General features: G+C 45.1%; 3 protein-coding genes across 3 annotated transcripts in view; 2 read left to right on the top strand and 1 right to left on the bottom strand.

Annotated features, from left to right (window-relative positions):
* Positions 1 to 6638: 6638 nt before the first annotated feature.
* Positions 6639 to 10932, bottom strand: SERP1 (stress associated endoplasmic reticulum protein 1). Its single transcript, XM_044292335.1, has 3 exons — positions 10711 to 10932; positions 10558 to 10633; positions 6639 to 7612 (listed from the first exon to the last, which is right to left on the bottom strand). The coding sequence occupies exons 1-3, from the start codon at positions 10792 to 10794 to the stop codon at positions 7572 to 7574; spliced, it is 201 nt and encodes a 66-aa protein (XP_044148270.1). The 5' UTR covers positions 10795 to 10932; the 3' UTR covers positions 6639 to 7571.
* A 171-nt stretch (positions 10933 to 11103) lies between these two features.
* EIF2A (eukaryotic translation initiation factor 2A) lies at positions 11104 to 74949 on the top strand. Its single transcript, XM_044292334.1, has 14 exons — positions 11104 to 11184; positions 37461 to 37530; positions 40332 to 40406; positions 40800 to 40918; positions 43377 to 43476; positions 45438 to 45520; positions 46562 to 46635; positions 48895 to 49039; positions 55921 to 56037; positions 59485 to 60056; positions 61274 to 61384; positions 67933 to 68049; positions 70854 to 70919; positions 74740 to 74949. The coding sequence occupies exons 1-14, from the start codon at positions 11157 to 11159 to the stop codon at positions 74803 to 74805; spliced, it is 1743 nt and encodes a 580-aa protein (XP_044148269.1). The 5' UTR covers positions 11104 to 11156; the 3' UTR covers positions 74806 to 74949.
* Positions 74950 to 114279: 39330 nt separating this feature from the next.
* The window catches only part of SELENOT (selenoprotein T), a 19540-nt gene continuing 17903 nt past the window's right edge, over positions 114280 to 115916 (top strand). Inside the window, exon 1 of the mRNA XM_044290888.1 lies at positions 114280 to 114467. Within this exon, the coding sequence (XP_044146823.1) occupies positions 114319 to 114467 (149 nt within the window). The 5' untranslated portion in view covers positions 114280 to 114318. The remainder of the gene's footprint in view (positions 114468 to 115916) is intronic.

The following is a 115916-nucleotide window of genomic DNA, read 5'->3' on the forward strand; positions in this document are numbered from 1 at the left end:
GCATGCTGAAAGACTCCCTAAGGGCTCTTTCACACCTGCGTTATAGTCTTCCGGCATAGAGTTCCGTCGTCGGGGCTCTATGCCGGAAGAATACTGATCAGGATTTTCCTAATGCATTCTGAATGGACAGTCCGTCCTTCAGGATGCATCAGGATGTCTTCCGTTCCGGAACGGAACGTTTTTTGGCCGCAGCAAATAGCGCAGCATGCTGCGCTTTTTGCTCCGGCCAAAAATCCGGAACACTTGCCGCAAGGCCGGATCCGGAATGAATGCCCATTGAAAGGCATTGATCCGGATCCGGCCTTAAACTAAACGTCGTTTCGGCGCATTGCCGGATGCGACGTTTAGCTTTTTCTCAATGGTTACCATGGCTGCCGGGACGCTAAAGTCCTGGCAGCCATGGTAAAGTGTAGTGGGGAGCGGGGAGCAGCATACTTACCATCCGTGCGGCTCCCGGGGCGCTGCAGAGTGACGTCAGGGCGCCCCAAGCGCATGGATCACGTGATCGCATGTACACGTCATCCATGCGCCTGGGGCGCTCTGATGTCATTCTGGAGCACCCCGTGAGCCGCACGGATGGTAAGTATACCGCTCCCCCGCTCCCCGCTCCTACTATGGCAACCAGGACTTTAATAGCGTCCTGGGTGCCATAGTAACACTGAAAGCATTTTGAAGACGGATCCGTCTTCAAATGCTTTCAGTACACTTGCGTTTTTCCGGATCCGGCGTGTAATTCCGGCAAGTGGAATACACGCCGGATCCGGACAACGCAAGTGTGAAAGAGGCCTTACACTTTCATGGCCTGCCGTATGGAACAGAATTTCTCCTTCTTGAAATTCCTTAAGGTTGTTTGAAGTTTTATTATCTTTTGAGGTGGAAGAAAGGATCTTTGGGGAACTGTGTCTAAAGTTATAGCCAAAAATATCTTCTGTCTGGTCGGGATTAAATCTGATTTTTCCCAATTGATGAGCCTACCTAGGCTCTGTAGATGGTCCAGGACCAACCTGAGATGGATTTCCAGGGTCTCTATGTTGTCTGCAACTACCAGTAGGTCGTCCAGATAGGGGATCACACAGATTGCCTTTTCTCTGAAGATCGCCAAGGTTTCCGCCATTATCTTTGTAAAAATCCTTGGGGCAGAAGAGATCCCAAAGGGGAGACACTTGAACTGAAAGTGTTGAATGTTTCCCTCGAACTCTATCGCAAACCTTGGGAATTTCCTTGATGACCTGTGAATTGGGACATGATAATAGGCATCCCTTAAATCTATTGTGGCCATGACTGCGTCCTTTTTTATAAGCTTCACTGACGACTTCAGAGTTTCCATTTTGAATTTTTGGTATCTCACATATTTGTTTAGGTATTTTAAATTTATTATCACTCTGGATTTCCCGTTCGGTTTCCTTATGATGAAGAGACGGGAATAGAATCCCATTCCTGTCAGATTTTTTGGGACGGGTTCTATCGCGGCCAAGCTCAATAAGTTTTTTATGTCGTTTTTTTAAGGTACCAACTTGACATGGGGGAAGGGTAGTGACCACATATTTCTGTGGAGGGGGAGAGAGTAGATCTATTAAATAACCCTCTTCTATAATATTTAAGATCCATGTGCTGTTTGTTACGTGCTCCCAAGATTCTAGGAAGAAGCTGAGTCTTCCCCCCACTGGTATAGCGTCATTGTTTGCTGTTGGATGTGGAGGCTTCAGCACGATTCGGGTTAAAGAGGAAATTTCTTCCCCTGCCTCCCTTCGCATAACTCCACCTCCCGGTCTTTCCTATCTTTTTTTATTCTCAGGCTGAAAAAGTCAGTCACGAAAGGGCTGCCTTTTTTGTTTATATCTCTCCCCTGGAAAACCCCTTTTTTTATTTGTCGCATTTTCTAGGATTTTATCTAAATCTTCCCCAAAAACATACTGACCATGGAAGGGGAGTGCGATTAATTTATTTTTAGACGTGATATCTCCCGACCACGCTTTAAGCCATAATGCCCGTCTCGCTGTATTGGAGAGAACAGCTGTTTGGGCGGACAGTTTGACTGATTCTGCTGCTGCGTCTGCAAGAAAAGAGGTTGCCATCTTTAATAGAGGCAAGCTCTCTAAAATTTGATCACGCTGTGTCTTATTGATTAGATGTATCTCCAGCTGCTCTAGCCATAAGTTTAGTGTTCTGGCTACACACGTAGAAGCAACGCCCGGTTTGAGAAGGCCGCCGTAGTCTCCCAGGTCTTTCTTAAGAGACTCTCCGCTTTCCTATCTAGAGGGTCTTTTAACTGTGCCGAGTCCTCAAAAGGTAGAGCCGTATGTTTCGCCACCGTCTACTTTCGGTATAGTCTCCTAGTCAGTACAGTCCTCTTGGCTAAACGGGTAGCGCCTCTTAATTCCCCTTGGAATAAAGGATCCCTTGTCCGGTTTCTCCCACTCTGATCGAATGAATTTCTGGACACTATCTGGTACTAGGAAAACCATTTTCTTTCTTTCTCCTACTCCCCCAAAAATTTCTTGTTGGGTAGATTTTGGAGTCTTTGGCATCTCCATCTGAATGGTAGCCCTGATAATCTCGTCAATGTCTTCTGGATTAAATAGGAAACGCTTGTATTCACCCTCTTCATCTGAGGATGCGGGGTGTTTTTGTACTGACTCAGAGTCTGAGTCCAAGATAAGTGATTTATTACTACGGGTATCCTGAGGAGGAGTAATTTTTGGGGGAGTAGGTTCCTTGGCGGTTAGGGCCAGCTGAACCTCCTCTTTGACTACTTTCCTAATGTCTTCAAGTAGGCTGGAAGATTCGGACTTGACGACACTGGATGTACACTCTTTACACAGGGGTTTAGATCCAGTGTTAGACAATCGTTTGCAGCAGATACCAAATTTTCTAGTCTTTTTAGTGGTAGTAGCCGAATCCTTTTCTCCCTGAAAGGGTAAGGGAGGAAAGGATGAGCAGACCGAACCATCAATACAGAGCATGTGCCTGAGAGCAGGCTACTCACGGTCCCAGGGTTTGATGCAGGCTCGGTTCCAGAGCCCGGCGTGAGGGGGGTACTCATTCCGACTCCCGACCGCTCCAAAGATGCTCCTCAATACAGGTGAGCCGCGCTATGCAGGGTGCCATTGTACTGGTCCTGTGAGGTTTTAAAGCGTCCTCTAGCCTCCAGGACCTGTGGCGCATGTGAATGACGTCAGTACGCTTGCTCCGCCCCCAGCGTCTGACATCACCTGCCTGCCGGAAGGGACACATCTCAGTGCCGATACGCCTCTTTCTCTTCCCCCCCTGCATTAAGCCCTCCTGGGCCGCCGCAGAGGGCATACTGCTTATGCACCCGAGCCCAGGCCTAACCGGAGGGAGAGCTGCCCTGCAGATCCGACCTCGGCCTGAATGAGAAAAAAATCCAGGTGAGCCCGATTCAAGCTCCATGTAACTCTCCTGCTTCCTATCCTGATGGGACAGGAAAAACACTGGCGATGTAGTGAGGGGGTGAGGTTTTTAACCTCTCTGTGTTTTTCCTGTCCAATCAGAAGGAAGTCAATCTCAGGACTTGGTGTCATGGAGACGACTGGGGAAAACGATATTACAGGACACAAGTGACTCATGTACAATTTAGGCTGCTTTCACACTTGCGTTCAGCGAGGATCCGTCTTGTATCTGCACAGACGTATCCGCACTGATAATGCAAACGCTTGTATCCGTTCAAAACGGATCAGTTTTCTTTATTCTCTCAAAAAAAATCTAAACGGATCCGTCCTGACTTACAGTGAAAGTCAATGGGGGACGGATCAGTTTTCAATTGCACCATATTGTGTCAGTGAAAACAGATCCGCCCCCATTGACTTACATTGTGTGTCAGGACGGATCCGTTCAGAGAATACAACCGTCTGCATCCATTCAGAACGGATCTGTTTGTATTATCTGTAACATAGCCAAGACTGATCCATCATGAACTTCATTGAAAGTCAATGGGAGACGGATCAGTTTTCTATTGTGCCAGAGAAAACGGATCCGTCCCCATTGACTTATATTGTGTGCCAAGACGGATCCGTTTGGCTCAGTTTCGTCAGACGGACACAAGCAGCGTTTTGGTATCCGCCTCCAAAGTGGAATGGAGACTGAACTGATGCAAATTTATCCGTTTTGGACCACTTGTGAGAGCCCTGTTCGGATCTCACAAACAGAAAGCCAAAACAGCAGTGTGAAAGTAGCCTAAAGTTGTGCTATTCCTCTATTATTCCTGTTAGAAGCAGCAGATTTTCTACAGCAAGATAAAAATTAAAAAAAAAACACCAAAGTTTGCCTTCACCCGTTGGAGATTAGACACAGATTAAGGCTACATGCACACGACCGTATGCGTTTCGTGGTCCGCAAATAAAAAACGTATGCCATCTGTTATTTTGCAGGTCCATTGTAACAATGCCTAAAACAGACAAGAATAGGACATGTTCTATTTTTTTGCGGGGCTACGGAACGGGCAGACAGCACACGGTGTGCTGTCTGCATTTTTTGCGGACCCATTGAAAAGAATGGGCCTGCATCCTATCCACAAAAAAAAAACTGAACAGACAAGGAAACAAACAATGTTCGGGTGCATATAGCCCAATTCTTTACATTGGAAAGCATTAAATCCACAGTATACATTTACATGCTGCAGATTTAAAATCCACAGCACAGGTCAGTTTCTGCTCCGTGTGATTGAGAATTGCTGAACGCTCATTCATTTTGCTGGAGCTGTACAAAGCTGCTGTTTTGCCACTTGAAAATCTGCAGCTAATCAGTCACTTGTGAACCCAATCTAAGGCCTCCTGCAGACGACCATGTGTGCCCTGTGGTCGTGCTGCAGCCCGCAATGCACCAACACTGTCCGTGGAGCAGCCGCAGCAGATCCATTCACTTTAACGGGTCCGCGATTCGCCCGTTCTGCAAAAAGATAGGACATGAAGTGAATGGGGTCCGCATCCGTGATGTGGAATGGCTACAGAATGGAGCCCGGGTATTGCAGATCCGCAATACAGCAACGGCAAGCACACATTCGTGTGCAGGAAGCCTAAGGCTTATTGCACACGAACGTGTGCACCCCGTGGCCGTATTGCGGATCCGCAATACACGAGCACCATTCCGTATCGTGGATGCAGACCCATTCACTTTAATGGGTCCGCAAATCCGGAGATGCGTAACGGAACCCTACGGAGTGCTTTCTTGGGGTTTAGTCTCGTACTTCTGTTCTGCAAAAAGATAGGACATGTGCTATCTTTTTGCGGAACGGCCAGATCGCGGACCCATTAAAGAGAATGGGTCCGTGATCCGCTACGGCTGCCTCGCGGTGGGCATTTGTGCATTGCGGCCTGCAATTTGTGGGCCACACACGTTTGTGTGCAAGGGGCCAAAGGATACCTTTATTCATAAAGCTTCTAGCACAGGAATCAGTAACCTTCGGCACTGCAGCTGCTGTAAAACTACAACTCCTAGCATGCACACTTACTCAGTTGTAACTCCCATGAAAGTGTAAGGCCCCTTTCACACGGGCGAGTTTTCCGTGCGGGTGCGATCCGTGCGGCGAACGTATGGCACCCGCACTAAATCCTGACCCATTAATTTCTATGGGGCTGTGCACATGAGCGATGTTTTTAACGCATCACTTGTGCGTTCAGTTGAAATCGCAGCATGCTCTATATTGTCCGATTTCGACGTGACGCAGGCCCCATAGAAATGAATGGGGTGTGTGAAAATCGGATGACATCCGCAAGCAAGTACGGATGCCATGCGATTTGCACGCACGGTTGCTAGGAGACGATCGGGATGGAGACCCGATCATTATTATTTTCCCTTATAACATGGTTATAAGGGAAAATAATAGCATTCTGAATACAAAATGCATAGTAAAACAGCGCTAGAGGGGTTAAAAAAAAATTAAAAAAAAATTTAACTCACCTTAGGCCACTTGCTCGTGAAGCCCGGCATCTCCTTGTGCCTCCTCTGCTGATGAACAGGACCTGGGGTGAGCTGCTCCATTAAATACAGGTTAAGGACCTTCGATGACGTCACTCCGGTCATCACATGGTCTTTTACCATGGTGAATCACCATGGTAAAAGATCATGTGACGTACCATGTGATGACCGGAGTGACGTCATCGAAGGTCCTTAACCTGTATTTAATGGAGCAGCTCACCCCAGGTCCTGTTCATCAGCAGAGGAGGCACAAGGAGATGCCGGGCTTCGCGAGCAAGTGGCCTAAGGCGAGTTAAAAAAAAAATTTAACCCCTCTAGCGCTGTTTTACTATGCATTCTGTATTCAGAATGCTATTATTTTCCCTTATATTTCCCTTATAACCATGTTATAAGGGAAAATAATACAGTCTTCAGAACATCAATCCCACGCAATTTTTCTCACGCGAGTGCAACGCATGACAATGTTTTGCACTCGCGCAGAAAAAATCGTGCATTTTCCCGCAACGCACCCGGCTCTTATCCGGGCAAAAAAACTGACGCCCGTGTGAAAGAGGCCTAAGGATTCTGATAGTCGTTCCAGATCCCTGTTCTCGCAGGAATAATAGAGGACTAGCACAACACAGAGTCAAAAGAATAAATGCTCCAGAAATGCCCCTCCTTTCTAAATACTCTATCATTTTCCAAGTGACGCATTAACACTGCTGAAAGTTTTTGTAAAGTTTTATTTGTATTTTTTTTTACAAAACGCACCAAATGTACACTGCTTTTTTGTTAGGTAGGTCACATTTTATTACAACCTATGGTTGCTCGGGTATTTAACCACTGATAAAAATGGAGAGTGGGTTCTTGTGCATGCAAAAATAGATCAGACGATAAAAATAAGTAGAGAATGTGTCCACAGTATTTTGTAAAGGCCAAAATGGCTTGAACAGCCGCTCATGGGGCAAGGAGAGGGAGGGGAGGGGGGGGATAAGCACGCAGCTCTGCACCCACTCTACATGTAAGTGACCACGGCAGTCTACTGGGCAGCTTTGCTCTTGATCACCCTCTAGTGGACAAGCGGGGAGTGGCACATTACAGGTGCATTTTTTGGCAAGAGAATAAAAGGTGTCTTTCTGGAGAATTACGTAGCCTCTCCGCACAGTAAGCGGCTGAAAGTGAGCGAGAACACGTGACAGAGGCGTTTCTTGCAGCATACAGAGAATATTCAAATCACTCCGTTTTCCAGCTTTTGATTCTTAAATTAAAAAGAATTAACCAAATTTTATACATTAAAAAGGTAGAATATTTAACAAACATATAGCTTCCGACACAAAACCGATTCAGGCTACAGGTATCTACATTGCATACAACTTCCTTCCACACTGAATAAGTGGCTCCACAACAGCAGATCTGCTTTTATTGCTCTTATGCCTATGGTGCTCTCTGAAGGCACTGTGGTATGGAGTAGAAAACGTGGAATGACTTTGGTGGAATCGTTTGGAATGATTCGGATGATCATCGTGGACGCCGTCATTCTGGAACAGGCAGTTTTGTGAAATCCGGTTCTCGTTGTCCCAATTAACAGAAGAAATAAAAATAACAAATCCGAGTCCATGTTCTACTTCACAGGAGACTGGTAACATCTGGAGAAAGCTCTACATGCCCATCCTAATGCTCTGAATGATCTGGAAAATCGCTGCAGAGGGGAAATAAAAAAAAAGGTTACGAAGCGAAATAAAAAGCTGTAAACGACAACTCCTGTAGAAGTCACGTGGCATGCCCCCCAGGCACCATATGACGGCACTTTCACAAGTGCACCACAATCCCCTCCTACCGATCAGTGACAACAAGAATCGATGCGTCAATTCTTGCCATGTTTTCACATGGAAACCGTGGCGGTGACCACGTGCGGATTAACTCAAAACTGCGGCTAAACGAGCACGCAGATCCACGGCAGAAATATGGTGGTCGACAAATATACACCGAATTTGTCCCCGCACGCAGTGACTGTAAGTGTACCGCAAACTGCGGCCCCACAATACACGGGCGCCGGCCAGGTGAGTCCCGTATCAAGGATGCGGATTCATTGACTTGATTGGCTCCACAATCCTCAAAGTGCGGAGTAGAGCGGAGGCGTGGATCGGAAGAACTTCCGCGGGCTTTTTGGTAAGTGTCTCCGCATCACAAAATATAGGACACATCCTATCTTTTGCCATATATTGCGGACCAGTTCAAGTGAATGGGTCCACGTGGCTGGTGCCCATCTGTAGCATGGACAGCTTACCTTCAGGTGAATGGACCCTTACAGGATAGGACCCCTTTAAGTTTAATACACAAACAGCACAGGGTAATTTAGCAAAAATGTCAGCCAGCAAAATGGCCTGGTTTCCTACAACCAATCAGAACTCAGATTAAAATAAAAGCTGTGCCGTGATTGGTTGCTATGGCGACAAGTCCAACTTTACTCTTAGTTTTCCTAGATCTGCCCCCCCCGTCCTGTTCAGCATTGCCAACATTAGGGACTGTCCACATCACATGATGGCCCAATGCTTGGCGCATCACTGTATACGGCAAGCATATCCATATGGCTAGGGCTGAACACCACGCTGTATACTGCCTATACACTGGGACCCTATGGACGACGTACCCCACATCATGTCCATACAGGGTGATGCGTCGCCGGAATGCCATCTACTTCTGTGTCTTCTGCCAGCTGGTGGAGGGCACATAGATGGCTGTCATTGGTTACCATATGGTAACAGAATTACTTCAAGGGGCTGTCCACGATAATCAATTTACAACTGAGGACAGTGATTACGGCAGATGACTGCTGCAGCCAAACACACAGATGCAGCAGTACGTGCCTTTTTTACTTAAGACATTGCAGGGGTTGTCCAAGATTTCTAACTTGGAAATCCTCATTAAAACATTTGCACCTCAGGACAATATCAACACTGTGTTACTATGCACAGCAATAGATACGTACAAGCTACTCAGGGGCTGGGGAAAGCTGGGTGTTCAGCAGCCAACATCTGGTACCAGCACAGGAGCCCTCAGGTACTGTCTGCCATTATAAGTGCTGGTGCCTAAAACCTGTCCTGATGCCACACCAAACCTACAGGAGACCCTCATCCTGCTGTCAGATTAGACATGCCAGTGACTCACATGATCTTGCGCCACCACATGGCATGTTGTAAGCCGTGGATGGCACTGATCATTCCAGTGACGCAATGCTGATGACAGTGAAAAACCCATACATGAGCCAGTCCGAAAGAGTCGCTGATGGGAACCTGCAGTATGGAGGTACGTCCCACCAGGACCAAGACTTTCCATATGGCAGATGCCACATGCTAGGGACCAGAGGAGTAATGTACTGGATGGCACAGGGAGCGGTTATCTGCCACCATCACACCTGTCAGGGTAAACTTACAGTGGCCAATGAGGTGCAGGCAGCCCAGTAGCGCCCTCCACTGTGCATGTGGAGAAGTAGTCATCTACGACCCTCAGAGGAACCTGACATATGGCAGGACAACAACTCCCAGCAGGTTTGCCAATCACTTGAGCAGTGTGTACACGATACTGTACAGAATCCCCTCCACGGCTTCCCTAATCTCCCTGCAGGTTACAGAGTAAAGGGTGAACGCGGGCTGACGACCAGTCTAAGGCTACTTTCACATTAGCGTTTTCAATTCCGCTATTGAGATCCATCATAGGCTCTCAATAGCGGAAGAAAACGCTTCAGTTTTGTCCCCATTCATTGTCAATGGGGACAAAACTGAACGTTCCAAAATGCATTCCGTTCCGTTTGGTTGCTCTCCCATCGTGGACAGAATAACACTGCAAGCAGTGTTTTTCTGTCCGCGATGTGGTGCGGAGAAAGACGGATCCGTCCTGGCACACAATGTAAGTCAATGGGGACGGATCAGTTTTCTCTGACAACAGAAAACGGATCCGTCCCCCATTGACTTTCAATGGTGTTCAGGACGGATCCGTCGTGGCTATAGAAGATATAATACAACTGGATCCGTTCATGACAAATGCATGAGGTTGTATTATTACGACAGAAGCGGGTTTTTTCCAGATCCATGAAGGATCCGCAAAAACCGCTAATGTGAAAGTAGCCTAAGCCGGGGAGGAAGGAAGCTGCTGAGATCTGGTGACATGTCACATACTGTCAGCACCTTCTAGTGATGGACTCCTGGAGGACATCTGGGACAGGTTAACCGATTACGGGGATCTCGGGATTCTATGGTAGTCACCTGTTAAACTACAACTTTCAGCATTATCCGATATCCCCTACATGCTGACTGTTTCCATCATTAGTCAGGGGCCACCATCTGTTTCAGCAAGGACGAATACGGAGGATCTAACTCCGTGCCCGATAACATTTCGGCCGTCCGTGGCATTACCTGTCCAATGGCCACTAAAATGTAAAGGGAAAGTGCAGTCTGACAGGTGGCCCCAGAGATTCACTAGGTTTTGGTCGGCAGGATCCTGTCACTGTCAGCACTTCATGTACCTGACATATGTGAGGAGGATGGAACTCCCCTCTAAGGTGTGAGGAATGTAGGGGGCAGCCATTCCACCATCACCTCCTGACTGGGAGTTGTAGTCCTCCAGAGCTAGGCTGATGTCACTCACCAGAGCCGCACACCACGAAGATGAAGAGCGCCAGTAACCAGGGTCCTACGGAGGACTTCTCATCCGCCGCGGTCCGCTGTAGGGAAGGAGAGACGCACGTTACACACAGCCCGCACACATACACCCCGCAGCCCCCTCCCCGCACACACGTACCGCGGTCTTGGCCACGTTGCCCCTCTGTGTGATGTTCTTGCTGTGTTTTTCATTCGCCATCCTGATTCTCTGCTTGGCCACCATGGCTGCTGACGGGAGAGCGGAAAACTAACGGACACGAGAACAACAGCCACCAGCCCCTCACTACTGGGTGTGTGAGCAGTAAATACGGGGCCGCCGAGCTGCCAGCGTAGGCAATTCTAAAAGCCCCGCCCCCAACGGAACTACGTATTCATACTACTGCACCCACGTCATCACATCTTGTCAAAGAGTCCGCGGAGTTTCCACGTGTGTGTTTGTATCAGCCAGGGGCGGAAGGATATGCTGCATTTCGGCGGATGTGGCTGTCACTCTAGTGAGGTGTGTGAAGCGGTTAAGGGTTACGTGTATCACGCTGAGGCTCCTCCTCCGCTCGCTTTACGTCATCAGTCTCTTTCCGGCTCAAGATGGCGCCTCCCATGCCGCTTCTGGCAGGTTTGTCTCGTGTAATATGTACAGAAGCCGGTTCTTTCCGTCTGTGCCGGCATTCTGCACGGCGGGGAAGCTGTGTTGTGGCTCCTCCATGTTATTCATTACTTTATGGCAGAGCACTCTCTCTGGCGCTAAGGAGGCGTCCTCTTGTAGTATTGGCTGACACTGTTACTGCGGGTCACTTAACCACTTCACATCCGGGCCATTGCCCCCTTCCTGACAGAGCCTAATTTTGCAAATCTGACATGTGTCACTTTATGTGGTAATAACTTTGGAACACTTTTATTTATCCAGACTAATTTGAGTCAGTATATTTCACCTTTATTTAAGAAAAAATCCTAAATTTACTTAAAATTTTAAAAAATTTGCAATCTTTAAAATCTTAATTTCTCTGCTTTTAAAACAGAAAGTGATACCTCATCAAATATTTATTACGTAACATTCCCCATATGTCTACTTTATGTTGGCATCATTTTGGAAATGTTTTATTTTTGGGGAATGTTTAGTTTAGAAGCAATTCTTTAAAAAAAAAATTAAAAGTTGCCAAAACCCACTTTTTAAGGATTGCTTCAGTTATGAAGTCACTTTGTAAGGCTTACTTAGTGGATATCCCCATAAATGACCCCATTGTAGAAACTACACCCCTCAAGTTCGGGTTATCGAAAAATCCCGTTATGGATTCTGCTACCACAGACCATAACCGAATTTGGAATCCATAACGGGATTCTTCGATAAACCAAACTTTGGACGCAGAACTTAAAACACAAGTTCGCTCAACACTAGCCATGTCCCATTTGAAGCCCCCTGATGCACCCTTACAGTAGAAACTCCCAAAAAGTCACCCCATTTTGGAAACTAGGGGGATAAGGTGCCAGTTTTATTGATACTATTTTTGGGTACATATGATTTTTTTTTTGATCATTTATTATAACACTTTATTAGGCAAGGTGACCAAAAAATTGGTTGTTTTAGCACAGTTTTTATTTATCTATTTTTACAGCATTCACCTGAGGGGTTAGGTCATGTGACATTTTTATAGAGCAGACCGTTACGGACGTGTCAAAATCTAATATGTATACTTTTTCTTATTTATTTAAGTTTTACACAATAATAGCATTTTTTTGTGTACATGTGTCCATGTTCTGAGAGCTATAGTGTTTTTTTAATATGATTTTTTTTTTTTATGTAGGGGCTCATTTTTTGTGGGATGAGGTGACTATTTTATTGGCACCATTTTGTGGTACATAAGCCTTTTTGATCACTTTTGTGATGTAAGGTGACAAAATGTATTTTATTTTTTTACACAGTTTTCATTTTGTTTTATGGTGTTTATCAGACTGGGTGGATCATGTGATATATTTATAGTGCCGACCTTTACGGGCGTTTTATTACTTGGGGAATTTTTTTTTTTAACATGTGAAACCTATTTTTTATTTTACACTTTTCGTCCCCCATAAAGTCATACAAGACCTCTGGGGGACATTTAAGGCTACGTTCACACCTGCGTTAGGTGCGGATCCGTCTGGTATCTGCACAGATGGATCCGCATCTATAATGCAAACACTTGTATCTGTTCAGAATGGATCCGTTTGCATTATTCTGTAAAAAAAAAAAAGTCCAAGTCAAAACGGATCCGTAGCGTAATTTCACTTATTTTTTTTATTTATTTTTTTCACTATTGATTTCTCCTGCAACTGGGCCTGACATATTCGCCCCAGTAACAGTGGAAATACACCCCCCAGAGAGGCTATACAGCACTGTATAGCCTCAGTGCAGGGCTGATCGAGGTCTGTGAAAGACCCGACAGCTCCTGCACTCTCCCGGCCACGGCGGTCAGAGGAAGCGCATAGCGCTTCCTGATCTGTACACACAGCGCTCGGTGAGCGCTGTCTATACAGCTATCTAGAAGGCAGGGACACCTGGGAACTGTCCCTGCCTTCTCTCTGGCGTGCCCTGCTGTCACTGACAGTGGGAAACCCGCTCGGCAGCCGCACGATTAGCGTGCAGCTGCCACCTCTGAATGGACTTTCAGAGATAGAGAACCACCTCCTGGACGTTTATAGTCAACGGGCAGACGGGAGGTGGTTAATGGGGTTGTGATACTTTATCCAATAGCATTTATTATGTAGATAAAGTTAATAGCGGATGGCGTCCGTGTGCGTTCTGTAATTTGCGGAACGGCAAGGACAGCCTTTATATAACTGTCTATTCTTGTCCGCAAAGCGCGGACAAGAATAGGACAGGTTATATTTTTTTGGGGGGGGACCACGGAATGAAGCAACGGATGCAGACAGCACACAGAGTGCTGTCCGCATTTTTTGCCGCCCCATTGAAGTGAATGGGTCCATATCCGAGCCGCCAAAAACTGGGTGCGGGTCTAAGCACAGCACAGGAGTTATCTCTGTGCAGGATCCACTTCTGATTTTGGCTCACAATCACTGATGTGTGAATGAGGCCTTACTCTACACTCAGCCTTTGCACAGTAAATGCCTCCTGGTTTCTTCCCTGGACATATCCATCACTCCTCAGACAGGCTTTACTTCTCAGTGTATGTTCAGAGGCAGACAGGACATGGGCAGGAGCACAAAGGACAAGCCCCCACTTCCTGAAACTCTTCCCAGTGTCTCTGCCGCTAGAGACAGCTTGAGTGGAGACCCCTAGAGGGCAGCAATTTAAAGCGGTATTCCCATTTCTGATGTTGATGGCATATCACTAGAATGTCATCAATGTCAGATGGAGGGGGGCCTAGGAGGTGAAGGAGAGCTCTCCATTCATTGCTGTGGGAGTTTCAAAATTATGCAAGCGCACTTGGCTCTTTTCAAAAGTCCTGTAGCCATGAATAATGAGTGTGGCCACCGCTGCATTCACCGCTATGGGGCTGAGCCAACGCTGGACCACTTTCAGAACTCCCATAGTGGTAGACGGAGGGTGGCCTCACATGCACGGCTGCTTTCTGTTTACTTTGGAGGCCACCTCTAAGACCTGCTCCTATCTGGCATTGATGGTATATTGTAGCGACATCCATGTCTGAGATGGGAATACCCTTTTAAGGCATTTTTCTTAAAGTCATTAACATTTTTGCATTTTTTTTTTTACTTTCAATAATCTTTATTAGGATTTTTCAAGAGAATAGTTTACATACAACCAGTTATATGTCACGCTACTGGTGAATAAACCCACACTTTTTTACTGAAGGAAGTGCCGTGGATATCTTTGATTATTTATCTTGGAGAATAGGATCGCTCCATTGGCCACTGGCACTCATCTCTCTACATTTCTGCTGTACAGTTCACACATTTGGGACTTTGCCAGTTATACAAGGATATATAATATATTATAAACATTGCACATCCATGTAAACATGTTGGGAGAATGCCTAGACCAGTGATGGTGAACCTTTTAGAGACCGAGTGCCCAAACTGCAACCCAAAACCCACTTATTTATCGCAAAGTGCCGACACGGCAAATTAACCTGAATAATAATATATTATATCTTCCATGTACTTTATCATTTAGCTATAATAGCCTGCCTACATTCAATGCGCTGCCTGTGCCATTCATAGTGCGCCCTGCGCTGATGAATGGCAGGAAAGGTCTAAGGCATATTGGTACGCCACAGACTTTTTGCAGGGTGCGGGTGCCCACAGAGAGGGCTCCAAGTGCCGCCTCTGGCACCCGTGCCATAGGTTCGCCACCACTGGCCTAGACCCTCCCAGGCAAAGGTATTTGAGGATACCTTTACAGGTATGAACATACGAGATATCATGCACACAAGCTTTTATAGGGTGTGCTTATATAAGGTTGCATAGTCTACTTGAAATGTGATGTAAATTTAAGGTGAGAAACATAGTGAAACTTAACATATAAAGACACACATAACAAACAAACAAACAAAAGGGGTCTGGTGCCTCGACAAATGTAGTTCTAGAAGGGCGGGGTTGGTCGGTTAAAAATATAACCACAGGCCCCATTGGAATGTAAATTTGTCTATACTGTGCTCCTTATATGCCAAAACTTTTTCATAAGAACTAGTGGTATGGACCTCCGACATGATCTCTGCTACAGTAGGGATTTTAGTAGACTTCCAGCATCTAGTGATCGCCAATTTGGTCGTCAAAAGCATATATGCCACTGGGATCCGGTTACGTGTAGGTCAAGTATTGATAGCTTTAAAGAAAAGAGCTCTATTCGGGGACCCTTCAAAGGCTACACCACTAAATTTTGAGGTAATTCCAAAAATCTCTTCCCATAGGTGTGTTAAGAGAGGGCATGACCACAAGACGTGTAAAAGGGTGCCTCTCCCACCACAACCTCTTAGACAAGTCTTGGTGGCTGCTTCTAATAAAGAGGTACTGCGGAAAGGATGATTTAGAAAAGGTAGATTTTGCTCCCAGGGCCAAGTATAGGGGTTTAATACCTCTTTTAGAGGGAGAATGAGTCAGGGCTGTCCATATTTCTAGGATATCTCTATTAGCGTTCACTTAGAGGTTAAAAGATGGCGTACTTGCAAATACTTAAAGAAATCTCCCCTGGGTATCTCAAACTCCTTTTGGAGCTGTAGGAAAGATTTTCGGTTACCATTGATGTAGAGTTGGCTTATAAGATGGATAGCTCTGTCCCTCCAGGTGCCCAACTCCGTTTCCGTAGATGGACTTCTACAAGCTGGATAGGAGAGGTGCTAAGTAGAGATACAGGTGCGTGGAATGTACGCCAATGATATACAGAGCCATCAATTAGAGCAGGAAGTTTAGTGGTTTCTATTGGGAATCTGCTGATAGTGTTTATCAGTAGAGATCTGAGGTGTTTGGGGGCTAGTATAGTCTCTATTTGTAGCCACTGGTGACCACCAATTTTTTAGTGTTTGAATTTGGGTCGGCAAGAAGTAGTCCAGTAAGTTCGGGAGGCCTAGCCCCCCATGTAACTTCGTCTTGGCTAAAGTAATGGCTGCAATTCGTGTTTTTTTCCCCCTGCCCAAACAAAGTTTTTGAGCAACCCCTGGGCTCTCCTAAATAACTGATAGGGGATTTTAATGGGAACATATCTAAATATGAACAAGAGTTTCGGTAGAATTAGCATCTGGAACGACGCAATTCGACCAATCCATGAGATCTCATATTTGTCAATAGTGTCCCGTTTGATCATATCCAATAAGGGAATATAGTTGGTAAAGGCGAGAAATAGACAGGGGAATTATTCCCAAATATTGGATACTCTCCTGTCTCCAGTCCAAGAGGAAGTCTTTCTTTAAAGAGTAAACTATCTGGCTTGGGATATTCAGTGGGAAGATCTGGCATTTAGCCCTATTAACCGTGTAGTATGACATGAGGCTATATTCCTCGATTACCGAAAAGGCTTCAGGTAATGCTCTCTGGGCAGAGAATAAGGACAGTAGTACATCATCAATGTTTCTTATTTCCAATTTGGATACCTGTTATATCAGGGTGTAATCTAATGGCTTGGGCTAGCGGCTCTATGGCCAGGATAAAGATCAGAGGTGAAAGGGGGCACCCCTGCCTACTGCCATTAGTTAACTTGAATGGTGATGATAGAGAGTCATTTATAAATACCTTAACTGATGGTCTAGAATAAAGTGCTTGGACTGCAGTTACGAAAGCTGCCCCCCATTGTACGCAACACAGAGAAAGCGAACGACCAATTCAGGTGGTCAAACGCCTTCTCCGCGTCAAGCCCCGCCATTAAAGCCTGTTTCCCCGACGATTAACATAATCTATCAAGTTCAAGACCCTACGGGTATTGTCTGTTATTTGCCTACCCCGAACAAAACCTGTTTGATCACAGTCAACCAGGAGGGGCAGAACGTCTGATAACATATTAGCTAATATTTTAGCATAGATTTTTTAGATCTGTATTCAGAAGGGAAATGGGCCTGTAGTTCTGGGGTTTATCTGAGGGTTTACCAGGCTTCTGCAACGCTACAATTGTGGCAGAAAGCATTTCTTTTGGAAATGAGCCTTCTTGGAAAGCTTTATTTTTTTGGGGGGAATAATTTTTTTTTAATTGTATTTAGCATAGGTTTTGCAAAGCATAAGACCCATAAAATACAGCGTCTATGAAGTACAAAAGTAAACAATAGCACATCTCCCGACAGTAGTGTTTACAATCAAGTCTGATGCATCACAGTATCTTGGTCAATACAGGCGCAAGAATTAGAAATATAGCTAAGACAATAGGCAACTATACATTACATTAGTGGCATTAGATCACTTATGTTTATATTCCATGTGTCTCTCTGTAGTCTTTCCATGGGCTCCAAAGCTTATCAAATCTATTGTGCTTCCTTGGAAAGCTTTATTGAACACTTGGGTTAGGTATGGTGCGAGTAGATCTTGAAAGGTCTTGTAATAATGGTTTGGTAGTCCATCTAAGGCGGGTGACTTATGTAAAGGAAGGGAAGCTATAGTCTTTCTGCGTTCTAATTGAGTGATTGGTAGAGATATTGATTCCCTCTGATGGGTGGTCAGGGACAGGAGGTTAAGTTTATTCAAGAATTCATCTATATCTAATGGGGTGGCATTATGGGTTTCAGGAGAGTCTTTAAGGTTATATAATGTAGAGTAATAGCCTGCAAATTGGTCAGCTATAGCCTTCGGGTCATTTATCTTGGAATGATTAGTTGGGTGAGTCAAGTAGGGGGTTTTAGTCTTTGCTGCCCTAGTTTTTATACGACGGGCTAGTAATTTCCCTGCTTTATTATCTTGGGAATAATATCTAGCTTTTATGGATCTTAGGTTCTTTTCATATGAAAAGAGGAGGCTTTCTCTAAGCTGGTTTTGGAGGGAATGGATTGGAGCTGCTCTGTCAGAAGAGAAACATGATTTATTAAGTAACTCTAGTGGGGCTAGTTGTGCAAGTACGTCTTTTGTTTCCTCTGTTTTTTAGCCTGGTGGACCAGTTTGATAAATTTGCCATGGATGACTGCCTTGTGCGCATTCCATAAGCTATATGGACTGGAGACAGAGAGATCATTTAGCGAAAAATAATCCAAAATAGTCTTACCTAATTCAGCTCTATAAGATTGTTTGGATATGATAAAAGGGCTACAGCGCCATAGGGTATCTCTGCAATTAAAAGATTCCCTTAATTGAGAGAGTAATGGCGGCGTGGTCAGACCACTTGGTCACCCCAATGGTGGATTGGGTAGCCAGTTGAAGAAGAGATCTGCTAACCAGAAATGTGCGAGTAGGTGTTATGTACCTGTGAGTAAAAGGAAAAATCTAGTTCAGAGGCATGCTGTAATCTCCATATGTCATACAGTTCCTCGCGTATCAATAGAGGATGTACAGGTCCTTCTAAAAAAATTAGCATATTGTGATAAAGTTCATTATTTTCTGTAATGTACTGATAAACATTAGACTTTCATATATTTTAGATTCATTACACACCAACTGAAGTAGTTCAAGCCTTTTATTGTTTTAATATTGATGATTTTGGCATACAGCTCATGAAAACCCCAAATTCCTATCTCAAAAAATTAGCATATTTCATCCGACCAATAAAAGAAAAGTGTTTTTAATACAAAAAAAGTCAGCCTTCAAATAATTATGTTCAGTTATGCACTCAATACTTGGTCGGGAATCCTTTTGCAGAAATGACTGCTTCAATGCGGCGTGGCATGGAGGCAATCAGCCTGTGGCACTGCTGAGGTGTTATGGAGGCCCAGGATGCTTCGATAGCGGCCTTAAGCTCATCCAGAGTGTTGGGTCTTGCGTCTCTCAACTTTCTCTTCCCAATATCCCACAGATTCTCTATGGGGTTCAGGTCAGGAGAGTTGGCAGGCCAATTGAGCACAGTAATACCATGGTCAGTAAACCATTTACCAGTGGTTTTGGCACTGTGAGCAGGTGCCAGGTCGTGCTGAAAAATGAAATCTTCATCTCCATAAAGCTTTTCAGCAGATGGAAGCATGAAGTGCTCCAAAATCTCCTGATAGCTAGCTGCATTGACCCTGCCCTTGATAAAACACAGTGGACCAACACCAGCAGCTGACATGGCACCCCAGTACATCACTGACTGTGGGTACTTGACACTGGACTTCAGGCATTTTGGCATTTCCCTCTCCCCAGTCTTCCTCCAGACTGTGGCTCCTTGATTTCCGAATGACATGCAACAGTCCAGTGCTGCTTCTCTGTAGCCCAGGTCAGGCGCTTCTGCTGCTGTTTCTGGTTCAAAAGTGGCTTGACCTGGGGAATGCGGCACCTGTAGCCCATTTCCTGCACACGCCTGTACACGGTGGCTCTGGATGTTTCTACTCCAGACTCAGTCCACTGCTTCCGCAGGTCCCCCAAGGTCTGGAATCGGTCCTTCTCCACAATCTTCCTCAGGGTCCGGTCACCTCTTCTCGTTGTGCAGCGTTTTCTGCCACACCTTTTCCTTCCCACAGACTTCCCACTGAGGTGCCTTGATACAGCACTCTGGGAACAGCCTATTCGTTCAGAAATTTCTTTCTGTGTCTTACCCTCTTGCTTGAGGGTGTCAATGATGGCCTTCTGGACAGCAGTCAGGTCGGCAGTCTTACCCATGATTGCGGTTTTGAGTAATGAACCAGGCTGGGAGTTTTTAAAAGCCTCAGGAATCTTTTGCAGGTGTTTAGAGTTAATTAGTTGATTCAGATGATTAGGTTAATAGCTCGTTTAGAGAACCTTTTCATGATATGCTAATTTTTTGAGATAGGAAATTTGGGTTTTCATGAGCTGTATGCCAAAATCATCAATATTAAAACAATAAAAGGCTTGAACTACTTCAGTTGGTGTGTAATGAATCTAAAATATATGAAAGTATAATGTTTATCAGTACATTACAGAAAATAATGAACTTTATCACAATATGCTAATTTTTTGAGAAGGACCTGTATGGTGGGATAAAGGCCTCTTGTGGCGGCCGCGGAATCCGCTGCGGCCTCAGGCACAATATTAAAATCCCCACAGATAATAAGGTGGCCTTTTTTTACCTTGTTCACTTTGGCTAATACTCTGTTTAAAAAGTGAATTTGGTGTTTATTAGGGGCGTATAGCGCTACCACAGTATATGTGATATTGTTCATGGAACATATACTTGAATAATAAATCTTCCATTGGGATCAATGATTGAAGTGCCAGGGGTGAAGGCGACAGAGTTGCTAAATGTTAGTATGACTCCCCTTTGTTTTTTGCGATAGTGAGACTGTATGACATGTGGAAATAAATGATGGCGAATCCTGTGAGCATCTTTACAGATAATGTGGGATTTCTGTGCGCATAGAATGTCAGCTTTCAAATTTAAATCTTCAGACCATAAATAGGACCTTTTTTGTGGGCTATTGAGCCCTTTGGCATTAATATAAATCAGTTTTAGGCCCATATGGAACAATGGTAAAGCTTAAAACTCCCGCTAGGCTAACTTGGGTTCGATCCAGACGGTCCGACCAGGCCTTGAAGACCCTATCGATAAAGAACACCTGAGATAGCATGTCTGCACAGATAAATACATCATACAAAAGGCACATATTTCTTTGAGACCTAATAAAATGAAAAAACTAAATCAACAGATTATAAACCGGAGTGGGGAAAACTACCCCAAAAGATGAACAGTCTGGACATCTATGGTGTCGGGGATTAAAGTTCAGTTTGACACCAGGTAGAGTAGTATTTGGTGTTTTTTACCCCTTTTAGCTCCAACAGTGTGCCACTCAAAAGACAGGGGCTGCAGATGAGGTGGATGGCTCATCTCGGCAGTTGATGCAGAGATATTCCACGACTGCAGTAGGCGAGGGCCCTCTTCTATTTATGTAATAACATGAAGCTTGACATCTTGTGTCAGCAGAAGTTTGACTGCGAAGCCCCATTTGTACGCTATCTTGTGCCCTCTCAAAACCAAGGTGATTAGAGCAAGTAAGCGCCTTTGATGCAATGTAATAGCTGAGAGATCAGTGTAGAGGTTCACCGCTTAGTAGGGTGCTGGCATTTCCGAAAGATGGTGTGCAGCTGCCAGTGCGGCCTCTTTATTTTGGGGGGGTAAAAAATTTATTAGGGCAAAGGTATCTCTTGGGGCAGTCTGAGGTAGGTGTTTGGGCCTGGGGATTCTATGAGCCCGATCAATTATCAAGTCCCCAGCAGAGCTATATGGTAAAAGCTTCTGTAAGAGAGCTTGGATATACCCCTTAAGGTCAGAAGGCCCAATGTCCTCCGGAATTTTATGTTGTTTTGCCTGGAGCAATTCTCCAGGTCGTTTAGCTTGACTTTAATTCTTTCAATATCAGTGGACATGTCTTCATGACTGTCTATTAATTGGTTATGAGTAGAGTTGAGCGAACACCTGGATGTTCGGGTTCGAGAAGTTCGGCCGAACTTCCCGGAAATGTTCGTGTTCGGGATCCGAACCCGATCCGAACTTCGTCCCGAACCCGAACCCCATTGAAGTCAATGGGGACCCGAACTTTTCGGCACTAAAAAGGCTGTAAAACAGCCCAGGAAAGGGCTAGAGGGCTGCAAAAGGCAGCAACATGTAGGTAAATCCCCTACAAACAAATGTAGATAGGGAAATGAATCAAAATAAAAATTAAATAAATAAAAATTAACCAAAATCAATTGGCGAGAGGTCCCATAGCAGAGAATCTGGCTTCCCGTCACCCACCACTGGAACAGTCCATTCTCAGATATTTAGGCCCCGGCACCCAGGCAGAGGAGAGAGGTCCCGTAACAGAGAATCTGTCTTCATGTCAGCAGAGAATTAGTCTGCATGTCATAGCAGAGAATGAGGCTTCACGTCAGCCACCACTGCAACAGTCCATTGGCATATATTTAGGCCCAGCACACAGGCAGAGGAGAGAGGTCCCGTAACAGACAATCTGGCTTCATGTCAGCAGAGAATCAGTCTGCATGTCATAGCAGAGAATCAGGCTTCACGTCACCCAACATTGGAACAGTCCATTGGCATATATATCTAGGCCCCGGCACCCAGACAGAGGAGAGGTTCATTCAACTTTGTGTAGCCTCGCAATATAATGGTAAAATGAAAATAGGATTGAATGAGGAAGTGCCCTGGAGTCCAATAATATATGGTTAAGGGGAGGTAGTTAATGTCTAATCTGGACAAGGGACGGACAGATCCTGTGGGATCCGTGCCTGGTTCATTTTTATGAACGTCAGCTTGTCCACATTGGCTGTAGACAGGCGGCTGCGTTTGTCTGTAATGACGCCCCCTGCCGTGCTGAATACACGTTCAGACAAAACGCTGGCCGCCGGGCAGGCCAGCACCTCCAAGGCATAAAAGGCTAGCTCTGGCCACGTGGACAATTTAGAGACCCAGAAGTTGAATGGGGCCGAACCATCAGTCAGTACGTGGAGGGGTGTGCACATGTACTGTTCCACCATGTTAGTGAAATGTTGCCTCCTGCTAACACGTTGCGTATCAGGTGGTGGTGCAGTTAGCTGTGGCGTGTTGACAAAAGTTTTCCACATCTCTGCCATGCTAACCCTGCCCTCAAAGGAGCTGGCATTGACACAGCTGCCTTGGCGACCTCTTGCTCCTCCTCTGCCTTGGCCTTGGGCTTCCACTTGTTCCCCTGTGACATTTGGGAATGCTCTCAGTAGCGCGTCTACCAACGTGCGCTTGTACTCGCGCATCTTCCTATCACGCTCCAGTGCAGGAAGTAAGGTGGGCACATTGTCTTTGTAGCGTGGATCCAGCAGGGTGGCAACCCAGTAGTCCGCACAGGTTAAAATGTGGGCAACTCTGCTGTCGTTGCGCAGGCACTGCAGCATGTAGTCGCTCATGTGTGCCAGGCTGCCCAGGGGTAAGGACAAGCTGTCCTCTGTGGGAGGCGTATCATCATCGTCCTGCCTTTCCCCCCAGCCACGCACCAGTGATGGACCCGAGCTGCGTTGGGTGCCACCCCGCTGTGACCATGCTTCATCCTCATCCTCCTCCACCTCCTCCTCATCCTCGTCCTCCAGTAGTGGGCCCTGTCTGGCCACATTTGTACCTGGCCTCTGCTGTTGCCAAAAACCTCCTTCTGAGTCACTTCGAAGAGACTGGCCTGAAAGTGCTAAAAATGACCCCTCTTCCTCCTCCTCCTCCTCCTCCTCCTCCTGGGCCACCTCCTCTTGCATCATCGCCCTAAGTGTTTTCTCAAGGAGACATAGAAGTGGTATTGTAACGCTGATAACGGCGTCATCGCCACTGGCCATGTTGGTGGAGTACTCGAAACAGCGCAACAGGGCACACAGGTCTCGCATGGAGGCCCAGTCATTGGTGGTGAAGTGGTGCTGTTCTGTAGTGCGACTGACCCGTGCGTGCTGCAGCTGAAACTCCACTATGGCCTGCTGCTGCTCGCACAGTCTGTCCAGCATGTGCAAGGTGGAGTTCCACCTGGTGGGCACGTCGCATATGAGGCGGTGAGCGGGAAGGCCGAAGTTACGCTGTAGCGCAGACAGGCGAGCAGCAGCAGGATGTGAACGCCGGAAGCGCGAACAGACGGCCCGCACTTTATGCAGCAGCTCTGACATGTCGGGGTAGTTGTGTATGAACTTCTGCACCACCAAATTCAGCACATGCGCCAAGCAAGGGATGTGCGTCAAATTGGCTAGTCCCAGAGCTGCAACGAGATTTCGCCAATTATTACACACACCACCAGGCCGGGCTTGAGGCTCACCGGCAGCAACCACTCGTCGGTCTGTTGTTCTATACCCCGCCACAACTCCTGTGCGGTGTGGGGCCTGTCCCCCAAACATATGAGTTTCAGAATGGCCTGCTGACGTTTACCCCGGGCTGTGCTGAAGTTGGTGGTGAAGGTGTGTGGCTGACTGGATGAGCAGGTGGAAGAAGAGGAGGCGGAAGCCGAGAAGGAGGAGGTGGCAACAGGAGGCAAAGAATGTTGCCCTGCGATCCTTGGCGGCGGAAGGACGTGCGCCAAACAGCTCTCCGCCTGGGGCCCAGCTGCCACTACATTTACCCAGTGTGCAGTTAGGGAGATATAGCGTCCCTGGCCGTGCTTACTGGTCCACGTATCTGTGGTTAGGTGGACCTTGCTACAGATGGCGTTGCGCAGTGCACACTTGATTTTATCGGATACTTGGTTGTGCAGGGAAGGCACGGCTCTCTTGGAGAAGTAGTGGCGGCTGGGAACAACATACTGTGGGACAGCAAGCGACATGAGCTGTTTGAAGCTGTCTGTGTCCACCAGCCTAAATGACAGCATTTCATAGGCCAGTAGTTTAGAAATGCTGGCATTCAGGGCCAGGGATCGAGGGTGGCTAGGTGGGAATTTACGCTTTCTCTTAAATGTTTGTGAGATGGAGAGCTGAATGCTGCCGTGTGACATGGTTGAGACGCTTGGTGACGGAGGTGGTGGTGTTGGTGGTACATCCCCTGTTTGCTGGGCGGCAGGTGCCAACGTTCCTCCAGAGGCGGAGGAAGAGGCCGAGGCGGCAGCAGCAGAAGAGGCCGAGGCGGCAGCAGCAGAAGAGGTAGCAGGGGGAGCCTGAGTGACTTCCTTGGTTTTAAGGTGTTTACTCCACTGCAGTTCATGCTTTGCATGCAGGTGCCTGGTCATGCAGGTTGTGCTCAGGTTCAGAACGTTAATGCCTCGCTTCAGGCTCTGATGGCACAGCGTGCAAACCACTCGGGTCTTGTCGTCAGCACATTGTTTGAAGAAGTGCCATGCCAGGGAACTCCTTGAAGCTGCCTTTGGGGTGCTCGGTCCCAGATGGCGGCGGTCAGTAGCAGGCGGAGTCTCTTGGCGGCGGGTGTTCTGCTTTTGCCCACTGCTCCCTCTTTTGCTACGCTGTTGGCTCGGTCTCACCACTGCCTCTTCCTCCGAACTGTGAAAGTCAATGGCACGACCTTCATTCCATGTGGGGTCTAGGACCTCATCGTCCCCTGCATCGTCTTCCACCCAGTCTTGATCCCTGACCTCCTGTTCAGTCTGCACACTGCAGAAAGACGCAGCAGTTGGCACCTGTGTTTCGTCATCATCAGAGACATGCTGAGGTGGTATTTCCATGTCCTCATCATCAGGAAACATAAGTGGTTGTGCGTCAGTGCATTCTATGTCTTTCACCGCTGGGGAAGGGCTAGGTGGATGCCCTTGGGAAACCCTGCCAGCGGAGTCTTCAAACAGCATAAGAGACTGCTGCATAACTTGAGGCTGAGACAGTTTCCCTGGTATGCATGGGGGTGATGTGACAGACTGATGGGGTTGGTTTTCAGGCGCCATCTGTGCGCTTTCTGCAGAAGACTGGGTGGGAGATAATGTGAACGTGCTGGATCCACTGTCGGCCACCCAATTGACTAATGCCTGTACTTGCTCAGGCCTTACCATCCTTAGAACGGCATTGGGCCCCACCATATATCGCTGTAAATTCTGGCGGCTACTGGGACCTGAGGTAGTTGGTACACTAGGACGTGTGGATGTGGCAGAACGGCCATGTCCTCTCCCAGCACCAGAGGGTCCACTAACACCACCACGACCATGTCCGCGTCCCTTACTAGATGTTTTCCTCATTGTTAAGGTTCACCACAACAACAAAAATATTATTTGGCCCAATGTATTGTATTCAAATTCAGCGGGATATAAATTTGAGGCCTAGTATTTAGGCGCTGGGTGACCGGTATGGATTTACTGACAGAATTAGACTTGGAAATGCACAGTAGCGTGTGTGTGAAGTTATTCTGAATGACCCTATGTGCACCTTGAATATTATATACCCTTTTAGGGATAGATTTCAAATAGCTCTGATATAGCAGAAACCACTAAATTTTTAAATTGCTAAATTGGGAATTGTATTTCAACCCAGAACAAAAAATGTGCTTTGACGGACACTAAATAACTTTCCCAGCCACAACAGTACAGCGGTAACGAGAGATTTAGCGGGATATAAATTTGAGGCCTAGTATTTAGGCGCTGGGTGACCGGTATGGATTTAGCGACAGAATTAGACTTGGAAATGCACAGTAGCGTGTGTGTGAAGTTATTCTGAATGACCCTATGTGCACCTTGAATATTATATACCCTTTTAGGGATAGATTTCAAATAGCTCTGATATAGCAGAAACCACTAAATTTTTAAATTGCTAAATTGGGAATTGTATTTCAACCCAGAACAAAAAATGTGCTTTGACGGACACTAAATAACTTTCCCAGCCACAACAGTACAGCGGTAACGAGAGATTTAGCGGGATATAAATTTGAGGCCTAGTATTTAGGCGCTGGGTGACCGGTATGGATTTAGCGACAGAATTAGACTTGGAAATGCACAGTAGCGTGTGTGTGAAGTTATTCTGAATGACCCTATGTGCACCTTGAATATTATATACCCTTTTAGGGATAGATTTCAAATAGCTCTGATATAGCAGGAACCACTAAATTATGAAATTGCTAAATTGGGAATTGTACTTCAACCCAGAACAAAAAATGTGCTTTGACGGACACTAAATAACTTTCCCAGCCACAACAGGACAGCGGTAACGAGAGATTTAGCGGGATATAAATTTGAGGCCTAGTATTTAGGCGCTGGGTGACCGGTATGGATTTAGTGACAGAATTAGACTTGGAAATGCACAGTAGCGTGTGTGTGAAGTTATTCTGAATGACCCTATGTGCACCTTGAATATTATATACCCTTTTAGGGATAGATTTCAAATAGCTCTGATATAGCAGAAACCACTAAATTATGAAATTGCTAAATTGGGAATTGTATTTCAACCCAGAACAAAAAATGTGCTTTGACGGACACTAAATAACTTTCCCAGCCACAACAGGACAGCGGTAACGAGAGATTTAGCGGGATATAAATTTGAGGCCTAGTATTTAGGCGCTGGGTGACCGGTATGGATTTAGTGACAGAATTAGACTTGGAAATGCACAGTAGCGGGTGTGTGTGAAGTTATTCTGAATGACCCTATGTGCACCTTGAATATTATATACCCTTTTAGGGATAGATTTCAAATAGCTCTGATATAGCAGAAACCACTAAATTATGAAATTGCTAAATTGGGAATTGTATTTCAACCCAGAACAAAAAATGTGCTTTGACGGACACTAAATAACTTTCCCAGCCACAACAGGACAGCGGTAACGAGAGATTTAGCGGGATATAAATTTGAGGCCTAGTATTTAGGCGCTGGGTGACCGGTATGGATTTAGTGACAGAATTAGACTGGGATATGGCCAAAAAATAACCACACTATTGCTGGTTAAATGCACTTGGTGACGGGCGCAGCTTGCCCCTGATTTAGTATATGGCCAAAAAATGAACAGACTATTGCTGGTTAAATGCACTTGGTGTGATAGCTTGACCAACCACACTACTGAGGGTTAAATGCACTTGGTGACGGGCGCAGCTTGCCCCTGATGTAGTATATGGCCAAAAAATGAACAGACTATTGCTGGTTAAATGCACTTGGTGACGGGCGCAGCTTGCCCCTGATTTAGTATATGGCCAAAAAATGAACAGACTATTGCTGGTTAAATGCACTTGGTGTGATAGCTTGACCAACCACACTACTGAGGGTTAAATGCACTTGGTGACGGGCGCAGCTTGCCCCTGATGTAGTATATGGCCAAAAAATGAACAGACTATTGCTGGTTAAATGCACTTGGTGACTGGCGCAGCTTGCCCCTGATTTAGTATATGGCCAAAAAATGAACAGACTATTGCTGGTTAAATGCACTTGGTGTGATAGCTTGACCAACCACACTACTGAGGGTTAAATGCACTTGGTGACGGGCGCAGCTTGCCCCTGATGTAGTATATGGCCAAAAAATGAACAGACTATTGCTGGTTAAATGCACTTGGTGTCACAGCTTGACGAACCACACTACTGAGGGTTAAATGCACTTGGTGACGGGCGCAGCTTGCCCCTGATGTAGTATATGGCCAAAAAATAAACAGACTATTGCTGGTTAAATGCACTTGGTGTGACAGCTTCACCCTGATGTAGGCTTTAGCCAAAAAACAACCACACCATTGAGGGTTAAATGCACTTGGTCGCAGCTTGGATGCACTTGGTCGCAGCACCGCACAAGACACAAAATGGCCGCCAATCACCCCAGAAAAAAGTGACTGACAAACGGTCTGGGCAGCCTAAAAACAGTGAGTGAGCATTTGAATTTCAGCAGCTCAATGATGCACAGCTGCAGATCGATCGATTAATCAAGTGAAGTCCTTTGGAGGAGTTAATCTGCCTAATCTCGCCCTACTGTCGCATCCGCAACCTCTCCCTACGCTAATCAGAGCAGAGTGACGGGCGGCGCTATGTGACTCCAGCTTAAATAGAGGCTGGGTCACATGGTGCTCTGGCCAATCACAGCCATGCCAATAGTAGGCATGGCTGTGACGGCCTCTTGGGGCAAGTAGTATGACGCTTGTTGATTGGCTGCTTTGCAGCCTTTCAAAAAGCGCCAAGAAAGCGTCACAAAAGCGCCAAGAAAGCGACGAACACCGAACCCGAACCCGGACTTTTACGAAAATGTCCGGGTTCGGGTCCGTGTCACGGATACCCCAAAATTCGGTACGAACCCGAACTATACAGTTCGAGTTCGCTCATCCCTAGTTATGAGATGTAGCAAACTCCCCCATTTTTGTTTCTAACATGGAGGAACCTGTCATTTAGGCCCGTAATGGAGGATTGAAGAGTTGCTATTAGAGAATAAAATTCCTTGTGCAGGGCAGCGCTGAAGGCAATCACCATGTCTTTAACCGCCTCCAGACCGCCTAACGCAGGATCGCGGTCCGGAGGCGGCTGTCCCAGGCAGAGTCACGCATATATGCGTCATCTCGTGAGGCGCGAGATGACTCGCTTAGCCGGCCCGCGCATGCGCATCGCGAGACGGCAAAAGTTGGAGGGGGGTCACGTCATCAGCTTGCCAGCCAATGATCGTGGCTGACAGGCTGATTCTTAAAAAAACAAATCAGAAGCCAGTTAACACATTATATTTGTAAATATAATGTGTTAAATGGCTGCTGTGCTCCTCTGCTGGTCCTTTTCGTCGGTTGGTCTCAGCAGAGGAGCACAGTTCAGAGTGAGTACACACCAACAGCACACTTAGCCCCAGATCACCCCCCATCACCCCAATTAACCCCTTGATCGCCCCTGTCAATCACCTAGTGAAAGGAAAAAAGTGATCAGTGTAAACTGTCACTTTTTTTTCCACTGGTATTGACTGTTAGGTAGTTTAGTGATCGCTTAGCGCCCAGCCCACTGCACCGCAGTCACTGATTCGCTGATTAGCGTATCGCTAATCAGCATTTGTACTTTTATAGTATCTGTAAGTGATAAAAACTGATCACAGTCAGATCTATAATAGTATTAGTGTCACCTTAGCTCACCCTCCACCCAAAACGCAGTGTTTGCCCGATCAGGCCTGATCGGTCGCCCACACATGCGTTCACCCACGCCCGTCCCGCCGCAGTGACAAAAATGATTATTATTTTTTTATCACTGCACAGTCACTTTCCAAGCGCTGCGGCGATAAAAAAAAATTAGTTTTGATATTTTTTATCAATCGCAGCGGCCTCCGGTACTTCGCTAGCCTCCCATTTGTAAGACAGTCTTGCTTTTTTTTCTTGGGTAGTCTCAGGGAATACCCCTAAATTTAGTAGTCCAAATGTCAAACAGGGGGTATTTTTCTGAAGAGGCCTACAGGCTTCTGACCCAGTCGGATGAGGAATGGGAACCCTCATCTGATGAATCTAGCAGGTCAGAATATGAACCTGTAGAAAGCAGTGGCAGTCTGACCCAAAGTTCGGACGAGGAGGTTGAGGTCCCTGATACCACCAGGCGTACCCGGCCCCGTGTTGCTAGACCACAGGTTGCGCAGGATCCGCTTCAAGGGCAGCAGAGTGGGGCTGGCGCTGTCGGATTACGTGGTGAGGCATACACCAGCAGAGCAGCCCATCCTGGACCTAGTACCAGCACTGCCGTACAACCTGGTGAAGTGGCGAGCACCAGCAGGGCAGTTGAAGCTGGTACGGTGGCACGTGCAATAGTTACCCCGTCGCAGCCACCGCACAGACAGGCCCGTAGACCCCCTAGAGTCCCTGAGGTGCTGGCAAATCCTGATTGGCAGTCCCCAACTTCAGCCGCACCATTAGTTCCCCCTTTCACCGCCCAGTCTGGAGTTCGGGTTGAGACAGCTCAGATCGGTTCAGCCCTGGGATTTTTTGAGCTGTTCTTGACTGCGGAGCTCTTGGACATAGTCGCGGCAGAAACAAACCGGTATGCCACACAATTTATAGCCGCCAACCCGGGAAGCTATTATGCCCAGCCTTTCCGGTGGAAACCAGTCCAAGTTTCCGAATAATTATTTTTTTTTTGGGCCTTCTCCTCAACATGGGTCTAACCAAAAAGCATGAATTGCGGTCATATTGGTCCACGAACCCAATTCATCACATGCCCATGTTCTCTGCTGCCATGTCCAGGGCACGATTTGAGGCCATCCTGCGTTTCCTGCACTTTAGTGACAATAGCACCTCTCGTCCCAGAGGCCACCCAGCTTTTGACCGGCTCCACAAAATTCGGCCCCTCATAGACCACTTCAACCAGAAATTTGCAGATTTGTATACCCCTGAGCAAAACATCTGCGTAGACGAGTCACTTATGCATTTTACCGGGCGCCTTGGCTTCAAACAATACATCCCAAGCAAGCGCGCACGCAGACGCAACAATCCAAATTGAGCGAGCAACCAGTGTCATTGAAAAGCCCCTCTGTGTCCACGACTATAATTTGCTCATGGGAGGGGTGGACTTCAATGACCAGAGGTTGGCTCCATATTTAGTAACCTGACGCACCAGACGCTGGTATAAGAAGGTGTCTGTATATTTAATTCAATTGGCACTGTATAATAGTTTTGTTCTCTACAGTAAGGCTGGGAGAACAGGATCCTTCCTCAAATTTCAGGAAGAGATCATCGAGAACCTCCTGTATCCAGGAGGTTCCGTGGCCCCATCCACCAGTGTAGTTTGCCGTCAACACGAGCAACATTTCCCCAGTGTCGTTGCCGGTACCTCAACCCAACCGTCACCCCAAAAAAGATGTTGTGTCTGTAGCAGGAGTGGAATAAGGCGTGACACCCGCTATTTCTGTCCTGACTGCCCTGACCACCCTGCCCTATGCTTAGGGGAGTGTTTCCGGAAGTACCATACACAGGTACACTTAGCATAGGGATCACATCTCACAGGACAGGCACACAGGGCTATTAGGGCCCATTCACACAGAGCTGCTGCAAACCTCTCCTTTCACCTGGGACAAAGTGCATAATGTACTTCGCCACATCTTTGGGCGATTTGCGCTTTACACATTGTCCCATGGGGAAGGAGAGGTTTGTCCTATAAAGGGAAAAAAAAAAAAATTTCAAAAAAATCACCAGTAAGCAAAAAAGTTAACGTTATGTTCAAAAAGTTTAAGTTTATATGTTCTGTTCAAAAGTTATTATAAAGTTAATAAATTTATTGCGTTGCGGCCTGTTTTTTTTTTTTTTTTTTACCTTCCAGGTGGACCAACCGATCGACCAGCTGCAGCACTGATGTGCATTCTGACAGAAGCATTGCGCTGCTGTCAGATTACACACAAGTCGGTGTATGCGGCGCTGCAAGACGGGATATATATATATATATATATATATATATATATATATATATATATATATATATATATATATATATAAAAAATCATAATAATCCCGGCAATGATTTATTCATCCACATCGATTGATGTGAATGGAGAAATCGGGTTTGCCAGGGCCTTTCCCCTGGCAAACAAATGTGGTATCGCCGTACTCAGGAGAAGTTGGGGAATATGTTTTGGGGTGTCATTTTACATATACCCATGCTGGGTGAGAGAAATATCTCAGCAAAAGACAACGTTTCCCATTTTTTTTATACAAAGTTGGCATTTGACCAAGATATTTATCTCACCCAGCATGGGTATATATAAAATGACACCCCAAAACACATTCCCCAACTTCTCCTGAGTACGGCGATACCACATGTGTGACACTTTTTTGCAGCCTAGGTGGGCAAAGGGGCCCACATTCCAAAGAGCACCTTTCGGATTTCACCGGCCATTTTTTACAGATTTTGATTTCAAACTACTTTGCACGCATTTGGGCCCCTAAAATGCCAGGGCAGTATAACTACCCCACAAGTGACCCCATTTTGGAAAGAAGACACCCCAAGGTATTTCGTGATGGGCATAGTGAGTTGATGGAAGTTTTTATTTTTTGTCACAAGTTAGTGGAATATGAGACTTTGTAAGAAAAAAAAAAAAAAGCATTTTCCGCTAACTTGTGACAAAAAATAAAAAGTTCTATGAACTCACTATGCCCATCAGCGAATACCTTAGGGTGTCTACTTTCCGAAATGGGGTCATTTGTGGGGTGTTTGTACTGTCTGGGCATTGTAGAACCTCAGGAAACATGACAGGTGCTCAGAAAGTCAGAGCTGTTTCAAAAAGCGGAAATTCACATTTTTGTACCATAGTTTGTAAACGCTATAACTTTTACCAAAACCATTTTTTTTTTTACCCAAACATTTTTTTTTTATCAAAGACATGTAGAACAATAAATTTAGCGAAAAATTTATATATAGATGTAGTTTTTTTTAAAAAAAATTTACAACTGAAAGTGAAAAATGCCAAAAATTCGTTAAATTTCGATTAATAACAAAAAAAGTAAAAATGTCAGCAGCAATGAAATACCACCAAATGAAAGCTCTATTAGTGAGAAGAAAAGGAGGTAAAATTCATTTGGGTGGTAAGTTGCATGACCGAGCAATAAACGGTGAAAGTAGTGTAGTGCAGAATTGTAAAAAGTGGCCTGGTCATTAAGGGTGTTTAAGCTACGGGGGCTGAGGTGGTTAAGGAGATTCCCTGAGAGAGGCTTGTCTGAGGTGGGGAACCCCTGTAAGTTGTCAGAGGTAGGGAAAGCTGCTGGTGACCCGGGGCTCACCTCTCCTGGCACAACAGATAGAATCTTGGGCCTCTGTTTTTCTGGGCTTCTTGTTCCTGGAGAGGATGGCTCCTGCGCTCCCTTCAGATCAGGCGACGACCGGGACGAACCACTGCTCGGAGATGATCCGGTTGATGTGCAAGGAACCTCATGCAGAGAGGGTCTGGCGCGCTGCTGTATCGGGAGAGAGGAGGAAGCCACTTCTAAATATGTCGGCGAGGGTGGAATCTCTGCCAGGCTCAGCTGTGTGGCGTCGGGTTCTTTTTTAAAGTAAAATTCAAGCTTTCCTTGCTTGACGCTAGCCCTTTTGCCTCTGGGCATCTTTGGTGTGCTGAAGGGGGTATAACACTCTTTTTTGTTAGTCGCCAAGTGCAGGAACTGAGAGATCAAGCGGCCATCACGCTCGGCTGCCAAGCTACGCCCCAAATTTTTTGCTTTTTAAACGGTGGCTATCAGATAAGCATAAGATGTGTGAAAGTGCAGTCACTAGGGCTGGTAGGGGTGGATGGTTAAAGGGGTTGTCCGCTTTTTACTATTGATGACCTCTCCTCAGGATAGGTCAGCAATATCGGATTGGCAGGGTCCGACCCCTGGCACCCCCACCAATCAGCTGCTTGAAGAGAAGGCAGTGCTCGTACGTACTTCTCTGGTCTGTTCAAGTGAATACTTCAGAGCCGTCCCATAGGAGTGAATGGGGAGACCATACTTGTAATTACACCTTCACGCCATTGCGGTTGTGACGGCGAGCAGGTAAACAATGAAGAGAAGACAGCGGTCATACAAGTGCGACCTTCTCTTCAAACAGCTGATCGTCAGGGGTGTCGTGAGTCAAACCTTCGCCAATCTGATATTGATGAACTATCCTGAGGATAGGGCATTAGTAGTAAAAAGCGGAGAACCCCTTTTAATGAAATGAATTCAATTAATTTGCCCTTTTATAGCCCGCTTATATTGATTTTGTTTAATATCGTCACATGGATTTTTTTTTTTTTTATTAAACTGTAACTGCCGTTTCACTATCAAAATTGAAATCCCTAACATATGTGATGCTGAAGTGAAGATATTCATGAAGCTTAATTGTACCTTTCTGATGTCTGTATTCAGCCCTTAGCGACCCTATTTCACTGTGCCGATATTTTAGCATCTTCCTAAGATGGCATGTGCTGCACTTCCTGTGGTGATCTTTGCCATGTCCTTGAGGCCATCCTGTATTTCCCTCAATATCCATAAGCCCTCGCTCTCCTCACATGAACTAGCAGGACTAATCAGAATGCAGATAACCTCCCCCACTACCCCAGAACAGTATGTATCCTCTCACATACAGCTAACCAGAGAAAGACGAAAATAATCAGAATGCAGATAACTTCCCCAACTACCCCAGAGCAATGTGTATCCTCTCACATATAGCCAACCAAAGACAAGCCCTGCAATTACATGAAATCAGTTAGCATTTCTTTTAGCCTCTTAATTGTCACATTAAAAGGTTTTTTTAGCAACCATTTTGGGGTATATATAGTGCATTAAATAACTTTTTTAGGGGGAAAGATAAAAAAATAATAATTTTATGGCGTGCACTGTGTGGTAAAAATAGCATAATTTTATTATGTGTAGGTTACTATATTGATGTCACACACATTTCCATATATTTTTCTCAACTTCTGCAGCTGCTTCCTCATTCTCCTCCACACTGACGGGGGGAAGGGCTACTTTAACTGCCCATATCTCTGGTCTGGTAGCAGCTAGAAATATGCGCTTTGTATTGGCTGAAGCCGAGATTACAAAATCGGGATGCTGTGAATGCAGCTAAAACTGAAAGTAAAAGCAGGTTTTACCTGAGATTATTCCCAACTCGATTTCTATCAGTGATTTCTCCTCTGTTGTTTGGACTTTAGCTGTCATTCTGGTCTTGTATGAAAGCCTGGAATGTCAACAAGACCAGTTGCATGTTTCTAGCTGCTACCATTCAGGAGATATCACCATCCGATCTACAGCAGCGCTTCCCCCTCCACTTTCTGCCCGAGCCCAGGCACTCGGGCTTGTGCTCCTCCTCCCAGTGCTCTCCCGTCTCTTGTTTATAGTACAGAGGAGTTGGATTGTCACGATACCAAAATTTTGATTCGATTTCAATACCATAAAAAAAGTGTTGAACGTGTATGTCACTGACCTAGGAAAAGATGCCTTCTCACACGGCTGATCAGAGGGGTACGGGGTGTCTACATGATAAATGCCATTTACTGAAGTGAGACAACCCCTTTAATAATGCAGACCTACTAAATGATGCAGTCCTAATTGGATAATAATTGGAGCCTGCAGCAGCTCATGCGGCTGTGCGGTGCTGCCTGCAGCAGCTCATGCGGCTGTGCGGTATTTAACCACAATGTGTCAGCGCCATGTGGTCGTAACCTTATACTGTTGTTAGTTCAGGTCATTGGACCCATAGTTGGCCAGAACTTGTGGCTGTGCTGCTGTTAGTTAGGGTGATTAGTCCCATGGACAGTACTTGAAGCCATAATATGGAGCTAATATGTGCTACAGCTTTCTGAACAATGCCTTATGTACTACACGGCATCTGTGTCGCACACCACTGACAATGCTCAGAAGACGGCTTGAACGCTATCGTCTAGGTTACTGTATAATGTATGGGAACATGTGCCACAAGGCTTGTACTGTATAGGGCCCATACCACCTCTGCTGAATACAGGGCATGCGTTATGTAATAATTGTATAGCAGTGTACAGACATAATCGGTGTATAATGGTGAGCCAGCCAGTGTCTGGGTATATTCATATATTGAGTGCATGGTGGTCAGGGGGACGGTGTTCGATAAAGGGATCAGGTAACGCTTTTTTAGGGCATGGAATTAAACTGATTGTCTGGGGAAGTGCATTCCAGAGAACGGTGAAGTCTTGAACGTGGGAGCGGGAGGGTTGAATTATGGAGGATGTCAGTCTTAGGGGCTGTTCACATCACGTTTTTGTCTTATGTTTAATGTATACAAAAAATGCATACGTTAAACAGATGACTCTGATGGATGCTATGCAGTGGCATCTGTCACCGTAGAGTCCCATAGTGTACACTGCTTTTGCGCCCCCCCCCCCCCCCCTTCCCAACGTAAATGATAAATGTGATGTGGACAGCCCCTTAGATTATTGGCAGAGGTAGAGGACAGGTAGGATAATAGATAGAGATGTAAGGGCACTCGGCACGGTCGGTGAGAGTGATGGGTACAGATTATATTCTGTGGTGGGTGGGCAACCAGTGCAGCGATGGCACAGGCCAGAGGCATCAGTGTAGCGGTTGGACAGGAAGATGAGCTTGGCTGCTACAGTCAGTTTAGACTGGAGGGGGAACGACCGATAATTAGGAGAAGACTTGCAGTACAAGACGCAATGGATGCAACAATAAGAGTTTTATTCCTTTTCTGGACCCCGATAACATTTTTATAGTTATAGCTACGGAGCTGTGTGAGGGCTCATTTATTTGGGTTGATACCATTTTGAAGTGTTTGTGTGACTTTTTGATTCCTCTTTTTTTTTGGGGGGGGGGGGGGAGGGGGGGGCATAGCATAAACTTACATGTGTATTTTTACCGCAGCTGTGGAAGAGGTTTTGTAAAAATCACCTCCGCTTTGCTGGTACTGTTACACTTTGCCAATTTCTCATATGCAAATCCCCAACGGAAAATCTACGTGTGACACGTTTGAACATATCCTTACAAAATTTAAAGGGAATCTGTCACCTGCTTTTACCATTTTAAGCTGGCACCATCGCTATGTTGACTAAAGTACCTTATTTCCAGCAGTCTTCTTTTTACTTTATTTCGTTTTGTAGTTTTGATATAAAAGTGCTTTTTATGTTATGCTAATTAGGGTCCACGGTGCCCAGAGGGGCGTTTTTTTTCACTCTCCGGTTGCCCAGTGACGCCCCCCTGCAGTGCCCAAGAACGCCTCCTGATCATCAACGAACCTCCCACAGCCCAGCAAACGGTTCCGCCCCCTCCCCACGTCATAGTCTACCTTATAGAAAGGCCCTGTCCTTCTTCCTGTCTGCGGCCAGAAAACTCGCGCAGGCGCAGTACCGCCTGCGCGATCATCAACCTCCTGAGGGCAACAGCGCTCAGGTCACATCACTGGGCTCAGCGCATGCTTAGTGAGACTTTTGAGGCTGTTGCCCTCAGGAGGTTGATGATCGCGCAGGCAGTAAAAAGAAGACTGCTGGAAATAAGGTACTTTAGTCAACATAGCAATGGTGCCAGCTTAAAATGGTAAAAGCAGGTGACAGATCCCCTTTAATCACATAACATTTTCATTTGCCTATTTTTTATTATTTTTTTCCAGTCAGAGGATCTGATGGAATCCATATGATCCAGGGACCCCCAAAGATTGCGAATTTGGATTCATTTCAGCGGTAAACATTGCTTATATTTTCATGCTTCTGTACAGTTCTGTAGCTTTGTTATTCCTGCATCTTCTTGTATTCCATCCCATTATACAATTGGCTTCACGTATTGTCATTAAAGAGAAACTGTCACCACGAAATGCAATCTGCAGGCAGCATGTTACAGTGCAGGAAGACCTGAGTAGATTAATATAAAGTTTTTGGGGAAAAGATTCAGTAATTTTAAATCCTTCCTCTTTCTGATTTCATTCTTCACGGGGGAGGCGTTATCATTGACTGACAGCTATCTGTGTATACACACTTACATAGAGAATACTATCACTGATAACACTTCCCTGTGTACAACTGAAGTCAGAGAAGTCATTAATTAAATAGAAACATAGTTTATAAGGCTGAAAAAAGACATCCAGTGCAGCCTGTTATCCTGCAAGTTGATCCTGAGGAAGGTAATAAAAATCACCAGACCGCATATAAAATACAAATACTCTTTATTATATATTACATAGTAAAAACTCAATACATAGAAACAAGTGCAGGAAAAGGCGGCATCCACAGGAGGAAGACACCAGGGCAATGATTCAATTACAATATTCACATAAGAACCATATTCATGTACAAGTGTAAATGAGACCTCACAAACGCATAATGTAGCAGAACCCATTACCCATGCTGTGCTTCCTCCGGGATGGCGCCAGCCCTGAAGCACGTTTCGGTGGACCTTCATCTGGGGGTGGCGTCATCACAGAGGGGCACACATGAAATATCCCAGCTGGCCAATCATCACCGGGGCTGCAAGTAATCACAATATTGTAGGCACCTGTATGTAAGCGCCATGCGCAGCAAGTCTTATTAGCATGACCTATCGATGGTAAGTCACATGTCCGCGAATGCAGACACGTGATGACCACGGCAATACTGCGATACCATGATCGCGGAAGTGCCGATGGCATCAACTGCAAATCAGCGCATGCGCGGGCCTGACACATTGCCATAGGAATATAAATATAAGGGCTCGTGCACACGACCGTATGCCCTCCGAGACTATGATGCTGTGCGCATCGGGCTGCCCGCCGGACTATTGTCCTGCACTGATATGATCTTATGAGTGCGGGACAATAGCCCCGCGGGCGGCCTGATGTGCACAGCATCATAGTAACCTATGATGCTGTGCGCTCCCGTGCGCACGATGTATGCCTCTCCGGGACATATGGCCCACTCACGGACCGTATGTCTCGGAGGGCATACGGTCGTGTGCATGAGCCATTATGGTGAGAAAATATTAGTGCATGATTACTAATCCCTACAATAATAAAGGGAAAAAAAATGGATGAAAAACAGTAGGAAAACTCATTGTCGTAATCAAGCATCCAAATGTGAAGATTAAGCTGTAAAATGTGAACGTATAAATAGTAAAAATAAAAAAAATAAAAACCATGATCACCTAGGCCTGAGATATGATTATATGCATTAGGGCTCATGCACACAAACATATTTTTTGTCTGCATCTGATCCGCATTTTTTGTGAGTCGAATGTGGACCCGTTCACTGTCCGCAAAAGATCCAGACAATGTGTACCGTGTGCTGTCTGCATCCGTATGTCCATTCCATTCTGTGGCATCCCCAAAATTAAAGAACATGTCCTATTCTTGTATGAATTACGACAGCGGTAGGACTGTTCCGTTGTCTGGATCCGGCGTGTACTCCACATGCCGGAATTACACGCCGGATCCGGAAAAACGCAAGTGTACTGAAAGCATTTGAAGACTGATCCGTCTTCAAAATGCTTTCAGTGTTACTATGGCAGCCAGGATGCTATTAAAGTCCTGGTTGCCATAGTAGTAGTGGGGAGCGGGGGAGCGGTATACTTACAGTCCGTGCGGCTCCCGGGGCGCTCCAGAATGACGTCAGAGCGCCCCATGCGCATGGATGACGTGCCATGCGATCACGTCATCCATGCGCCTGGGGCGCCCTGACGTCACTCTGGAGCGCCCCGGGAGCCGCACGGATGGAAAGTATACTGCTCCCCCGCACCCCGCTACACTTTACCATGGCTGCCAGGACTTTAGCGTCCCGGCAGCCATGGTAACCACTCTAAAAAAGCTAAACGTCGTATCCGGCAATGCGCCAAAACGACGTTTAGCTTAAGGCCGGATCCGGATCAATGCCTTTCAATGGGCATTCATTCCGGATCCGGCCTTGCGGCAAGTCTTCAGTTTTTTGGGCCGGAGCAAAAAGCGCAGCATGCTGCAGTATTTTCTCCGGCCAAAAAACGTTCCGTTCCGGAACTGAAGACATCCTGATGCATCCTGAACGGATTTCTCTCCATTCAGAATGCATTAGGATAATCCTGATCAGGATTCTTCTGGCATAGAGCCCCGACAACGGAACTCTATGCCGGAAGACAATAACGCAGGTGTCAAAGAGCCCTTATGGGCCAGATGTTCAGTTCGGCAAAATGTGGAAAGCACATGGCCGGCATCCGTGTTTGCAAAACGGGCAACGGTCGTGTGCATGAGCCCTTATGTGTTTTCCCTTTTTTGTGTTAAAGGGTTCTGCCCCTGGGTCCCACTCCTAGCACACTGGCCAAACAGCTGATTTTGCTGAAGAAATTCTTGGACTGCCAAGGATCTTCCCTTGAAATACAAATATAGTATTAAATGGGCAGCAAGTCTGCCAGAACAGGTGCAATGTTTGTAGAGCTGTTTTTGGTCTGGCTAATATAGGGAGCGCTAGGGGTTGTCTTCAGGAGAAAACTCTTCTAATGAATATATTAAGATACCTTATCCTGTGTTTCCTTTCTCTCATTTCAGGGACTGCACTAGAAATTGCAAAGTATGCACTTTTAGCAAAGATGGGAAGCTCTTTGCATGGTGCAATGGAGATGTGTAAGTCTCATTTAAGTTTTGGGTCAGTTTCTAAGTGGTGCAGCTTTTAATGGATAATTTTCACCATATTAATACGTGCAATTTAAAGTCAGAATTAAAATGTCATGCAGCATTTCCTCTAAAATGCCAAACACTCCTCTCCTATTTGATAGCTTGAAATGGACTCATTAAAGGGGTGGTCCAGGATTAGGAAAACCTGGCTGGTTTCCTCCACAGATAGCCGCACACCTGTCCCCGAGTTGTGTGTGGTACTGCAGCTCAGCACTGAATTCTGTGGATGTGTATCGTGGTGGTCTTATCCTGCGCTGCATTGGCTTGAACACAGATATGTCATGTGGCTTAGTTATCAATGTATTAAATCTCAATGCCTTTAAATGACCTTTTGTGTTTTAGAACAAATATAGCGAGCACGGCTGACAGCACGTTGCTGCACACCTTTGATCTGCCCAAAGTTGTTGGCCTTGAATTCTCTCCAAAGAACACAATCCTGGCAACATGGCAGACATATACCAGTAAGTAAATGTCAGCTTTACCATTACAACGAAACGTTGGCTCAATTTGTCCTCTTGCTTCCTTCCTTAGCTTTGCGATCACCGAGGCTGATGATTTTATACTTTGGGTGTCCTGTAAACAGCTACGCTGTTTGTATTACTCCCATTCACTTTTATGGGGGTTATGGGAACGGCATAGCACAGCAAGCTTGACTGTTTACATAATCCTATCCCATCTTCCACAGGGGCCACTGCAACATGTAGATGGGGGTTCAAGGGACCTCCATTACAGACACAGCTGAGGGTCCTAGAGGTGGGATTCCTGTGTGTCAGACATTTATGAAAGTATCCTGTGGCTATGCCATACATGTGTGAGTTGAATACATGTTTAAGGATTTACAAAGAGGACCCTTATAACCATTTCAGGGTGCACCCAATTCCTTTTTGCCTTCGAAGGACTGTAAAGTTTCAATTGACATTCCAGATCACAGACCTTTAATCCCACAGATTTCATGGTCTGTTTTGTGCCAGCTGCATGGCGATTGGAGGAACCATTCGTTCCTTGTGGTAGCCTTGGTCTGTTTGAAGGGTCTGAGGCTACCACAGCAGTAGTTCCTATAGGCTGCATTGTTCATTTTTTGCTGACTAGGTGACAAAATTCAAATCACCCCCTTTCCCTATAATAAATATAAGCAATAAAAGAAAAAAAAAATATTTTCAACTCCATGTTTCAAAAAGCCTGTACTATTAGAATATAAATGTATTTATCCTGTACGGTAAATGTCTTAACAGGAAAAAAAATTAACATGGTTAATTCACAGTTTTTTCGTTACTTCACCTCCCGTGACCTCAGCATTAAGCTGCTCCGCAACCCCTCTCCTCTGAGCAGAGGTGGACTGGTCATACCCTACAGGGAAATATCCTGGTGTGCCGATGTCCCCCCCGAGTCCTCTTCATGGCTGACTGGGTACATAATGATCTAATGCTCTCAGCATCCAGTACTTGACCAACGGCCGTAGGCGCCTTCCTGAACTCGACACTATCACATTCTCAGAATGGTAATATAGTCCAATACTGTGACGAGGGTAGCAGTATTTTGTGCTGCACTGTGATATCTGGTTCTGCTGGGGTGGTATTTTGTGCTGCACGGTGATATTTGGTTTTGTTGGGGAGCACTATGGTACTGCAGGCCTCGCCTACTTCTCTTGTCCCTGCCTATTTGTTTTGGCCTGTCTTCTGTCAATTTGGGGCCACTTTTAGTTTTTTTTTCCCAGGGCCACTTTAAGTTCCCAGTCCGCCCCTGCCTCTCGGTGACAGCTGTAGTGGTCTCCTGGTTGGACATCGTAGAGGTCACTCAGAACAGGGGGAGGGACCGCCAAGAGGGCACTTGCGAGAATGTGTTCAAACTTCTATTTCTGTTCTATGACACAAATATAAGCTGCACCCCAGGTAATGATTTGCTAGTTATGCAGTGTTCCTTGTGGCTTTTTATATTTTGGTATTTTTTATTGATACAATAAATCATGAATTTTATTCATACTCTGTGGCAGATGTTCAGCGCTTTTCTACAGCACCCCAGGTATGGTTTAAAGAAGACAACCCCTACAATTATTTAAAATAAAAAAACAAAACAAACATGATATACTTACCCATCAGAAATACCAGACCAGCTCCGCAGAGAACATAACTGGAGAGACGGGTGAGTATATCATGTATTTTTTATTTTAAAGGGACACTGACAGGCCTTCTGAGCATAATTAGCTCTTTATATGCCCCCCTAGGTCTTATAATAAGTTTCCAATTCATATAAGTATTATCCCTGTGCGCATTGTAAAACGTTAAAAATAATCTTTATAATCACCTGTCCTTTCTGCCCAAGGGGCGTTCTTTGTGCCGCATTTGTGCCCAGCCGTGTCCCAACTGCCGGATCCTTAGACACGCCCATCTCATTAGTATTCACTTGGCGCAATGTGATCCCGGCGAGCGAGGGTGCCGGGCTCATGCGCAGGATCTCCGAATGTCGGGCACAGGAAAATACCGCCCAGCGAAGTGAATACTAATGAGATGGGCGTGTCTAAGGATCCGGCAGTTGGGACGCGGCTGGGCACACATGCGGCACAAAGAACGCCCCTTGGGCAGAAAGGACAGGTGATTATAAAGACTATTTTTAACGTTTTACAATGCGCACAGGGATAATATTATAATTGGAAACTTATTATAAGACCTAGGGGGGCATATAAAGAGCTAATTATGCTCAGAAGGCCTGTCAGTGTCCCTTTAAATATTTGTATGGGTTGTCCCGAGATTATGAATTGTATTGGACAACACCTTTAACTGGTTTCCCTGTTGCCTGTCTACTGTTGTCAGCAGTTTTAAGGGGTCAGGGCTTCTGACAAACCTTGAATACCTCTATCCATGTGTCATAAAAAGCTTGTTTGCTGGAATAACAAAACTTTAACCATACTTTGTTTCATCACAGCTGGAAAAGATGGCGCAGCAGGAGTGCCCAATCTCCAGTTGTATGACCTGAAAACGGGGAAGTGTGTCAAGTCGTTCATCCAGAAGAAGATGGAGAACTGGTACATATCTGAAAAGAAATGTTATCTGTAAATAAATAAGCTAATAAGTTATCTTCATTAGTCTTTACTGGTGGTTTGTGGGGGGAAAAAAGAGCCACAAACGCTATATAAAAAAAACACTACTCACCTCTTCAATCCCCGCCCATCCAGCACAGTTGCTCTTTAGGTTCATCCTGGTCTTTGTTTAGTGGCTGGCATGTGACTACTGTAGCCAGTCAGTGATCAAGTGCCATACTACTCTCATCATTGCTTATTGGTGATGCTAGTAGTACAGGACGTAACTGCTGAGCCCACTGGCTGCGCCAGCTACTTGTAGACAAAAACTGGCGTCTAGGCTGCATCAGAAGAATGCAACGCCTTTTACTAGAGAAGTGGAAAGTAAAACAAAAAGGGCCATAGCGAATGAATGCTTATAGGCGTTCTGAAGATAATGAGAGCTCTCTCCAGTATACAAACGTCTGCATGCGTTTCACCCTGCTTTGTCAGGAGAGGAGATCACATGCCAAGGAGAGGGATCAAATGTGGCACTTTGACAACCATTGGGTGTATGCTTTCCTAAAGTGCCATGAAAAATACCTCCCCCTTAAGCATTCTGACGAAGCAGGGCTGAACGAGTGTAGACGTGCTGGGGCACTCGGGTATATGACGGTATGTTTTACTTTATGCAGTAATAAGCTGTCCCAAGAGTAGATACCTTGTTATTTTCCCATATAGATTTCTACTGAGATTATAGTTTCTAATAGGGGGTTATTGGCAGTGTGTGTCTTTTTCCATTAATATTGTAATATATTCCGAGTGCCTCAGTTTTATTGGTGTGTTCCGCCATGTTTTTAATTGCAAAAAAAACCAAACTAATTATTATAATGATTCTTTGGGAAGCGGAGAAGTGTATAACAAAATGCATTTCCCTTAAAGATTGGGTTGACATTGTAAATGGGTATTGATCCTTCTGAGCAGGGAGCAATGCTTGGTGTAACCCAGTTTTTATTTTACTTCTCGTATTTTTCAGCCTATAAGATGTACTTTACCCCCCAAAAGTGAGTCAAAAGTGGCAATGTGTCTTATAGTCTGAATGCTTATGACCGCTTCCATTATGAAAACAGTAATCGTCATGCGGGAAGCGGCTATACTCACCTTCCCTGGTCTTTTTCCGGGCCCCTCTCTGAGCTGTGTCCTAATGGCATACAGTGTCAGGACGTAGTGCACGTAGGTGCGCACTGTGACCTGACTGTGCAACCTCAGAATAAGACCAAGGAGCAGTGAGTGGCAGTGCCATCGGGAGCAAACGAGGTAACTTTATTTTATTTTTTTAACATTTGATCTTATGGCTGATGGAGGTTGGGGGGTCTGATAGGCTGATGGAGATTGGCTGATGAGGGTCTGATCTGAGTCTGATGGAGCTTGGGGGTCTGATGAAGGTCTGATTTTGGGGTCTTTGGGTATTTTTTTTTCTTTTTTTTCCTCCTCCAAATCCTAATAGTCTGATGTGTGTTAAAATCTGAAAAAATATGGTATACAGCGCTGGCATATTCTGCAGAGCTTTACAAGCATTATCACTCTGTCCTTGGCCAAGCTCACAATCTAGGTTCCCTATCAGTATGTCTTTGGAGTGTGGGAGGAAACTCAAAAATGGGGAGAACGTACACACTCCATGCAGATGATGTCCTTGGTAAGATTGAACTAGGACACCAGTTATAACCAGTCAGCCACCGTGCTACTACATGAAGGGTACCCCCTCTAATGCCTCAGCATTCACCACCAAACATATCTTAGGTTAGGTTTGCTCATTTGGTGTGATTTATTAAAATTCAGACAAGTGTGAAACTCATTGCAATCAGTCAGGTGGTTTCTTAAATTTTCTTTCCTTTGAAATAAGATGAGATCCGGGGGCTGGTTTCTTGCTGTCATCAGCACCAACAATGTTAAATACGGATCTTGATATTATCTTCCTTCTGGTCCAGGTCTCCTCGCTGGTCTGAAGATGAGAAGATTTGTGCCAGGAATGTAAATAATGAAGTGCACTTCTTTGAAAACAACAATTTTGGTATGGTAACATTCATTGTATTACTTAGCTGGTGGCTGAAGGTTTGATGTGTCTGACCTGTAGAAAGAAGCCGCATCCTTTTCCAATAGCTTATTAGTATCTGAAACCTGCTTTATTTTAGCCTAGGTTTACTCTATCCAGATTTTATTTAAAGGTCAGAACCTATGAAATTCTAAAAATTTTAATTACGGTATAATGTTCTGATATTTGTGTAGTTGTATATGTAAGATGTGCAGTTAACAGTCATAAAAAACACATGCCTTCAATAGCTGTAAGTCCCAAAAAATGTGTCCAGCAGCTATCGCTCCTGACTCCCACAACCATGCTGAGTTGGCCAACAGCCATGTCTCCAGTCTCCCCCATACTCATACACACTCAGATTGGCAGAACATGTACGTGTTTTCAGTGGGGGAAGATGACACGGTTCTGCCAGACACCTCTGGAGGTGGCTTATCTCCTGGGAGAACAAAAGGATCAAGCTAAAATATTCAGTTCACACGATTCTTCTCTGCCCTGATATTATCTGTTCGGGAAGAGTCAGAAGCTCCCCGTAACACTTAATTGTCGTCAATACAATATAGTTGTCAACAATTCACCATGGTCTATGGGTACGGGCCATAAAGAGGTAGTCCCAGTTGTCAAACATTATCCCCTATCCGCAGGATAGGGGATAACTATTAGATCAGTGGAGGTCCTACCACTAGATCCCCCATGATCATAAGAACGGGGACCCGTACCCCTTTGAACCGCCCAAAATGAATGGAGCGGCAGGTACCTTTTTAAGAACATTATTGGTTACCATGATGCCCATGATAACCAATCACAATGCAGACTTCATTTCTCATAGTGCTGTGGAAAATGAAGGCTGTGCTGTGATTGGTTATTATGGGCATCATAGTCAGTATTACTGTTGATTTTCATAAAGCTTTCCCCCTAATGTTTTAAGTGTTACCCTTGTAGCAAAAACTAAAGATGTTGAATGAACATAACATTGTATTACTACAATGCATTTATTGTTTCTATATTTTGCTATTTTGCCAGATACCATTGCAAATAAATTGCACTTACAAAAAGTCAGTGATTTTGCACTGTCACCTGGAGAACATCCCTGCAAGGTATAATTATAATACTAATGTATACAAGAGTCCTAATGAGTTCCCTTTTCTCTCAGCAGACAAGAATTTGTGGTGTAAAAATTCAAAATAATTGTAAGATGAAAGACGGCCATTTATTCAGATATTTTTGGAAAGTAAAATATATGCATGGGAAGGGGGGAGTTTATCGGCTGCGTTAGGGTGTTTTCTGGTTTATCCTTAGGACAGGCCATCAATGTTATATAGATCGCCTTTAGCCTAGTGGTGGCTTAAGATCAAGATACTCTTCCAAGGCACAGCCGGAATCGCTGTCACAAGAGGAGACAGCAGGCACCGGGGACGTAATAATCTGCTCTGGAGTGTCTGGTGCCATTGGGAAATACTATCCACTGAAAGGGACATCCACAAATGCCTGGACTCAGGAGAGGGCAAACTCTGCCAGTCACTGCTTCCAGGATCTGAGAGACAAGAAACTGCTGCTCAGTTACCTGCAGCCTATAGCAGCGGAGGGTGCGGGGCCCCTGCAGAGCGCCCTCAGTGGATAGTATTTCCCAATGGCACCAGAGACTCCAGAAGAGATTATTACGTCCCCGGTGCCTGCCGTCTTCTTTGTGACTTATTCCGGCTGTGCCTTGGAAGAGTATCTGGATCTTAAGCCCCATTCCAGTTCTCTAAAACACATGTTACACAACAATGACACAGAAGAAAGCAAGTTTGGCCAAACTCTGCTTCAGTTGCTGCCACCACAAGACTGTAATGAAAGGTTCTGCACTGCTCTGGGAGAGTTTGAAAGAAGGGAACTTCAGAAACTCAGTGCACATCGGAGAGTCCACTCCATGAGAAACGGGGCCATTGTGCATGTCACTGCAGACACGTCTGACTTTTGTATGCGGTGTGGTGGCAAGATTCTGGTGGGTGACACCGCTGTGTGTACAGAAAGATTTGAAGATGAGAATCTTCGCTGGCATCCTAAATGTTTTGTTTGTTAAACTACGATAATCGTCTGTAGCAGTACTCACTATCAAACTAGCAGGCAGGCCGGCAGCGTAACGTCACTCACTCTGTCATGCTCCTCCCACTTCATTAATGAAGCTTGTGGTGCAGGAGCGTGACTGAGTAAGTGACGTTAAGCTGCCGGCCTGCCTGCTAGTTTGATAGCGAGTACTGCTACAGACGATTACCGTAGTTTAACAAAGCAGATCCACTGGTTGAGGATTACATGACTAGACTTTACATATGAAGACTGCTGTGAGCGGGGCCCAGTGTAATGGGGGTCACTATTTACACAGGGACATTAGTGTCATCCACAGATTCCCCCCCCCCCCCCTCATAAGTGTCATCCACAGATTCCCCCCCCCCCCCCATAAGTGTCATCCACAGATTCCCCCCCCCCCCCCATAAGTGTCATCCACAGATTCCCCCCCCCCATAAGTGTCATCCACAGATTCCCCCCCCCCCCATAAGTGTCATCCACAGATTCCCCCCCCCCCATAAGTGTCATCCACAGATTCCCCCCCCCCATAAGTGTCATCCACAGATTCCCCCCCCCCATAAGTGTCATCCACAGATTCCCCCCCCCCCCATAAGTGTCATCCACAGATTCCCCCCCCCCCATAAGTGTCATCCAAAGATTCCCCCCCCCATAAGTGTCATCCACAGATCCCCCCCCCCCCATAAGCGTCATCCACAGATTCCCCCCCCATAAGCGTCATCCACAGATTCCCCCCCCCATAAGCGTCATCCACAGATTCCCCCCCCCATAAGCGTCATCCACAGATTCCCCCCCCCCATAAGCGTCATCCACAGATTCCCCCCCCCATAAGTGTTATCCACAGATTCCCCCCCCCCCATAAGTGCCATCCACAGATTTCCCCCCCCCCTCATAAGTGTCATCCACAGATTTCCCCCCCCCCCCATAAGTGTCATCCACAGATTCCCCCCCCAGCAGTGTATCATTCACAAACCACCAATAGATCAAAACCCACCAAAAGCACACCTTTTGGTTCAAATTAATTTTTTTCTTATTTTCCTCCTCAAAAACATAGTTGCGTCTTATCAGGTGCATTGATCAGTGAAAAATACGGTAGGCCCAAATGCTCTTGAAATTGCCAAAGGACAGAGAAAAAAAAATGTTCAGATTTTTATTTTTTGTTAATTTCACTGCCCTTGTGATTGTGCTATTGGCTTACTGCTTAAAAGATTTTTTGATCTTTTATTTCAAAGTAATTAAAGTAATTTGCTCTCTATCAATTCACACAAAGCACTGTTTCTCTTTTCTAGGTAGCAGTATATGTTCCTGGCAGTAAAGGTGCCCCGTCCTTTGTGAGGTTGTACCAGTATCCTAATTTCAGTGGCCCTCATTCTGCTCTTGCTAATAAAAGTTTTTTCAAAGCTGATAGAGTGTCAATGCTGTGGAATTCAAAAGGTAATGATCAAGATATTGTTGAAAGTCCTATTACTCATAATGCTCTGATGATTGTCAGTATCTGGCATTACTGGTTTCAGTACTAGTGGTTGGACATGGACACCAGTGTAGAGCATTGGTCAGGTACCGATAATCTGTAAAATTGCAGTTTGCATTTGGTCCAACTTGTGGAGTCTTTGGAATGGAAATATTTATTTATGGTGTTTTCCATTCTATTTATTTTCTAGATATATAAATGTACCTTTAAAAGGGGTTGCTCAGCTTTTACTATATGATGGTCAGCGAAGTTCCGACACCCCACATGCCCTACTGATCAGGTGTAGCTTTGTCGCCGGAAGTCTTCACCAAAACTCCACAGCTTTGTCAGCTGTGTAGTAGAAGTAGCACGTTACCGCAGAGCTGGTCCACCTTTAAGGGAGTCTGTCACCTACATAACAGATATATAACACTGATGGTACCTGGCTTTTAGTTTTTTAGAGTCTCCAAACTGCCAAAAACAAAGTTTTAAAGATATGCAGATAACCTATTGCAAGTCCCCAGGGGCGGAGAGTGTGCTGCAAGTGCCCAGTACTCGCCGCCTTACTTGCTCCTGACTCCTCCCCTCTGTATTGTTCAGCCAGCCCTGTGTCCTTGCAACATCATTTTCGTCTTCATTCATAATCCAGCCCCTGTGCACTTCACCGCCAGGGCAGAGGCATACTGATATGCAGTGCGCATGTGCCGGTTACTTAGGATAGGCCAACACCTATTAAAAGCTGGACAACCCCTTTAAGGCCTTTATTCCTAAGGAGTTCTTCTGTCCCAAAATTACATTTTTTTTCTATCTGCTCGGAGGTTTTCATGCTTGTGCTTTCCTTTCCCTGTTATTGGCATCACTGCATCCTGGCAAAATGTCTACGTTCAGAACTTCCTGTTTTCATCAACTTCCTCCTGGTTTGCTAACCAATCACAGCATGTATTGCTCTGTAATGTTGCTAATGGTTTGCTTTGCCTGCCACCCCTAACATATTTCCTTGTTAGTTCAGCAGAGCAAGCCAGAACAATGCATGTTGGGTTTAATTAGCAAACCCTGCAGGAAACCGATGAAAATAGGAAGTTCTGCATGTAGACATCCTGCCAGGGTGCATGCAGTTGTACCAAGAACAGGGGAAGGAAAGTGCTAGGGCAAAACATGCAGTCTTTGGGGTACTCTGGGCACATTAAAACAAATGTCACTATGGACTGGAGAGTCCCTTTTGACCACCTCAGCTCCCCTAGCGTAAACCCCCTTAATGACCAGACTACTTTTTACAATTCTGCACTACACTACTTTCACAGTTTATTGCTCGGTCATACAACTTACCACCCAAATGAATTTTACCTCCTTTTCTTCTCACTAATAGAGCTTTCATTTGGTGGTATTTCATTGCTGCTGACATTTTTACTTTTTTTTGTTATTAATCGAAATTTACCGAAATTTTTGCAAAAAAAATGACATTGTTCACTTTCAGTACAAATTTTTTTTTTTTAAACTACATTTCTATATAAAATTTTCTCTAAATTTATTGTTCTACATGTCTTTGATAAAAAAAAAATGCAATAAGTGTATATTTATTGGTTTGCACAAAAGTTATAGCGTTTACAAACTATGGTGCAAAAATTTGAATTTCCGCATTTTGAAGCAGCTCTGACTTTCTGAGCACCTGTCATGTTTCCTAAGGTTCTTCAATGCACAGACAGTACAAACACCCCACAAATGACCCCATTTCGGAAAGTAGACACCCTAAGGTATTCACTGATGGGCATAGTGAGTTCATAGAACTTTTTATTTTTTGTCACAAGTTAGCAGAAAAATGATGATTTTCTTTTTTTTTTTTTTCCTTACAAAGTCTTATATTCCACTAACTTGTGACAAAAAATAAAAACCTCCATGAACTCACTATGCCCATCACGAAATACCTTGGGGTGTCTTCTTTCCAAAATTAGGGTCACTTGTTGGGTAGTTATACTGCCCTGGCATTTTAGGGGACCTAATGCGTGAGAAGTAGTTTGAAATCCAAATGTGTTAAAAATGCCCTGTAAAATCCTAAATGTGCTCTTTTGAATTTGGGCCCCTTTGCCCACCTAGGCTGCAAAAAAGTGTCACACATGTGGTATCGCTGTACTCAGAAGAAGTAGGGCAATGTGTTTTGGGGTGTCTTTTTACATGTACCCATGCTGGGTGAGAGAAATATCTCTCTAAAAGACAACTTTTCCCATTTTTTTTAATACAAAGTTGTCATTATAGAGAGATATTTCTCTCACCCAGCATGGGTATATGTAAAAAGACACCCCAAAACACATTGCCCTACTTCTCCTGTGTACTGCGATACCACTTGTGACACTTTTTTGCAGCCTAGGTGGGCAAAGGGGCCCAAATTCCTTTTAGGAGGGCATTTTTAGACATTTGGATTCCAGACTTCTTCTCACGCTTTAGGGCCCCTAAAATGCCAGGGCAGTATAAATTCCCCACATGTGACCCCATTTTAGAAATAAGACACCCCAAGGTATTCCGTGAGGGGCATGGCGAGTTCATAGAAGTGTTTTTTTTTGGGGCGCAAGTTAGCGGAAATTGATATTTTTTTTTTTTTCCTCTCACAGTATCACTTTCTGCTAAATTGTGACAAAAAGTTCAATCTTTCATGGACTCAATATGCCCCTCTGCGAATACCTTGGCGTGTCTACTTTCCGAAATGGGGTCACATGTGGGGTATTTATACTGCCCTGGCATTTTAGGGGCCCTAAAGCGTGAGAAGAAGTCTGGAATATAAATGTCTAAAAATTTTTGCGCATTTGGATTCCATGAGGGGTATGGTGAGTTCATGTGCGATTTAATTTTTTGTCACAAGTTAGTGGAATATGAGACTTTGTAAGAAAAAAAAAAAAAAAAAAAACAATTTCCGCTAACTTGTGCCCAAAAAATGTCTGAATGGAGCCTTACAGGGGGGTGATCAATGACAGGGGGGTGATCAGGGAGTTTATATGGGGTGATCACCACCCTGTCATTGATCACCCCCCTGTAAGGGTCCTTTCAGACGTCCGTATGTGTTTTGCGGATCCGCGGTGTCCGTGTTCTGCGGATCCGATCCGTGGATCCGTAAAACACATACGGACGTCTGAATGGAGCCTTACAGGGGGGTGATCAATGACGGGGGTGATCAATGACAGGGGGGTCATCAGGGAGTCTATATGGGGTGATCAGGGGGTTAATAAGTGGGAGGGGGGGGGGTGTAGTGTAGTGGTGTTTGGTGCTACTTTACAGAGCTGCCTGTGTCCTCTGGTGGTCGATCCAAGCAAAAGGGACCACCAGAGGAGCAGGTAGGAGGTCTATTAGACGCTGTTATCAAAACAGCGTCTAATATACCTTTTAGGGGTTAAAAAAATCGCATCTACAGCCTGCCAGCGAACGATCGCCTCTGGCAGGCTGTAGATCCACTCGCTTACCTGCAGTTCCTGTGAACGGGCGCGCCTGTGTGCGCGCGTTCACAGGAAATCTCGCGTCTCGCGAGATGACGCGTAGATGTGTGATTGTGCCGCCTCCTGCGTTAGGCAGTCCGGAGGCGGTTAAAGGGAACCTTTTTGCTGACTTTTTGCTGAGCGCAGTATAAAGTAGTGACAGAAATGCTGATGTCAGCGGTGTGTCACTCATGAGCTAAAAGTAAGTGGTTGCCGAGAACCAGCATCATAATCATTGCAGCCCAGACCTTGAAACGAAAGAGTCACATCTACCTGAGAAGAGTCCTGGTTATTCCTAATCACCTGCTCTCCCGCCCACCAGCTGATGACTGACAGGCTTCTACCTAGTTTTCTCCCTTTCTCTTTAGAAAATAACTGCCAATCATCAGCAGGTGGGCAGGAGATTAGGAATAACCAGGACTCTTCTCAGGTAGATTTGACTCTTTTCAAGGTCTGGGCTGCAATGATTATGATGCTGGTTCTCGGCAACCACTTACTTTTAGCTGATGAGTGACACACCGCTGACATCAGCATTTCTGTCACTACTTTAGGCTACTTTCACACTTGCGCTTGATCGGATCCGTTCTGAACGGATCCGATCATATTAATGCAGACGGAGGCTCCGTTCAGTACGGATCCGTCTGCATTAATAACTTAGAAAAATTTCGCAAGTGCGCAAGTAGCCTGAGCGGATCCGTTCAGACTTTCAATGTAAAGTCAATGGGGGACGGATCCGCTTGAAGATTGAGCCATATGGTGACATCTTCAAGCGGATCCGTTCCCATTGACTTACATTGTAAGTCTGAACGGATCCGCTCGCCTCCGCACGGCCAGGCGGACACCCGAACGCTGCAAGCAGCGTTCAGCTGTCCGCCTGTCCGTGCGGAGGCGAGCGGAGCGGAGGCTGAACGCCGCCAGACTGATGCAGTCTGAGCGGATCCGCGTCCATTCAGACTGCATCAGGGCTGGACGGAGGCGTTTGGGTCCGCTCGTGAGCTCCTTCAAACGGAGCTCACGAACGGACCCATGAACGCTAGTGTGAAAGTAGCCTTATGCTGCTCTCAGTGAGGTCAGCAAAAAGTTGATGACAGGTTCCCTTTAAGTTGTCATATTTTAGTAGGTGCATAAACCTCATTTGTGAAGCCAGTGGTTGAATAAACTTGTTGTGATCATACATTTCAGATTTTTTTATTTATTTTTTTGTTACATGTTTTCATTTTATTTAGGAACATAACAATCTAGCATTTGGCTACCTTGACACCCACCATGTTTTAAGTTTTTTCAAACTCCATGATTTTGAGCATTTATTATGGCATTTGTAATGGTGTTTTCTATCTTATATCTTTAGCATGCTGTGTTAGGTACTCAGCAGAACTCCGCCTTCATTTTGGCTTTATAATAGCCTAATTTCTTTTAATTACATAATCAGGCTGCAAATCTGTTTGTCTGCCCCATCCCAAAATGTTGATCTGCTTCCATTATCGTAGCTGATGGTCATGTTCAAGAAACCAGCCTCGAGCGACGTGCAGATTCCATTATCAAGATATATTAGAGAAATTTGGATGTATGTAGTTTGGAAAAGGGCACCTTATAAGTGATTTATTGTTGTTGTATCCTTTTAGTAAATTCATGATGGAGATCTATAGAGGCTTCTAATCCAGTATTGCTATGATTAGAGGAAGGCATAGACCGTGTTCTCTCAGTTTTATCAGCAGCAGCGGGATTTTTTCATTGTAAGAGAATTAGGAATATAACTCTTTAGGCCTCATGCACACAACCGTATTTTCTTTCTGTGTACGTTCCATTTTTTTTGCGCACCGTATGCGGAACCATTCATTTCAACGGGTCCGCCAAAAGAACTTAAAGGGAATCTGTCACCTGGTTTGACCATATTAAGCTCTCACCATGGCCATGTTTAATAAAATACCTTATCTCCTGCAGTGGTTTTCTTATATTCATACTTTCATTTTGCTAAAAAGCGATCTTTGTGTTATGCAAATGAACCCTAAAGGTGCCCAGAGGGGCGTTATTCTTCACCCTCTGAGCCCAGTAATGCCCCCCCTGCAGTGCCTAGCCTGCCTTAGTTTATAGCCCAAGCAAGCCTCACTATGTAGTAACGTCCCACAGTCTAGTTAACATCGCCGCCCCCTCTGCTACGTCAGTTTATTCATTTAAGCCAGGCACCTTGAATCTTAAGTTAGTCCGGCTGAAATCTCGCGCAGGCGCAGTACCGCCTACTGCCTGCGCCTGTGCGATCCAACCGCTCCTGAAAGCAACAGCCTCAAAAGTGTAACTGGGCATGCGCAGAGCCCAGTGACGTCTTCTTATCACTGTTGCCCTCAGGAGCAGAGGGCAACAGCGAGGAGGCTTGCTTGGGCTATAAACTAAGGCAGGCTAGGCACTGCAGGGGGCGTTACTGGGCTCAGAGGGTTAAGAATATCACAAAATGAAAGCATGAAATAAGAAAGAAAACCACTGCAGGAGAGAAGGTAATTTATTACACATGGCAATGGTGAGAGCTTAATATGGTCAAACCAGGTGACAGATTCCCTTTAAGTTACTCCGTACGGACATCATCTGTATTTTTTGCGGATCAGTGTTTTGCAGACCGCAAAATACATACGGTCGTGTGAATGAGGCCTTACTTGATGGCAGCAGTGAGAAGACTTCCCAGTTTGGTCCAGATAGACTGTGCTTTCTTAATGTTGTGCTACTCTACTGGCAAGTACGCCTCTGCCATATGGTGGACATGTTGCTGACATGTTTGTTGGCATGGATCTAGTGGGACCAGGTACCCAGACAGTCTTTATGTATCAGATGCCACCAAGTACACAAAAGTGGAGTGAATAATCGGCATTTGCTTAGCAATGTGCAATCGGCCTCGACCACGTGCGCAGGAGAACAATGCAGTGTCAGCCAACATCAGTAAATGCATGGGGGAGGTCATGGTCTTGACAGCCGTTCTACTTCAAGCCCGTCCTGTGGTCTATGGAACTTTATACTACAAGGAATAGTAATACAGGACCTGATATGTTAAATTCCCAGATTGCTTGTATTTCTCAATGATTACTTTCTGGCTGCAGTGTCTGATGAGTACTGTTGGGATGTACATTGCTGTGTGCATGCATGACGTTTTGATGGGCAGGTGATGCCACGGTGTAGTTTTACGCTGTTATTCTATATGAAGAAACTAGTATACAAGGAAAAGTCATCCTGTACAAAGTAAGTAGGTGTTGCTGTGGATCGGCTCCTTACATTTCTGCTGATGTATTGACATGTGGTATGTTTCAGATTAGACATAGACAGTAAAAGGAAACTGCGCTTCTTTTCTGCCAGGTAATTTCAGCCTCCAATGCTTTCACACGTCCTCTTCTTAAAACATGTCGTTATTTCCTGTTATAAAACAGCCACTGCGGTACTAGTGACTGCCAGCACTGACGTGGACAAAACAGGAGCCTCGTACTATGGGGAGCAGACGCTGCATTACATTGCAGTGAATGGAGAAAGTGCTGTTGTACAGCTGCGTAAGTATAAAACATCACATGCTGCACCTGGCTATATGCTGTCAAGCAAGTTTAAAGACACTGTAATTCCTTTCCTACATAGCCAGCAGTTCAGATAACCCCTTTCCTATTCATCCCTATCGTCTAAAGACGAAAGCTAATAGCAGAACTCCCATTTCTTACCTCAGTATGTCAACACTGCTGTAATGTCAGGAGACGTCACAATGTAAGAGTGACCTCACAAGAAGGTGACATAAGACCCCTGTTATCACTGAGTACATATGAGGTAATACCAGAGGATTGAAACTTTTATCTACGTATGGTCAGAAGGACCTCTTCTACAGATGTTAGCAAATGTATGCTTTAGATTAGGTGGGTTGTCCACGTGTACATACATTTCAGTAGTGCCATACATTAGTGGGCAAAGGCATAAGAGCCTGCTAGGTCATCTCCATACCCTCAGCCCGCTTGCAGTTCACAACCCCCAACCCAGTTCAGCGCCACCATCCGAAGCCTTTCCAATATGGCTCTTCTCCTCATCTGCTGAAAGCTTTCAGAGATACATGGCACTCTGGGAAACAATGGATGTCCTGCACCTGCGCTGAATGCTTTCATCACATGTACAGTAGAAGACAGAAGCTCCATCTTGGAAAGGCTGTGGATGCCTATACTTGTTTACATTGCTACCCAGAGGCACCAGGGAAGTGGGTTTGGCAACTCTGTGCGGGGTAAGCCCAGAGGAGATTTAGTAGGTTCTTGAAATGTATATACTTAGCAGACAACCACTTCAAGTGGATAGCTATGGGTTAAAAACTGGAATAGAGCAGTGTGACCTAATTTAGGCTACTTTCACACTAGCGTTCGGGGCTCCGCTTGTGAGTTCCGTTTAAAGGCTCTCACAAGCAGCCCCGAACGCATCCGTCCTGCCCTAATGCATTCTGAGTGGATGCGGATCCGCTCAGAATGCATCAGTCTGGCAGCGTTTGGGCTCCGCTCCGCTCAGCAGGTGGACACCTGAACGCTGCTTGCAGCGTTCGGGTGTCCGCCTGGCCGTGCGGAGGCAAACGGATCCGTCCAGACTTACAATGTAAGTCAATGGGGGCGGATCCGTTTGAATTTGACACAATATGGCTCAATTTTCAAACGGATCCGTCCCCTATTGACTTTCAATGTAAAGTCTGGACGGATCCGTCTGCGGCTACTTTTACAATATAATGCAGACGGATCCGTTCTGAACGAATCCATCGTCTGCATTATATGAGCGGATCCGCTCTGAACGCAAATGTGAAAGTAGCCTTAGCTGACAGATCGTTAGAATTACAGTAGTTTGCAGATGGGTCATTCATTAATAAATTGGTTAACTAGGTACTGACATTGTATGAACCATAAGGGCTGTTACACACAAGGTCCATTTCGGGAATCGCGCTCCGCGTGTGAGCATGATCCTCTGCTCTGGACTTGCAGGAGTGCACGGCATTATCTTGATTTATACTGCTATGTGCCTCTGCATGACCTTACTTCTACAGAATCATACTGACAGCTTTATGTCACTGTGATCCTGTAGAAGTAAGGTCATGTAGAGGCACACAGCTTTAGAAATCAATATATTGCAAGTCCATAACAGAAGATCACGCTCACACACGGAGCCTGATTCCTGCAATCGACTCGCTCGTGTGCAACAGCCCTAAAGTGTAAGGTCATCTGGATACAGGACATGATTTCTGTTCTATGGTAAAAAAAAAAAGCCTTACTGAGCCCTTGCAAATATTGCAGCAGTCCACTGGTTTGATATCTATTGATTGGTTTGGTAATACAGTGTTTCCAGTTCTGTTTTCATAACAGAAATATAAAAGTGTAAATAAAATTGCTATGTGGAGGCACCATTTCTGTTTGTGTAAAGCTGGAGTCTCACACGCAGCTTTTTATGCAGGTTTTTGAGCCAAAGCCAGAAGTGGTTCCAGCAAGAAGGATTAGTGTAAATCCTTCCTTTTATAGTTTCCACTCCTTCTTGATCCACTCCTGAATTTGGCTTAAAGGGGTTTTCTCATCTCAGACAATGGGGGCATATCGCTAGAATACCACTGGGACCCGTACCTATATCGAGAACGGAGCCACGAAATTGAAGGAGAGCTCATGCGCAGCCTGCCCTCCATTCATTTCTATTGCTATTGCCGTCTGCCCCCAAAAAATGAATGGGAGCATGGGCCCGCTCCCATTTACTTCTATGGGAGAGGCAGGGATTAGTGCTTGGTGGTGGACGGACCCCGGGAAATCTGGGGTCCTCCAGCCACAGCGCTCCCCGCTCTGGGACCCGCACCTATCAGACAATGGGGCATATCCTAGAGATATGCCCCGATTGTCTAAGATCAGAATACCCGTTTAAAGGGGTACTCCGGGAACTAAGAAAATGAAAATACTTAAATATTACTTTATTATAAATATATTCCCAAATACCTTTTCTTTAGTTATAATGTCTAGTATTGTCTAGGAGCAATTATCAGGGGAAATAAAATGGCCGCCGTCCTATTAGTACACACAAAACCTGTCCTAATCACACAGCAGAACAGGTTACTTCATTATGCTAAAGAGCTGCGTCATCCTCCGCTCTGCTTTTATTGTCGGGGATTATGATCCTGAATACAGTTTAATATGATCTTTAGCTGAATCTCTGTAGGAATGGAGTTCACGAGTACAGAGAGGAGGTGGGGATGTGGATAATGAGCAGCAGCACTTGTATGCAGTCTACATTACCATAGTCTGTACTTCACGTCTCCTCATGAACTCCCTTCCTACAGAGATTCAGCTAAAGATCTTATCTGTATTCGGGATCATAATCCCTAACAAATAGAGCAGAGAGGAGGATGTGTGATAAGGACAGGTTTTGTGTGCGGTAATAGGACAGTGGCCATTTTGGTTCTCCTAATTGGTCCCTAGACGAAACGAGCCATTATAATTAATGAAAGGTATTTTAGAATATATTTATTATAAAGGAATATTTAAGTATTTTCATTTTCTAAATTCCCGGAGAACCCTTTTAAAGAAATTGCACCAAAAACTGCACATGTGATTCCAAAATGTTTCGGAAAGATGCTTTAGTTGCTTTGTCACTGGTTGAGGGAGGGGTAGCATGCTTCAGGGGATGCCTTTCATAGACACTGGAGCAGAAAGCTGCAACCTGAATGTCATGGCCAGAGCCTAGATTATGGTGGAGTCTGGGCCTTATCCATGTTGCAGCACTCGTCAAGATGTTATACTTCTGCCTCAGTGGTAATGAGAGGTTTTTGCACATATGGTACCGGACACTGAACACCCATGGGCCTTGGAACAGTTCTCCTTCATGCTGTATACACACTGTGAAATGACTGCACTGACCTTTTATTACCTTTCATGTTTTGGTATGAGATCTTACAGAATTATCAAGTATTCTTATACTTTTTTTTTTTTTTTTGCTATCTCCCTGTTTTCCAGCAAAGAATGGTCCAATCTATGATGTGGTATGGAACAAAAATGCAACAGAGTTCTGTGCTGTCTATGGCTTCATGCCTGCCAAGGCCACCATTTTTAACCTCAAATGTGACCCCATATTTGATTTTGGCACTGGCCCTCGGAATGCTGCTTTCTACAGCCCACAAGGACATATATTGGTTCTGGCTGGTTTTGGAAACTTGAGGGGACAAATGGAAGTGTGGGATGTGAAAAATTACAAACTTATTTCAAAGCCAACAGCAACCGATGCCACGTTTTTCTCCTGGTGTCCTAATGGGGAGCACATAGTTACGGCTACTTGTTCCCCAAGATTACGAGTTGGGAATGGATATAAGATTTGGCACTATACCGGCTCTATATTGCATAAATATGATGTGCCAGACAACACCGAACTGTGGCAGGTGTCCTGGCAACCATTTGTAGATGGAGTCTTTCCAGCAAAACCCATTGTTTTCCAGCCTGTGCCAGGCGAAGTCCCAGCTGAGGAGAACAAACCGGCCCAAGCATACAGGCCACCTGCCTTGAGGAATAAGCCAGTGACTAGTTATAAACTGGTAAGTGACCATTGTCCAGAGCATAATGTATTTCTGATCTTAGAAAACATCCAGTCGGGTACATTGGGCACACTTGGTGGTCGGGCAGCTAGTCAATGCCCAGTGAGTATCGAACATGCATGCTCTATAAATTAATGGGACCTGTGCAGAGTTCTGACGGGTCATGGGACATTGCCTTGCAGTAGAACTGGCCAGCTGGCAGTTTTGTCTGTCCACACCCGATGACGCCTTGGGCAGGGGAGTGTACTTGAACCAACCCTTAAGCCCCTGAGAGATCTCATACCTTCAGCAATATTCAGTATTAAAGGGTTTGTCTGACCCCAAAACCAATATTAGGCCTGGAAAGTGTTTCGCATGAAAGAAAGACACTCGCCTTTTCAACGCTGATCTAAGAACATGAAAAAAGATCTAGGATAATGTGGGGAAGCCCGTGCCACCTAGGAAAAGTCAATTTTAATGCTATGGTTTGTAATGTATTTACACCCTAGTTAAAGGAGCTTCCCATTTCAAGGAAAATCCACAGGATATGCCAATTAATGTCTGATAGATGTGGACCCCCAAGTGCCAGGAGAATCGGGGGCCCATACCCGCTAAGCTGTTTTAATGACTGCCATAGACTTTAATGATAGCACACATGTCAGTCTGTTCCTGGATGTGACAGCTATTTGCCACCTTCACTGTCGGGGAACCCCCTACAGGTGAAGGTCCTAGAGGAGAGACCCCCCACTTACCAGACACCAATACATGCAATCAGCAGCACATCCAGCTGCCAATATATTGGCAAAGCAGATCAGTATCCAGCAGAATGAATGTCCTGGTTCTGTGGACAGCAGAATGGCACATGAACACGTGAATTTTTTTCGTGACTGTCCAACCATCTAATGTGCATGGGGCTCTAACCTGATGGCAGATGTTGGGGGGGGGGGGGGCAGGCTCAGGCATGCTGGATTTCTGTGGGTGGTAAGCCACTGCCAGTCTAGCGCGGTTATTTCACTTTCCTCACTAAAAACAAATTCACTGTTGCTTCTTTCACGCTCATCATTATAGCTTGTCCATTGAGTATGCAGGTTCTGCTGATCCTTGACCTTTAAATCATCCTTTTTAAATTGTAGCATATGTAAACTTGGAATATAAGGAAGGACAAGATATCTATGCAATTAATAAGTCTAGAAATGTATACAGTATATTTGTGTTCATGGATTTAATGTTCACTTCAGCACGAAGAGGAGCCTCCACAGAGCACAAAGCCTCAGTCCGCTGACAAGCCTCTGTCCAAAGCCGCTTTAAAGAACCAAAAAAAGAGGGAGGCAAAGAAAGCTGCTAAGCAGGTACTGCAGGGCTTGTGTATATACTGAGAGACAGGCCAATAGAAATGAGACTAGTCGCACAAAGAAGGGACAGGCGCTGCAGTCTTTATGACGTCCTAGTTTGTGCTGATCAGATGCCTCGTAGAGTCACTTGTTTTCTCATTCACGATGTAAAAAATATAAAAAGATTACGTAGAAAAAAGGATACAGCCAAAGAGATTTTTTTTTTTATAATTTTTTTTTTTTATATATAAATCCGTCAAAAAACATAGTTTTGGATCCAGTTGAGATACCCTCCCTTTTATTTATTTTTCCAGGGGTTACCGAAGATTCTCTCATTTTGTCTCCATACATTTTGAGTATAGCTGTCATTAACTTTTATTATAAAAAAAAATAAAAAATTCAAAACTAAAACAACCTTAAAGGGGTTGTCCAGCCTAACTAAAAAAAACTGTGTGTGTGTTCATAAACTATTTGGACGTGCCATTCTTGCACAGTGGGTGGCTGCTCTGGTCTCGTAATCTAGAACAGACACTGTCACTTCTGGACCACCGGGAGCAGCAGCACTATAACAGAGAGTGCTTTGAAAGGTAAGGTGTTTTTTTCTTCTTTAACACTCTGCCTGCCATTAGTTTAATTTTTTTAATTAGGCCAGACAACCCCTTTAACGTGCATGTTTTTTGTGGTACGTCATCTCATGTTTTTCAATTGAGTAAAAAAAAAAAGAAGCTATCCAGATCATTATGCATTTCTCGTGCATGGCATTGGGGGACACAGCACCATGGGTATATGTCCAACTACCACTAGGAGGCACTAGACACAAAAAGTGTTGGCTCCTCCCAGGTGGGCTATACCCTCTCCACAGGCACGAGGCTATTCAGTTTTAGTCTAGTGTCCGTAGGAGGCAGACCTGTCCTGCTTTTTTGCAGGTTCTGCTGTTTTTTATTTTTATTCTTTTCTTTTTTCTCTCTTCCGCAGGTCTCGGTGTTCTCCACCGTTATACCTGCTGCAGGCTGGGGCTCCATCGTGTTCCACTTTAGTTGCTCCCCTGCGGGCGCGTACTTCGGTACCATCGCCGGTCACCCAGTCCCCACGGACTGCATCCGCAGTGGCTTGCCGGCATTCCCACGGTTTCCGTGTTGAGTCTGCCGAAGGGGTGACCCTGCTGCGCCCGAAGACATCGGATGGTGAGTATATCTGATGGTGAGTATACTCCCCTGTCCCTGTGTCCCTGCCCCAGGGTTAGGTTCCCTCCTGTGGCCAGGGGGATGGGATCCACCTTAGCTGGGGGTCCTGGGGAGCCTCCATCTTCCCCCTAGCCAACCCCCCCTTTTTTCTGGGGGGGGTTATATTCTTGTTTCCCCTCCCTTCTCTTCCCCCTTGGTTGGTCTTTTCTCTCCTCCCTGGCCACACAGTCTTCTCCCTGGCTTCTCCGCTACTTTAGTCCCCGGCTTCTGCCGGGACTAGGCCTCATCTTCTGTGGCCCGTTCCCGGCTCCCAGGTGCTCCGTTTGCCCTGATCCACCTGTCCCTAGGTGTCGCTTCTCCCCCCCTACCCTCCTCACCTATTTTATGATTCGGTGGGCCCTCTGTCGGCCGCGGTTCGCCCCGCCCCCCTCGCTCCATTCCCGGCCGCCTTAATAAATCGAGGCCCCGGCTTTTGGGCCCGCTAGGCCGCAATCTTCCCGGCCCCTCCTCCTTGCTTCCCGGGCTTTTCTGAGCCCCGCCCGGCCCTTGGGAGGGGCTATCTCTTCACCCTTTCCTGGGCTAACGTGTTTTTTCTGCTGAAGGGGGTGGTTAACCCCTTCCCTCCCCTCAATTGCTTTATGTCCCCTGCAGCCCTACTGACCACCTCTTTTGGGGGGACAAGCTGCTGCAGCGCCTCTTTGGGGGAACAGGGCGTCCGGGTCAGGATAGACAGCCTCTGCTGGCTGCTTTTTGAGCATCTCCTCTCCCAGCCTCTCCTCGGTCGCCACGTGTTTTCACGTGCGTCCGCTGTCTGCACCTCTCTGGGTCTAACAATGGCTGCCGTGCGGTCAGCCTGTCCCTGCTGGGTGCAGTACCTCTTCCCAGATCCTTTCCCCGAACAATCCCTTTGTGTCGGTCCCCCATGAATGGGCTCCCTCCGTGTCAATGCCATGGGAACCTTGACCGCCTCTCCCTGGCGGTGTCGCTGGCCGCTACCAATCCAAATTGCGGCCACCTCTGCCCTCCCAGGGTCCTCCCTGCAGATGGGGCACGCTCAGTTAGGGGTACCTGCACCCGGGTTCGGCTAGGGGTAGCTCACGGTACTCCCTCGGGTGGTCTCAACGGGGTACCACCCCTCCTCGGCATCCTCGGATCCCCCCCAGGACAGGCCTGAGGCTGGTGACGAATCCTTCCTGTCACCCCATCCGTTGCCTCTGGGGACACCTCTGCGCCGATTCCCTCGGAACAGAGCATCAGGCGGTCTTCCTCCATACAGAAGCCCTCTGGGAGGTCAAGACGAATGTGGACGGAGGAACCTTTCCTACCCAGGGTTGGTATCCCCTCTAGTGGATTTTCGGATGGTGCTCCCCTGACCGCACAGGTATTCAACCGCACAGGTAAGGCAGCCGTCCCCGTGTTTAGCATACTGAGTCACCTACGCGGTGTCTCTGATACGTACGCCTTCTCCTTAACAGGGGGATGCCTGCACCACTGCCATAGGCTGTCCCTGACAAGCCTTCCTGGTTCCCCTATACCAGGGGCTATCCTCTACATATTTGAGAGTGTTTCCACAGGGTCCCCATCCTGGTGGTGGTGTTCGCCACTCTACCTCATTACAGGGGGTTCCTGTTCTGGGCAAGCGGTTAGCTCGGCTATCGCCTCCTGTAGGTTGGGGAGTTAAGAGCAATTGTACAGCTGCCTTGCCCCTTTTCATAGGTAGTGTACCTACACCTACTCCAGATGCTGAAGCCATTACTCCTGGCTGGCTCTGGGGTGTTCCATACAGCACTATTTCTCCCTTCCGGGCGAGATGTACAGGCCGCTTCGATTGCCGTTGCAATTGCACCTGTCTGTTCCCAGCCACTTTGCTCCCGTCATAGGTAGAGTATCTACGCCATCTCCTGATGCTGTAGCCAATTCCCCTGGCTGGCGCTATGGTGTTCCGTGCGGCACTATTTCTCCCTTTCTGGCGAGATTTACAGGCCGCCTTTAATTGCCGTTGAAATTGCACCTGTCTATTCCCAGCCATTTTGCTTCCTTCATAGGTAGAGTACCTACGCCATCTCCGGTGCTGTGGTCGATACCCCTGGCGGGCTCTATTGTCTTCCAGGCGGCAACATTTCTCCCTACGGGCGAGATATAGAGGCCACTTTCTATTGCCATAGAGTTGCCCCTGTCCGGTTCAGTTACACCTGTCTGTTCCCTGCCACCTTGATCCCTTAACAGGTAGAGTACCTGCACCATCTCCGGATGTGGTAGCCGTTCCTCCTGTCCGGCTTTATGGTGTACCATGTGGCATTTTCTCTCCCTTACAGGACGAGATTTTGAGGCCTCCTCCAGTTGCCGTGGCCATTGCACCTACCTCATCATAGTGTGCACCAAACAGCCATCTTACTTCCTTCATAGGTAGAGTTCCTGAACCGTCTTTGATGCTGCAGCCGTTACACCTGTCTGGCTTCTATGGTGTACTATGCGGCCCTGTTTCTGTTGCCATTGCACCTACCTGATTGTAGTGTGCACCTGTCTTGTTCTTTGTGGTACCGTGCGGCCCTATGGGTTCCATTGTTAACGCAGTTGCTGTTGCACCTCTCTGGGTCTGGGGTGCACCATGCGGCCACATTGCTTCGATCTTAAATGAAGTTCCTCTTCACAGCCATATTTCTACTTTACAGGTTGTGTACCTGTACCCTCCGAATGCTGTCGCATCCCCAGATGCTGTGGCTATGTTTCCACTCTCCTTGGTCGGCAACATGCAGCCACTTTACCTTTATTTTAGGCGTGTGTTTGTAGTACCCCAAGTGCTGGGCCCTGTGGTGCGATCTGTGGCCCAGACAGTTTCTTTCTTACTAGGTGTTTTCTGCCCACGGGTTCTAATCTGTGCTGCAGATGTTGGTTCCATCCGTTTGGTTCTTCCATACGTCTGCCACTCCGTTACTGTCGTCCTCATTGGTCTCCTTGTGCCGCTCAAGGCACTGTCAGCACCAGGTCACCCTTGTTCAGCATGTGCATGGTTACCATATCTGGCAGGGGTGGGTCAGCCCATCCCCCACCTTATCGGTCTAGTGCTGCTTCTGGTAGCTCCAGTATATGACTGATCTGTCTGGTCCGGCGGGTGGTCCTCATTCAACCTCCTACTCCATGGCCAGGTGGTTGTTGGCCTTTGTGCTAGAGTTGCTCTTGCTTTCTCTTTAAGGTCCTACGGTATGCTGTGCTCCGCGTTACCCCATGTTATAGGGGAGTACTCACATTGTTTCCTATTGCTGAGCGGGCCATTCCTGGTGTAGTACAAGGATCTCCACTGGATCTTCTACCTTGTTTGGACATGTAGCTGGTGAGCATCGGCCGCGGCAGTGGTTTTCGGTCATCGCTGGATGTCCGCCTCACGGTATCCTTCTGGGTCCACGGCTTTTATCATTGCTGGACGTCCTCCCTGTCGGGTCAAGGACAGGACCTCTGAGCGCCACACACACCTGTCTGAATTTTCAGCTGATTGCTCTGGTATCGGACAGGGCCCCGTAGTTCCTTCTGGGTCCAGGTGTTTTCGGTATTCCCTTGTATTTTCTGCTTAGTTGTGCTACATGGCGAAGGGGCAGTCCTCTTGGACCTTGCTGTCGTCTGCACCTGTCTGGTACTTTCTCCCCCCTGGAAGTTTTCTGTATGCCGGTCGCAGCTGGTTTCTACATTTCTATGTAGGCTACCCCGGTTTTTTCATGGCGACTTCTGCATTCCTTATGCATATCGATGTCTGTCGTTTTGTGGTACCTCCGAGCTGCTGTACTTGCCCTCTCTGGGACAATGTTTACGGTTTGCTGGTCAATGTTTTTGGTGCGGCTAGTTGTCCATGGCCAATGTCCCTTCCCCTATGGCGGTTTCTTTTCGCCTTTCCTGGATATGCTGGCTTGCGTTGTCTTCCGGTGGTTCAGCTCCTGGTTCCTTGTGACCCCATCTGGGTACTCCTTTCTGGAGTCCCTGTCCCTGTTCATTTGAGGTCCTCTTGGGATTTGTCTTTTTTTTTCCATCCTCCCACGTAAAGTACCTGGTATTGAGTGGTTTGGTGCTACGGTTTGCAATTCCACCGTATGGTCTCCTTCGGGAGGGACCTCCTCCTGTTGTAGACCCCTTCCTCCTTAGGCTGTTTGGAGTGCTCTTCTTCTACTCCCATGTCTGTCAGTCCAGTGTGTTCCTGCCAAGGTTGCCTGGGCCTGTCTCTGGTTCCTTTTTTCCATGATACTTCACATGCCCAGAGTTTCCTCTGGTCTTGCGCTTTACAGTGCTATCTTGTTTTCGGAGGCTTGTGCCTCGTTTCCTGTTTTTGGGGACGCAGGAGCGATCGTTCTTTGTTCCTGGCTTTTACCTACAACCCCCTCCTTCTCCAAGGGTTGGCAGTTTCCTCTAGCAGCCTTGGGTTTTCGCCTTTACATGGGGCGCTTGGCTTCTTCACCTGGCCTTGCGGTGAGGGGAGTCCCTCTCCCTTCACATGTGAGCCTTGCTATGGCTTCCCTCACTCGTTTGATTTCCAGTGCTTCCCTGTTTCTTTTCTCCCCTGGCCTTTCAGGGGATGGCCACAGGTTTATGGGTCTGAGACAATGTAGGGCGTTGGGTCGATCCAACACGCAGTGCTGTCCTAATTTTTTTCTCCAGCCCTTGGCTGCGCTTGGTGTTCCCTTTTGCCACCTTCTTGCATTTGGGATTTTCTTCCAGACATTTGTCCTGGGGTGCTGGCAGTCTTCCCTGCTTCTTCTGAGGTTTCTTCCTTGTTATGAGACCTCTTGCCCATTCCGTGTTTTTTCCTGTTGGGTCACATGGTCACATTCTCCTGCACCTGTATGCCCAGCCGGTGGCACGTCTCTTCTTTTCCCACCCTCAGGGACTGCTTTGGGACGTCCCATGGTGCTGTGTCCCCCAATGCCATGCACGAGAAAATTGGATTTTTTGTACTCACCGTAAAATCCTTTTCTCGTAGTAGGCATTGGGGGACACAGATCCCACCCTATGTTTTTACTTCCGCTTCTCCGGGCTGGTCTCTTGATCTTTCCCGGTACGGGAGTTGTTGGTTCCTTGCTTTTCTTCTCTCTCCTACTGCTTTTGGTACAAACTGAATAGCCTCGTGCCTGTGGAGAGGGTATAGCCCACCTGGGAGGAGCCAACACTTTTTGTGTCTAGTGCCTCCTAGTGGTAGTTGGACATATACCCATGGTGCTGTGTCCCCCAATGCCTACTACGAGAAAAGGATTTTACGGTGAGTACAAAAAATCCAATTATTGTATAGTATACTGTACGTTAGGTTACTTAAAAATTTTTTTTTCCTACTGTATACTACCAATTGTATGGTAAAAACCTGATGTGAACTGAACCTGAGAAAGGTTGTCTTTGTTTTTCTAGGAGGCAAAAGCAGATGAACCATCTGAACCAGTCTTGGAGGTCAGCCTGAACGCTGCCCCAACCACTGAAACAACTGGAGACCCCGAGACTGATAAAAAGATTAAGAACGTGAAAAAGGTGGGTATATAACGGCAATAATTCAAATGCAAGGTTTTTCTGGAAGTGCAAGTCTGATATCTGCTGTACCGTTTCCCATGAATGGCTCAGTGGTTAGCCCTGGTGCCTTGCAGTTCTGGAGTACTGGTTTCAGTCTGCCCAAGGGCAACATCTGCATGGAGCTCATATGTTCTCCCTGTGTTTGTCTGGGTTTCTGCACGGAATAAAATGTAGGTTAAATGAGGTAAATTGAATTCCTATGAAATTAACCCTAGGGGGATGTTGGGGATCAGCGCCTTCATGGCAGCCACTAACTCCCCTGCTCCACAACTATCCCTGCACTTTCAGTACCTTGTTTGAGAAAAGCACATTGCAAATGGTTGTTGTTGCCGCTACTCATCGTGTGTTCAAGAAAAATATGACATGGTGAATACACATGGTTCACGGTAGCAGAATTCAATATGACCTGCTGCAGTGTATTTCGGTACATATAAATGATACACTGGATATTTTATACAGATGTGTCACAGTAACAGGCAAGTTATATTACTGTAATGCAAACCTAACTACATTTTAGTACCGACTTAAAGGGGTTGGTTATTTTAGTGGTACTGCATACCAATGAATGTTAATGATGACTGTAAGCCACTTACTAATATACGTATACTTGTTTCACTTTCTGCGCTATATTCCTTATTACTGAAGCCCCTTATGTGGCCTGCCTCCTGTCTTACCCTCCAGGAAGCCCCTCTATCTACGGCCACCATATGGACAGGAGCACAGCCAGGAAGGAACAGGAAGCTGCAGAGCTATGGGCTGGCTTAACCACCTAACTGTGTAAAATGTACTTAAAGGGGTTCTCCGGGAATTATGAAAATAAAAATACTTTAATACCTTTCATTATTTATAATGGCTCATTTTGTCTGGGGAGCAATCATCAGGGGAAACAAAATGGCCGCTGTCCAATTAGTTCACACTAAACCTATCCTGATCACACATGAGGACAAGTTACTTTACAACACTTTTTTGATCCTCAATACAGATGATAAGAACTTTAGCTGAATCTCTGTGGAATTTAGTTCATGAGGAGACATGAAGTACAGAGGGGGCGATCAGGACAGACTGTGGTAATGTGTTGCTGTGGCAATGGAGACTGTAAACAAGTGCTGCTGCTCATCAGCCACACCTAACCCTCCTCTCATGTCCTTATCTTCTCCATTTCCACAGAGATTCACCTGTATTCAGGATCATGATTCCTGACAAGCAGAGCAGAGAGGAGGAAAAGGCAGCTCTTTACCTCAGTGTTGTGAAGTAACTTGTCTTTCTGTGTGATTAGGACAGGTTTTGTGTGTACTGATAGGACTGTGGCCATTTTATTTCTCCTAATGATTGCTCCCTAGACAAAACAAGCCGTTCTAAGTAATAAAAAGTATTTGTGAATATATTTATTTTAAAATAATATTTAAGTATTTTCATTTTTTTTTTTTTATTCCTGGAGAACCCCTCTAACTGCCTTTCATACAAGACCAAAATGACAGCAACAGAGGAAAAATCACTGTTAGAAATTGCGGAATAATCATAGGTAAAACCTGCTTTTATTTTCACTTTCAGCTGCATTCACAGCATCCCGATTTCTATCAGTGATATATTCCCCTGTACTGAACATATTGCTGTCATTCTGGTATTGTCTGAAAGTTTGGAATGCCAGTTTTCGAACAATACACATAGCTGGTACCAAACCAGAGAACTGAGCAGATAAAGTAGCCGCCCACCCTCCCTGTCAGTGTGGACGAGCTTGAGGGAGCAGTTGCAGAGCTGACAGGCTACAGGAGGAGAGAAAAATAGTAAAAATTTATAGAAATGTGGTATTATCACTGTACGGACCCAGATAAAATTGTTATTTTTACCACACAGTGAACACCGTAAAAAAAAAATATTACACAAAATAATGTAAAAATTGCTGTTTTTTTATCTTTCCCCCTAAAAATAAAATAAGTTATTTAATAAACTATACATACACCCCAAAATGGTTCCTAAAAAACCTACAACTAATTCCCCCCAAAAAAAAAAAAAAAAAAACATTTAGAAGAAAAAAATTATGACTGCTAGAACACAAAGGGGAAAAATATTATTGGTCCTTAAGGCTAAAATGAATGTCACTAAGGGGTTAAAAAGGCAATAGTCTCCCCTGAGTTCTGCGCCAACAAGATGTACTGCAGACAGAAATTAAAAATCTACAATAAAAAAAGTGACATTTTTGCGAGGGTTTTCCCAATTTTAACGTTACCGTTTGGTCCCATGTTCACATGTATCCGCATAGCTGAGAAAAATTATGTTTTAATATATGCAAATGAGCCTCTAGGAGCAATGGGGGCGTTGTCATTACACAGAGGCTCAGTTCTCTCTGCAATTGCAGCGCCAACTGCACTTTGACTTTGGGAGAAGTCTGGGCCAGGCGTGATCACATTTTCACTGCCTGATCCTGTCAATCAAAGTGCAGAGAACGCAGAGGCTCCAATTGTCGCGCCCCCAATGATCCTAGAGACTCATTTGCACATATTGAAACATCATTTTTCTCAGCAATGTGAGCACATATGAGCATGAGACCAACACCGATCACATACTAAATCATATGTAGTTTTTAAAATATGTAAAGACTTGATCTACAATATAAATCTCTCTCTCTCTCTCTATCTATATATATATATATATTAGTGTAAATCGCAAAGCACTGTCAATCCTGTTTTCTCTGCACATCCAGGTATTTGCCTTTCTGAGGGTGCTCTATTTGACAATCGGCTATTAACGTAGACATTGTTTTACAGAAACTAAAAGCAATTGAACAACTTAAGGACTTACAAGCATCTGGCAAGTCACTGGAAAAGAACCAGGTAAGTCTGTCCTTTTCTATGCATCAGAGCATTCTCAGTCTCGAGGCCCTTTTACACAGGCCGGTGATTGGTTAAACGAACCTTTATTCCCAGTCATTACCCAGTGAAAGTATGTCCGCGATCAGCCGACAAACCAGAAAATGCTTGTTTGCCTTTGATTGCGTCTTTAGTGTAGACTTAAAAATTATCATTTGTCAAAAGCAGATCTCCCAAACAGACAAAAAACAACGTAAGGGTCCTTTTAGGCTACTTTCACACTTGCTTTGTTAATTCCAGTATTGAGATCCGGCAGAGCATCTCAATACTGGAATTAAACGGAGCCGTTTTGATTTTGCACATCAGCATACATCCGTTCCGTTAGGATGTGGTTGTGTGAAACCAAAACTGATCAGTCACTAAATACATTCATCCTAAAAAACGGAACAAAGGTATGTTCGACCAATCATTGGTCTTTGTAAAATGGACTGGGTTATGTGTGATAGGGGGAAATATCGTACTAGCTCCAATTGATTTCCTGTATCACTGATCAACTCTTGTCACGGGCAATTCATTTACCTGTGTAAAAGAACCTTTAGGCTACTTGCACACTGGAGCGGGCTGTTCTGCAGAAGTTCCACATTCTAATTCTTGTGTGGATTTCTGTGCTTTTCTGCACCAAAAACCACATGTGTTACTTGCAATTTGTGGTGCAGATCTGTCCCTTGTATTGAAAGAGTTGAAATCCGCACAAAGAATTGACATGCTGAGAATTTCAAAATCCACACAACAGGTCAATTTCTGCATGGTATGCAAAAGCAAAGTGCACATGAGTTTTGTGACATCTCATACACTTTGCGGGTACTGTATTACGCTGAGATTATTCCACATGAGAATCTGTGCAAAAAAATAAAAAAGACATAATCCACACAATGTGTGCAGTTAGGCGAGACACACAAGAGCGAGATGAATGTGAGGAACTCGCAGCTTGTGTCAGTAAGAGGTCCCATTCTGGCCTCCACTCCTCTGACAGGATCTCATAGCATTATAATCACTTATAATGCTGTGTGACTCTGAGAGTCCTGGAATCTACTGAAGTACACTGACATAATGTTGTCAGTGTATTACAATAGATTTCTGGACTCCGGGTTAGGCTTCTTGCACACGACGATATGCCCTCCGAGACATACAGTCCGTTAGCGGGCCATATGTCCCAGAGTGGCATTGATCGTGCACACGGTCGGGCCGCCCATGGGACTATTGTCCTGCACTCATATGATTTTATGAGTGCAGGACAATAGTTGCCGTGGGCGGCCTGATGTGCACAGCATCATTATATTCTATGATGTTGTGTGCTCCCGTGTGCACGATCAATGCTGCTCTGGGACATATGGCCCGCTCACGGACCGGTATGTCTCGGAGGGCATATGGTCATGTGCAAGGGCCCTTAGGCTACATTCACATGACCGTATGTGTTTTTTTTACGGTCCGCCAAAAACAGACAAGAATAGGACATGTTCATTTTTTTTTTGTTTGTTTTTGTGGGGCTACAGAACGGACATACGGATGCGGATAGCAAAACAGAACGGACACAGAAAAAAATAATAAGTTTGTGTAAATGTAGCCATACTTAAAGTAGCAATTTCCAGCTCTCAGGTGGATAGGTCATCTGACCTGCTCAGCATGGATCCCGATTGTATTAACACTAGAGATGAGCGAAGTTGTGAAATTTGTTCACGCTTCGCTTGGTGGTAAAAGCAGTATTGCGTTATGGATTCCGTTACCACGGACCATTACGCAATTCTATTATTCATTCCATCATAATAGAAGTCTATTATAGGGAGAGGACTCCCCTGCATAACGGAAATGGGACTGATCCGTTTTGCAGCCCATAGACTTCTATTATGACAGAATGTATAACTGAATGCCTCTAAAGGCATTCCGTTATGCATTCCATCATAGAATTGCGTTATGGTCTGTGGTAACGGAATGCATAACGCAATTCTGCTTTTACCACCAAACGAAGCGTAAACAAATTTTCTAAATATTAAATAAGCTCATCTCTAATTAACACCCTCCAAACATGCAACAAAAACCGAAGTGGATCCAGCAAGTAAAACCAAGAAAATCTTTATTACTTCTGTTAAAATGTACAGAGCAATGTCCCTCTTGTCAGAAATCTGACGCTTCTCAGCCTATACAGGTCAGGATAATATAAAATGTACAACTAAAACATGATCGCTATTTAAATGAAATGGGAGGCGCTAAATCACAAACAACCTCAGCTGTAAACTGCTCTACTGGTTACCGCCGCCCCTAGTATATTAACCATTTAGGTCATGTTTATAGTTGTGCATGATTATATTCACAAAGCAAATTACACAAGTATACATAACATATAAAAAAATAAACATTAATTGTGTAACAAAATATCTGAGCGGTAATTCATTCCATGTGGATGCACAGTATTTAAAGTGAAAATCCAGTATGCTTAATATGATTTTTTTTTTTTTTTATCGCCCAGTCTCCTTTTGAGGTTTAACTTTTTCAATGCCAGTGATTTTAAGGGAAGCTGTTCTACCTTCAAGTCTTTCTATGAAGTGTTTTGACGCTCCTGAAACGCTGCAGTTTTTGTTTTTATTGGACATATCATTTAAATGCTCTCGAAAGCGTATTTTTAGTTTTCTGATGGTGCTGCCTCTATATATGAATTTACAGGCTGTACACGTGATCTTATAGATGATGACTTCCGTGTTACAATTATTAGTTTTTATATTTCGTTTTATTTTCTATGTGTAAAAACTCCTTGGTGGCCTTTACAATAGGCCAAAGAATCGCACATAGCGACCTCAAGACCAGTAATAAACAAACTACTGGTTGCACAGCACAGGTTTTTATCCCTGTGGCAACCATCCCTGCAAAACCTGTACTTGTGTATAGTCCACCAAGGAGTGTTTACACATAGAAAACAAAATGAAATATAAAATAAAAAATGATGATCCGTTCCACGGCCCCATTGAAATTACCGGGTCCGCACCTTTTGCGCAAAATTGTGGAACAGATGCGGACCCATTCGTACGGTTGTTTAAATAAGCCCTTAAAGGGGTTGTCCAAGTTATATTTATTGATGACCTATCCTCAGGATAGGTCATCAATATCAGATCGGCGGGGGGTCCGACACCCAGCACCTCCTCCAATCAGCTGTTTGAAGAGAAGGCGTGCGCGGTGTCAGCGCTGCCTCCTCTTCACTGTTTACCTTCTAGCCGTTGCATCTGCAGTGGTGAGCAGGTGTAATTACACCCAAGCCGTCCCATTAATTTCAATAGGAAGGCTTGGGTGTAATTACACCTGCTCACCACTGCAGATGTAACGGCTAGAAGGTAAACAGTGAAGAGGAGGCAGTGCTGACACCACGCACGCCTTCTCTTCAAACAGCTGATCGGAGGGGGTGCCGGGTGTCGGACCCCGGACGATCTGATATTGATGACCTATCCTGGGGATAGGTCATCAATAAATATAACTTGGACAACCACTTTAATAATTCTTACCCTGTTATATGGGTGAATATTTCTATATAAATGAGGAAAAAAGGTAAATGGTTCTCAGAGGGGCTGGCTCCCAATAGTGTAACTACTTACAAGATTTCAGTGTGCAATGTCATCATTTTTTATTTTTATTTTTTATATAAATTAAAGGACCTTGCTTATGTCTGAGAAGTATTATAATCCCCCTCCTCGTCCTTATGGCTTTCTGAAGTATAAGCATGTTCTCTATTTCCCAGACAGCATGTTACTTGGCAGTAAAGATACAGATTGTTATCTAATTGTATGCTCCTCTCGCACAGATTGAGAAGATCCAGAAAGAGGATGCTCTTCTGAAGGAATTAGAAGACTTGGAGCTTGGAGTGTGAAGAAATAATTAGATAAACCATATCCATTATAAAGAATCACGATGGGGATACTAAGGCTAGCTTGTTCTATACTCGGATGCAAAGGATCAATGGACATTGTTTAAGCTTTTATGTAGGATTTACAATACAGATATGCCAACCATACTGAAAGTAATGCGTTTTTATTATCCTTAAAGAAACCGAATATCCTTCACTCCCATTATCTTGTTCTGCCTCCTTGGCCAGGGGCATAGGGTGTATGAACAATAGGTGTGGGTAAGGCAGAACTTGGGGTTCCTATAAGATGTGCAGATATTTGTTCATTAGCAAGCAGCAACCGACTGTTTTAACAAGCCATTTGAAAGATCTGCATGTAGAAAGGACAGTACACTGGTAACAACAGGCAGATATCTGCTTAGACAAAGGATTTACCACTCGACGTATGGATAATTCTAATGATTGTACAAAAATTAATATACTAGGCCCTTTAGAAAGTTATCTCTGTAACTGAGACCAAGCACTGCCACTAGAGATGAGCGAAGTTTTGAAAAATTCGAATCGGCAGCGTCGCCAAAGTTCGACAAGAAATTTGTCACAAATCACTATAAATCAGGTATACTCAGGCCAATCTGCCGAAAAGCAGAGTTTTGAAATCCGACATAAAAATGGATTTCAGATGAAATTCTAGCAAACTGATGTTAATACAATGGCATCCGTTCTCCATTGAAGTGTAGGTTAAATAAAATTGAAACGTTCGTTTCTGTTTTAAAGAACAGGCAGGCAAATCCATTGGATGGAAGGCTGAAAACCAGCGAAACGCTGGTGTGAACCCACCCTTAACTATGATCTTGGTGAACTGCACAGTTATGTATACGGCAATAAATTGTAGCAGAGTCTGTAATTAATTCTCCCTGCACTCTCCCTCTCCGATATTGTCCTGCACTCACTGTTAAGCTTGCAGCAATACTGTCCCTAGTGCATATGAGTGTCTTGTCACGTCTCTCCCTATGGTCATATCACCGGAAAATGGCGGCGACCACGCAGGATCAGGTTTTTTTTTATGCGACTCTGCCTAGCTGTGACATTACAGGGGGGTGATATCAGGCTTCTAATACATGCAACCGCCATTTTAGGAAAACTGGTTTGTTACCACGAAGTGCGAGGAAATTCTGATTAATTTAGAATCAAAGTTAGAATCAAACTTCTGACTGAATTCCACTTCAGATGCTTCGCTTAACACTAACTGCCACAGCTTGCCAGTTATAACACATTTCTAAAATGCATTTCTAGATTTGGGATCTCTTTAATGCTGCTTTCACATCTGCAGCAGCGATTCTGGCAGGCTGTTCCTGCAGAATTCTCTGGATCTGGCAATGCAACCACAATGCCCGCCTGCCCCTTTAAGGATAATGGAGTCTGGCCTCCTGATACGGGAAAAATGTTGAGAATCTGCTGGACACAAACCGCTGTGAAAGCAGCCTAGAGGCATTCTCCAGTATTTTTTTTATTAATGGCCAATCTTTAGGATTGGTGGTTGGACACCCCACATCCCTGCCGATCAGCTGTTTGGGAGTAGCACAGGGGCCAAAAGTGCACAGCTATAAAGTGGACAGAGCTGGTTAGTGCAGCGCTGCTTCCATTCACTTCAGTGCTGCAGTAACTCCATCCACTATGCAATTGACAGAGCTGTGTAGTTCCAGTGCCTGAGCTGCTACTGAACCGTTGATGTGCAGGATGTCAGATCCCCGCCAATATGATATTGATGACCTTTTTTTTTTTTTTTTCTTAAAGATCATGAATTTTAAGTGTTTTTCATTGTTGTTTTTTTTTTTTTTTTTTTACACGTGTATTTTTTGTATCGTTAAATTTGTTTAATTTAAAACATACGTTTATCAAGTTTTATAGCAAAATCTGTTGAAAAAGTCGCCATACAAAGAGCATGTCTCATTTTGGAGAAATGCGACAACCAAAAATACACTGGGGGAATTTATCATCCAGATAGTATTTCAAGTCAGTTTAGTGTTGGGGCACTTTGTGCCAAATGTCGCATGTTTGTTACATTTGGAGCATCTTTAAAACCACTTTTGTCTAGAAATGCTACTCTGGTTTTTCTACACAATACCCTACTGGAGCGAGTTTTTGACTTAAAAAAAAAAATTAAAAATGTAATTGATAAAACTGGAGCAAAACCAATTAACATAGTTAGTTGCCTTTTTCTGCAACACGTGTCACTGTGTAGCCTTACTCTTACATCAATTCCTCTAGACTTACAGATTTGAAAAATGGGTGAAAAAAGTGGGCATGGTTAAGGGGTTTCTGTCACCCCAATTTTCTCTGTTAAACAGGCTGACATTATAGATGTGAAAATGTCACCTGAATTTAACTGCATTTCTTTTATTTAAGTATGCCCCCATTTTCATGTAATTCTTACTTTTATTATATGAAAATAAGCCTCTAGGAGCAGGGGGGGTGTTGCACCTCTGTTCGCCCACCTCATTTCCACGCCCTTCTGTCTTGATTGACAGGGTCAGGCCAGCGTTGGTTCTCCTGGTGGCCCTGTCTGCCATGTAAATCTCGCGCCTGCGCCTTCTTATTCAGTATTCGGCAGGAGAACCAATGCTGGCGTGGAAATGAGGTGAACGGAGCGTCTAGGAGCAGGTGCAACGCCCCCCCCCCGCTCTTAGAGGCTGATTTGCATACAATACAAGTTTAAATTACACGAAAACGGGGGCATACTTAAATAAAAGAAATGCTGAGTTAAATTCAGGTGACCTTTTCACATCTATAATGTCAGCCTGTTTAACAGAGAAAATTGGGGTGACAGAAACCCCTTAACCATGCCCACTTTTTTCACCCATTTTTCAAATCTGTAAGTCTAGAGGAATTGATGTAAGAGTAAGGCTACACAGCGACACGTGTTGCAGAAAAAGGCAACGCATGGCGATATTTGTCATGCAACATTTTATATCATGTATTTCAATGGTGTCACAATGCGACTTGCTGCAATAGCGACGCAACAGTCGCAAAAAAAAAAATCTGACTTGCAGTCCGCAAAAAATACGGATGATATCCTTGTTCATCCATTTTATTTTGTGGCGGAACCATTGTAACGCTGCGTATTCTCGTCCGCAAAATAGACAAGAATAGGACATGATCTATCTTTTTGCGGGACTGCAGAATGGACATACAGATGCGGACAGCACATGAACGGAATTGAATGGGTCCACATCCAATCTGCAAAAAAATGAATCTCTCCATACAAAAAAAGCCACAAAAAAAAATGTGGTGTGTGAAACCACAGTAAATGGACCTTGTCAGCAGATTCATGCTGTCCTAACGTCCTCAAAGTGTAGTTTATTCGTAAACACGCTATACGAAACCAACTGTACTATCTTCATGCCCAATAAGTGTGCTGGCTCCCCTTGGTGTGATGCTAGTGTTGTCCGCAGCAGTAAGGGGGAAATTGTGGGATTTCTGTAGACTTGCTTTTCTGCATTGACTGGCAGAAGGGGGATTACATTTTAAATCTGCACCTCTTGATAACGGCCCAGACTAGCAGAAGTGCCAATCCGGGCTGTTTACCCTCTTAGATGCCGCTGTCAAACGCAACAGTGGCATCTAACTGGTTAAGAGGGAGGTAGCTCCCTCGGTCTCCCATCAACTTGGCATGGCAGCCTTGGGCTTAAAGAAGGGCTGCCTAGGAGAGTGCCTGCTGGTGATGGTCAGTTTAGCACTGCCAGTATGATCTGCATTGTATAATCAGTACAGGGTATTATAAAAGCGATCAAAAGATCGCCTGATAAAGGCCCCTTGTAAATGGTTAAAGAAAAAGTTTTATAAAGTTAAGTTAAAAAAAAAAAGTCACCCTCCCTCCCACCCCTGCAGCTGACCTGCTGTTGATTTTACCTTAATTTTTTAAATCCCCGTCCGCTGCGGAGTGGGAGGGGCAGTGACCTAACCGAATTGGGGACATGGCTTAGCGTGGGCAGGGTTTTACAGTCCGTCCGTAAATCACTGTGTTTATAATAAACCACACTACACCATAATCATGTAATTCATCCCGTACGGTGAACGTCATATAAAAAATAAAATACCAGAATAGTTTTTTGCTCATTCACCATAAAAAAATAAGTAAAAAGCAGTCCAAAAGTTTTATGTGCCCCAGAATGATCCCAATGTCATCCTGCAAAAATGTAAGCGCTCATACAGCTCTGTAAAAAGAAAATTTAAAAAGTTATGGGTCCTCGGATGTGGTGATGCAAAAACTTTTTTTTTTGTTTCCCTTTTTTTTTTAAGGGGGTTTTAAAATGTAAAATGTAAAAAAAAGAAAATACATGTATATCGCTGTAATCATACTGACCCACAGAATATAAAGTCATCCTGTTATTTATGCCGAAAAATCATCACTGCAAAATCTATAACCTGAAGATTCTGTGACAGTATTGCTGTTTTTTCCCATTAAAAAAAAAAATGTTACTAAAAGTTAAAGGGGTTCTCCCTGGACCTGGATATGTCATCAGTATCTGATCGGTCGGGATCCGATACCCGGGGCCCCCGCCGATGTGCTGTTTGAGAAGGCATCGGCGCTCCTGTGAGCGCCGCGGCCTTCTCTCTGCTTTTCGTAGGCCAAGTGATTAAACATTCATCAATCACAAGTCCTAGGAGCAGCTCAGCCCCTTTCAAGTGAATAGAGCTGAGCGCGATACCAAACACAGCCACTATACTATGTCCAGCACTGTGCTTGGTAAGCTGCAAGAAGCGCTGCTGCCTTCTCAAAATAGCTCATTGGCGGGGTCCCAGGTGTCAGACCCCCATCGATCAGATTCTGATGACCTATGCAGAGGACAGGTCATCGGTAAACAACATTTTGGAAAACCTTTTTAATCAGTAAGTTATGTGTACCACAAAATGGTGTCCTGCAAAAACCAAGCCCTCATATAGCTACAACGACTGTAAAATTAAAAAAATTATAGCTCTTGCAATGTAACCAAGAAAAAAATTAAAAAAATTGCTTGGTCTTTTAGGCCCCTTTCACACGAGTGAGTTTTACGCCTGCACTAAATCCAGACCCATTCATTTTAATGGGGCTGTGTACATAAGCATTGTTTTTCATGCATCACTTGTACGTTGTGTGAAAATCGCAATATGTTATATATTCAGCGATTTTCACATGGCCCCAACTTCCCTTGCCATCTATCCCCAAAGGTTCTCAATTGGATTTAGATCAGGGGAACATGCAGGGTGGGCCAAAAGAGTGATGTTATTCTCCTGGAAGAAGTCCCTTGTCCTGCGGGCATTGTGTACTGTAGCATTGTCCTGTGGAAAAACCCAGTCGTTACCACACAGACGAGGACCCTCAGTCATGAGGAATGCTCTCTGCAACATCTGGACATAGCCAGCGGCCGTTTGATGCCCCTGCACTTCCTGAAGCTCCATTGTTCCACTGAAGGAAAAAGCACCCCAGACCATTATGGCGCCCCCTCCACTGTGGCGCGTAGAAAACATCTCAGGTGGGATCTGCTTGTCATGCCAGTAACGTTGGAAACCATCAGGACCATCAAGGTAAAAAAAAAATCTCATCAGAGAATAAAACGTTCTTCCACCTTTGAATGTCCCATGTTTGGTGTTCTCTTGCAAAGTCCAAACGAGCAGTTCTGTGGCATTCAAGGAGACGAGGTTTTTGAAGCCGTTCAGTCTCAGATGCCGTCTGACGGTTATGGGGCTGCAGTCAGCACCAGTAAGGGCCTTAATTTGGATCTAGGATCGTCCAGTGTCTTGACGGACAGCCAATTGGATCCTCCGGCTCAGTGCTGATGAAATATATTTGGGTCTTCCACTTCACTTTTTTGTTCCATAACCCTCAGGATCATTTAAGAAATTCCAAATGACTGTCTTACTGCGTCCCACCTCAGCAGTGATGGCGCGCTGTGAGAGACCCTGCTTATGCAGTTCAACAACCCGACCACGTTCAAAAAGGGAGAGTTTTTTGCCTTTGCCATCACAACGTCTGACTACCTGACAGAAAATGACAATGAATCCACATCTTTACACAGATTTGGCCTTTTAAAGGCATGTGGTCGCAGCACATGAGGCAGGAGTTTGCAGCTGAATTTTCCAGCCCTTACGGACCATTTGAAAGGCATGCCAAAGACACCACTGGCTATGGATGTGGAGAGGCACATTGTCCTCGACCAGGAGAGGCCCTGCACTTGGGATACGCGGTCAGGGGACTATCACGACCGGTATAAAAAAGATGCGGCCTGGATGGAGATAACCCAGGAGCTTTTTTTCACAATTTTGGAGAAAACCAAGTTGCCAGAATTTGGATAAGTAGCTAATGTAAACATGTGTGATCCTTGCTGTTCTCCCTAGTATAGCACATGTGATACGTTATCCTCTCTAGTATAGCACATGTCATACGTTATCCTCTCTAGTATAGCACATGTCATACGTTATCCTCTCTAGTATAGCACATGTCATAGGTTATCCTCCCTAGTATAGCACATGTGATACGTTATCCCCTCTAGTATAGCACGTCATAGGTTATCCTCCCTAGTATAGCACGTCATAGGTTATCCTCTCTAGTATAGCACGTCATAGGTTATCCTCTCTAGTATAGCACGTCATAGGTTATCCTCTCTAGTATAGCATGTCATAGGTTATCCTCCTCCCTAGTATAGCACGTCATAGGTTATCCTCCTCCCTAGTATAGCACGTCATAGGTTATCCTCCTCCCTAGTATAGCACGTCATGGGTTATCCTCCTCCCTAGTATAGCACGTCATAGGTTATCCTCCTCCCTAGTATAGCACGTCATAGGTTATCCTCCTCCCTAGTATAGCACGTCATAGGTTATCCTCCTTCCTAGTATAGCACGTGATACGTTATCCTCTGTAGGATTGTATATTTGCCTACATTTTCCTTTCTTGTCTTTTTATTATTGGTGGAGCTGCAGGGACCAGTTCTACAAAGAGATGCAGCACCAGGGGCGGATTGGTTCCGGGCCCCCAAAGAAAAGGCCCTATATGTTCAAGGAACAACCGATGTTCCTCCGTGAGGTCATGGAGCTGCGTCCGTAAGTTAATTCTATACACTGACCACTATATGTTTATCGATACACACTGTATGTAGACTATGTAGGTAATGTGATGGGTAACAGTTGTTAATTTTGAAATGTCATAGTTGCCGATAGCAACCATTCCAATTCCTCCTTTCCTTAGCAAAAGCAGTTGAACAACCTGACAAGTGGATTAGGAATTGTTGCTATGGCCAGCTATGACACTTCTAATTTCCCCAATGTTGCCAAATGACCCCATATGTAATATGTTGTTTAGTTAATGTAGTACTATGTGCTAAAAGTATTTTGCTGATGATGATAATATGTGTGGTTAATAATGTAGTAATGTACAATGTTTTTTTTTTCTTTTTCTTTTGAAGAACGGAGGACAACCTAAAGGAGGAAGGGGACGAGTTGGCTCCGCAGCAATCAAGTGCCTGCGAGGAAGACACTCCCTCTGGGCCAGCATAGACAGAGAGTGGCCCAGGACCCAGCACGGCACCATCCAGGCCTCCAACTGCTTCCGGAGCCGATTTCCTTCCCCCCCCCCCTTCCTTTGGCTCTACCCAGCCGGGCCAGACGACGGGCAATGCCTCCTGCCGAATCTCTGATAAATACTCAGGTTCTGGAGTATTTATCTAGAGCCCAGCAGGAGGATCATTTAGACCTTTTTGCCCGTAGTCTGGCCCATTATTTGCACTAGCTGCCTCCAGAACGATTACTTTAGAACCAAATAGGCTCTAGGAATCGTTCTGGATGCAGTCACTCCCCCCAACGACCCTACCGAAATGTTTGTGGCACTGGAAAATTGGCACCTCCATGGGCACATGTTTGGCCTCCGGCCAATGCCAATTTCCCAGGGCTCACAGGGTCCCCCACAGTTCCCTCCTCCAAATGATTATTATATCATTATGGGCCACCTATTCGGCCATATGGCCCACAGTATCAGGGGGAATCTTATTATGGGCAGCCTGTCCCCTCCTCCTCCCAAGCTGACCCATCACAGTACTCTGGCCCCCCTTCCCATCCAGCCTACTCTGGCCCGCAGTATCTGGGTCTCCCCTCGCCACCTGGACGTTTCTTTAATTTGTGAGTTTTTTGTGTTATGTGATTTTATAAAACTGAACCAAAAAATTTGTCCAATTGACTATTATGTCTGTGAATAAACAGAGTTTTATTTTGCTGAATTTTATTGTTAGTTCTGTTTATTATATACAGTGCCTAATGATATTTGTCTCGCCAACATACACCACATTAATAATTGTACACTTTAACTTAAACATTAATATCACCCAAATATACATATACTATATTAACTTGTTTTCTATATCACTTACACACACTAATATTAAAGTTTTATTCCCCAATATCTACAAATAAAAAAATGTACTTGGAATAGTTTTTTAATTATGCATGTTTAATAGGGACTGTTCAGACTGATGTATCTATTATTAAAGACCATTTAACAAAGATAAGAGACAGAGTTGCCGATATAGAAAAGACTGCGAGTTCCCTGGAATCCGAAGTAAAAGTTTTAAAACCTGATATTGCTATTTTAAAAACGGACTATAGTAATTAGAAAAAAAAAGTTGTTGACCTGGAAGACAGGTCGAGAAGATCAAACGTGAGAATCCTGGGACTCTGAGGGCTTATAAGGGAAAAACCCGGCTGGAATGTTACAAGCCTTAATCTTGGAGAAATCTAGGAAGGAACATTTTTTGCCTCTATTTTTAGTATAGAGGGCCCATTGGATTCCCGGGGGTAAACTGATCCCTGGAAGGCAACCAAGGGTATTACTGGTAAAGATGCTTACATCCCAGGATAGAGACACTATTTTAAAGCGGGCACGGGAGTGCTACCCTTTTCTAAATAACAGTAATAAACTCTCTTTTTTCCCAGACTTCTCGAAAGAGGTTCAAGATATGAGACGTTCCTTCTCGGCTGTAAAAAAAAAACTCCTCCAGGGCAAAGACATTAAATATTCCATTACATACGCAGCCAAACTGCATAATATTTTATGAAGTTACACTTTTTTTGATACTCCGGACCTAGCTACAGACTGGCTAGACCAGAATAATGTTTGAACTTTGGCGTATCCCCTTTTGGCTGTGGAGGCTGGATCAGTGGGGAGGGGGAAAGGTGTTCTCAGTAGAGAAATCCGCTTCCTTTAGTAGCGGATCATGGGGTGCTGGGGGGAGGTTAGCAATGCATCTCTTAGGATGGACGACAAGGGGAAGGAGTTTATAGGGGACTGCTTTTGATTAGTTGATTATCTGTCTGTCACAATTCTAACCTGGAATGTTCGGCGACTTGGGGATAAGTTTAAAAGACAGGACGTGTTTGATTTAGTACAGAGACACTTACCAGCGATAGTCTGTCTATTAGAAACCCATTTTACTGAAGAGTCTATGATGCGGATCACTAGGGGATGGATCTCGCAGGCATATCATTCTACTTTCACTTTAGAGGAGTGAATGTGTTTATACATAAAAGGATTGATTTTCACTGCGAGGAAGCAGGGGAGATTTATTTTTCTTTATGGGAAACTTTTCGGTATACTATGTATTTTGGCTTTTATATATTGCTCCTCCGTTAATCGTTTATTAATGTTTAGGGAGAATTGGCCAGATTGCCTTACCATAGTAAATGGGGATTTTAATTGTGTAATTAACCCTAAGATTGACCAGACCATTATGGATGGAGACATCTACACTTCTGTATCTAACCAGGGATCTCCATTGGTTCGATTCTGTCAGGAGTCGGGGCTTATAGACGTTTGGAGTGTTATAGGACGGGGGAAAAAAAGCCTATTCCTTTGTAACCAGATTTGAAAACTGTATGTCCAGGATAGACCTTGCACTAGTAAATGAAAAATATCTGAGACACATTAAGCGTATGAAATATGTCCCGGTTTCTCTTGAGCTTACCCTGGACGATGACAAGAAAGGGGTAGTCCCCCCCCCCCCCCTCCCCCTTTAGATTAAACCCCTACTGGCTTTCTGTAATAGATAATCACGACTGGATGATAAAGGAGATGGTATACTACTAGGAGACTAAATGTAAATCAGCCAAAATACAAGTTGGATGGGACTCTATCAAGGCATTTGTAAGGGGGTTACTTGTCAGTAATATTTCCCATTTAAAAATGGGTACGGGAGGAAGGAGAGGGCTCTTATAGATGCCGCTTTACATGGGATGGATCCGTTTTCTAAGGAGAAAACTGAGAAAAACAGGAGAGTGATGCAAAATGCAAGTAAGGAGTACTCTTAGTTTCTCCTGGACAAGGCCTAACAAAGGTTGTTTTTCAGGGGACAAAAACTATTCTGTGAATCAGGGTGTCCAGGGAAACTCCTTGCTAAGGTAATATCTAATCAAGATCCCAAAAAAGAAATACGCAGTATTAACTGAGGGTACTATCACTGAACACCAGGAAAAAAATAAAGGAAGAATTCATAAAATATTTTGTCGAAATATACAGATCTAGTAAAAACAGTTTGGATGAAAAGATGGACTCTTACTTAGACTCCATCAACTTCCCGGAAGCACAGAGAAAATCTCTTGAAGCAGAATTCTCTTTACAGGAACTAGAGGCTGCATTAAAGGCCTTCTCTGGAAACTCCTCCCCTGGCTCAGATGGTTTTCCCTATGAGTTTTATCTTAAATATAGAGATGTTATTCTTCCATGCATGTTGGTACCTGCATTCCTTGGATATAATGGAGGCCATTTTGGCACCAAAAATGACAGAAATTAAAGCAGGCCCAGCATGCATGTGGAACCTACACTCGCTGAATTATGTGGTAGCCGTCATGGCACATAACAGGTAGAATTTAGTGTTAGGAACCCATCTGACAGAGATCGCCTTGACGTGCGGCAGACGGGCTCAAATTATTTTGTACAAAATGATTTGCCAAGCATCTCTAACTTATTAGTATAGCATTTTCAATTATGATGCAGTTTTGTACTTTATTTGGTTTGCAGAGAGCTGTTGCATTGCATGTTTTGTTTTACAGTGTTATTCTTCCATATTTGCTTAGGGTTATTGATGAGTCTCTGGAGGAGGGTACTTTATCGGAATCAATGGCGGAAGCGGTAATCGTATTCTTAATAAAAAAAAGGGAAATGATCCCTTAGAGATGGAGTCCTATAGACTATATCGCTACTAAATACCGACATTAAGCTTTTGTCAAAAATGTTGGCTATCAGGCTTTCCAGGGTTATTTCCTCAATAGTACACCCTGATCAGAAAGAATTATTTCAAAATAAAGGCACTCATCACAACCTTCATCATCTGTTTGCAAACATCCAGTCCCCCGGAGCGGATTCCCGCTCGGTCCTGTCTTTGGATGCCTCTAAAGAGTTCGACAGGGTTGAGTGTAAATTTCTATGGAAGGTACTAGAAAAGATGGGATTTAGACCTAGATTTCTAACTATGGTCAGGCTTTTGTATAATTCCCTGTGTGCGAGACTGAACCTTAATGGTAGTTTGACCCCTTGTTTTACCTTGACTAGATGTACTCGTCAAGGTTGTCCATTGTCACCACTATTGTTTGACATCTATATTGAGCCTCTAGCACTTAGTATTAGACAAGATATAACCATTGAGGATTTTGGAGTCTTGGGATCACAGGTTTAGATCTCCTTATATGCAGACAACGTTTTATTTTATATAAACCATACCAACATAACCCTCCCGAGAGTTATTTACATAGTTAACTCCTTTGGGGAAGTTTCCGGTCTAGATATTAACTGGTTAAAAACTACTCGTAGGCCACTAGACAACTTTGAGTATTTAAATGAGGGGCCTTTAAAAACACTAAAAGTCGTTGACTCAGTAGAATATCTTGGTGTGAGGATATCGCCTAAGGTTGAGGATTACGTACAGCTTAACTTAATACCACTAATAAGCAGGCTGAGATAAAAAATCACCACATGGTTGCGACTACCATTGACTTAAGCAGATAAAATCTCTTTACTCAAAATGGTGATTCTCCCCCAACTCCTTTATATTCTCAGGAACTCCCCAATCTGGAGCGAGGATACGTTTTTCAAACTCCTTGAGAGAATAATAAATGATCTACTTTGAGGAAGAAAGCGAGTGAGGCTAAAATTGGAATATTTTTCTAAGCTGTTGAAGTAGGGAATATTTAGTCCTCCCTGATCCAAGGGTTATTTTATAGTAGGGCAGTTATGGTTATATTGTCATTGGGAGAAAAGCGCTTTGTGTAAGAACTTGGTGGACCGATCTCCCTCTGATAATATATTTACATTATTGGAATCGGGTTGCTTAAATAATATTAAACAAGCATATATAGTAACTGGGAAGTTATTCTCCAGATCTTGGACTACCATTAGAAAATGGATGGGGATAAAGGGCTCTTTTCAGTGCACTGCTCTTTGGCACAATTTTTTTTTACAGGAAGTTGATAAATTACTTGGGGATAAGTTTTGGCAAAAAACTAATATTATGTATTTATCACAGGTAGTAAAGAACGGGGAGGCATTGTCCCTCTCGAGTATGGCACTATTGGGGAATTTAGATAATCTAAGTTGGTTCAGATACTTTCAGATACGTTCAGCGCTCTCAAGTGTAAGACAAGCCTCACTGTTGGAGATAGACACTTCTTCACCTTTAAATGATTTGTTTGGAAGTCACGGTTATAAGGGTAAGATTTCCCAATTATATAAATTATTATTAATCCGCTTCTTTATAAGACTGTTTCACTGGGCCAGAGAGCTTGGGAAACTGAGTGCCCAATGATTATCTCACAGGGGTGGGGTAATATAGGTACTCATTTTAAAATTATGAATAATTATACATAACAGGCACTCTATCATTCAGAACTGCATTGAGTGTCTGTGCACACAGTGATATAGAGATAGTGTAGATGATGTATATTTTTGTATGTGACCGCCCTCCTAAGCTCTCAATATCACAGATATAAGTATAATATCATAAAGGGTATCTGCTACACCAATTAATTGTATAAAATATTATATAGATTAAAGCATATAACTACAATTATTAATAACACAATTTTAATAAGACGATAGAATTTAATAATATTAAAAAGGGATTATATCTAAGAAAGAAGAAAAAATAAAATGTATATATACTAATATTAAAAATTGATTTAAAAAAAATAAGCACAATTATGTATATAGTCCAGAGCAGTCCATTAATATCCTTTTATGGTTCAATTTAGTTCAATGTCTCCATATATGATAAGTGAGTATATTCGTTATCAAGTTGACCCAAAGAGGTAAAGTTATTCGGTGTCCAGTGATTGTGATGATAAAATAGTGAGAGAGTGTATATATAAAAAAGTAAAAAATATCTAGAAAAAGTAAAAAATTAAAATATAAAAATAAAGAGTTATATGAAAATTAGTATACAATAAATATGGATCTAAATAGTTGGGATAGACTGGCGATGTTGCCGTATTTATCAATAATTAGTGTGTCCCTCTGGTTATTACTAGATTGGGGTCTGGAATTGACTCGTATTAGGATATATAGTTGGTACCAAGCTCAGTATTTTATATCAATTGTGTCAATAGCGCACTATTAGCTACGATGTAGCTCAGTTACCGTATTGACTTCTGTGTTGTGATCTCACCGACCGAGTCCATTCATTCGTTCAGCGGCGTGCTGATACTGCTTCTGAGGTTGGCGTCCCACGTGTTGGCGCGCTTTCCCTCCAGGCTGTTTGAATTGCCGGACTGTTTTAGATCCTCGTCAGTTAAGTTCCTGCCACACTGTTCCATGGCTTGCGGTAGTAATTTTTTCTTTAGTGGATTATCTTTGCCGCGTACGGTGTGAACTTTTAGTATACAAGAAACCTCTTTAAAATTACATTCATGTATTCCCCAGACGCGTTTCAGAGCTTACACGCTCATTCTTCACTACTCCTATTTGGCTCAAGAAATGGGGTTTACGAGAATTTTCAAGCTGCCCCCGGTGTGATGCACAGGGGGCGGATTTTTTTTGCATTTTCTGGTGGTGTCCTAATTTAAAAACATATTGGAGTTCAATTCATTACTTTGTTATTCAAAAATTGATGGTGACCCCTTTGACACCTGGGTTTTGGATATTAAGTGAGTTCTCTAAGTTAAACTGCCATAAATATCGGAAAATTATTTTAGTTAAGATTATGTTCTTGGCCAGATTCCTTATTACCCAAGCTTGGCTTTCTTAAAATACAAAAAATTTTTAGGATTGGTTACATTCAGTAATTATGGGGAAGTAATATAAGAATATTTTATATAAACAAAGGAAAAATGGTCCAGAATATGGGGAGACTGGTAGGTTTTACATACCAACCTCCATCCTTTTTCCCCTTTATTCTCCATCTTTTTCTCTTCACTTTTTTTTATTTATTTTTTTACTTATTTACATTTTTTTTTCTTTCCTATTTTAGAGATGAGACGCATCGCTAGGGTGGGTGATCGGCGACAGGGGGGAATAGGTGGGAATTGGGAGAAATGTATTAATGAAACTACTGATTGAATATGTAATTGTTTTAAATTGTTGTAAATAAAGTATTATAAAAATTATACATATATACATAACATGTTATAAACAATATAATGTCCTTTAACCCCTTCCCGAAATATGAAGTAATAGTACGTTATGGCAGCAGGTGTGTTCCCGCATTTTGACGTAATATTACGTCATGGTGATCGGGCGGGCACCAGAGTGGTGTGCACCCAATCACTGCAGGGGCCCGGCAGTCCCTGGTAGCCGGGCCCCTGATGTATCTGCCGGCATCGCTGTACAAGCAGACGCAGGCCGGATTAACCCAGTCTATGCCATGATCAGCACTGACCGCGGCATAGAAGGTATTTGCGGCGGATGAGGGAGCCCATCAGGTCCCTGCTCTGCTGTGGCAAGGACCCGATGGGTGAGAAGGCAGCCTGATGCCGTGCAGAGGCTGCCCAATGCCTTGCACTGCATCGGGAAGATGTATTGTAATGCATTGCAGAGGGGATCAGACCCCCAAAAGTAAAGTCCCAGAGTGGTTTTAAAAAAGTAAAAAAAAATGAGTTTTTAAATTTAAAAAAAATGATGCTTCAAGTAAAAAAAGAAAGAAAACGGCCCTTTCCCGATTTTATATTAAAAAATAGAAAACAAAAAAAGAAAACACACGCATATTAGGTATCGCTGTGTCCGTAACGACCGGCTCTATAAATATATCACATGATCCATCCATCCGATAAACACTGTGTAAAAAAAAAAAAAAAAAAAAAAAAAGTGCAACACCAAGCGATCAAAAATGCATATGCCCCCCAAAATGGTACCAATAAAACAGTCACCTCCTCCCCCCAAAAAATAAGCACCTACCTAAGACAATCGCCCAAAAAAAATAAAAAAAACTATAGCTCTCAGAACATGGAGACACTAAAACATATTTTTTTTGGTTTAAAAAATTATATTATTGTGTTAAAGTGAAATAAATAAAAAAAGTATACATATTAGATATCGCCATGTCCGTAACAGCCAGCTCTATAAAAATATCACATGACCAAACTCTTCAGGTGAACACTGTAAAAAGAATAAAATAAAAACTGTGCCAAAAAATCCATTTTTTGTCACCTAACATCATTTAAAGTGCAACACCAAGCGATCAAAAGGGCATATTCCCCCTAAAATAGCACCAATCAAACAGTCATCCCGCAAAAAATGAGCCGCTATCTAGGACAATCGGTAAAAAAAAAAGGCTCTCAGACTATGAAGACACTAAAACATCATTTATGTGCTATTATTATGTAAAACTTAAATAAATAAGAAAAAGTATACATTAGGTATTGCCACTTCAATAACGATCTGCTCTATAAAAATATCTGACCTAACAACTCAGGTGAACGCTTTAAAAATAAATAAAAAAAGGTGCCAAACAACCAATTTTTTGGGTCACCTTGCCTCATAGTGTAATAATGAATTATCAAAAAATCATATGTACCCAAAAATGGTACAAATAAAAACGTCAACTCTTCCTGCAAAAAATAAGCCCCTGCACAAGACGATTGGCAGAAATAAATAAATAAATGGCATTTAGGAAAAGAAAAGGGGGTTAGTAACCCCCTTCCAATGCCTGTCTGCCCCATAGGATGATTTTAATTAATTTCAGTATAAAGATGTGGCCTGCTCTCACTACATTCATTGGAAGCTGTCTGGCACAAGGAAAGGTATGGAGTGGGCTCGGCATGCATGTTGGTACCTGCATCCCTTGTAAGTAATGGAGGCCATTTTGGCACCAAAAATGGTAAAAGGCAGAGTGGACCCAGCATGCATGTGGATCCAACACTTCTTGAACGTTATGGCGGCCATTATGGAGCATAACAGGTAAAATATAGTGTTAGGACCCGTCTTACAGGAATCGCCTTGACGTCTGGCAGATGGGCTCAGATGATTTTGTACAAAATGCGTTTGCCAAGCATCTCGCTTAATAAATAAGCGTAGCATTAGCACTATAATATTTTTTGTGACTATGGCATTATTGTACTTTATCTGGTTTGCAGGGTGCTGCTGCATTCCCCCTTTTTTTTTCTCTGTGTTCAGAAAATGGAGACGCAAAAACTTTTTTTTTTCAAAAATGATTTATTATGTAAAACTGAAACAAACAAAATAGACATATTTGATATCACTGTGTCCGTAACAACCTGCTCTATAAAAATAGTGCATGATCTAACCTGTCAGATGAACGTTGTAAAAAATAAAAACTGTGCCAAAACAGCCATTTATTGGTTACCTTGCCTCACAAAAAACGTAATATAGAGCGATTAAAAATCAGATGTACCCCGAAATAGTACCAATAAAACTGTCACCTTATCACCTAGTTTCCAAAATGGGGTCACTTTTGGGAGTTTCTACTGTAGGGGTGCATCAGGGGGAGCTTCAAACAGGACATGGTGTCTAAAAAACAGTCCAGCAAAATCTGCCTTCCAAAAACCATGCGGCAGTCCTTTCCTTCTGCGCCCTGCCGTGCGCCCATACATCAATTTACGATCACATGTGGGGTGTTTCTGTAAACCTTAGAATCGGGGTAATAAATGTTGAGTTTTGTTTGGCTGTAAACCCTCGATGTGTTAAAGAAAAAAATGGGTTAAAATGGAAAATCTGCCCAAAAAGTTAAATTTAGAAATGTAATCTCCATTTTCCTTTAGTTCTTGTGGAACACCTAAAGGGTTAACAAAGTTTGTAAAATTCGAGTAACTTGAGGGGTGTAGTTTCTACAATGGGGTCATTTATAGGGGGTTTCTATTATGTAAGCCTCACAAAGTGACTTCAGACCTGAACCTTAAAAAGTGGGTTTTGGAAATTTTCTAAACAATTTTTAGAATTGCTTCTAAAATTCTAAGCCTTCTAACGTCTCCAAAAAAAAAATATGACATTTACAAAATGATGCAAACATCAAGTAGACATATGGGGAATGTTGGGTTATAAATATTTTATGAGGTATCACTTTCTGTTTTAAAAACAGAGAAATAGAAATTTAGAAAATTGCTAATTTTTAGAAATTTGGGGTCATTTTGGGATTTTTTCATAAATAAAGGTGAAATATATTGACTCAAATTTATGACTGTCATGAAGTACAATGTGTCACAAGAAAACATTCTCAGAATGGCTTGGATAAATAAAAGTGTTCCAAAGTTATTACCACATAAAACATGTCAGATTTGCAAAAAATGGCCTGGGCAGAAGGGCAAAAACTGGCCTGGGGAAGAAGGGGTTAAGCACATGATGGTAAAAATAATACAGATAGAGTTTCCGCACCATGACACATGTAATGATAGTTTTTTACTACATCAGAATGAGGCCAACTATGACTTTATTAATGATGATGGGAAAACATGCATACATTTTACACTTTCTATGAATGAGGTATTAGTACATATTTCACATACCATGTGCAAAACCATATATGTAAGCTTGCAACCCACATCAAGGGTCATTATCTTGCGAGTCCCTAACTAAAAAAAAATAACCATCCAGGTTAAAAATAAAATATCTGGCAAAGACAAACGTCCATGAGTCAAGTACTACTGCTGAAAAGGGAATGAACCGATAGGGGACATAAAATATTCAGAAAATAAGTCCCTCACTCCAGCAGATCCAGATCTTTCAAGTTGGAAAGTGTCTCTTCCTGATGGCGAACTATAGACTTGGGCATCTTCATCAGGTGTAGACTGATAGTTATGTATGTAGTTGTACAGCACTACACACGCTTTGATTGACCAGATTGACATTTTCGGAAGCCAGCTGTATGGCCGAAAGAAAAAAAAAAATCCCAAAGGCGCACTCCACAAACCTCCTGGCCCTACTTAACCGATAATTAAAAGTGCGCCTCTTTGCATCCAAACCTCGCCTAGAAAAGGGACGCATGAAGTTTATAGAAAGGGCAAAACCCTCATCCCCTACAACCACATAAGGCGCTGGTGGTCCAGAGGAGCCAGTAAGGTTTGCTGGTTGTGGTACGTCCTGTTGGTTGGACTGAAGCCACCGACCCATTCTGGAAGCCCTGAAGAAGCGAGCATCTGCAGTACTTCCATAGGACCCAATATCTATAATTATAAACTTGCAGTTTGTGTCAGCCAAGGCCAACAAAATACAGAGAAAAACTGTTTATAATTATAGAATTGGAACTCTGAGTTTGGTTGTTTCCTAAAGGGGTTCTGCAGTTTGTTTAAACTGATGATCTATCCTCTGGATTGATCATCAGCATCTGATCGGCGGGGGTCTGACACCAGGAAGCCCTGGGCTATATCAAGCCACTGCTGCCTGGTTGGATGTGGCAGCACCAAAGCTTTCAGTATCAACCAAATGGTGGCACATGTAGCCTGTACCACGCCAGCAATTGTGGAGGTCCCCATTCTAAACTCAAAATGTAACTAAGAAAACTAATTGCCAGTCGCCAGATATCTGAATTAAAAAAATAAAAAAACACATTAACATTAATACACAAATTATCACACGTTTTAACATGTACTACATTAGTTTACTTGATTTAATGCCAACATGTCTGGCAAGTTTAAAAAAAATAGGCCATACTCCAAGATTGGGATCAATACTTTATATTGATATACACTTTTAAGTAAGGAAAACCGTCAAGCTAAATCAACTTCCAGACCATTACCATATACAGGTGACGTATCATCATCATTACAGCCAGGATTAGAATAATTAACCCCGCGGAACTTGAATCTGGTGTGACTAATCAATGATTTGGTAGTACACCAAGTGACTTTATACAAAGTAGGCGGCCCAAAAACACACACAGTTTCATAATCAAACTTTACAGTATACAATACGTGTACTACTTATACATAGAACAGGTAAAGTTCTCAATACACAGGCCATAGACAAAACTGCTAAGTGTTGGAAAACAGTGGGTCATTCATGTATGAGTGTGATAATACAGTCCGATCAGTTTAAGACCACTTCAAAAATGGCAAAAAAATCATATTTAGCATGGCTGGATCTTAACAAGGTTCCAAGGAGAGCTTCAACATGCAACAAGAAGAAATGGAAGTGAGACAAAACATTTTTTGAGCATTCAATTTAATGAAAACAACGAATAAACTGAAACAAGCCATTTTTCAGCTGATCAAAAGTTTAGGACCACACCTCCAAAAAAAAACTAAACCCAAAACAGAAATCCAACTTCCAAACATGAACTCAGTAATGAGTAGCTGCGCCGTTATTGTTTATCACTTCCAAAATTCGTTTCGGCATGCTTGATGCAAGCGTTTCCATGAGGTGACTGGGGAACATTTCTCCAAGTTGTGAAGACGGCCGCACGAAGGCCATCTACTGTCTGGAACAGTTGTCCATTTTTGTAAACTTCCCTTGCCATCCATCCCCAAAGGTTCTCAATTGGATTTAAATCAGGGGAACACGCAGGATGGGCCAAAAGAGTGATGTTATTCTCCTGTAAGAAGTCCCTTGTCCTGTACTGTAGCGTTGTCCTATTGAAAAACCCAGTCGTTACCACACAGACGAGGGCCCTCAGTCATGAGGAATGCTCTCTGCAACATCTAAAGTGGGATCTGCTTGTCATGCCAGTAATGTTGGAAACCATCAGGACCATCAAGGTAAAAAAAATTCTCATCAGAGAATAAAACTTTCTTCCACCTTTGAATGTCCCATGTTTGGTGCTCTCTTGCAAAGTCCAAACGAGCAGTTCTGTGGCATTCAAGGAGACGAGGTCTTTGAAGACGTTTTTTGTTTTTGAAGCCCTTCAGTCTCAGATGCCGTCTGATGGTTATGGGGCTGCAGTCAGCACCAGTAAGGGCCTTAATTTGGGTCGAGGATCGTCCAGTGTCTTGACGGACAGCCAATTGGATCCTCTGGCTCAGTGCCGATGAAATCTTTTTGGCTTCCCCTTGACTTTTTTGTTCCATAACCCTCAGGATCATTTAAGAAATTCCAAATGACTGTCTTACTGTGTCCCACCTCAGAAGCAATGGCGCGCTGTGGGAGACCCTGCTTGTGCAGTTCAACAACCCGACCACGTTCAAAAAGGGAGAGTTTTTTTGCCTTTGCCAGCACAACGTGTGACTACCTGACAGGAAATGACAATGAATCCACATATTTGCACAGATTTGGCCTTTTAAAGGCATGTGGTCCTAAAATTTGGATCAGCTGAAAAAAAGCCTGTTTCAGTTTAATCGTTATTTACAATTAATTAAATGCTCAAAAAATGTTTTGTCTCACTCTCATTTCTTCTTGTTGCATGTTGAAGCTCTACTTGGAACCTTGATAAGATCCAACAATGTAAAATAAGATTTTTTGCCATTTTTTAAGTGGTCTTAAGATTTTGATCAGGACTGTATATAGTCTTACCTGAACGTAATAATGAGACGTTCTTCAGGTGAAAAAAACAATGCATGCTGGGGGTATTTATATGTGTTTGCAGTAACAGGTGAATCTAGAGGATGGGTCAGTTTTTTTACATGCACGGTAAAAACGCATGTCATCCGCGCGGGAAAAAATTGCGCGATTATCACTGAACGCATCCTGACCTAATATGTGATGCTCGTGTGCAAGAGGCCTAAGGGTACTGGCATATAGCGCTGTTCTGACATGCATTCAGGATGCAGTTCTTTATTGTAGCTAGATGAAATTAATTAAATCATTCCCGCTATGCAGAACACCGGGGTTTAATGAGGCTGCTAAACTGGCTAAATAGAAAACTGCATCCTAAATACATGTGAGAGCTGCACTGTGTGCCAGCACCCTAAGGCTCAAAACAGGCTGGTCACTAAGGCCCCTTTCAAACGGGCAAATATTCTGTGCAGGTGCAATGCGTGAGGTGAACGCATTGCACCCGCACTGAATCCTGGCCCATTTGTTTCAATGGGGCTGTGTACATGAGTGATGTTTTTCACGCATCACTTTGGCGTTGCGTGAAAATCGCAGCATGTTCTATATTCTGCGTTTTTCACGCAACGCAGGCCCCATAGAAATGAATGGGGATGCGTGAAAATCGCAAGCAAGTGCGGATGTGGTGCGATTTTCACGCATGGTTGCTAAAAGGAGACGAGGGATGAGCGACCCGGGACTCCATTTACTTTATTATTTTCCATTATAACATGGTTATAATGGAAAATAATAGCATTCTTTAATACAGAATGCAAAGTTGCCTGATCAAGTGGATGAGGTGAGTAATGTTTTTATTATTTTTTAACTCTCAATTGACATTGGACTTTGCATTCTGTATTCAGAGTGCTATTATTTTCCATTATAACCATGTTATAATGGAAAATATTAAAATCTACAGAGCACCAAACCCGAACTTCAGTGAAGAAGTCCGGGTTCGGGTCTGTGTATCACATTTCGTCTTTACTCACGCCCGTGCAAAACGCATTGCACTCACGTGGAAAAAAGTGAACGGAATAAATTTGCAGACAAAACTGACTGAAATTGCCTACTCGTGCGGGTTTCAATGCACCCTGAACACATCCGGCCCTCACCCGCAACGCCCGTGTGAAAGAGGCCTAAGGGGTTCAGTGTCTCCCTGCTACCCCTCCCCCTCTCACAGCATCCATGTTCCCTTTCACCTACTTACTGTATTAGTGTATTTACATGTGTGAAAAAATGAACTTTGGTCTAGTCGTAAAATTCCCATAGCCACCACTAGAGGGAGCCCAATGCATTTAGACTTATACTTTATCCCTACAGCTAATAAGGATGAGCTGGGAATTTGGATTTCTTTACAACGGAAACAGAACTCTAACTACGTTGAGCAATAGAAGGTAAAAATGTTTTGAAGGGGTCGTCCGGCTGGTAAAAAAGACTTACACACTTTTCCCATTGCAGCGCTTTCTGGAACCCTGCTGATCTCTGCTTCCTGGTTCCTATTAACACAGATTGACCCATCTCAAACAGTGATTGACTGAGCCTGCGTTTCCCGCGTGTTGAGAGGGCTGGCTTAGTCCCTCGGCGCACTGCTTCACCTCCTCCTCTCCCCGTTGCCACTGCACCTTATGGCCTGATTGATAGGGCCAGGCATCCTCACTGTTTGGATACCTGGCCCTGAAATCTTGGGCTTACAGAAAGATAACAAGCCAGCCAGTCAGGCCCTAGGGATGAGCGAATCGACTTCAGACGCTTCATCCGAAGTCGATTTGCATAAAACTTCATTAGAATACTGTACAAGGTGGTACCTTGGAACCGAACCCGAGTTCGGTACAAGGATTTTTTACAGCAGAAATTCATTTACAAAGTGATTACCCGAAGTCTCGCGAGACTTTGTGAAGTAATAACTTCGGCTCATCGGAGCCAATACATTCTAATGCTGTATGGAACGCTCGCTCCGTGCAGTATTCTAACAAAGTTTTATGCAAATCGACTTTGGATTAAACACTCATCTCCCTGTGCCCTGCCACCGTCCCCCACGTCACCAGTGGCCAGAGGGGCTCAAGAGGCAGCTGCCTTGGGCCCCCCAGGAGCAACTGTCACTTTTGCCCTACATTAAGGCCCCTTGCAGACGATCATGTCTGGATTAGGTCCGGATGCGTTGCGTCTGCGATCAGGGAAAATCGTGCTAGTAGGTACGCAATTGCAGTCAGTTTTGACTGCGATTGCGTTCCGATGTTCAGTTTTTATCGCGCGGGTGCAATGCGTTTTGCACATGTGTGATAAAAAACTGACTGTGGTACCCAGACCCGAACCCGGACTTCTTCACTGAAGTTCAGGCTTGGGATCGGTGTTCTGTATATTTTATTATTTTCCCTTATAACATGGTTATAAAGGGAAATAATAGCATTCTGAATACATAATGCATACAAAAATGTGGCTTTAGGGGTTAAAAAAATAAAAAATAAACATTGCTAATGTCATCTATCTTATGCCTCTTTCACACTGGCGTGTGCGGCCCGCAAAATGTGGCCTGCAATGCACGAGCACAGTCCGTGGGGCAGCCGCAGCGGATCGCGGACCCATTCACTTGAATGGGTCTGCGATCCAGCCGTTGGCAAAAAGATAGAACATGTCCTATCTTTTTGCCGAGCGGAAGTACGGGACGAAACCCCACGGAAGCACTATTCCGCATCTCCGGATTTGCGGACCCATTCAAGCGAATGGGTCCGCATCTGTGATGCGGAATGCCCACGGAGTGGCGCCCGTGTATTGCGGGCCGCAATACGTCAACGGGCCGCACACTTCAGTGTGAAAGAGGCCTTAATAGGGTTAAATCTGGTGACAGTTAATCGATAAGGCCTTGTTCACATTTCCACTTTTCACTGACGTGTGCTAACCGCAGGTTTCTGCGGACAGCACATGTACCCATTTATTTTAATGTGCCTGGGCAAATATCAGTATTTTTTTTACTGACTGTGAGTCAGTAAAAAAAAATCACGGAGACATGCACTACTTTGGTCTGTGATGCACCCTAAACACGCCGTGTGAAAATCATGGACACAACATGGATGGCATCCGTGTTGCGTCCGTTTTTCACTGAAGACTGATAGAAGATGCTTTGGAAATTAGTTTTCAGTTGAGCACCGTCCGTGGATTACGGATGACTCACGGAGGGCAAACGGACACGCGGACCAAACACGGATCCTTCACAAATGAAACACGGGTGCTTTTTTTCACGGATTTGAAACTGACACGGAAATGTGAATGAGGCCTAAGGCTACATTCAAACAACCATAATTTCAGTCTGTGTCCAATCCGCATTTTTTGCAGATTGCATGCGGACCCACTCATTTCTAGGGGTCTGCAAAAAAACACGGACAGCACAGGGATGTCATCTGTGTGCTGTCTGCATCTATTCCGTGTCGCAAATTATAGAACACAAGTGCACGTGTCCTACTCCTGTCCAACAAGAATAAGGCATTTTCACAATGAGACCTGCGAAAAGTGCGGTATGCACACAGACCGTAAAACGGACATGTTTGTGTGAATGCCCTTTCGATATGTGCACCACTGTAGAAGAAAGCGCTACTGCAAAAATAATGCAGTACCCAATATATTTATATTAAAGATTTATATTAAGATGTAGGCCGAGTTCACACGAACGTGTGTGACCCGTGCCCATGCTGCGACCTGCAAATTGCGGGCCGCAATGCACGATCACCGGCCGTGGGTCAGCTGCATCGGATCGCAGACCCATTCACTTTAATGGGTCCGCGATCTGCCCGTTCAGCAAAAAGATAGGACCTGTTCTATCTTTTTGCGGAATGGAAGTATGGGACGCAACCCCACGGAAGCACTCCGTAGTGCTTCCAAGGGGTCCCGTTCCGTGCGGCCGTTCCGCAATTCCGGATTTGCGGACCCATTGAAGTGAATGGCTCTGCATCCGTGATACGGAATGCACACGGAACTGTGGCCGTGTAATACGGCTACGGATCACACACATTCGTGTGAACTAGGCCTTAAACCCGATGCTCTGCAGAGTGCCACTTTATTCACTGTTTGTACGATGTATACTGTTATTTTTTTCTACAAGTATTTTTACATTTTTCATCCAAGTACTATACACCAGCACTCCAGCTGCTGTGAAACTACAACTCCTAGCATGCATGCTTACTGCTGTTCTTGTTAGGCCTCTTGCGCACATTTTTTTCTGTTTAGGTTCCGTTTTTTGCGTTCCGTATACGGAACTATTCATTTCTATGGATCCGCAAAAAAAATGGAAGGTACTCTGTATGCCTTCCGTTTCCGTATTTCCGTTTTTACGTTCCGTTCAAACGGACATGGATTACGTTCCGCATAACGGACAAGGATAGTACTGTTCTATCAGGGGCCAGCTGTTCCGTTCTGCAAAAAACTGAATGCACACGGACATCATCCGGATTTTTGGCAGGATCATTTTTTTTGCGGACCGCAAAATACTGTAAAAGCCATACGGTTGTGTGCAAGAGGCCTTATGCCTCATTCACACATCAGTGTTTGGTCAGTGATTTCGAGCCAAAACCAGGTGCGGCTCTAAACAGAGAACAGGTGCAGATCTTTCCCTTAGGCCTCATGCACACGACAGTTTTTTTTCACGGCCCGCAAAAACGGGGTCCGTGGGTCCGTGATCCGTGACCGTTTTTTCGTCCGTGGGTCTTCCTTGATTTTTGGAGGATCCACGGACATGAAAAAAAAGTCGTTTTGGTGTCCGCCTGGCCGTGCGGAGCCAAACGGATCCGTCCTGAATTACAATGCAAGTCAATGGGGACGGATCCGTTTGATGTTGACACAATATGGTGCCATTTCAAACGGATCCGTCCCCATTGACTTTCAATGTAAAGTCTGGAGTTCTTTTATACCATCGGATTGGAGTTTTCTCCAATCCGATGGTATATTTTAACTTGAAGCGTCCCCATCACCATGGGAACGCCTCTATGTTAGAATATACTGTCGGATATGAGCTACTTCGTGAACCTCAGATCCGACAGTATATTCTAACACAGAGGCGTTCCCATGGTGATGGGGACGCTTCAGGTTAGAATACACTACAAACTTTGTACAAGACTGCCCCCTGCTGCCTGGCAGCACCCGATCTCTTACTGGGGGATATGATAGCACAATTAACCCCTTTAGGTGCGGCACCTAAAGGGGTTAATTGTACTATCATATTCCCGTGTAGGAGATCAGGGCTGCCAGGCAGCAGGGGGCAGCCCCCCCCCTCCCCAGTTTGAATATCGTTGGTGGCACAGTGAGCCCCCACCATCGCCCCCCCCCTCCCTCCCTCTATTGTATTAAATCGTTGGTGGCACAGTGTGCCAACCACCATCGGCCCCCCTCCCTCCCTCTATTGTATTAAATCGTTGGTGGCACAGTGTGCCAACCACCATCGCGCCCCCCCCCCCTCCCTCCCTCTATAGCAGTAACATTGGTGGCAGTGTGCGGTCTCAACAGTAGAAGATTCATACTTACCGGCTTGCTGCTGCGATGTCTGTGTCCAGCCGGGAGCTCCTCCTACTGGTAAGTGAAAGGTCTGTGCGGCGCATTGCTAAAGAACTGTCACTTACCAGTAGGAGGAGCTCCCGGCCGTTCACAGACATCGCAGCAGCAAGCAGGTAAGTATGAATCTTCTACTGTTGAGACCGCACACTGCCACCAATGTTACTGCTATAGAGGGAGGGGGGGGGGGGGGCGATGGTGGTTGGCACACTGTGCCACCAACGATTTAATACAATAGAGGGAGGGAGGGGGGCCGATGGTGGTTGGCACACTGTGCCACCAACGATTTAATACAATAGAGGGAGGGAGGGGGGCCGATGGTGGTTGGCACACTGTGCCACCAACGATTTAATACAATAGAGGGAGGGAGGGGGGGGGGCGATGGTGGTTGGCACACTGTGCCACCAACGATATTCAAACTGGGGAGGGGGGGGTCTGCCCCCTGCTGCCTGGCAGCCCTGATCTCTTACAGGGGAATATGATAGTACAATTAACCCCTTTAGGTGCCACACCTGAAGGGGTTAATTGTGCTATCATATCCCCCTGTAAGAGATCGGGTGCTGCCAGGCAGCAGGGGGCAGTCTTGTACAAAGTTTGCAGTGTATTCTAACTAGAAGCGTCCCCATCACCATGGGAACGCTTCTGTGTTAGAATATACTGTCGGAAATGAGTTTTCACGAAGTGAAAACTTAGATCAGAAAAAGCTTTTATGCAGACGGATCTTCGGATCCGTCTGTATGAAAGCAACCTACGGCCACGGATCACGGACACGGATGCCAATCTTGTGTGCATCCGTGTTCTTTCACGGACCCATTGACTTGAATGGGTCCGTGAACCGTTGTCCGTCAAAAAAATAGGACAGGTCATATTTTTTTGACGGACAGGATACACGGATCACGGCCTCGGCTGCAAAACGGTGCATTTTCCGATTTTTCCACGGACCCATTGAAAGTCAATGGGTCCGCGAAAAAAAACAGAAAACGGCACAACGGCCACGGATGCACACAACGGTCGTGTGCATGAGGCCTTAGGCCTCTTGCACAGGAACATTTTTTTTTTGCATTGCGTTTACGTTCTGTTTTTTGTGTTCTGTATATGGAACCATTAATTTCAATGGGTCTGCAAATAAAGGAAGGTACTCCATATCCGTATTTCCGTTCCGTTAAAAGATAGAACATGTCCTATTATTGCCCGCAAATCACATTCCGTGGATCCATTCAAGTCAATGGGGCTGTAAAAAAACAGAATGGATGCGGAATGCATCTGTATGTCGTCCATATCCGTTCTGTTTTTGTGGAACCATCTATTGAAAATTTTATGCCCAGCCCAATTTTTCTATGCAATTACTGTATACCATGTATGCCATGCTTCCGTTTCCATTTGCGATCCGCAAAAAAACGGAAACCAAACGGAACGGCAAAATGGAATAGAAGAGGAACTGAAACAAAAAACTGAAAAACTGATCCGTTTGAAACGGACCGCACAACACTGAAAAAGCCAAAAGGTCGTATGCAAGAGGCCTTGCGGACAAAATAAATGTTCTATCTTTGAACGGAATGGAAAAATGGAAATACGGAAACAGAAGGCATACAGAGTACCTTCCGTTTTTTTTGTGGATGCATTAAAATGAATGGTTCAGTATACGGAACACAAAAAACGGAACGTAAATGGAAAAAAAAAACGTTCATGTGCAAGAGGGCTAACGTTGTTTGTTTCCGTGTCCGTTCCGTTTTTTTGCGGATAGTATGCGGACCCATTCATTTCTTTGGGTCCGCAAAAAACGCGGACAGCACACAGTGTGCTGTCCGCATCAGTATGTCCGTTCCGTTGCTCCGCAAAAAAATAGTGCATGTCCTATTTTTTTTCTAGTTTGCGGACAAGGATAGGCATTATTACAATGGATCCGCAAAAAACAGATGCCATATGGAACGTCATCTGTTTTTTTTGCAGATCCGCAATTTAATACAGAAACGCACATGGAACACATCCGTATGTCATCCTGTTTATGGTTTCCGTATGCGATCCATTTTACTGTTTCCGTTTCTGATCCGCAAAACAAGGATCGCATACAGAAACCATACGGATATGTTTTGTGGAATAACGGAACGGAAGAGGACTTAAATCAGAGGAAAAAATACCTCAGATACGGAACAACGGATCCGTGAAAAACGGACCGCAAAACAACAACGGTCGTGTGCATGAGCCCTGAGGGAAAGATCTGCTCCTGTTCTGTGTTTAGAGCTGCACATGGTTTTGGCTCAGAATCACTGATGGAAATCACTGACCGAACACTGATGTGTGAATGAGGCATTAGGCTTCATGCACACGACCGGGCCGTTTTTTGCGGTCCGCAAAAAACGGAAGCCGTCCGGTTGCCTTCTGCAATTAACGGAACGGGTGGCCCATTGTAGAAATGCCTATTCTTGTCCGCAAAACAGACAAGAATAGGACAGGCTATATTTTTTTTGGTGGGGTCACGGTACGGTGCAACGGATGCGGACAGCACACGGAGTGCTGTCTGCATTATTTGCGGCCCTATTGAAGTGAATGGGTCCGCACCCGAGCCGCAAAAAATGCGGCTCGGATGCGGACCACAAAAATGCATTTTTTGCCTTGTGAATAGACTCTAAAGAGCCAAACAATAGGCAACTTGTGATGGTTCGATGACTGTATCAGAGCATCTCCAAAATAGCAGGTATTGTGTGGTGGTCGCAGTAGCAAGGAATCGGTGATGAGGTCATGGGCATCCATGGAAGGCTAGCCTGCATGGTCTAGAAAAGCACTCAACTTACTTTGTGTTGGGCTCTGTAGCTGCAGACCTGTGAGAATGCCCATGCTTAAAGGGGTATTCTAGTTTTGTAATATTGATGACCTATCCTTAGGGTAGATTATCATTTTGGATTAATGGGGATACAACTCTCGGCACCCCTGAAGATTATTTGTCCGAAGGGGCCATAATGCTTTTGTGAGCACTGCGCCCTCTTCGTTGTAGTGGTGATACAAGGTTATTACAGCTTGAGGACTCCTATGCATAATGTTTTAGCAGAGTGCCCCTATAAAGTGTCAGCCAGAAAGTGCAGTGTCTAAAGAACCTTCCATTGATAGTGCCGGCCATACATGCTCCCATCACAACAGAGACTATGGTTTCTAGCAGCCATTGTACACATTAATAGACATCTGTCAGCAGATTTGTGCCTATGACCCTGGCTGACCTGTTACATGTGCACTGGGCAGCTGAAGGCATCTGTGTTGGTGCCATGTCCATACGTGCCTGCATTGCTGAGAAAAATTGGGTTTTAGGCCCCATTCACAAGTCCACAATTTCATTTTGCGGAACAGAATTGCGGACCCATTCGTTTCTATGGGGCCTCACAATGTGCAGCCAGGCTCTGGAAATGCAGATCTCCACTTCCAGGTCCGCATTTCTGTTCCCCTCAAAAAATAGAACATGTCCTATTCATGTCCGCAATTGCGGACAAGAATAGGCATTTTCTATTAGTGCCGGTGATGTGCGGTCCGCAAAATGCGTATCCAGGGATCCGCAAAACACGCTACGGACTTGTGAATGGAGCCTTAAGGGTACTTTCACACTAGCGTTTTTGTTTTCCGGTATTGGATTCCGTCACAGGGGCTCTATACCGGAAAAGAACTGATCAGTTTTATCTTAATGCATTCTGAATGGAGAGCATTCCGTTCAGTCCCTCTTACGTTTTTTTGGCCGGAGGAAATACCGCAGCATGCTGTAGTTTTCTCTACAGACAAAAATCCTGAACACTTGCCGGAATGCCGGATCTAACAGGCAGTTCCGGTGACGGAGCTGTCTGACGCAAGCGTGAAAGTAACTCCTATCCAGACCAACCCAATTGCCCCCATAAATGATGCAAAAATATTCACATGTAATATGTAATTAATCTTTATTATTACAAAAGTTAATAGACAAGGTGAAAACAAAGAAAGAGGAGGAGGAGGTAAGTAGATCTCCTCACTCCTAATAACCCGATAGAGGGAATCGCACAGGTACTTAGCTCAATACATCCCTGGTAAAACATGTACATAAGGCTGCACAATGAAGATAAGTTAAACTGACACGGTGCAAAAAGGATAGAAATTGATAGTGCAACAAATCTATACACACGATGAATGGGGACCAGTACCAGGCCGGAGCCGTGTCCGGTCAAGGATGACACGTGAATGTGTCAATGGGTCCGCATATCAAGTGTGTATACAGGGGCTACAAGTAACCGCAGACGGAGTGGAGATAAAACTGCATGCAGGTGGTTTGGGAGAACCAGTGACCTGTCCGGAGAGTGTCCAATAATCAAGTCATCTGCTGTAGCACAATGGTAGACCCAAAAACCACACAAAGGTTGTATATTAATAACACCATAATACTGTGAGAAACCATGATAAATTACCCATGATGAGCGAGATACCCAAGGCAAGAATTAGGCCTATGCCCCAACGCGCGTTTCGCCACCGTACTGGCTTCGTAACGGGGGCGTTACCATTACACTGAGAGCCTCTGCTCTCTCTGCAACTGCAGTGCCATCTCCACTTTGGTTGACTGGGACAGTCAATTACAGTGCAGACAGCGTGGCAGTTACATAGAGAGCAGAGCCTCTAGGTGTAACAGTAACGCCCCCATTGCTCCTAGAGGCTCATTTGCATATACAAAAACTTCATTTTTCTCAGCAATGTGGACACATATGAACATAGGACCAACACAGATGCCTCCAGCTGCCAAGATCACATACAACAGATCAGCCAGTTTCATAGGGACAAATCTGCTGACAGGTGTCCTTGAGGAGCACTTACCTGAACATATGCTGCATGTCGACGTCCAGCTCGATCAAGTAAGGCTACTTTCACACTGGCGTTTTGACTTGCGTTTCTGAGATCCGTTCATGGGCTCTCACAAGCGGTCCTAAACGGATCAGTTTTGCGCTAATGCATTCTGACTGGAAAAGGATCCGCTCAGAATGCATCAGTTTGCCTCCGATCAGTCACCATTCCGCTCTGGAGGCGGACACCATAACGCTGCCTGCAGCATTTTTCTGTCCGCGATGTGGTGCGGAGCAAGATGGATCCGTCCTGGCACACAATGTAAGTCAGTGGGGACAGGTACGTTTTCTTTGACACAATAGAAAACGGATCCATCCCCCATTGACTTTCAATGGTGTTCATGACAGATCATTCATGGCTATAGAAGACATAATGCAACCGGATCCGTTCATGACGGATGCATGCAGTTGTATTATGGTATCGGAAGCGTTTTTGCAGATCCATGATGGATTCCCCAAAAAACACTAGTGTGAAAGTAGCCTAACCTTGTAACTGGAAGAACGCAGATCCTTCATACCCATACGCCTCTCCTACAGCAACAGCTGATCAAACCATATGAAACAAGTGACCATCGCCCTCCTCTTCTGTGGCACTTCTGTTGTCCTAATGCCTCATTCATGTCAGTGTTCGGTCAGTGATTTCCATCGCTGATTAGGAGCCAAAACCAGGTGCGACTCTAAACACAGAACAGGGGAAGATCTTTCCCTTATACCTTATGTCCGTGGAGGCTCCAATCATGGTTTTGGCTCCCAATCACTGATGTAAATCACTGACCAATACACTGACGTGTGAACGAGGCTTAAAGGGGTTATCCAGTATTACAAATACCCCCACAATGCCTGGGCCCCTCCTATAGACAATACTTTCCCGGTCCCTGCCAACCGCGTCCCGCTTGATCCCTGCACGGCCACCGCTGCATCTCGCTGTCGCGTGGATCAAAACATCCGGCAACGGGGGTATGCGGCCAATAGCAGGCCGCGACGGTGACACTAGGGAGGCTGGTCACCATCAGAGCCTGCTATTGGCTGCTTCCCCCATCGCTGGATGTTTTGATGCACGCGATGGGGAGATGCAGTGTTGGCCGTGCAGGGACGCAGGCAGGGGCGTAGCTATAGGGGTTGCAGAGGTAGCAGTCGCTACCAGACCCAGGAGCCTGAGGGAGCCCAAAGACCCTTGTGCCACATAAGACACCGGCATTATAGAAAGTGCATACTGGTCAATTTACACCCCTGGCTGGAGAGAAGGGGTTAGGTCAAGAATTTGAGGGGGTGCCCTTTCAATGTTTGCCTCTGGCAGCAGGAAGGCTAGTGCTCCCCTGCCCCTTGCCATCAAGCACTGAGGGAATGGTGGCCCAAGCTGAACTCTTGCACCAGGGCCCGTGAGCCTTTAGCTACGCCCCTGGACGCAGGTGCTGGGACCGGGTAAGTATCGTCTATAGGAGGGATTCGGGCATTGTGTGTGTGTGTGGGGGGGGGGGGGGGGCTTCATTTGTACTATTGGATAACCCCTATTAAAAAAACATCATAATTAGGGCTCTGTTCACATCTGCTTTGGAATTTCTGAGGCAGATCCTGTTCAAAAAGCAGGACATGCAGCATTACTGTATCATGTAAAATGCCAGACTCCCAAGCGAAAACCTGACGGACCACAATATAGTCATCTGACGTTATATCATGGTACTGAGAACGGAATAGCAAAGCTATGCAGACGCGGCACTAAGGGCTGAGATGATGGGATCGGACTTGTTCTCTCATCTGACATGGGATAAAACTTTGCAGAATCTGAGGGAGAATCTGTGCAGACAGCCGTCACACTTACGTCACTGTTCTGGGGAGCTAGAAAATGGGATGTCCACTGTCTTGTTAAAAGCTCCTGCACACGACCATATCCGCTTTTATGGTCTGCAAATCGTGGATCCTGAGTGCTTGCCACCATGTGTTTTTGGCTCCTGTAGAAATGTCCTATCCTTGTCCGCAAAATGGACAACAATAGGACATTAACGATAATTTGTTTTCCCTTAGTCCTAACAGCAGCACAGATGGGGTTAACAACCCCTCGTGGACTGGTAGGACCGGCGGAATTATTAATGAGCCCAAGTAAATCATACAATTAAATACCCCCTATAAAAGGAGGGAACCACCCCAAGCCCACTGTGTTGTAGCAAGAAAAAAACGAAACTTACTAGGGTGGGATCTTTGTGTGCTGCTGCTAGGACTAAGGGAAAACAAATTATCGTTAGAAATTAACGATTTCCTGACGTCCTACCAGCAGCACAGATGGGGATATAGCAAGAAGAACCCCTAGGGAGGGCCCTCATGCCTGGCAGAATCAAGTATAGTCTGCCCAAAGGCCAAGTACTCAGCTACTCTAGCATCCAATCTATAATGGGAGATGAATGTTGATTCAGGGCTCCAAGAGGCAGACTTGCAGATCATGTTGAGAGGAAGAAGACTCCTCTCTGCAAAAGAAGTGGCTATGACCCTAGTAGAATGGGCCTTCACGAACCCCGGAGGGTGCAGATATCGGGAAACAAAGGTTACCCTAATAGCCTCCTTAATCCATCAACTGATGGATGGTTTAGATGCCTTACGGCCTTTAACCTTACCGGCAAACAGGATTAGAAGATTTTTTTCTTTCCTGAACACCTTTAATCTATCCACATAGATCCGGAGGCATCTCGAGACGTCCAGAGGATGTATAGCAGGTTCCTCGGAGGAGGTAGAAGGAGTAGAAAGAACCGGGAGGGATATCACCTGGTTGATATTCTGGAACGAAGAAACTTTAGGCTTAAAATACGGGAGAAATCTTAAAAGGACCCGGTCTTGAAAAAAGATGGTATAGGGCTTGTGTGCTGAGAGAGCTTGAAGCTCAGAGACCCTCTTGGCCGAAGTCATTGCAAGAAGAAAAGCAATGTGACGTACTTGAAATCCACCTCCTCCAAAGGCTCAAAGGGGGAGATGCTAACCCCTTGAGGACTACTGATAAATCCCATTGAGGAATGTGTCTCAGTAGTGTAGGCTTTAATCTTTCAGCTCCCTTAAGGAACCATTTGATGAGCGGGTCCTGAGAAAAAGACCTGTTGAGGCAGGCTGAGATGGCTGAAACTTAAACCTTCATAGTAGATGGAGCAAGGCCTTTGTCAAGGCCGTCTTGCAGGAACTGAAGAATGGCAGAGAGGGGTGGATCTGCAGACGCCACCTCCCGTGAGGTAAACCAGGATGAGAATATCTTCATAATTCGTGAGTAGGCTCTCTTGGTAGAGTCCACTCTTGAATGAGACAGCGTTCTCAGGACCGACTCTGAAAGCCCTTCTACTCTGTGAAGGGACTGATCAACCTCCAGGCTGTCAGGTTGAATCTGTGCAGATCTGAGCAGAGGTGAATGTCCCACGACACCAGGGTCTACTGAGGGGGGGAGCCTCCAATATTGCCCGGGACTCATCTAGGTGAGCTGGGTAAACCAGGATCTCTTCGGCCAAAACGCTATGATGGCTATCACCGAGGCCTGATCCTGACGGATTTTCATCAATACCCTCGGAATCATGTAAAGGGAACATGTAAGCCAGCCTGAACCTCCAGGATATTGACAGAGCATCTATCGCCTTCCCTGTAAAGGGAGCAAAACTTCACCTTGGCATTGAACCTTGTTGCCATGAGATCACCCTCTGGCATCCCCAACTTGAGGACTATCTGCTTGAATATCTCTGGATGTAAAGACCACTCCATTGTTGGAAGACCGCGGCTCAGCCGATCCGCTATCATATTGAGGGAGCCTCGAATGTGGATAGCAGATAAATGGGACAGGTTCGACTCTGCCCAATCCAGAATCACCCCGATCTCTGATAGGAGGGGAAGTGATCTTGTGCCCCCCTGCTTGTTGATGTAAAATACTGCAGTCATATTGTCTGACTGGACTTTCACAGCTTTGCCCCGGATCTGAGGGGCGAAGTGAAGGAGGGCTAGCCGGATTGCTCGAATCTCGCGGAGATTGGATGAGAGAAGCCACTCCTGAGGACACCAGGACTGGAGAGTCGTCTAGGTGAGCGCTCCAGCCTACTTGGGGCGCATCTGTTGTCAATATGATCCAGGTTGGCTGGGTCATAGACTTCCCATCTAAAAGATGGATCCACCATCTGAGGGAATACCGAGTTCACCAAGACAGGGAGCACAGGGAGTTTAGCTCGGCAGGGCTGCCATTCCATTTGGAGAGGACCTCCAACTGTAGAGGGCGGAGGTGCCACAGAGCCCAAGGGACTGCTTCTTTCTGGAGACAACTGGAGAGACATCCCAACGGAGTCGATTATGAAGTCTAGATATCTTACTGAAGTTGACGGGCTCACGTTCGACTTCTGCCAGTTGATGATCCAACCTAAGCGGAACAGAAAGGAGATTGCTACATGAAGATGCTGGGATAGGACCGCCGGAGAAGAGGCTTGCAAAAGCCAATCGTCCAGATAAGGAATGATGGTCAGTCCCTGAAGTCTTAAAGCCGCCACCACAGAAACCACCACCTTGATAAAAGTGTGAGGGGCAGAAGAAATGCCTAAAGGAAGGGCAACAAACTGAAGGTGTCTGGTGACACCTGACACCTAGAACGCAATCCCGAGAAATTTCCTGGAAGCAGGATGGATCAGAATGTGCAGATATGCATCCTTGAGGTCCAGGGTTGCCATCCCGTCCTCAGGACTAAGAACATGAACCACTGACCTGATGGTTTCCATATGAAAACTTCACCTTCCTTATATACCGATTAAAACACCTCAGATCGATAATTATCCGGAGATCTGACGCTTTTGGAACCAGAAAAACTGGTGAATAGATCCCTAAGCCCTGTTTCCCTGCCAGGACCTCCTCCAGAGCCCCCTTGCAGATGTAGATGTAGTCCCGAATGTAGGCCTCCAGAACCAACTGCTTGGCAGCTTGTAAGAGCTTAGTCTTGATGAACTTGTCTGGAGGAAGAGAGATGAGATTGATCAAATAACCTTCGGAGATGATATTCAGGACCCAGGGATCCGAAACACTGACCAAACACCATAAGGGCCTACAGGCTGCTGACACAAGGGCCATGGATTTGGCCGTAATTTTAACTGAAGCTGCGCGGTATCGCACAGGAAATCTGTTGCCAGGTTAATGGTCTTGAAGGCAGTCAGTATGTCACGAAACACCTTCTGATCCATGTCAGTCTGAATCTGGTTCAGGTGAGTCCGGAGGAACGTAGAGACCTCGGTAGCAGCAATGGCTGTAGAAGCGGATGCTGCGGTTGCCGTGTAACCTCTTCTTAGAGTGCACTCTGCTCTCCTGTCAAGGGGATCCTGCAGACTAGACCCATCATCTGCTGGAACCAGAGTGTATCTGGACAATTTGGCTATTGCCATGTCCACCTTGGGAATGGCACCCCACAATTCCACAAAGGACTTAGCCATAGGGAACATGGTTCTAAATTTTCTAGTTAGAACCGGACCTTTCCCAGGTTTCTTCCACTCTGTATGTGCAGCGTTCCACTACCCTCGTGGGTACTGCAAAGTTGTTGTATTATGCTTTTTATGCTTTATATAGCCTGTTTTTATGCTGCAATGTGTCTTTATGCATAATCCCTGCTTATAAGTGTATCTAACTGCATTTCACTGAGCCTACCACTAGGGGGAGATAATACCTCTCATATATATATATATATATATATATATATATATAGTCACGCTCAGGCCTAGTCAGTTAGTCTCTAGCCTAGCCAGTGAGATCCAGTGCAGTCTGCAATCTTGAGCTCTCAGCCAGTTTTCAGCCCAGAGCTGAAGTGCTCTATTTTACTCAGAAAATACTAAGGAAAGAGACCCCCAAAGGGTTACGGCCCTATCCTACTAGTGCCTTAGGACCTTTGGACTCCCAAATGAAGGCGTCACCAGCCTCTGGTAACTTCACAAGCCTGAACCGGGATCACCAGGACCAGCCCCGAAGTCCTCTACAATGCTACGATTTCATTACATTTAATAGTTAGAAAGGGACATTTACACTTGTCAGCAGAGGACTTGCAGCAGTGTTACCTCTGTACAAGAGACTGTTTAATACTTTGGATGTACTGTTATCAGGAGTTATCTTCAGTAAAGTTCCACCCTGGATTTCATCCTTCCTGTCTCAGTCTCAAGTTCCTCCATTAACACTACAGTAAATGGTTGTACCTCCATACAAAAGGTACTGGTGTCACGACCTTGCCACTGGCACATTAATACAGACCACTAAGGGCACCTAGAACGACCATCTGGCCAGTGTCCCTTACACGAGAATGTGCTCCAGAGAATCATTGTGCTGTTCTCCTTATCACTTATACGAGCCTGCCCAAGGACGACGTAACCGTGAGTAACCAGAACTGTATTTACCTCGGCCCACATATTATTCATCACCGTGACCTCACATGCAATTCCCCTGTTAGGTCTGGCATACCGCATATGCATGATAGAGAAGAGGGTCTCATCCGCTTTAAAGACATGTGGTGCCTGAATAGCGGGATCAGAAGGCTCCCCCGGGTCAACATCATGGTCCCCCGACCTGATGGACTTGAGTAGTCTGTGTTTTTTCTGGAGAAAAAAAAAACACGAGGTAAGCTCCTCCTCCTTTTAGAAGGAAGAAACTAAGGAGACCAAAGAGGGTCTCTCCACCGGTGCAGAGGTCTCCATAGGCGTCTGGACAGGAGCAGGATGAGCAGGAAGCCTCTCATCAATCAAGTTCATGACTCCCCTGAGGGATCCATCCACATAGCTTTTCACCCATGAATACATATCCTGCATGGTAGGTTCACCAGAAGGTTGGACCCTCGCACAACAGCTGTCACACCTGGAGTAGGGATAGCAATCCTCCAAAGGAGTGCTACAATCGTAGCAAGATAAATGCTTCCTCTTGGAAGCCAACTTTCTGCTATCAGGAACCCGCGGAGAAGACATCACTGCGGGAGGAAAAGACAATAAGATATTTGTATATTAAAACAAATGTTACTAAGCAGACAGGTAAGAGGCACAACGAAAGTATCAGAAGAAAGATTATCCAAGAACAAAGGTACCTATAAGCAGAAAAAAATACCAGCTTATAAGGGACTCTGCGAGCCAGAGACCGAGCTGGTGCACAATGCTTCCTTAAATAGACTAAACCCAGAAGAAAAACTCGGCCCCTAACCAAACTTATGGAACACTTATAAATATAAGAAATGCTACCTAGCAGGGCATAGAAGAAAGTAACAAAACCCTCCTAACAGGAGGAAGAAGAAAATATGATCCCCGGCGACCAGGAATACCCAGAAGTGGCGTCAGACACCATTACGGCGTCACGTCCGGAAGATGGCGGCGCCCATAGGCTTTGGAAACCCGGACCGAGGACGCCGCCGAGAGGAGCAAAACAAGGTGCGATAGCACAGTGCCGACAGCCGGTAAGCTGCCGGAACCGAAGACTAAAGGAACAGCGCCTGAAAAGAGAGATCCTGGAGAAAAAAAAAGGAGGGGATCACCGCCAGTCCACCTGTCCGGGAGGACAGAAAAAAACACCATGGGCTGGGGGTGGTTCCCTCCTTTATAGGGGGTGTTTAATTTACTCGGGCTCATGAATAATTCCGCCGGTCCTACCAGTCCACAGGGGGTGGTAGGATGTAAGGGAAATAAATAACGCGGGACGTAATACTGTGTCCTGTATGAAATAAGAACCTGTACAGAGCATCATCATACCTCTCAGCGCGTCACGGCAATTCTTTTCCATACTAGACCACGCCTCTAACTCCGCCCGAAGCAGCAGCTGGGGATCGGTTAGGTGAGTGTAAGTTCTTTTATTTTTTTTACAACACGTGGAGTCTATGGGACAATTTTTTTTCTTGTGCTTCAATATCCATTTAAATATTAGCATAAAAATCATCGTATTATAGATATTTTAAGGGTCAAACAGCACAAAATAATACAGTTATGATATAATATACAGGTAGACACCATAAAGACACTTTAATAAGCAGCAATTTAGTTAATGTTTTAATGCAGATTTATGCTTTTATTCCTCAGGTCAAAAAGAGGGACATTTAAGGATCTCAGAGGGACTCAGGTCCAAAAGAGGGACACTTGGGTGACTCGCATCATGACTGCCACAGTACTGGCATGTTTCCCTCAGTAGTCATGGCGGCCGCCATGACTGCCCCGCCCCGCACGCCTCAGAACGTGGACGTCATCGCGTCACAAAGGGCTGTACCCGGCTGTAGCTGTAGTAGCTGAGGCCGGGATGGCGGTGCGGTGCGTTTCGTGGTTGCTGCTGGTGAGCGGCGTCCTGGCCGCTGTGCTGAGCGCCGCCTCGGCGGACGGGAACGGTGTACCGAGCAAGAAGCTGAAGATGCAGTACACGGCGGGGCCGCTGCTCAAGTTTCAGATATGGTGAGAGGTGACCGAGTGTGTGCATGGCGGCCGTCCTGTGTGTCAGCTGCCGGGTCACCTCCAGGACACAGATCCCGAGCCCTGCTGAGTACTGGCTGCGGGGTGTGGGTTATGGAGGGCCTCTGCTGGTGTAATCCCGCACTGTGCGCGAGTGCTCCCAGTCATGTCGCCCTACAGCGGGTGACGTAATGGCCCCTGTAGGGTCCTTACTTTGCAGGGGGGGAGGGGAGACGTCATATTGCTGGGGTGCACAGTCATGTGGGCTGGGGGAGGGGGAGATGTCATATGGGGGGGAAGCACAGAAGTCATGTGGGCCGGGGGAGGGGAGATGTCATATGGGGGGGAAGCACAGAAGTCATGTGGGCCGGGGGAGGGGAGATGTCATATGGGGGGGAAGCACAGAAGTCATGTGGGCCGGGGGAGGGGAGATGTCATATGGGGGGGAAGCACAGAAGTCATGTGGGCCGGGGGAGGGGAGATGTCATATGGGGGGGAAGCACAGAAGTCATGTGGGCCGGGGGAGGGGAGATGTCATATGGGGGGGGAAGCACAGAAGTCATGTGGGCCGGGGGAGGGGAGATGTCATATGGGGGGGAAGCACAGAAGTCATGTGGGCCGGGGAGGGGAGATGTCATATGGGGGGGAAGCACAGAAGACACGTGGGCCGGGGGAGGGGAGATGTCATATGGAGGGAGGGGGGGCACAGAAGTCATGTGGGGTCGGTGGGAGGGGAGATGTCATTATGGCAGGGAGGGGGGGCACAGAAAGTCATTGTGGGGCGGGGGGAGGGGAGTATGTCATATGGAGGAGGTGGGCACAGAAGTCATGTGGGCTGGGGAGGGAATGTCATAGGAGGGGGGTGGCATCAGAAGTCCTTTGGGATGGGAAGATTCATATGAGGGGGGCACAGATTCATGTGGGCGGGGGAGGGGATGTCTATGGAGGGGGGGGGCACAGAGTCCATGTTGGGCCGGGGGGAGGGGAACATGACATATGGAGGGGGGGGGCACAGAAAGTCATTAGGGGCGGGGGCGGGGAAATGGTCATATGGGGGGGGGGGCGGCACAGAAGTCTGTTGGCTGAGGAGGGGAAATGTCCATATGGGGGGGGCACGAAGTCATGTGGGGGTGGGGGAGGGACATGTCATATGGGGGGGGGCACAGAGAGTCCATGTGGGGCCGTGGGAGTGAAGATGTCATATGGGGGGCGGCACGAAGTCATGTGGGCTAGGGAGGGGAAATGTCATATGGGGGGGCACAGAAGTCATTGGGGCGGGGGAGGGAATTCTATGGGGGGCACAGAAGTCATGTGGTGCGGTGGAGGGCGAAATGTCATATGTGGGGGTGGGTGGGCACAGAAGTACTGTGGGCCGGGGGAGGGGAGATGTCATATGGGGGGGGGGCACAGAAGTCATGGGGCGGGGGGGGAAATGTTATATGGGGGGGGGGG

This window comes from Bufo gargarizans, chromosome 4 (assembly GCF_014858855.1).
Source record: "Bufo gargarizans isolate SCDJY-AF-19 chromosome 4, ASM1485885v1, whole genome shotgun sequence".
NCBI lineage: Eukaryota > Metazoa > Chordata > Amphibia > Anura > Bufonidae > Bufo > Bufo gargarizans.

Coding starts and splice junctions, on each gene's coding strand:
- EIF2A (XM_044292334.1), top strand. CDS start 11,157: ATGGCGCCTCCCATGCCGCTTCTGGCAG. Junction 11,185..37,460: donor TCCCATGCCGCTTCTGGCAG/GTTTGTCTCGTG, acceptor ATTTTTTTCCAG/TCAGAGGATCTGATGGAATC. Junction 70,920..74,739: donor AGTCACTGGAAAAGAACCAG/GTAAGTCTGTCC, acceptor CCTCTCGCACAG/ATTGAGAAGATCCAGAAAGA.
- SERP1 (XM_044292335.1), bottom strand. CDS start 10,794: ATGGTGGCCAAGCAGAGAATCAGGATGGCGAATGAAAAACACAGCAAG. Junction 10,634..10,710: donor GCAACGTGGCCAAGACCGCG/GTACGTGTGTGC, acceptor CCTTCCCTACAG/CGGACCGCGGCGGATGAGAA. Junction 7,613..10,557: donor CTTCGTGGTGTGCGGCTCTG/GTGAGTGACATC, acceptor TCCCCTCTGCAG/CGATTTTCCAGATCATTCAG.